The sequence below is a fragment of the Phocoena phocoena genome, chromosome 11 (genome assembly GCF_963924675.1).
Source record: "Phocoena phocoena chromosome 11, mPhoPho1.1, whole genome shotgun sequence".
Lineage (NCBI taxonomy): Eukaryota > Metazoa > Chordata > Mammalia > Artiodactyla > Phocoenidae > Phocoena > Phocoena phocoena.
Window position 1 is genome coordinate 57,954,202 of NC_089229.1, and position 136,707 is coordinate 58,090,908.

The 136,707-nt window shown below is 56.9% G+C and overlaps 6 protein-coding genes across 8 annotated transcripts in view; 3 read left to right on the top strand and 3 right to left on the bottom strand.

The window, feature by feature from the left end:
* The first annotated feature begins 1,409 nt into the window (after positions 1–1,409).
* Positions 1,410–7,637, top strand: STAC3 (SH3 and cysteine rich domain 3). The gene is made up of 12 exons (XM_065887778.1): positions 1,410–1,592; positions 2,339–2,399; positions 2,662–2,923; positions 3,167–3,264; positions 3,478–3,550; positions 4,432–4,529; positions 5,895–5,961; positions 6,144–6,193; positions 6,478–6,563; positions 6,748–6,799; positions 6,889–7,026; positions 7,205–7,637. Exons 2-12 carry the CDS (start codon positions 2,340–2,342, stop codon positions 7,301–7,303), a joined length of 1,083 nt encoding a protein of 360 aa, XP_065743850.1. The 5' UTR covers positions 1,410–1,592; position 2,339; the 3' UTR covers positions 7,304–7,637.
* A 6,483-nt stretch (positions 7,638–14,120) lies between these two features.
* NDUFA4L2 (NDUFA4 mitochondrial complex associated like 2) lies at positions 14,121–15,667 on the top strand. Its single transcript, XM_065887983.1, has 4 exons — positions 14,121–14,177; positions 14,540–14,628; positions 15,427–15,487; positions 15,611–15,667. Exons 1-4 carry the CDS (start codon positions 14,121–14,123, stop codon positions 15,665–15,667), a joined length of 264 nt encoding a protein of 87 aa, XP_065744055.1.
* Positions 15,668–16,887: 1,220 nt separating this feature from the next.
* On the bottom strand, positions 16,888–21,361 carry SHMT2 (serine hydroxymethyltransferase 2). 3 transcript variants are annotated; one of them, XM_065886749.1, is made up of 12 exons: positions 21,329–21,361; positions 20,142–20,339; positions 19,566–19,645; positions 19,185–19,385; positions 18,808–18,889; positions 18,599–18,691; positions 18,334–18,473; positions 17,862–18,027; positions 17,568–17,667; positions 17,326–17,481; positions 17,138–17,245; positions 16,888–17,015 (listed from the first exon to the last, which is right to left on the bottom strand). In XM_065886749.1, exons 1-12 carry the CDS (start codon positions 21,359–21,361, stop codon positions 16,888–16,890), a joined length of 1,485 nt encoding a protein of 494 aa, XP_065742821.1. The 3 variants fall into 3 exon arrangements, with proteins under 3 accessions (XP_065742821.1, XP_065742820.1, XP_065742822.1); XM_065886748.1 differs by having other exon boundaries at positions 18,599–18,721; XM_065886750.1 differs by lacking the exon at positions 19,566–19,645 and having other exon boundaries at positions 18,599–18,721; positions 19,185–19,279.
* Positions 21,362–24,034: 2,673 nt separating this feature from the next.
* Positions 24,035–33,464, bottom strand: NXPH4 (neurexophilin 4). The gene is made up of 2 exons (XM_065887674.1): positions 33,294–33,464; positions 24,035–25,597 (listed from the first exon to the last, which is right to left on the bottom strand). Exons 1-2 carry the CDS (start codon positions 33,348–33,350, stop codon positions 24,734–24,736), a joined length of 921 nt encoding a protein of 306 aa, XP_065743746.1. The 5' UTR covers positions 33,351–33,464; the 3' UTR covers positions 24,035–24,733.
* Positions 33,465–37,725: 4,261 nt separating this feature from the next.
* On the bottom strand, positions 37,726–115,758 carry LRP1 (LDL receptor related protein 1). Its single transcript, XM_065887614.1, has 89 exons — positions 115,692–115,758; positions 107,335–107,457; positions 104,633–104,770; positions 102,446–102,565; positions 100,994–101,122; positions 100,610–100,873; positions 91,432–91,594; positions 91,100–91,322; positions 89,877–90,066; positions 89,266–89,409; positions 87,871–88,107; positions 86,352–86,532; positions 85,258–85,480; positions 83,925–84,126; positions 83,451–83,576; positions 81,227–81,367; positions 81,010–81,135; positions 80,469–80,585; positions 79,958–80,038; positions 78,175–78,342; positions 74,576–74,758; positions 73,962–74,162; positions 72,754–72,999; positions 72,350–72,547; positions 70,834–71,038; positions 70,484–70,648; positions 69,506–69,750; positions 69,164–69,295; positions 68,637–68,864; positions 68,209–68,383; positions 68,028–68,122; positions 67,615–67,764; positions 67,353–67,493; positions 66,934–67,068; positions 65,302–65,433; positions 64,907–65,041; positions 64,586–64,715; positions 64,341–64,467; positions 63,829–63,980; positions 63,613–63,737; positions 62,971–63,348; positions 61,382–61,571; positions 57,915–58,119; positions 57,355–57,547; positions 56,642–56,767; positions 56,306–56,434; positions 55,915–56,034; positions 55,589–55,702; positions 55,135–55,284; positions 54,935–55,057; positions 54,483–54,599; positions 54,192–54,320; positions 53,845–53,967; positions 53,625–53,765; positions 53,337–53,527; positions 52,284–52,467; positions 52,036–52,121; positions 51,743–51,862; positions 51,123–51,310; positions 50,781–50,986; positions 50,045–50,233; positions 49,314–49,462; positions 48,803–48,896; positions 48,573–48,689; positions 48,228–48,347; positions 47,758–47,880; positions 47,489–47,614; positions 47,001–47,117; positions 46,203–46,309; positions 45,967–46,099; positions 45,220–45,339; positions 44,923–45,045; positions 44,446–44,586; positions 44,229–44,363; positions 44,031–44,150; positions 42,748–43,016; positions 42,097–42,275; positions 41,512–41,618; positions 41,148–41,264; positions 40,509–40,685; positions 40,224–40,364; positions 39,928–40,101; positions 39,521–39,682; positions 38,937–39,111; positions 38,688–38,789; positions 38,470–38,534; positions 38,276–38,366; positions 38,032–38,176; positions 37,726–37,866 (listed from the first exon to the last, which is right to left on the bottom strand). Exons 1-89 carry the CDS (start codon positions 115,756–115,758, stop codon positions 37,726–37,728), a joined length of 13,635 nt encoding a protein of 4,544 aa, XP_065743686.1.
* A 14,703-nt stretch (positions 115,759–130,461) lies between these two features.
* STAT6 (signal transducer and activator of transcription 6) overlaps positions 130,462–136,707 on the top strand; it is a 13,422-nt gene continuing 7,176 nt past the window's right edge. The window contains exons 1-10 of the mRNA XM_065887887.1: positions 130,462–130,552; positions 133,158–133,294; positions 133,706–133,844; positions 134,134–134,217; positions 134,638–134,776; positions 134,903–134,955; positions 135,128–135,276; positions 135,865–135,996; positions 136,118–136,306; positions 136,638–136,707. The exon at positions 136,638–136,707 is cut by the window's right edge and continues 18 nt beyond it. Coding sequence (XP_065743959.1) covers positions 133,179–133,294; positions 133,706–133,844; positions 134,134–134,217; positions 134,638–134,776; positions 134,903–134,955; positions 135,128–135,276; positions 135,865–135,996; positions 136,118–136,306; positions 136,638–136,707 — 1,071 coding nt within the window. The 5' untranslated portion in view covers positions 130,462–130,552; positions 133,158–133,178. The remainder of the gene's footprint in view (positions 130,553–133,157; positions 133,295–133,705; positions 133,845–134,133; positions 134,218–134,637; positions 134,777–134,902; positions 134,956–135,127; positions 135,277–135,864; positions 135,997–136,117; positions 136,307–136,637) is intronic.

The following is a 136,707-nucleotide window of genomic DNA, read 5'->3' on the forward strand; positions in this document are numbered from 1 at the left end:
CCCTGTTGTTGTGCAGCCTGTCAGACGAGGGCCATTAAAGAGCCTGTTGACCCAGAACCATCCAGCAGCCCCTGCTGAAAAATGTCACCCACCCCTTAAGGAAAAAAGAACAGTAGGCAGAAATGACATAGCACATTGCCCTGGAAATCCCTTGTGTCTGGGTAGCAGTATCTCTCTAGCCAGCCTCCTCTGAAGCTTGTCTGGCCCAACCTCCAACATAATCCTTTACTTCTTACAGATACAAGGAATAAAGCAGTGTGACATTACCACCTCCAAATTGCTCTGCTCTGAGATGGGAGTATCTCCTTTTTCAGCCATGTCACAGCTCAGACTAGGAAAAGGCTGCATCCCTGTGAGATAATGCCAGATACCTCATTGACCCATCAGATCATATGCATCAGAGGAAAGAGATGGAATCAGGGAATCAGAATGATAAAGGAAGCTTGAGGCTTGGCCATCCTACCTCCAAGAGTCTGCAGTTCCCATGGGAAAGGGGACGTTACTTACAGATGATAAAAACTCCATGTGTGACAGCTATTGCCTTCTGTCCAATATTAACAAAACAATCTGTACGTGATCATTAGACCCTCACTCCCCCAGAACCCCTCAGATGGAAGTCCCAGCCTGGCCTTTTTAAATAGCTCTTAGAATTCCTTTCACCCTGCAGACAAGATTTTAGAGGAGTAGGGGAAAGATATCTCTGGGGGCAACTGGAGGGAACAAAGCAGTACTACATGTTCTTCACTCCCTTACAGGATAGCAACAAGGTACCCTTCTAACTACCCTTGGATAAGAAAGCAATCTAGTTTGGCTGATAGGAGAGCTCTGAAAATTCAAATGTTCCTTTCTTCACCAGTTTCCAAACCCTTTCCTTCCTAAAGATTGGAGGCTAGATCGATGCTTGAGGGTAAAAAAAAAAAAACATGGCCACAAGAAGATGGTGGCTGAGAAGTCGAAGGCTAGTTCCTAAAGTAGATCCAGGGAGGGTAGAATTGGAGAGATGTTTGGACCTTGGGAAAAGGATGGAGAAGCCTGTTTGTAATTCATCTTCACCTTTAGTCATTTAAAATCACCCACATGAAGGAATTCCCTGGCGGTCCTGTGGTTAGGACTCCGCGCTTTCACTGCCGAGGGCCCAGGTTCCATCCCTGGACGCGGAACCAAGATCCCACAAGCCACACACACAGAGTGTGACCAAAAAAAAAAAAAATCACCCATATGAGTATGCGGCATGTCCCTTCCTGAATTTAGCCAGTTCTGACCTGCACACCATAGATGAAAAACCAGGCAACAGCAGCTCTGGGGGGATGGGAGGAGTTAGGGTCCAGCCCTCCCCGTGTCCAATTTCTCTGTGTCAGCTGTTGTCGCTCAGCTGTCCACTTTCCTCCAGCCCTGTCATTTCAGCTCTGACACCAAGGCGAGAGGCTAGGAGGTCTACAAACACCGTCTGGGTAGCTGGTGTGAGTACAGAGAGTACTGGGGGGGCTTAGCCCCCAAGGAAGAAGACCAGCCCTCCCCCAGCACCACCGTCAAGATCCCAGGGGCTCCCTCTTTCCTCCACAGGCTGTGGACTGACTTAGGGAATTCCAAACGTAAGTTGCCTCTTCATCCTCTTTCCATTTCCAGGACTGCTCACCCAAGCTTCCCCAATCCATAGTCTATTCCGCTTCTTCACTTCTCTGATTGTCTGTGAGTAGTTTGGGTTTTAGGAGTGAAATTATTATTATTCTACTCCAGGACAAGAGCTAGGATTAGAGGGTGGGGTGGGGGTGGGATCAGGGGAATGGAGTAGTAAGGGAAGGAAAGGCTCATATTACTCAGAAAACTTAAAATAGCTGAGGCCTGAGGCAGGCTGGGAACTAGGCACTGGGCCCCCAGGGCTCAAGAGAGAGGTAGAGGAGAACAAATGTCCCCAGCCCATCCCTCCTCGCATGCTTGTGGACACACACATTAAACCTCTTGAAAGGGGATCTGGGAAGGTGTGTGTCACATTTCTATTGCCCACGGATTCCCAAGAGAAACAGTACCTGTAGGAAAATCCCTAAACCACACAGCCTTGTGCACTGTCTTGGGGGTGTAAACTCTGGGGTTGCCCCTCATGGTAGAAGTATGGTTATTGGTTTGAGGAACTGGTTGGGAAGGTCTATAGTCTGTTGGGCTTTTCTCTGGACTTGCATGGAATCTTTCTGCTCATAAGCCTTATGGAAGGATCTTTGTTTAACCAAATTTCTCCCAAAGCCTCCCCTTCAAGGACCACCCCACTGCAAGGGACAGGAATATGGGAGGGAAGAATGGCAGTCAGGTATTAGATTTCACAGTGGGGTCCAACCTCTTGCAGGATGACAGAAAAGGAGGTGCTGGAGTCCTCCTCCTTCCCAGCAGAGACTCGGCAAAGTGGGGTGAGTCTGGGCTTCTGACCACTGGGTGGGGGGAGCTGGGAAACCGCTGCAGCCCTTGAAGAAAAGTGCTTGAATTGATCTCACTTGTATATGACTCATTTATTGTTAAAACGCTAGCTAGCATCCACAGCCCCCGATACCCCCTAATCCTGGGGTGTGCCCCTTGCCCCAGGCTAGAAAAATGTAGTTAGCTTCAGCCTTACCTACTCTAGAAAGCAAGACAGTTCTTTTAACATTGGGTCTCCTTCACTCCCTCCCTCAGCTACAGCGGCTGAAGCAATTATTCAGGAAGGAGTCTACAGGGACAAAGGAGATGGAGCTTCCCCCAGAGCCCCAGGCCAATGGGGAGGCAGTGGGAGCTGGGGGTGGGCCCATCTACTACATCTATGAGGAAGAGGAGGAAGAAGAGGAGGAGGAGCCACCCCCAGAACCTCCTAAGCTTGTTAATGATAAGCCCCACAAATTCAAAGATCATTTCTTCAGGAAGCCCAAGTTCTGTGATGTCTGTGCCCGGATGATTGTGCGTGAGTCATGAAGGGAAGTGGAGAGTGTGATGTCGAAGGCAGGGGGTGGGGGAAAGGGTTTAGGAAAGGAGTATTTGTATATCAGACAGGCTGTGGTAAGATTTGGCTTTAAGAAAATACTATTCCAGACTGAGAGTGTTGGGTCCCAGACAAAAAAAGGACCTAAGAGCTAGAGTAGCAGCAATGGTACAAAGGGGAAGGGAAATCAGGAACCTCACCCAGATGTTCTCCCCATCTCCCAAGTCAACAACAAATTTGGGCTTCGCTGTAAGAACTGCAAAACTAACATCCACGAACACTGTCAGTCCTATGTGGAGATGCAGAGATGCTTCGGCAAGATCGTGAGTAGGCTCTGGGGAGCAAGAATGTAGAAGGGAGGGGACGTGTTGCCAGCTACCTCCTTGCCAGTCCCTCCTCAAATCATCCCACCCATTTCCCCGCTGTTTTTTCCTCAACCCATCTCTTACTCCAAGAAGGGGTGAATACTCACGGGAGAGATGGGTTCTGGGCCCTACCTTGTTATCTCTAATGCTTTCTCCCATCCAATCCTACAGCCCCCTGGTTTCCGTCGGGCCTATAGCTCCCCTCTCTACAGCAACCAGCAGTACGCTTGTGTCAAAGATCTCTGTAAGTGCCCCATACGGGACCTGAGGGAATGGGCAAGCCTAGAGATGGTTTCAGCACGATCTCCAGATTGGGAATCCAAATTCTGAAACAGACTCTATTTCCCATGGTTTTCACTCAATCTAATATTTTAGCCATCTTGGATGCAGAGTCAGTATTCCCCTGTTTTATAACAGAGGGAGATAAGATTTAGCACGGGCTTTGTACAGTAAGAAAGAGACAGATAAGCAAGAGACAGAACCAAGACTGAAACCTTCACCTGCCTGACTTCAAACTCTGCTCTTCATATGCAAAACCATTTCTAAGCATGAAGCAGACTGTCCTCATCCTTGTTAGAGCATAGTGCCAGACTCAGGGCCAGACCAAGAGCTGTGGGCATCCTGGGCAGATTCATAATTTGGCAACTCTTAAAAGTGTATTTGTTGACAATTTGCTCGACATTTATTTGGAGGAGAGGCTGAACTCTGTGAGGAGCATGGATGGAGAAAGAAGAACCCACTGGTGGTAGTACCCCAGCTTGCACATGCCACTCAGCGGAACAAAAGCCAGCAGTTAAAGGACCACTCTCCTTAAAAGGAAAATAGTGATTCTGAGCATTCCCCAACTCCCAAGCAACTCATTAGCAGAGTTGTCTTTCCAACATCATATAATGCTCTGCCTGGAAGGAGTGCTGGTAAATATTTTTCTCCATCACATTTCCAGTGATGTCTTTAGAGCTCTTTATAAATTGATGACCCTAGGTATACCCAGCTGACATTTTGCTAATTCTAAACACACACGCACCTACTCAGTCCCATCTCTCCCTTACTTAAGAGGTCTCTCTTTCCTCTAAGCCTTTTTCTGCCTCCCCAGTAACGTCTCCTTTCTTCTCCCATTCCAACCAGCTGCTGCCAATCGCAATGACCCTGTGTTTGAAACCCTTCGCAGTGGGGTGATCATGGCAAACAAGGAACGGAAGAAGGGACAGGCAGATAAAAAAAATGTGAGCACCCAGTTTTCCTACTGAGGCCTTCCAGAGACCCAATGGAGTAGGTCCTGTCTCCTCTCTGGAAAGCTGATAGAAGTAGGGATCCTCTTCCCCTAAAATTGCACATAACCCAACAGACAAATTTTTGCACGCAATTTTAAAAGGCCTCAGTTTAACAACTCCTGCCATAGCATGTGTTTACTCCAGGAACTCCCTTCTGAAATTGTCAGATAAACCACCATAACTAACTAAAGGCTAGGCCCCAGGGCCCTGGCATTGCCAGGCAACAGAGGAAAAGCTATGCTTTTGGATTTGGAGAGGAGAGCTTTTCATGCCAACTAATCAGAGAATTCTAGAGCCCCCCCAAGGGTCCATGAAGATAATCTGGTCTGACCCAATTATCCTATAGATGAGGAAACTGAGGCACAAAGCTTGTGGCCGAGAGCACCTTCATTTCCTTTTGTAATAGGTTACTAGATTGGTAATACAATAGACGTATTCAGTTCAGCAAGGAATTTGTTAGCATATCCTTATATCTTTCTGGACAACAAGGATGGACTAATGTGGATAATGGTTACCGTTAGATGGATTCCTAAAAGTGGTTGAATGACAGCACCCAAAGGATTCTGGTCCTTTAGGGAGTTTCCAACTAGAGGGAGATTTCTGATGCTTTATGACATGATTTAGTCCTTAGTCCTCACCTATGGACATTTTTTCACTGATACAAATGAAGATATAAATGATATATCCCATTAAGTTTGTGGGAAACCTAGGAGGGAAAACTCATACACTGAATAATATATTCAAAAATCTTACAGACTAGAAGAAAGACCAAGAACTAATCATTCAAAATTGTGTAAGGAAAAATACCTAACTGTTCTTGGATCAAAAAATGAAAATCAACTGCACAGAAACAGAACTAGAGATCTGGCCTCAAAGTAGTTGATATGGAAGTTGGGTGCAAATTAGGGATTTCTTGGAGTGAGCTATGACTTATAAGGCACTATCAATGTGATCTGACTGCTTCCAGAAAGGCTAGCCCACTCGGGTTCTATTCTCTTAAGGGAATTCTAAAAATTGTGCTGCCTATTTTTCTCTTACACACTGTAGTATTTTTTAAGGGCAGACATTATAGTAAAGGACATGGATTTTGCAAGGTAGTGAGCTTCCTGTCAACTACATTCAAGCACAAAGTGGGTGGTCACCTGCCATGTTGTTTCAGAGGAAGTCCCTCCATTAGGCAGGTGGTTGACTAGATACTTCTTCCAAGGCTCCTTCCAACACTGAGATCCTATTCTCTAGTTCTCTGGCCTGACTTGAGAGCCAGGGCAAGCATGGGTTTCCCGGACAGCATCTTCCTAACTCTAGTGCCCTCTCCAGTCTCTAGCAGCCATGATGGAAGAGGAGCCAGAGTCTGCCAGACTACAGGAAGGCAAACCCCAGGATGGTGAGTAACACCCACCTCCATCCATAGAGATGGAGGAGGGTCAGGGCTCAGCTGTGGCACAGGAGATGGAGGGCCAAAGAGCATGCCAGGTTTGGAGGTAAGAGGCCCTGGAACAGAAAGGTAAGGGATTGAGGGCTGCACTCCAGAAACCAGAGACAATTTGTCGGTGTTTCCCATTCCAGGAAACCCTGAAGGGGATAAGAAAGCTGAAAAGAAGACACCTGATGACAAAGTGAGAATATTTTCTCCCTGCGGGGACCCCAGTCCTCTCCCCAACCTAGGTCTGACACCACTCACGCCACTCACGGCCTCAGCAGAAGCTCACACTTATTCCATGGGTTCCAATCATTAACCTGTCTTCTCCACCACCTCACACAGCCAACACATTCGTCTTAGTTCAGGGACATGAAAGAGAGGTGGAATGTAGTGTGTCTAGAAAATACCCCTGGCCTTGCCTCCTGCCTCTCAGTCTGGGACAGAGGTGCCCTGAGACTCATCACCCCCTTTCACCCCCAGCACAAGCAGCCTGGCTTCCAGCAGTCTCATTACTTTGTGGCTCTCTATCGATTCAAAGCCCTGGAGAAGGACGATCTGGATTTCCCGTGAGAGGCCTTAGGATTGGGGTGGTGGTGTACTGGGAGTGGAGAGGGGAGAGCCCAGCTCCCTGTGGGAAAGGAAAAGGGGGGACTCAGGCATGGAGCCTATTTGGGGCTGGACCTGGGCACAGCCAAGGGACTGAATGTGTAAGGCTCCTAAATCTCAGAGGCCCCTTCCTTCCTCTCCCAGGCCTGGAGAGAAGATCACAGTCATTGATGACTCCAATGAGGAGTGGTGGCGGGTAAGAGAAATGTCTGAGACTCGGGTGGGACATGGGTTGAGTTTAGAACCAGAGATTGTGAGATTAATTACCCCTACCATCTCCTTTAGGGGAAAATAGGGGAGAAGGTCGGATTTTTCCCTCCAAACTTCATCATTCGGGTCCGGTCTGGAGAGCGTGTGCACCGCGTAACGAGATCCTTCGTGGGGAACCGCGAGATAGGGCAGATCACTCTCAAGAAGGACCAGGTAGCTCTGGTGCCCCAACTCAACCCCAGGCCCAGAGGCTTCTCTGCAAACTACACTTCTTGCAGATCTTAACCCATTAATGGGGCTAGATTGGGCCTCCATAACTCTGGACTCCCCTGCTCAGCTCTTCTACTGTTTTCTCTTGATTCCCCTCCTCCCTCGTCCCTTAATCCTTTAGATTGTGGTGCAGAAAGGAGATGAAGCCGGTGGCTACGTCAAGGTCTACACCGGCCGCAAGGTGGGGCTGTTTCCCACCGACTTCCTGGAGGAGATTTAGGCGTGAAGACGCCTGCTGGCGGGAGATAACCAAACCCCATTCTGGGCAGGCCCAGTGGAGGTTGGGGAGAAAAGGGGCGAAAGCAACTATACTGCTGGGTGGGGGAGATGGGAAGGCCCGCCGGAACGTGACGGTGCTTCCGGGAAGGGACTGGTTCCCGTCCGCCTCCCCCGCCGAGGGCGTAGGATACTTGGTGCCGGGAGCAGCCTCACTCGCAGCCCCTCAGGTCCAGCCTTTGAGATCTGGAAAAAGAACGCGTCTCCACTAGGGAGACGGGAGGGGGCATTGAGGCGAATCATCGAATGTTGCGAATTTATTAAAGTTTTGACAAAAGTTAGAAAAGTTTACCGTTTAACTGGGGGCCGAGGGGAGAGGGAGGAGAGAGGGCCTAGCCGAAGGGGTGGCGAATCTTCCCCAGCTCTCCCCTCACTATCATGGTGCGAGGTGGGGAGACAGATGCGTCCGCCAGGCAAGGCCTCTGTCGTCAATGAAGAAAGGGGAGCTGGACTGGGGTCATGGCCCCCGCGCCCCTGCTGCTGGGAGCAGGATCGGGTAGCAGGGTAGGTCCCACTAGCTCTTAGTGATTTCGCCGTGGGCAGCCCCTTGCATTTACGAACCTGGCTCAGTTCCGAGCTAGGCCGCCAGGGGGCGATGCAAGATCTCGGTTGAAGTGCGAGGGACGGGGGTGGGGGGGCGGGGGGAGAGGAGAGAACCGGAGACACCAAGCCTGAGACCCTGGTCCTGGAAGGGGGTGGGGTGCGTGCCGTCTCCATGGCAACACTTCCTCAAGTCCTCCGGGAACTGAGCGAGCGAGACGGGGGGGGGGGGGTGGGGGGTGGGGGCCTGACCCCTCCCGCGCGGCCCCCGCCCCAGCCCTTTGCGACAGGTACCAAGTGAGAGGGCGCGGGGCAGACAGCTAAGCAGCTCAAGCGGAGACCCCCCCTGGGGTGCGCCGTATGTAAATTATATTTGCATATGCAAATATGCAAATGTACCAGCCCAGGTCGCGGTGGCAGGTGGCGGGGAGCGGGAAGGTGTAGGAAAGGGAGCTGAAGGAGACGAGGAGTTTAGGGACCTGGGAGCGGACCAGTGAGCGGCAGCCTGGGGTGGCCGCTGGAATGGGGCTGGCTGAGGGTCTTGAGCTAGATGGCGGGTGGGGGAGGGTCAGCCTGGCCAGTCAAGAGATCCTCTTCTCTTCTGCCGGTTGTCAGCCAGGCCTGAGGTTGGCACCGCCTAGCAAGGTTGGCAGCGGGAGCCCGGGCACCATCTGCTGCTGGCGGGGGGAGGGCAGAGTCTCAGCTGGGCTGGGGAAGAGGAGGGCCCGGGACGGGAGCGCCCCCCTTCCTTCCAGAAAGCTGAGGTGTGTTGGGGGTAGGGAAGCACACGAGAAGACTCGCCTCAGAACCTGGTTCGGTTTCCTGTTCCCTTTGCCCTTGGCTGATCCGGACGCCTCGGGGCGGCGGCGGGGTCATAAAGGGAAGCTCAGGCAGCCCCCTCGAATCACGCTTGGGCTGGAATATCAGCTCGCAGGCCCCCCTCCACCGCCGCACACAAATCAAACCTTTGCCCCCATCCCTCCTCACGATCCACCTACCACCAAAGCGGGGGGCAGGGACGGATAGGGCTTGGGTCGCAATTCTTCATCAAGCGATCAAAGGGTCTCAAAACCAGAGCCTCCCAAGATCCTCGAGAGCGCCCCACACACACAAAATGCTGAAACAAAACCAATTTACTGGCTCGTTGGGCGGCAGTGCTGGTGTAGGGGTACCGAGAAACAGAAAGAGCTGCTGTTCTCCCCCCCTACACTCGGGGGGCACCCTCCTCCCCCGCCTCCCGGAGCCGGCAGCTGTCCCTAATTAGAGCGGCGGTTTAATTGGATTTATCAGCAGTTAATAGGAAATTAAGCAAAGGGCCCGAGAGAGGGAGGGTGGGAAGAGCGGGGAGGCTAACTGTGCCGAGCTCGAAGGACGGGTGCTGGGGTGTCAGGGCTGGGGGACACAAGGCCCAGTTATAGCAATTGATCCCCTTGGTCACACCCTCCCCCCAGTACTTGCCCCGCCCGTGGACCCTGGCCTGTGGGCAGAGAGCAGGTCTCAGGAGAGGGAGGCAGGAGGGACAGCGACCCTGTGTGAGCCCCCAACGCCCCCCACCCCTGCCAGCAGCCGCCTGGGTGATAGATGATGCTGCCTCACACTGCAAAGGTCATAAGTCTAGGCCAAGGAGCTGACTGAATTGAAAACAGACTGAAAGAGGGGCCGGGTTACTAGGGTCCAGAACACAACCCACATCCTACCCCTCCCCAGTGCCCACCCGGCTCTTAGCAAAGAAAGTGCCCCTTGAAGTCCGAAGACTGAGCAGCACCAGGGATGAGCCTGCCTCCTGGCTGTGCTGGGGATGTGCTGGGAGTCTCCCTATGCGGTTGCTAATATCCCTCTATGGCTTTCCCACCTCTCCCCCAGCTACCCGGGTTGAGGCTGGCAGGGTCGGCTGTGGCCAGAGAGGCCTAAGGTCTACACCACTGGCCCTGGGGGCCAAGAAAGGAAGTTTGTAGGCAGTCAAGCAGGGGCGCAGGGTCCACGGCCCCAGGAATCTCCTATCATCAGAACCTCATTATATGGCTAGACTAGCAAGGCCTGCTTCAGGGATCCCAGTGACCTCTCTGCCACACTTCGCCACCGCAGGGCACAGGCAGCAGCTCTGGCATGTGTGAGTGTGAAACTCTGAGTGTGTGGGGGGAGGGGGGAAGGGGATTTCTCTGTGCCCCTGCTGATTATGGGTGTCTGTGTCCCTGCTCTGTAGTGTGTGTGTGTGTCTGTGCCCTGAATGTGTGAGGTGTGTCTATCAAGAGTCTCAGGTGTTGTGTTTGTGTATATGTGTGGACCCCTGGTATGTGTGCCCCTGGTGTGAGCCTGTGCCGCTGAGTATGTGTCTTGTCCCCGATCAGCCCCACCCCCAACCTCTTAAGATTTTTGGCTGTCTTAGACCCTGGGTGTCAGATGTACATATGTGCTTTGACGGTCTTCGTGTCTGTGCATTCTTCACTGCTGCGTGTGCCCCGCGTGTGGGCATTTACATGCGCTTCTGCCTGTAGGACCGTGTATGTGTGAGAACCAGGAAAAGCTTCTGGTGAGTGTGTGTTGTTCGGGCGTCTCTGCCTGCAGGTGTGTGTGCCTCAGTGACAGTGCGTGGGCGTGTGCCTGGGTGTGAGCCGCGCGGCGGCGTATATTCGAATGACAGTGTGACGCACGCACGCTCGTGTATGTGTGTGTGTGTGTGTGTGTGTGTGCGCGCGCGCGCGCGCGTGTGTGCTTGCCAGGGTGAGTCTCCCGCCCCCGACCCTTCCTCTCCCCATTTCTATTCCTCTCTCCTCTCCGGGCGGGCTTGGCTCCGCCGTCCGCATCATCTCCATCCATTATTGAAGAAAGAGCCGCGTCCGCTCCAATCACATCAACACCCCCCGCCCCCCTCAGTTCCGCTCGCCCCGCGGCCCCTCTGGGTGCTGGGGAGTGGGGGAACCGCAGCGCGGCGGGTGCACCGGGCAGTAGCTGACTCATGACCCTATGTCCAGAGCTGGGCCAGGCACCGGAACGCCGGGGTCCCGGGCGGAGAGCGCTTTGCATAAACAGATGGCGCAGGCGTCTTTGTCTCGCTGGTTCGTTCGCTGCGCGGCTCCCGGCTCCGCGGCTGTCTGGCTGATGCAATCATGATCATCTCAGAGCCTCGGGACCCGGCGTCCTTAATAGCGGCAGAGGGGGTCAGGGGCCCCGGGGCTCCCGAGCAGATGCTGGGCACTGTGTCTTCCAACCCTGGCGCCCCCTCCACGCCGCACTGCTGCAGAGGGAAGAAGGAGCCCGCGCCAAGGTGACGGGCGTGTGGAGGTGACCGGGAAGGGAACCCTGGGCAGTGCCCCGAGGTGTCCCCAGGCTGTCCCGTTTGACTGCTGCAGAACCCCAGGGGCAGCAAGGCAGAGAATAGGAATAGAACCAGGGAATGGGAGGGGGGAGAAAGACAGTGACAGAGAGAGGCATTTGTAAAGAGAGGCACAGCGAGGTAGAGCAATGTAGAGGGAAGGAGAGACGAACGGAGGGAGACACAGAAACAGATGCAGGGGGACACAGCCAGGTAAAGAGAGCTGCAGAGAGAGAGACAGAATGAGAAGGAACAGAGAGACAGTGATAGGGTCTGAAGCAGACCCAGAAAAAATGGGCAGCCAGAGACTGGGGCAGGTAGGGTCAGAGGGCAGAGAGCAGTCTCGGGGCGGAGGCGGAGCCCCGGGCATCTGGGGCAGCCCAGCCTGGCGAGAGAAACTGGCCTGAACCTGGGGTGCCCGCAGCTGGCGAAGTGGGAGCTTCCTCGTCCCCTCTCCTTCCCTTCACTCGGCCCCACCTCACAACAGAAGAGTGGAAGTTGAGGGACCCACTGCCTTGGCGGTGGGAGTGGCAGGAACGGCTGACCTGCCAGCCGGACCGACACTCCTGGCACTAATTTACCTGATCAAAAGCCGCGGGGCGCAGGGCCAGCGCGTCCCGATAGGGGGCGCCCGAGGCATCGCCCCCTAAGAGCTTGAGAGCAGCTCCGCCTCCAGGGGGCGCCCGCACCCACGGCCCCGCTGCCAACTTGTTCCGCGGAGTCCAGCTGCTTTTGACGTTTGGCTCCACCAGAGCGCGGATTAGTGTCTGTAAGGTTTAGGGTTCAGAGTCAGATCCCAGCGGGAACCCAGCCCGCCCCTGGCCACGCCTAATCCGCAGCTAATGACCTCTGTCGGTTCGGTCAGCGTGGCCTGAGTCCTTCTGGTGGGAAAATGCGGGGAGGTGGGAAGAAATGCGATGTGGAACCCAAGGAGTTCTGTGTCTCAGCTTGGCCCCAGAGACCACGATCCAGAGATGGGCGGGGCCTTAGAAATAGGGTCACCGACAAGGGGTCAGAGACAAGTACCAGAAGCAGGTGAAGGGTCAAGGAGCCCCGGAGAGGCAAGCGCGAAAGCAGTAATGTAATAAGGAACTCCGGCGGAGGCCCAAGGCAGGAGGATCAACGGCGGCTCCAAGGAAAGAAGTGGGTCAGAGGGTCCTGAATGCGCTAGGCCCGGGTCACTGGAACTCACAAGAAAGGGCACCGGAAGGAGGGCGAGGGCCCAAGAAGCGAAGGAGGGCGAGGGCCCAAGAAGCAAAGGGGCGCGGTACAGGGGCCAGACATACCTATCGGCATCCTGGAGCCCCAGTTGTGCCACAAGAGCCCGATGTGCAGCCCAGCTGTGCGGCCCTCGAGCTCGAGCTCCAGGAGTGATTTTTAGTCCCAGAGACTGGAGGGCTAAGGGGCACTGGTGACAGGACACCCCAGCCCCTGACCCAGCCCTGGAGATGCGGGTGCTCAGGAAGGGCCGGGCTCTGCGCTGCTCCAGGCTCTGACATCCCGTCAGTCGCCCTCCGCCGTCCCCCACACACGTAAGCACTGAGTCTCTGTCTCTTTGTTCTCGCCGTGTCTCTGACACTTTATCTCATTATCCGCCGGAGGGAGGCGGAGAGCTCGGGACCCCGCAGCCTAATTACAGCCGCGCTTGTCAGCGCAGGAGGCTGGGGAGGTATCAGCTCGGGGCGAAAGCAGGAGGGCCCCCAGAAAGGGGCTTCTCCCTCTCGGTGCTCTGAGGGGCACAGCGGTGGGTGCACAGCTCGCCCCTGCCTGGGCACCACGAGGCTCTGGAGGGGAGAAGTGAGAGAGCTCTGTAGGATGGGCTGCCAGGGCAGCAGTGGGGGAGGCAGGGAGGATGGAGGTTAGCGTGGAGTGGGGAGAGGTGATTAGGGCTGCGCTCCTGGGTCCCTAGGACCCCAGTTTCCCGAAGACGGTGGCAGTGAGCTTTCCCACCCTGACAACATAGCATACACGCGAGTTCATACACCCCAGTTGGTCGCGTAAAGGGAGGCAATCGCTCTACGACGCTTCTGTCTCTGTGTCTTTTTCTCTTTTCTCCTTCAACATCTTTTCTATCTTTCCTCAGCTGTTTCCTTTACTCCATTCTCTTTCTCTCCATCACAGCCAGAGACAGAACGTGGCTTCCTTGGATGGCTAACCCAGGTAGGCAGGGGAAGGAAGTCTCTCTAGCCCCCAAACTTAACCAACTGATTTATTCTATTCTGAGTCAGGTGTAAGATAATGCCCGGCTTCCCTGGCCTCCAAACACTGTTCCAGGCTAATCACAACACAACTTGGAGAAAGCAACTTGAAGAAACCACCCAGGACTAGAGCAGCTGGGGCAGCTTTAGTGCTGTTGGTCTATCTGTCCCCCTGCTGTTCCCACTATACTGTGGAGGGAGACAGAACCAGGGCCCCCAAGACCTGCCAGCTCCTGGGTGGCTCTAGGGGTGTCAGGGAAGCATTACAGATGTCCTCATTCTTTCCTGGCCCCTCCTGGTCCCACCTGTGAACACTCCCACCTGCACTTTGCTGGAGGTCTGTCTGCCTGTCCCATGGTGAGTCCTTCCTCCCACTTCCGGATCCCCCTCAGTCAGTCTGTGAGTCAGAGTCTGAGAGGCCTCTCCCTTGGACCAGCCCAAAGCCCAAAGCATGATGATGTCCCATGGGCCAGGGTCTGACCCCTTGGAGTGGAGAATGGATGAGCAGAAATGCCCCTGTTCCCCAACAATTCTCTTCCCAGCGAGCCTGGAACTGCCGTAGGGAGAGAGATTGGGGGCGGGGAAAGTCTGATGAAGCGGCCGGGCTGGGCCAGGCTGGGCTGGGCTGACCCCTCCCCAGAGAGGGGCGGGACCCCAGGAGGAGCAAGGGAGCAGGGACGCTGGAGAGGACCAGACACTGAAGAGGCGACATGGCAGGAACCAGCCTCGGAGCCCGCTTCTACCGGCAGATCAAGAGACATCCCGGGGTGAGTTTGGTCCCAGGAGCCATGATTCTACCTTCTAACTCTCTAGCTGCCCTGGCAACCCCCAAATCTCCCAGTACCCTGCCTCTTGCCTAGTTCCCCCAAAGCTCCTAATATTTCTTCAGGGTGCCCTCAATCCATCCCTGCAATATGCCCTCCGTGTCCCTTGAATCCACCTCAGACAGACTCGCAATAGGTTGAGGGAGACTACGGCAAAAATGTGGTGTGGGAGGCTGCCAGTCCTCCCTCACGGAAGGGAGGGGGCGCCAGACTCGGAGTGGGGGAGCGGGCGGGCCGAGCAGAAAAGCTTGTAAAGGGCGATTGGGAGGGGGCTGCCCCTGAAAGTTCCCTCTGTCTTCCCGCAGCTCATCCCGATGATCGGCTTCATTGGCCTGGGCATGGGCAGCGCTACGCTCTACTTGCTGCGACTCGCGCTGCGCAGCCCCGACGTCTGGTAAAGGCCGGGCTTGGGACGCAGGAAGGGGTCCTGGGTGGGGCAAGATGAGACAGGGACGCACAGGCCTCCCAGGAATGGTGGGAATGAGGGGTCCTCGCGGGAATCCCTAGGCAAGTGGTATCTCGGGGCTGGAGCCCGCTCCTGACCTGCGAGGCCCCCGCCTTCGCTCGGGCCCACCAGACAGCTCACTCCTCGGTGGCTGGCGACTCGGCCCGCTTTGGGCTGCGGAACTAGCACCGCTCCCGGCCGCGTTGCCATGGTGACGCCGCTCTGCTGGCCGCCGGTGGCCTTCTGGTACCTCTGTCTCGCCGCCCAAGCGCTGGGGGTGTGGCCGGGTGAGCTGCTGGGGGCGCCTTTGGGGCCGGGGCGGCGCGGAGACCGCAAGCCCCGCCAGAGGCGGCGGGAGTGTAGGGTCCTTGAGCACGCAGGAGCACCCACGGCGTTGTCTGATTCGAGGCACATCACTACAACCCCAGCGCCTCGGGATTTCTGCCTGATTCCCACCGCTCTGCTCTATGGGGCTAACCTGGGGTGACAAGGAGCAGGCGGGAGCGTCTGGGCCGGGTTGTCACGTCTGTCACCTGGCCACAGGCTGACAATGCTGACAGCCTTCTTGTCTCACTTGTCAGCACCCGCTAACGTGACCCCTCCCCTCTCAGTCTCTGGGAAATGCCCCCCACCTCCGCGGAAGAGGGGGCGTGCTGGGGCGGGGGCGCAGACCCTGCGGGTGCCCTGAGGCTCCAGAGTCCTAGCTCCCAAAGAGGAAACCCTAACCCTCCCTCTCCCTCTCCACAGCTGGGACCGAAAGAACAACCCGGAGCCCTGGAACCGCCTAAGCCCCAATGACCAGTACAAGGTAACTCCCAGTGGCTTCAGGGTTGCACCTCTGTCCGCTCATCTCTTGGTCCCAGCTGGCGCCTCCCACCCCAGCAAAGGGAGGCCTGGGGCACTTGGTGCAACCCTCCTTTCTCTCCTGTAGTTCCTTGCAGTTTCCACTGACTATAAGAAACTGAAGAAAGACCGACCAGACTTCTAAGCCTGGCTGCAGAGCACGTCAATGTAAACCACCACCAGCCAGCCTACTCATTTCTTCCGCTCTCCACCGTCCACCCCAGGGCACCACTCTAGCCACCCTGTCCAGCTCCTGCTTACACAGGCCAGTTCCCACGAGGAGGGGAGGCAGCTCCACCCCTACCCTCTTCCCTTGCTCCCAGCAGCGGAAGCACCTCTGACCCTCAGCTTCAGTCCCACGAGGGGGGAGGGAAGGGGGAGTTAGGAGGGTAGGCAGTAGCCTGGGCAACCCAAAAGGCCCATGCCAGCCCCCCTGCCCCGCGGGCCTCACAGGGTGTGGTGCACACTACGTGTGGAGCATGGCCTACGTGAGAGCCAAGACCAAGCAGAGGCCTTAGTGCCAAGTGACGTGGCGGGCCCCACGTTCGCCCAGGCTCTGGGCACCAGCCCAGGGGCGGTGCTACTTTGGCTCGACTGGGTTCCACCAGGCTCGTCACCGACAGCCCAGCCAGCCTGTGATGAGGCATCTAGGCCCAAGGAGGTGAAGCTCGCTCCTCCCAGTGCCCAAGCCCCCTGCTTCCCGTGCCAATGGGCACCCCCTCCTGCCTCACACCTGGGCCTCCCCCTGCCTTCCCCACCCCTCCCTGCTCCCCTCCGTCCCCTGGGATCAAACAGAAGCAGCCGTGGGCAAAATACAATTTCATTTAACAAATTGAATTTGCTGCGCCTGCTAATCACGTCTGGTGTCGGCTCTGATCAGAGGGAGAGGAGACTGCAGCCCCAGGGGTCCTCGTGGTAGTGGTGGGAGGGAAGGGAGGGACATGCTGAGGGAGACAAATCACCACCTGGCCCAGGGGACCCCTCCCACAGTAACAGAAGCTCAGGGCAGGTCAGCATTTTATTAGATAAAAATGAAAGAAGGGTGCCTACCCACTCCTTCCTCTGGCTCACAAGGGCAACTCCCCCTCCCCAAGAGAGGGCAGGGAGTCTATAACACTGAGATAATGAGAGAGATCAGGGCAGAAAGCCCCAAGCCTCTTCCTTCTAAGTCTTGTTACAAGAAGAAACCTCCTCAGCTACAAATCCTGGGAAGGGGAACTATACCCGCCTTTTCCCTTAAAGTGGGCGGCCTTCCCCTCCTCCAGCAAAAAATTGGAAGATAGGCAGTTACCCCCACCCCTAACTTGTCCAGGTAGGGGGAAGAGGAATAAACGTCAGTCTGTGCGCTTCATTTCTTAGGTGCCTTCAGTGCTCATCAAAACCAGGCATGGGGAAGGCCTTGGCAAACTGCTCCACCCGTTGCCTGAGGTCAGCCAGCCGATGACTTGTTTCTGGGTCTTTGAGCAGGAAGGATTTGAAATCCTGGAGTTTGGCTAGAGATGGGGGAGAAAAGAAAAGTGGTCAGAGCTCTGGGGAAGGCCATTCGATCAGTTGAAGGAGGGGGGAGACAGTGAATATAAACTGGGTGGGGGCAGGGGAGGGCTTGCCCACTCACCGGTCTTGCTCTTCACCTCCAAGCCGATGTTGACGCCTTCATCTATAAAGCCCACAACTTTCCGGAAGTCATCCTCACGGAACTGTCGAGAAGTCAACGCTGGGGCCCCTGGGAGAGAGGCGGGAGAGGATCAGCATGGCCCAAGCCCACCTGGCAGCCACCCTTCCCTGCTGGAACCCAGGTCTCACCCAGCCGCAGGCCCCCAGGTGTGGTGGCACTTCGATCTCCAGGACAGGTGTTCTTGTTGACCGTGATGGATACGAGTTCCAACACCCGTTCAGCTCGAGCCCCATCCAGGCCCTTGGGCCGCAGGTCCACCAGCACTAGGTGGTTGTCAGTGCCACCTGAGGGGGGGGACAGTAAGCAGGAAGTACTGAGTCCTGGGCCTCTGCCTGAGGGTACAGAGGCTTTCACCTACCCCCTGGCTCACCAGACACCAGCGAGTAGCCTCGCTCTAGCAGGGCATCAGCCATGGCCCGAGCGTTCTTCAGAATCTGCAGGGAGTACTCCCGGAACGTGGGGGTGCAGGCCTGGATAGGAGACAGCAGCACTGTCGCCTTAAGCCCTGCCCCTTCTCCCCTCCACCCCCAGCACAGTGTGACCCCATCCCAACCCCTCCCATCCTGGCACCTCCCTTCCATCAGCTCCAACTTCAGTTGGCAAGGTGCAGGGTCTGAACCTGTAGGCCATGCCCCACCCACCCCACAAGAATAGGCTCCCCAACCTGCTTTAGGGCTACAGCCACCGCAGCAATGGCATGGTTGTGGGGGCCCCCCTGCAGGGACGGGAACACAGCAAAGTTGATTCGGTCCTCAAACGTGTAAGGGATCTCCCGGCCCGTCTTGGGGTCCACAGCCCGCACCCCCTTCCGGTAGAAGATGAGTCCTGACCTGTGCAGGAGGTAGGCGGTCAGAAGCTAAGCCGAAAAGAAAGGGCAAGGGGGTGGGGAGAACAGAGGAAGCTGGCTGGCCCAGCCCCACAGGCTCTAGAGTCCAGCACAGTTGTGCTCTGTGTGCTAGACTCCAGGGGCTGAGGGGAGCAGCCCTCACCTCCACCCCCAAACCCCCTGCCGGGGAACTGCCGCCATGGGCAAGAGAAGGAGAACTGTCATAGACAGGGCTTCTGGTGGGAATGAATTCCTCAGATCCAGCCCAACAACGCCCCAGGAGTGAAGGCAGTGAGAGGCAAGGCCTGACCTGGCCCCTCGAAGGGTCTTGTGAGTGGTGGTGGTGACAACATCCGCATGCTCGAAAGGTGAGGGGATCACCTTGGCAGCCACCAGGCCACTGACGTGGGCCATGTCCGCCAGCAGGTGTGCCTTGACCTCATCACACACCTGGGCAGGTACAGAGACAGGCCTCAGCCTGGGGAGGGCCCAGACAGGCCTGCCCAAGGCTGCCCCTCCTCCAAAACCCCCCACCAGCCCTTAGGGAGGGGCAGGTACTCCAGCCCTCCACTCACCTCTCGCATGCGGGCATAGTCGATGAGGCGAGCATAGGCACTGGTACCAGCTATGATGAGTCGAGGTCGGAAGAGCCGAGCAGTGAGTGCCAGCTGGTCATAGTCAATGAGGCCAGTTTTGGGCTGGACAGACAGACAAAAAGCTAAAGCCCTAAGAAGAAAGCAGGGCAGCTCCTCACAGCTCCCTCCCCACACCCTAGAGCACTCACATTCAGCTTATAGGGCATAGACTCGAAGAAGATGGATGTAGCTGAGATCCGCTTAACATCAGACATGTAGCCATGGGTGAGACTGGGAGGGGAGGAGAGGAAGTAGGCAGGTTCAGAGTGGAATAACTCTCAGACTTAGCCACTCCCTTCCTGCCCCACTCCAAAGGCCGGGGTCCCTGGAACACTGCTCCTAGCAGGCACCACCCTCATGGCTCTGGGCACCGCTTTCTGGGGTCTTATCTTCCTCATTCACTGGAACTTGCAGGACTGGGAGAGCCCTGTTTCATCTGCATGGAACACAGTAGGTGTTCAACAAATTACTCTTCTCCCACGCCCATACTGCCTACAAGCCCATCACCCACCCCATCTATACTCACTGGCCCCCATCAGGCAGGTCCAGCCCCATGATTCGGTCATGAGGCTGCAGAAGGGCTGTGTAGGCAGCCAGGTTGGCTGGGGACCCCGAGTAAGGCTGGACATTGACTCCCCACTGAGCAGGATTCAGGTCAAAGGCCTCCAAGGCCCGGCGCTGACACAGCAGCTCGATTTCATCCACTACCTCTGCTCCTCCATAGTACCTGCAATGGGAGGGGAGTAGATCAGGGCACAGAGAAAGGGTTCCACCATCCCCCTGGACCAGCAGCAAAGGACTGGGAAGGCCACTTCTCTATGCACACTAGGAAGGTACAGGCAGGTGTCCCCCACTGGGATCACCATCCCTGAGGCTGTCCTCCAGCCTTCTGGTGCCTAGCCCTCACCTCTTGCCAGGATAACCCTCCGAGTACTTGTTGTTCAGACAGGACCCCAGGGCCTCCAGCGCAGCTCGGCTGCAGAAGTTCTGGGGTGGGGGAGGGGGCAATGTCAGAAGGTATTGAGCCCCCTTCCCTGGATCCCACAGCCCCATCGTGCCAGAGCCCAGGCTGCAGGGAGGAGCCGGGTTCTACAGAAAGCTCTGTTCATTTAGGATTCCATGCCAGGCCTGGGGCAGGCCCAGAGCAGCATCCTCAGAAACCCAGCTGCTGTGACAGGTGTCTCCAGCAAGGTCACCTGTCCAGTTGAACCTGTGCTTCCAAGCTTCTCTTTCCTCTTGGGATGGAAGAGGGACCAGACTAAACTATAGGAGCCCCGGGAGGCTCTGGAAGCTTTCTAATGCCCCATCCCATAAGCCAGACTGGCCCTGCCTTTGCTTCAGAGGTCAGTAAGAAGAGAGGAAGATGAGGTCCAGCAGGAAGGCCCTGAGTCTGAAAGGGAGAGCTGGAGAAATAGCAGGAAAATGACCTGTTACTTGCAGCACCCACGGTGGCCTAAGCCCTGGCCCCTCTCCCAGGCCCCACCTCTGAAGCAATGAGCTCCAGGCCACGACACTGCCTGTCCTTCTCTCTCCGTAGCAGCTCCCACATCTCAGGGTCACTGTCCGATAGACTCTCCTGGCCTGACCAGCCCTTGGTTGCTTCTCCAGTCTGGGTCTGGGCTGCCTCGCTGTGCTGGCACCGTATGGCCATCCTGACCAGCCGACCACATCTCCGCAGAGGCTGGGGGAGGAAAAGACAGGGTCAAAGAAAAAGTGCCCAGACAAAAACAGTCAACAACCCTCAGCCACGCTTATCAGGACCTCAGGCTCCATATCCAGCAGCCAGTTGTCTCGTCGGTCTGTTCCAGTTCTCACCACTCCCACCTCCACCTTCAAAAGCCAGTTCTAGAGCCAAGGTTGAGATCAATGTCCAGGGGGTGGTTCTGATTCGGTCCATTCACCTCACCTCAGACTCTCCCTCCACCTCTGCCCTTGAACCACTCTGCAAAGCCTCGGGCAAAGTCTGTCCTCTAGAAGCCTATGTCTCTGGAACTCAGGGGCAGTCCCCACCCACAGAAACACATGGTCTTCCTGCAGAGCCTTCAAAAAGTGATACCCCAGTCAGGGTGGGAGGCAACCAAACTGGCAATAGTTAGGGCAACGAGCTGGTGGTTTCCTGAGCAACGGAGGTGGCAGGGTAGACCTTCAGCAGCCCCTTGGGAAGAGGTGTGTGTATGGGGTTGGGGGTGGACTGCTGGCAGGGAAGCCAAAACCCACATCTTGTCTTTTGTGCTCCCCACTCTTTCCACCTCCTTCCAGCCCACAGAGCCGCGGGACCCCTGATACAAGCAAGGGTGACCAGCTGCATCATTTGCATGGCTCAGAGCTCGCAGGAAAGACTTAGCTCGCCGGTCCAGGCCAGGAACCCCGCTCCCTGGCCAGCACAGGGTCCACAGTTCTCTTCCCTAATGCCACGTCAAATGGGCGGTCACAAGGCCTTGGGGCATCTGGTTACCGGAATGGAGAGGGGCCCCAATCACCCCGCGTGCGCCGGGGGTCTCAGGGACCCCCTAGTTGCACATTCTCTCTCCCCTCCCGCTCTCCCCTCCCGGAGGACCCAGACCACGTGCGTTTAAAAGCCAAGAGAACCCAAGTTTGTGAATAGTTAACTAGGATACGAGGGGAGCTTACTTCCTACTAGTCACCCAGCCTCCGGAGCCCCATTCTTACCCGAGTCGCCCAGAGCAAAGAGAAGAGCAACATCGCAACCGGAGATGAAGGTCGCAGCAGGTCCAGGCACCAACTCCGGCCGGGGAAAACGAGGGGCTAGAAGAAGACTGATCAGAGAGCGCATGCGCGAAAAGAGCTGCTGGGAAGCCACAGAATTAGGGCGGGGTCTACGCATGCGTACGGTGGACGCTTTATGGTCTTCTGGGAATTGTAGGTTTTTTTTTTTCCCTCTTCTTCACTTTCGTTTCCCGTCTGTAGCCCCGGGGTCAGAAGCTTTTGCCTGAAAGAAAAGAGATCCAGTGCCGCCGCATCTCCTCGTTGTCCTGAAGCTCTTCAAGGTTTTCTTTCTTTTTTTTTTTTTCCTGTCTGTTGTCCAGACAGCAACAATTTATTGGGTGTCTACTGAGTGAACCTAGCATTATTAGGCTCTCTGGGAAATACAACGACTCCTATACAAGCTGAAGAGCCCTGTTGCACTGGAAAGCACCCTGGTTTGGAAGAGTGAGAGACCCAAGTTCAAGTTCCAGCTCTGGGACTAACTAGCAAATTAGCCTATTTGAGCTGCATTTTCCTCACTTATAAATCAATAATAAAATAACATGTGGGAATTATATGAGGCTGTATGTAAACATGCTCTTGGATGGATCATTCCCCCCCCCCCCCCCCCCATTCCTCACAAACCTGCCTCCTCCGTGACCGTCTCCTCTTTCCCTGGGACATCCGGGAGCTGACTGAGGTGCTCCCTCCTTTCCTTGCACTTGTTGAATTTTGTTACCAATTCATTCTTGCTGCTCCAGGAATCACGGAGCTCTCTTTGTATCCTAGGGCTATAGATCCTTGGAGCTGGAAGGGATCTTCCTTGTAGCCTGACTTCATCTGGACTCATCCTTTAGGGGAGGGACTCATCGATCCCTCCAGGAGTAGGTTCCCAAACCTGGACATCAGAATTGGCTGGGAAATGTGATATAAATATATGAGTGGGGAGCCTTTCCTCAGAGGTTCTAATTCAATGGATCATAAAGAATGGGCATTTGCCCACTCACGCTGAAACACAACAAAACCTCTCCTTAGTGATTCTAATAAGCAGTGAATTTGAGAACCGCTGCCTTACGACATTACAATTCATTCATTCATTCATTCAGCAGACACATTGCGCCCCTTCACCATGCTAGGCATGCCATAGCTGTGGAAATATCAGAATAGGTCACTGACTGCCGGTCCATCAAGAGGTGAACAACAAATGCAATTACAGGCAGAGACACCTTACTCAGCTCCCAGATGCCCAGATGTCCTAAGAGCAGGGGGAGGAAGAGGAGAGGATGGTGATTGGAGGAGATAGGTTTGTGAGTCAAAGGGGGAGGACAATCCGTCACAAAGCCTATTCACTTGCAAAGTCTCATTTAATCTCCAGAACATGCTATTTTATTATTGCTTTACAAGGGAGGAAACTGAGGCCCAGATGGGCTAACTTGCTAATTCCAGTCATTCCCACTTGGTTCTCATATCAGGCCTCAGAAGTCCCCCTTAGTTAGCTCTAACCTCCTTCCCTCCCACTCTAGCCTCAGGTGCTTTCAGCTTTTTCCAGTAATAAGCTTGGTGTTGGGAGTCTGCTGGGTTCCTCTCCTTCTTATAATCTCTGACCCAGAACCACTTCCCACCTTCCTCTTCCTTTCAGTTGATCCTGTTATCCATCCATCCATCACCTATTTATTTTCCCCATACTGACTTTTCACTCCCAGGTGTGTCTGGGTGAGACTCACCTCCGACTCAGTTTCCCGCTGGAGCCAGTGGGCAATCCTCCGGAGAACACTGCTCTCTTCCAGTTTTACTTTGACCCAGGACTCAAGGCGAAGGAAGGCTGAGGACGAGATGTCGTTCTGTGCCTCAGCTAGTCTGTACCTCCTCCCTCGCCCCAGTCAGGGGTCCCGAGGGGAGGCGGGGGGTGGTGGGGCTGAGCTTGAGAACTGCTAATGAAGCCGCAGCCAATTAACGCCCGGGCCAGGGCTGGGGGCGGATAAAATTAGCAGCTGTGTCGACAGGAGTGAGCTGGAGGCGGGGTGGGTGGGGAGGGTGGGCAGCTGGCTGAAGGGGCCCTTGTTTGCGTTTGCAGACGGCACGCAGCAGCGACGCTGCTGGGCTCTCCAAACTCGCGCTCGTCCCTTCCCCCACCCCCTCGTCTCAGGCCTCCCTGCCTCTCTCCCTCCCTCCCCCAACCGTCTGCAAACTCAGCGCCCACGGAATTAGGAAGGAAAAGGAAGATCGATGACTCCAGATGCCGAAAACACCGTTCGCCCTCCCCCCCGCCCCACCTGCCGCCTCCCGCCAACCCCGCGGAGCTTAGCAGGTTGTCAGCGCTCTGCCTACGCTGTCCCTTACATCTCCATCCCATTCAAGGCCTTATACCTCCTCCCCCAAAATAGCCCGCTGGTGGTCCGCTGTCAGGTCTAATCCCCATCCTATTTTCGGCAGCTTCACTTCGCCCACCTCTGGGAGGAAAATTCCCACCTCAGGCAGGGCTCCAACCCCCAAGGGTCGTCCTCATCTGTATCTGATCTGGTCTTGGATGACCTCCAAGGTGCTAGCTCCGTCAATATTTGCCTCAGTTTCCCCACGAGCCGCCGAGGAAGGAGGCCCTGGCCAGATCTCTGCCAGACATAAACCCACACCATCACCACCCACTTCCCTACAAAGGTCTCACACAGACGCGTATTGGATTTCACTTTATTTTGTTCCCTTTCCCGTCTGTTTTGGTGTAGGAAAAAAAAAAAACATCACCGAGAGGAAGCAGCCAGAAAGGTGGAGCAGGATGGCAAGGACCGGAGGGAGGCGGGCGGAGGGCAGGGGCCGGGTCGATCGCCTATGCCCAGGAGTTCTGCTTCCGCTACCCTAATTATTGGGGTTTCGGGGAAAGGGGGACAGGCATACGGCAAGCAGAGGGGATGGGAATAGGCCACGGTTTATAGGCCTTTATGGTCTTTACGTGGGTACAGGGTGGAGGACAAGTACCTGGGGGTAAGAAAGTCAGGGTGGGATGAGGGTGCCAGGCCAGGCGTTATTAAAGCTGCGGACAAGGGGAGTATCCAGCCCAGCGCCAGGGCGTAAAGAGGACCCAATGTGGACGCAGGAGACGCTGGGACCGCCTCCAAGCCCCGCCTATTCTGGGGCTGCGCTCTTGCTCCTCCACTTTGGGCTGTAGCCAAGGGGGCTACCCCCAGCCTCGTGGGCACTCCCAGTAAGGAAAAGGGGACCCGCGCAGACTGATGGTCCCCGGGAGGGCTGTTCCTCTCCGCCCCAGAGTAGAAAGGGTGGACGCGGCCACAGGAGCTGCGGGGTACGGGGAGAGGTCCCACTTAGGGAGTCCGGGATTTCGCGGGAAGCTCACGGCCCGGGCGAGGGCGGGGCGCGCTATCCAAAGTAGGGGTGCTCGCTCTGGAAGTTATAGTCTGGGCACACCTTCTGCACCAGTTTGTAGTCAAAGCTGAGGAAGGAGACGAAAATGCAGATGACTTTGAAGGGCTTGGCACAGAGCCAGGCGGCCTGGCTCTGCGTATGCTCGGTGAAGCACACCTGCGATGGGTCGTACAGGCACGGGCGGTGCTTGCGAGCGCGGTTCGTCTTCTCATACTCCACGTGGCAGTTGAAAGCGCGTGACTCTTTGGTCCCGGGCACTCCCAGCGCGCCCCCAAGCGGACCCGCCAGCGCGCCCCCGAGGGTGCCCCCTAGCCCCGACCCCGCGGCCGCTAGCCCCAGCGGAGGCCCCAGCGCAGGGAGCACCCCCTCCAGGGCCAGCGTAGACTGCAGAGGGTGGGGGGCGGGCCCCGGCAGCCAGACGCCCCCAAACTCGACACGCTTGGAGGGCGGCACGATGCTGACGCTGAGGTTGCCCAGGCTGGACGAGTTGTGGCGGAAGTACACGCTGAAGGTACCGTTCACATGGTCAACTATCTTACCCGTCACCAGCAGCGAGAACTTGAGAGTGTGCACCCGGAAGTAGAAGTCCCCCCAGCCGAAAATCTTTCTGGCGCGGGCCGCTTTGATAGACGGCTTTCTCTTGGTGCGCTGCACGGGGGCCCCGGCCACCCCAGCCCGGGCCAGTGTCCGGGTGTGGTTAGCCGGCCAGGCCCAGCTCCAGGCACGGGCGGTGCCCAGGCCGTCGTTGGACCTCGGCGGCGCCGGGAGCCGATGGCCAGGGGCTCCCTCTCCGGCCGTGGCCGGGCCCAGCTCCAGGTACTGCGGCCTCCCGGACTCTGGTATCTGGGCACTGACGGCCTGTGGACGAAGAAAGAGGAAAAGAGAGCCGCTGGGGTTGTCTGGGGCCGCCCGCCAGGGCCACGCCTGTCCCTCTCCACAGCCGCTAGGAAACCAAATGGAATCGGGCCGCCGGAGCAGTTGCTCAGGGAGTGCGCATTTGAGTGGGCCTGCAGCCCTTTCAAGCTGTGTGGTCTCGCCTCAATTTCTACATCTGTGAAATGACACTGAGAATCCTTGTGTTCTCAGAACTCTGATGAGGGCTGAGAAAGCCAAAAAGGCCAAAGCCAATGTGGGTTTGAATAGGGAGTGGAGCTGTGGACTCGGGCTTGGTCGGGAGTAATGGGCCAGGGAGAAGCTGGACTCCGGCAAAGGGAGGCCATGACCACTGTCAATGTCCAGCATCAAGAAAGAGTGAGACCTCCCGACACTTTTGCCAAGACCAGGGTCCTCACCCGGGCCTCAGCCTCTACTCCCTTGTGTGGAGAAGCAAGGGAAACCAATGGAGCTGCAGAGAGCAGCGGAGAGTCCGGGTGCTCTCGTTGAGGCTTGGGAGCTACGTGGGCACCCCTCTCTGCCTCCAGCACTCCTGCTGTGGGGGAGGCCGCCTGGTGGTCTCCCTGGGCTGGGAGCGTGCTGGAAGACCACCCCCTGCCTGCCCCTACCCGTCTCCGTGTGTCTCAGGTGGCCACGGATCTGGGAGACAGCATGGGGGAGTACAAGATGGATCCAGAGGCGAGAGCTGCCCGGGCAGGCCCGGGCCATCAATTATCTGGGGCGGAGCGGGGGTGTGTGTGGGTGTGTGGGGTGGTGGCCGGGAGTGAAGGAGATGCGAGAGAGCGAGAGGAAGAAATATGGAGATGCTGCTCCAGCGAGGAGAGGGAGAGGAGCTGTGCATGTCAGAGTGTGTCAGTCAGACTGTGCTAGCTGTGGCCATTCAGTGTGGCCCTTACTGCGTGTGGGTTCGGCTTGGGGGGCAGGGAGTACTGCGTGTGTCAGTCTGGGGTGGTTGTATTTCTGTTAGCCTGAGAGGGTTGTACATATGTGCCTGCCTGCCTGGAGTGATGACTCTCTGTGTGTGTGTGTGTGTGTGTGTGTGTGCGCGCGCGTGTGCTCGTCTCAACCTATGCTGATGGGTGTGTATGTGTCTGCCTGTGCATGGTGGTTGTGTGTGTGTGTGTACCTGTATGCCCCTGTGTATCAGTCTGAGGAGGCTGTGCTATGTGTGTCTGCCTGCTTGTGGTGGCCGCATGTCTGTTGTACTAGTCTGTGATGGCTATGTATAGGTGTCCGGGTTGCATATGTGCTTGGGTTGGCTGTGTCTGTCTGTCTGTGTGTGTTGATCTGAGTGAGGCTGTGTTTCAGTTTGTGTTAGTTGCATCTGTGTGGCTGGTGTAGTTGTATGCCTGGATTGGCTGTATATCTAAGGGTGGCTGTGTGTGATTCACTGAGGGTGTCACTTTCCCTGTGTGAGCTCCTATCATCCTCTGTGCATGTGTCAAGCTCTTCCTCAAGGGTGTGTGTCAGTGTGTCCACGATGATATGACAACTGTGGTCTCATTCTGTTCCCCTGGGGGGTGCATATGTGTGAGTTGTATATGAATGGTCTGGGGAGGGGGTGTCCCCCACTGGCCTGCAGGGTGAGCTTTGGGTAGGTAAAGAGGCCAGGCGGCATGGGTGTCCCCCTCTGTTTGCATACACCATGTGTCCACAAGGGACAGGAATGGCAGAGTCAAGCTGCTGGGCTAGAATCTCCACCGCCTGGTCCCCATTCCCGCAGCTCTGCGATCCCGGGTTATTAATGCCGCTGCCACCCGCTCATCATACATATTTATCGCCCCCCTCATTCCTCCTCCCGTCCATCTCTCCTCCCAGCTCAGGTGAGGGGGGTGGGAGCATCAAGAGTGATTGACTCAGACTGACAAGCTTGAGCAGGCAGCTAACCCCCGGAGGGTGGGCCTGAGAGGGGCTGAGGGGAAGGGGTCCAGGGCCACGGGGGAGGGGAGAGGGCCTTCCAGGAGGAGGGAGCAAGGCCCCAGGAGGTGGGCTTAGAGAGGGCAGGGCCTGAGCCCTGGAGGAGGGAGTGTGTGAAGCTTCCAGGGGAAGTCAAAGAATGGTTGGGGGCGTGTCGTTTGAACTCTGACACCTAATCTCCTCACCCCTCTGGACCCAACCACTAGCTCTTTCCAGGGCATCCAGCGGCCCCCAAGCCTGCTTTTATGACCCCGAATGCCTCTGAGCTATCCCCTCCCAGCACACCCCAGCAGCACCAGAAGTCCTGCACCCAGTGCAGGACCTGTCGACTGCTTCAGTCCAGCGACTCCTCCCAGGCAGGGGCTGGGAGAGGCAAGGCGCTTTGGCTGGGCTGTGAGGGGTGCCAGGTGTCCCCCCACTCTGATCCCAAAGTGCTGCCTGCGCTTCTCGGATCCTGGCAAATCCCTGGGCTTTGGGCGCCCGCGCCCCCCACCCGCTGCTGCACACAGCCAAGATAAAAGGCAAGAGGTGCGGGGCTGGGGCGGTGGGCGGCCGGAGCCACCCTGTGCGGAGAGCTCAGTCAGGGAGGGGTGAGAGTCTTCGAGGAAACGAGCCGAGAAATGGGAACATGGAATCAAATCAAATCAAATCCTCCCTCTGGCTTCCTTGCCCGCACGCTCGCTCTCCCTCTCCCTCTCCCTCTCACTGTTTATCCATCTCTCTCTCTCTCTCCCTCTCTCCGTCTCTTTTTGTCTCTGTCTCTTCCTCACTCTGTCTCTAATTTTCTCCTTCTGTGATTCTGCTTTTCTCTCTGTTTCTGTCTGTCTGTCTAACTGTGGTACTTTCCCTCTATCCTTCAGATTGTCTCCAACCGTGGGTGGGGTTGGGAGGGAGGGGAAAGCAAGGTGATAGGGGAGTCCGTCTTTGCCTAGAATCCACGGTGCTGTCCCTCCCCCTCTACGAATGAGAGTGGGAGCAGGGTGTTGTCTGAGGAAGGGTCCCCCTCACTTCAGAGCTGGTTTAATTAAGATAATTGGGTGCAGTGACATTTGCGGAGGGGAGAGGCTAGCCTGGTTGTCGGCTTAGGGGGGCAGGAGGGAGTGGGAGGGTGAGGATGGGGGTGCGCTTCACCAGACGCCTCCGGGCCCTGGCGGGGCGGGAGCCGAGCCAGGAGTGCTTTGCCCCCAAGGCAGCGAGCCCACGCCTCGGAGGGGAGTTGAGGCTGCCTTTTGCTGCTGAACAAACTCCACTGGGGGGGGGGGGCTCTTTTGGGACGGGACCGCTGGGAATGCGGGAGGATCAGGCTGTCGGCCCCCCAGCCGCATTGCAGGGCACACCTCCCCCAGGCCTCCAGACCTGTTGGTGGCTTCTCTCCTGCTGTGTGGGTCAGGCGGGGTGGTTCAGGATTCTGACTGGGGGAGGGGACGGCACCCTGTGGTTGGGGAGGTGGAGCGCTCCAGGCCTGGGCTGGGGAAGGAGAGGGAATAGCGTACTGAACCCTTGCACCTAGAAAGAGGTGCGGGCACCGCAGTCAGGGCGGGTGAAATAGCCAGGGTCTGGCTGGGAACCAGGGATAGAGACGGGGGTGAGGACAGAGGTGGGGTGGACTGGACAGGCTGGGGTGAAGACTGGGACAGAGATGGAGGGGGACTGAGCAGGCACAGGTATATGGTGCAGAGATAAGGATGGAACAAGGACAGGCATTGGAACAGGGATGAAGAGATCAGAAATGGTGGACAGGCATTGGGCAGAGACTAGGATGCAGATGGGATAGGGGCCAGGAGAATGAAGATGGGGGAACAGAACAAGGTGGGAACTAAAATGGGGATGCAGGAAGACAGGGATGGTGGATGAGGGATGGGCATTGGGGAAGATGACAGTGGGGTAGGGACCGGGAGATGGGGGTGGGAACAGAAACGGGGGATGGGAAATGGTTATTGGGCAGAGACAGGGATACTGAGGGATGTAGGGACCCAGGGGATGGAGATGGGGATGGGGAATGTGAATGGGGACTAGAATGGGGAATGCGGGACAAGGAAGGAGATAAGAGACAGGGAGACAGGAGCTGAGGACAGGTATGGGAGACAAGTCAGAGGAAAAGGCAGAAGACCGGCAGGATCAGGCTATGGGAGGGGGCCAGGCAGGTGGAGGCGAAGATACCTCCTTCCAGACCCTACTATAGCTATAGCGTGAGGGGGCGGGGATCGCCGGTGGGGCGGGCTCTGCCCTTGGGCAGGGCGCCTCCTCCCCCTCAGCCCCGCCTGCCCGCCTGCTCGTGGCCTGCAGCGCAAGGCTCACCGTTATCTGAATTTTGATTTTATTTTATTTTATTTTATTTCCCTGCTTCCCAGAGCCGGCGCAGTCCCCCCGGGAACGGCCGCCCCCCGCCCCCCGCCCTGCGCCTCACTTTATTATTGCAATAAATGTGCCTATAAAGGCGCGGGCTCCGGGGCGCGGTGGGGGGGTGGGAGCCGCGGAGCTGGGATGTAATTTCCCGAAGCTGGAGCCGGAGGGGGAGTGGGCGGGGTGGAGGTGGAGGAGGGGTAGGCGAGGGAGAGGGGGAGACTCGCCAATTTCCAGCGCTCAAGGCAGCGCTCCCTGCTCCCCATCCCCGCCCCGCAGCTCGTTCCCACCCCGAGCCCTGCGACTCCCCACTGCGCCCAGCCACCCTTGAGCCCTGGGACCCCTCCCCTATGACCGACCCTGCCCTCTCTCTGTTACCCTGGCCCCCATCCTGGCCCCCGCCCATGTGGAGTTCCAGGGCTCGGTCCAAAGTTCAGCATCTCCTCGACGATGACTTCATCTCTGACCCCTAGGATGCCCCCTCCACTTACCTGGTCTCTCTGAACGTTTATCTCGCCCCTTCCCAAAGACCCTGTCTCTGACCCCAGTGACCCTTCTTTACGTTGTTTCTGTCCCCCAAGTACCTCACCTCTTCTCCAGCCACCCTGTCCTGGACCTCTAGCTCCTCCCCCACCCCAAACCTAAGACCGTTTAAATTCTTCTTTCCGCGGGTGCCCCTCCCATACGCGCAGGCCCTGGCCCAAGGGAGCTATCACAGCGCCCACCTCGCCTCTGTCCGTGGCCCAGCTGCGGCCCCTGATTACCCCCAAATCCCTGCGGACGGCTCTGGGCCCTGGCCCAGGCTGCATGTGCCTAAGTGGCCCAGCCAGAGATTAGCTGGGGGACTAGAGGGGAACACGGAGGCAGGAGGGGGTGGCTAGATGCGGGGCTGGGGCCAGCCAGTGCCGAGAGACTCCATTCAGCCTAATCCTTCCCTGAGGCATGACAGAGCTGGAAGGTCCCACACGGCCCCGCCCCTGCCCTCCCCCAGCTAATTAGTGATTAGTGATTAGTGATTAGTGACTATTGATCGCCTGCTGCTTCACCCAGTAGGCGGCTGCTTTGGCAAGGGGTGGGGAAGACCAGAGAAAGAGAGAGGAGTCAAAGACAGTGTTAGAAAGATCCTGAAGGAGACCTGGGCCAGAGCCCCAGGGGCAGTGGAAGCCAGGAGTCGCAGGCCCCGAAAGGAGACCGGGAGCCTGGAGCAAGGAGGAAGGAGGGAGAGAGCTCCTGAAGGACGGGCAAGTGAGCGCGGCATGGGAGAAGGCAGGGTTGTTAATGTTGGACAATTAGGGTTTCCCTGTAAACTGTGCCCCACCAGCCTCTTACCCAGTGTCAACCCAGTGCCAGCTGTGGCGCTGAGACAGCCCTGAGCACACGCACACGCACACACACACACACAAGTCACACTCAGATACATGAACACATCCTGAGGCTCACACTCAAATGCACTCAAAATGACAAGAAAGCAGATCACACTCACAAGCCTCGGAGACTCACACAGAGACAACACATGCACCCCAACGCATATATCCACCAGAGACACACCTCGGGGTAAACACATGAGCACACCCCATACTCACGAGTGCACACAAGCGCACACAGATACTCACACACACTTTCCTACACACACTCCTGCACGCAGTTATACATATTCACACACCCACAGTCTGTACGTACATGTAAGCACAGCTTCTCACATGCACACAAGCTGGACTAAATGGTAGATACACTCTCCCCCACGGACTCCAACACGGAGGCCCACAGCGGCAGCTCTAGCACACTCAGATACATCCCCGTCGCTCACATCCTCACGCTTACTCTCCCTCAAGTCTTCACCAGATGTTTCATTCCCCTTCAGGGGGCAAAGGAAATTAAACCAGATAGGTCCACAGGGGAGTTTATTTGATGGGGAGAGGAGAGTGGGGAGGAATTAGAAAGGAGGGGCAGGGGAGTACCATCCATCCCCACCACCTCTCACCAGGGGCCTTCACACCTGGGTCGGTTGTGGGACACAGACCCCCTCCCACAGGCAGCTCTATGGGCAGAACTAGGCAGCAGGTCCAAAAGAAGCTCCTGCCAGTGGAAGCAGTTTTTGTGGAGGGGGCTCCTCTGCCCACCTTACGGCTCAAGGTCACCAGGCGGGTTTGGGAGAATCAGGGAGCTCCATCACCAGCGTCACTAGGGCAGCTTCTGCCCTGCTGGAGCTGCTGAGTGCGATCTGGCTGAGCAGGTGGGGGTCCAGGTGTGTGGGGAGAACTGCACCCCTTCCAGATTCTGCAGGGTCTGGGAGTTGGGGTGCAGCGAGTAGGGGTTTAGGGAGCCACCTGTCTGCCCCAAACTGGGTAGGTCACACTTAGGGTAGGAAACAGGAAAGTCAGAGACAGGGGAGCTGATGGAAGAAGATAGGGGTCCTGGGCCTAGGCCCCCATTATGGGACTCACGGCGGGGCACAGATGGCTGCCCTGTGAAGCAGGCACACTTGCACTCACCCCTTCAGAGCCAACACCACACGCCACACCAGCAGACACGTACCCTGGACCCCAGCACTAGACACCCAAGCCTGGCTGCCCCGGACACAGGCACGCACACAGGTGCACACGCTGACCCCCGCACTCCACACCAGCACACACGAGCGCGCCGTGTACACAAATCGAAGCCTACAAGTCGGGAGGGAGGCAGATCAAGTCGGGGCCCCTTTAGCCTCTGTCTTCGCCCTGGAGCCTCAGGGAAGGAGGCAGCCTAGGGAGATGCGGGCGAGGACAGGACAGGAGGAGAGACTCTTTCCAGACAGCCCTTACCCCCTACCCGCCGGGCGTGAGAGAGGGGTGTGTCTGTGGGGTTGTGCAGGGGAGATGGTGTCTCCGCGGGAAATGTGATGGGAGACTGTAGCCAAGTTCGGCGGTATCTGAGTCCGTGTGCGCGCGCGTGTGTTCGAGCTGTGTATCCTCGGAACACAGTGCCCACCTGGCATTGTGACAAGGGCAGAGAAGAGAAATGAGAAGGCGGGGGTGGATGGGCGGAAGGACAGACAGCGAGGAAGGCGAGCGAGGTTGGCGCGGAAAGACGGCAAGGCTGACACCCTGCTGGCTTGTCTGTCTGTCTCGCACTCCCGCTCCGTCTGGCGCACTCGCGGGTCGGGCTTCGTCCCCTCCCGCGCCGCGCCTGGAGCGGGATCCGAGTCAGGCCTCCACCCTGGCACCAGTCCCCCGGACCCTCAGCCAACTTGAGCTGGGAGAGCGCCTATCCTGAATCGGGAATCTGTCTGTCCGCGTCCCCCACGCCGCGCAAAGTTCGGAAGCTCCGAGCGGGAGGCGGGGCGGGCGTACGGAGCCCCTCGCACTCTGGGACCTTTGCTTCCCGGACCCCAGCGCTCGCGCTACCGCAGGGCAGCCCTTACCTTCCTCAAGAGCCACGGGCCAAAGAGCAAGAGAAGCCATTCCGGGAGCAGCCGCATCTTCCCGGGAGGCCGGGCGGGGCGGGCGGGGCGGGTCCCGGGCAAACGGGAGCCGGGCCTGAGGTCGAAGGCGCGGGGTGGCTGCCGAAGCTGCGGGAGCGGGCGGCGCGGCCCGCGGACTGAGCGGCGAGAGGAGCGGAGAGCGGCGCTGGGGGCGGGGCGCGGGCGGGGGAGAAAGTTGGGTCTGACTCGGGCGGGCTGGGGGGCGGGGCTCCGCGGAGCTCCAATCCCGGCCGCGCCCCGCGCGCCCCCTCCCGCCCAGCTGGGGGCACCGAAGGTGACTTTCACCCAGACACGCCCCAGACACGCCCCCGGCCCAGGTGCGAAGGGGAGAGAGCTGAGGGGTTCGGGCACCCTGTACCCGAGAGGCTGGGTCTGTGCACCGCTGAGGAATAGGGCCGGGAGTGGGGCTCGAGGCTCCGGGACCTTGTTCCTGAAGCGGGGCATGGTGGAGCAGGGGCCTGGGGAGGCTCAGCGGCCCAGCAAGAACAGGGTCCTTCGGAGCTCCGGGCCCCTTCGATGCTCCGGGCCCTGGAGGGTCCCAGGGCAGAGGCAGGGCAGGGGCCGAGGTGAGGGCGGGCGGGGCCCCGGGCGCCTGCCGCTGCGCGGCTCTGACGGGGATGGATGAGCGCCCCGCGGCTCATTCGGCCCGGAGATGAGAATCATTGATCACGGAAGGAAACCCCATCACGTCTTTCAATAGGGCTGACAAACGACGCCCGCCGCCCCCCCAACCCCCGCCTTCAAGGCACCTCTGCGGTCTCAAGACCCCTCCACACGTCCCAGAGCATCCCCGCGTGGGGGTTGGGCAGGAGCCGCGCCGCCTGTCCGGCCTCTTGGTGCAGCCTCCATCCCTTTTCTCCCAGTGTCCCATATTTCACCATCAGCTCCTCTAGATCCTTCCCTTCCGCCTCTGTCTCTGTCCTTGTCTCTGTCTCCAGCCTGGCCCTGTCTCTGTCCCTATCCTCTTGGCTGTTTCTTCATCCCTCCCTCCTCCCACTAGTCTCTCTCTCTCTCTCCTGCCCAAGGAGTCTTCACCTGTCAGCTGTTGCTATGCACCGAGGCTGTGGCTGAGATTGTGGTATGACCGACACCTTGACAGCAAGAGATAGGGACAAGCAAAGACAGACAGAGAGACAGACACATACCCAGAGACACCAGCACATGCCCCCAGGCATGCACGCAGGTACATCACAGGGGCAGGCCACACTGTAGAGGTGAACATACAGGCAGAGAGAAACACATTCACACAGAGAGCAGCACACACACACAGACAGGTACACACCTCGAGGCGCTGATCCACACAGATGGACACACTCGGTTTACACACACACAGAAGCACACAGAGACAGAGAGACAAATGCACACTTTCACCAAGAGACAAGCATACCCAGCCAGGTACTCAGAGCAGACGACCGACCCCACCTTCCTTGCCTTGGCAGAGAGGCAAATATCCACATATGTAGATGGACACGCACTCAGGTGTACGCCGGCACTGGCAGTCCGAAAGACAAGCCCAGGAACACACAAAGACAGATATAGGGATGTGACAGACACAAAACAAGGATTAGGAATGCTGAGAAGATGAAGCAGACACAGAGACACCCAGACAGACAGAAGCCAGGAGGCAGGAACCTGGGTGCAGGGGGGGCAGAGAGGGAGGCGGGAAGGGGTAGAAGGCCCAAGGCTAAGAGGCTCCATCCAGAATCCTGCACCTGGCCAAGCACAGGGGCTGCTGAAATGGTAGTGGGCAGTGGGGGAAGTAGGCACACTCAGGCTCAGGGCACCCAGGACAGAAGCTCTTCACTAGAGTCCTGGTTTTCTGGAGTCCTACCCACCCCATCTCTCCTCCTTTCCCTAGTCTCGGGTCACTGCTTTCTGTCTCCAGCTACACACACACACACACACCCCACTCCCTGTCTCCATCTCTGTGTCTCTGTCTCTCATTCCGTCTGTATCAGCCTCTGCCTCTGGTTCTGCCCCTGTCTCTTCTCCATCTCTGTCTTAGGTCTCTCTGCCATCCTTGGCAGGTGAGGAGTTTTTGAGGACTGCCTCCTGGTAGACCCTCTCCTGGCCATCCTGGCGGGCAGAGGGAGGATGCTGACTGGAGGGTGTGTGTTCCAAGCCGCAGCTGGGGGCCCCTCTCGTTCTGCCCAGGATCTTGAGGCGACAGGCAGAGAATCAGTGGCTCCCCGGGGGCGCCAGATGCGCGGCTGGCAGGAGGGAGTGAGGGGGTGGGGCTGGTGGTGGTGGGTAGTAGGCAGGCGCTGGGGGAGGGAGAGGAGCCGGCTGGAGGAGGGTAGAGGGGGTGTGGCAGAATAGCCCAAGGGAAGGAAGTGAGAGGCTGGGCTGGGGTCCGCCTGGAGGTGCATAATTAGTACTGGGGAGGGGGCTGTGCTGGGCTTGAGGATGAGCTGCGCTGCAGGAGTGCGTACGCCACCTGGTGGACAGATGAGGACACAAGCCTCCCTCTAAGCGATCAACAAGGACGCCCCCTTTCTCCAGCAGGATCGCTCTGCCCTGGGGCCCTAGGGAGCCCGGGAGGCAGTGGAGGATAGCAGAACTGGCTTGGAAGCTGAGGCTGGAGATGGCATCTCAGGCCTAAGAGGGAAGGGGAGGGCTCCTGTTTCTAGAGGTGCTTGGACCCATAGCTTCCTCAGGAAAGGAGGAATAGACTGAGAAGGTTAAACCAGGGAGGCAGGGGGAATGAAAGGCAGCACTCCCCCCTTGGGCTTGGCAAGGGCCCTTCAGACGTTTAAAGCTGCCATCTCTGAGCATATTTGCTACTGTGGGGAGAGCGGAGCTCTAACCCTTTCTCAATCTTGGACCATGTAAAGCGGCGTGACCTTCTGCAAGAGGTTCCCCTCTCTGACCAGGGGCTGAAGTAGACCTGGTACCCCCTTTGGTTGTAGCAGTCCTTTCCTGTCAACCCCTGGGATGTGAGATGTGTCTGTTGGTGGACCGTGGGGCCTGGAAAACTGGTCTTCCCAGCTTTAGCTTCAGGGGCCCCCCTCCTGAATCCAGGGTTCTGACTCTTGGCATCTGATTAATTACCCTCCATGAAGTGTGAGATGTCAGTGCTTCAAGAGCAAACTTAGAGAGAACTGTATGGGACAACCCTGAAGGATTAGAAAGCCGTTCACAACCCCAGTGTGTTCATTTCTTATTGTGGGATTTCTCACTGTGGGAGATAATTTTGGGTAGGGGTGGCAGTGTTGTCCCATAAAAGTGACAATACAGAGAAACAGATCTTGGAGTTAGCGTCCTAGAGCCAGACAGAACACATGATCCAGAGTGGTGAAGACACTGGTTCAAGTTCACACAGCCAGGAGAAGCAGGTCTTTCTGGTCAAGTCCAGTGCCACCCACTTCCCTGCTACAGCCCAATGAAGGGGGATGGAGCTCCAGAAGGGCACTGAAGACCCGATGCTCAAGCCTCCCTCCAGCACAGAGCATGGCTCCCTCTGGTGGCTGGAGCATGAAAGCACAGGCCAGCTCCCAGAGTCTCACACTCAGGTAGACACAAACGGCTTTTTTTCTTTTTCTTTTTCTTTTTTTTACAGTTTTATTTATAACAATATCTGTGTTATTTAGTTGTAAAGGAATTCAGCAAAAATTATTAAAACGTTCATATCCCCAAAACGGGGCTGCCCGCTTGCCCTTCCTTGGTGTGCCCCACTTCCTCCTCATCCCCAGGGGAGGGGAGCCTGGGGGAGTGTTTACCAAAGAAAGTCTCCAGCCCTGGGAGCCACAGTGGGGGCACTGGAGAGGGGGAGGGCCTGTCTGGTAGGGATACTGAGTGTGGCCATCTCAGAGGTGCCCCTAGAGTAGGGGCTGGGGCATGGGATGGCCTCCCCCAAGAAGAACTAAAAAAACTCCATCCTTTCCTTCCTACCTCAGCCGGAGCCAAGTCTTCCAGACAAGGGCAGCAAAGGACTCACCCGCCCCAGAATCCCAGAGTCAGCCCTCAGGGAGCTGGGAGGGGTGGGGGCGATGAGGGGGGAGAGCCTTGACGAACTGTCTTGTACAGGGAGGGGGAGGCAGCACCACCAGCTCTCCCAGTGGGGCTGCGTTTTTGGTGGGAAGGTGGGAGGCAGGGCCCCCTTATACCGGTAAGTTGCAGGGGCCCCCTTCCTGCGCCCCCTCCCGGAAGGCAGCATTGGGCGGGGTGCTGAGGAGCAGGCAGGAAGGAGAACGGGAAGAGATAATACTGTGCCCACTTGCTCGCTCACATATAAAAAGTAATTCCTTCATTTTTACATTTATACATCCCAGCAGGGCTGGGGAGGGGTTGGCGGGGTAGGATGGGGGCTCCTTGAAGGACTTCTCTGGCAGGGGGCAGGAGGCTCTCTGCAGAAGTCCAATGGTGCAGGACCCTATGCCAAGGGGTCCCCTATCTCGTCCTCAGGGCCCCGGCCCAGGAGTTCTCGCTTCTCATCCGTGCTGGCCAAGGAGTGGCGGCTGCCATGACCACCCATATAGAGTGTGGCGTACACGGGGTTGGTGAAGTTGGTGGGCTGCAAGGCGACAGAGCGGTCAGGTGGGGCTCAGGGGCTGGGCTCTGTGGCCCGGGTACCCCATCCCCACCTCCATTCCATCATCCAGCCCAATACCCTTGGTCACCCCACCCACAGCCCTTTGTCCCTGTCCTGGAAGCCTCCTCCCCTGTCCTCCCAGCCCACCTTGTCAGGGTCCAGGGCGAAGTCGGCATCCAGCAGGCCCCCTACATCATCAGGCTCCCCGCCTTCGTACATCTTATACGTGGGGTTCCCAATCTCCACGTTCATGGCCCCGTTGGTCATCCGCTGATGCTGGAAGCCCTTAGCCCTGGGAGGAAGAAGGAGGTTGGAGGCAGGGATTCTAGGGGGATATGGCTATAGGGTGGTAAAATCATGGCCACAATTTTCCAGACTCCCCATAACTCACCCTCGGACTCGCCGCTTGTACCAGAACACCGCTCCCGCTACCAGAAGCAGCAGCAGCAGCAAGAGCAAAGGGATTAGGATGGAGGCCATATCTAGAGGGGAGGAGGTGGGAAGCTCAGTCTGAAAGGCCTAGGAGGCACAAAGCCCTCTGTCCCAGGTCCCGGCAGCCCTGCCTCCCCAACCGCTGCCACCTACGTCCAGGCTGCTCTTGGCCGACCACGTGCTCCTCACACCGGGGTCCCGCCATGTGGGGTGGGCACCTGCAGACGGGAGGGGCAGAGCTGAGGGGGCATGTCGTCCACAACCGTGGCTGCCGGGGAAACTGGGAGGGACCGCAGGATTCTACTGGTCCGGCTCAGACTTGGGGGAGGGAGGGATAATCTAGGCCTCAGTGAGGCGCAGGCCCAACTCACTGGCACTCGGGCATCATTTTGCTGTTCATGGTGCAGGAACCGCCATTGCTGCAGTGGCCAACGCAGGTCAGACAGCTGGGGGCCACCCGGCCGTCAGAGCAGCTGCAGGAAGGAGTGAGAGGCTGGGCAGGGCTGACGGAGGGCGTCTGAGATGCTGGGGAAGGGGCGGGGCGGGGCTGGGAGGAGTGGGCCGCGGGTGGGACAGGGCAGGGTCTGGCAGGGCAGACTGCGGGGCGGGGCCCCACTCACTTGCAGGTGACATCCCCGCTCTGCTTGTTGACCACGCAGGCCCCGTCGAGACAGCGGCTACACTTGCTCACCTCACACCTGGGCCCCTCGAAGTAGGCGGTGCAGCGGCACTGCCGGGAGCCATCAGCAGCCATCTGGCACGTACCAAAGTTCTCACAGTAGCCAGAGCACTGCCCTGTGGTTTGGGGGGTGGGAGAGGAGGTGCCTCGAACGCCACCCTCAGGAGGGTCCCCCAGAGGTTGTGGGGGGCAGCTGCCCACATTAGAGGACCCCCAGGCCTTTTGGGTGACTCCCGCCTCCTCCTGAGCCCCTGGCTGCCCCCACGTCACAGGCTCCAGGATACAAAGATGTCCCGGAGCATCCTGACAGGGCACTGCTTTTGCTTGAATAATCCTGATGCCAGAGGGCTCACTACCTCGGTGGGGAGTGTGCTGACCCCTCCACAGGGGAGCACTGGCAACTTGGGCCTGGCTGGGCCGCAAACGGCCTCTCTCCAGAGAACTCGCACCTGTGACATCAACCTACGCTCTCAGACCCCCAGCTCCACCATGCCCTGCCCCAGGGCCCAGGGACGGCTCACTCACGGTACTGGCAGCGGTCGCCCAGGAAGCCAGGCAGGCATCGGCACTGGGGCTGGTTGCCCTGGTTGACGGTGCAGGTGCTGTTGTTGGCACAGTACCCCGCACACACCTGCTGGGTGCATTTGGGGCCCGTGAAGCCTGTGGGGCACCGGCACGTGGGCATGCCTGGCGGGAGAGGATGTGTGAGCGGGGCTGTGGCCCACTGAGCCGCCCTGCCCTGCTGCAGGGGAACAGGGCTGGGAGGGCCTGGGCGGAGGGCAGACGGCAGAGGAAAGCGACACGGGGTTGGGGGCAGGGCTGAAGTAAGGCCGGGCAGGGGCTGGGGATTTGTCTGAGTGGAGGCGGCTTGCTGGAGGGGCTGGGGGCCCAGGGACCGGGAGCAGTCCCGGCAGGAGAACTGAAGGCCGTACCGGAGGGGGAGGCAGCACAGGTGCCCCCATTGCGACAGTGCTCCCAGCACTGGTCCAGCTCACACTTGTCGCCCGTGTAGCGGGGCTGGCAGCGGCACTTGGGCTGTCTCCGTGCATTGAGGAAGCAGCTGCCACCATTGAAGCACTGCAGGTTACAGGTTCCGGGCCGAGGAGCTGCAGGAAGGATCATGGCGGGGGGTGGAGAGCCGGGGGGTGGTGAGGGGAATTCAGGGGCTGTAGGGAGGAGGGCTGTGGAGCATGGGACGGGGAACCGGAAAGGGGCATCGTGAGCATACCGTCCGGCGGGGGCGTTGGCGAGGGCACAGCCACACAGGTGCCATTGTCTAGTCGCTTCCCGTTGGGACAGGTGCAGACAGGCCCACTGGGGCTCAGCAGGCAGAGCCACTCGCACTTCTTGCGGTCACAAGGGTTGGTCACTGCAGGTGAGGGCAGGGGTGGGAGGATGCTGAGCCCTGTGGACCCAGAACCTCCCCTGCCCACCGGGACCTGAGGCTGCAGCTTGGAGACTCGGCACCCCCTGGCCTTCCCTGCGCCAGCCTGGGCTCTCCGTCTCCACTCACCTTCAGGCTGCTTGTGCTGGTGGTACAGGACCACATCTGAGGCGTGGCTCAGGCCCCCCGTCAGGTTGATCAATGGGCTATGTCCAAACTTATGGATCTTGAAGACACGATTATTGATGTAGGTGACGCCATAGATGTAATCCTCAAAGACATCGATGCTGAAGGGGTGACTTAGGCCTGCGAAGGGGTCAGAGGGGACTCAGGCCCTGGTCACACTCTCCAGGACAGTGGGCCCCAAGGCTCCCAGGTACCTCTAACTCAAACATCCCAAAGCAAACTCTCCTCAACCTGTTCCTCCTGCTGTGGCCACTACTGGCAAAAGGTCCCATCAGCCCTAGATGTCTGGGGTCAGGGTCAACTTCTGCTCCCTCTTCTCACATTGGCTATGTTCCTATTATTACCCATATTGCCTCCACGCGGCTCAATACTCATTGGTAGAATGAATGAATGGAAAAGTGGCCCAGAGGGTCAGGGTGGGCCTCAGGCCTGCAGGACTGGTGCAGGGAGTGTCTGGTTGGGAGGGGCCTGAAAGGCACTGCAAGATTGTTGAGGGCCAGGCTGAGGAGGAGGGTAGGTGCTAGGTGAGGCCTTGGGCTCAGAGGGGAGCACAAGGGCCCGAGGCTGCTGGTGGACTCTGACCTCGTTTGCTGTCAGCAGCCACGATTGGGTCAGTGCCGTTGAGCCGGATGCTGCCGATGACTGAGAGCTTGGCATCCGCCCAGTACAGACGTTCATTGTGGTAATCCACGGCCAGGCCTGGGGGACCAGAGAGCACTGTGACGGCCCAGCCCCCCTGCCCCGGCCTGGGCGAGCAAGCAGGACTGTCTCCGTGTTTGGGACAGTTCCACCCTGTTCCCATGATCACTCCCAATCACCTCTTCTGGGAAAAGCCTCCACAACCCATCTGTCCCATCCCAGTCCAAGCCCCTTCCCCTAACTTTTGTGTGGCCCCAGGCTCAGCGAGCCTACCCCTCCCACATCCCCTGCCCACTTCTGCACGGACCTGTGGGCCATTGGATGTTGTCCTGTACCAGTGTCTCCCGAAGGGTCCCATCCATGGCTGCTGTTTCAATCTTGGGGTGGTTCCCCCAGTCTGACCAGTACATGGTGCTGGGGAGGGAGAAGGAGTGAGTGTGGCTAGGACCTGGGCTCCCACAGGAGGCCACTCAAGGTGGGCACAGGGCACAGAGACTGCTGGGTACACAGAGAGGAGGGTGTTCTTGTCCACCTCCTCCAGAGAGAAGTGGGGGGAGTCAACTTCCTGACCAGGTTAAAGATCTTATACTCTAAAACCACAGTGTGCTGCTCCAGAGTCGTCTAAGGAGGCAGAGCTGCCCCCTGGAGCAGAGGAGAAGCCCAGAAGCGACAGCCAGCCAAGTGGAGGTCAGGCCCCACCTGAGCAGGCCAGCAGGACCCCAGGGAGGGCCAGGGCTGGGCACAGCCTGGAAGACCCAGGGGCCTGCGGAGGACTCTGACCTCAGGCTGGTCTGGGAGAGGAAGGACAAGCCGGGGGATGCTGGGCACCCACCTCCAACCCAGGGGCTTCCTAGCCCCAGCCCAGATGCCTCCCCCCAGGACCCCTGCCCACCCCCTCAGCGGGTCCACCACAATGGCATGGGGCTCGTCAATCATGCCGGAGATGAGCGTCTTGCGGTTCTCGCCCTTCATCTGTGCCACTTCAATCACATCTCGGCCCGAGTCGGTCCAATACACGTTCCCGGCAACCCAGTCGATGGCGATGCCCCTTGGCATCTTGAGCCCTGAAATCTGGATGAGGGGGTTACAGTTTCAGAGGCTTCCACCTTTTGTCTTCCTGCCCATTGTCCAGCCCCCCGACACCCGGTCAGCCTGTCCCTGCTAGATATCGCGACCTTGATTTATTGAGGAACAGAGTAAAGGCCAAAGAGACGAAATAGGTTAGTAAGATGGAATAGGTTAGTTAGTGGGCTGGCTGTGACGATCAGGAACTGAACGTGGCTCTGACGCTGCTGGCCAGGTGCCCCCTGTGCCCTGTAGCCTCGGGCTGCCACGCGGCAGAAACACCTACTGACGATGGTGCTGCTCTGTCTACCTGCTGTCCGTGCCTCACGACGTAATCCGGAGTCTGCCCTGCATGCCAGTCTCACCCTTTGGCCCTTCCTCTGTCCTCTGCAAACTCTGCTCTGAACAGTCTGCTTTTTGGAGTCTTCCCACCCAGCCCGTGCCTCCATGTAGGTCCCACCCCAGGCTGGGTGCTCACATTAAGGTGGGTGACACCCCGGTCAATCTGTCGCCGGTGGCGATTGGAAGTGGTGGGAGGCGCAGCAGGTGGCAGGCTGCGGTAGGAGATGGTGCCCGTGTGCCAATTGGTCCAGTAGACGCGGCCAGCCTTGACATGGACATCCATGGCATCGATGCGGACACTCTCATCACCCTGGAAGGCCTGCTCATAAGCCGAATGGGGGTGACTGGGGAACAGGCTTCGGATCTCATTGTCATCAGCAATGTACAGGACCTGATACTCAGAGCCTGGGGGGACAAGAGACCAGATGTTGGTGGGGGTGAAAGGTGGGACTGGGGCTGTTGGGCCTGGTGCTGGAAGGAGCCGCCGTCACGTGCTCCCCACCCAGCCCAGCGCCTTTCACACTAACAATGTCTCTTCTCCTAATCAAACCATCTGACCCAGTCAGAAGCCTCTGTCATCCTGCCCCAGAGCCAGGCTTGAGGACTCCAGCCTCAGCCCCTGGAACTCCCCTCCCCTCCCCTCCCGCCCCTCCTCTCCTCTCCTGACGTGATCTAGTGTGACCTGCTGACCCTCCTCCTCCAGCCTCATGGACTTCTGCCTCCTCGTGGCTTCTGCTAGCATCACCACGGTCCCTGCTCCACACTGATATCTGCTTGTGGGTGCACACCCATGTGGGGGTGTGTGAGCATGGCCACGGAGGGGGGCAGGTGTGCATGGGCATCTGAGTGCACTTGGGCACGTGTGGTAGGGTTGTGTGTGCAGTGTGTGTGTGCGCCTGGGTGTGCATACATGGATGTGGGGTATGTTTGTATACAGACATGAGGAAGGTGCAGGTGTGTGTCAAAGCATACGTGGGTGTAGAACTTACATGTTCTCACCAAAAAAAAAAAAAAAAGTAAATACGTGAACTGATAGATGTGTTAACTCGATGCGGGGGGAATCCTTTCACAAGGCGTATGTACATCAAATCATCACCTTGCACACATTAAATATCTTACAATTTTGTCAATTATACCTCAATAAACATGAAAAAAGCATAATGGGAATATGCAGGTGGGGTACACTTGGCTCTGTAAGTGTGGTGATGCCGCCTGCGTGCTCTGCCCCCAAACTTCCTCAGCCCCAGGACCTCGGGGCCCTGCACGGCTGCCAGAACGGAGTGCAGAAAGCTGTACTGAGGGTCTGGAATTTCAAGCTTGGGCAAGGGTGCTTGGAGGAAAACACAGCGTTGCAGGTCCCGTTTCTTATCCTGGCATTGTAAGCCCCGCCCCCTCTCTCCGTCCTCTCCCGGCTCCCACCTTCCGCCTTGCAGGTGTTGTGCGTCTTCATGAAGTTGCGCGCGCAGCTGCACAGGTGGCCGCCCTTGGTGTTGTTGCAGAGCTGTGAGCAGGTGCCGAAGCGCAGGCATTCGTTGATGTCTGGGGGTTACACAGGAGGGTCACGGAAAGTCTTGCGTCTGGGGCTTCTGCCCTCCCCGCTGGGCCCCACCTTCCTACCCTGGCATCCAGGCTGGCCTGGCACCGTGTGGAAGCCAGAGCGGCAGGCACAGTACGCGGCTTTCTCGGTGCGCACGCAGCGTGCCTCATCCCCGCAGATGCTGGCGTTGGCGGCGCAGCTGGTCAGCTTGGGGTCTGCAAAGACAGAGAGTCTAGGCCTGGGCTTCGGCTCTCAGCCCCTCCCGGCCAAACCCCGCCCCAGCACGCCGGGTCTCACCGATGCTGCAGCCCTCCTCGTCAGAGCCGTCCCCGCAGTCATCGAACATGTTGCAGCGCAGCGAGGAGGAGAGGCAGTGCTGGTTCCGGCACAGAAACTCCTTCTTGTCTTTGCAGTGGGGGGTCTGGGCTGTGGGCGGCTCTGGGGGAGGGCGGGGCTTGAGGTCCTGGGTATTTACCACCCTGCCCCCTCTTCCCACTGGAACCCCCAGTCAGTCACGGGTAGAGGGGGTCCCAAGCCTGGCTGTCAAGCTTCAGGGGAAGCTGGTTAAACATCCAGATTCTCAGTCTCCACCTCAACACCTTCCTCAGGGGCTTCTTTCCCAACAAGACAGGGCCTCCAGGCTCCCGGCAGTGGATCCGCCCCTCTCCCGGTCAATCGGCTCAACAGATGATGAGCCCACCTGGCCCAGCCCCACTGCCTGCAGCACCCCCACTCTAGGCGCCCCAGGCTCCCCCTTACTGGCCCCCTGCTCACCACAGTCCTCCTCATCAGTCCCATCCCCGCAGTTGTCTGTGCCGTCGCACTGGCGCCCGATCCACAGGCAGACGCGGTCGTTCTTGCAACGGAAGGGCCGGTTTGGAGGGCACACGAACCTGGCTGCAGCAGCGAGAGGAGACAAGTCAGAATCAGCCGTGGCGGGGGGGCGGCGGCGGGGGGGGGGGGGGGCGGGGGGCGGGTGCGTCAGAACCCCGCCCACGTCCCGATAGAAGCCCCGCCCCCGCCTGGGAGCCCCGCCCTGTCCGAAGCCGCGCCCCCACCCATGAGCCTCACCGCACTCCTCTGGGTTCTCGTCAGAGTTGTCCCCACAGTCGTCCTCGCCGTCGCACTTCCATGCTAGCGGCTTGCACAGAGTGTTGTTGCACTGGAACTCGTCCAGGGGGCAGGTCCGCACTGGGCGTCAGGGGGAGCAAAGAGTAAAGAATGAGCCCTGAGCCCCAGGCTGCTGGCGGCCGGGTCTTGCCCAGACCCCTCCCTCCAGGGGCAGAGACCTAGAGGGAACACGGGGAAAGCGGTGGTACCACCGGATCAAACCCGAGTTTCCTAATTTTCTACCAGCCGGGTAAGCTGGGCAGAACTGCCTCCTCTGGTATTTAGGGGAGAAGAGGCATTTTTGGGGAAGTGTCCAGAGGAGTCCGGAGAGCCCTCTTTCTCTGGTGGTGTGGCAGGGCTCCGGGGCCTACTGTAGTTCAATGGCAGGTACACTCAGCTGGGAGTCAGGAGCCCTAGGTTCCAATCCCTGTCCTTAGCCCACCAGCGCAGAGCTAGGATATCTGCCCTCACTGCTCCAAGCGCCAACCTTCTCTCACCCGGCCTGACCACTGCCCCAGGAAAGGAAAGTGAGCAGGGACTTTACTTCTCAGGGCAGCTGACTGCTGTGTTGGAACTTGTGGGATGGGGCCTGGGTGGACACAGCCCACAGGTTTCTGCTGGATTTCAACCCAACTGGCTCCTGATTAAGTGCTATTGCGGGGTGGCGGTAGGGTGGGAGGGCTGGGGAGCCGAGCTGGAGGGGCTCACCGCCAGTGCCGCAGGCTTCCTCGTCACTGCCGTCCATGCAGTCAGCGTCTGCATCACAGCGCCAGCGCAGGGGGATGCAGTGACCACTCTTGCACTGGAACTGGTCCATGTCACAGCGGGGGGTACAGTCTTTCTGTGGGCGCAGGAACAGCCTCCTGGTCAGGCCTGGGCACCCCTGCAGGCCTGCCCTGACTCTTCTAAGGCCATCCCTCCCTCCTTCTGGTCTCCCTGCCCACCTCGTCTGAGCCATCTGCACAGTCATGATCCCCATCACATTTCCAGCGCCCAGCGATGCATCGGCCATTGGCACAGGAGAACTCACTCTCAGAGCAGGGCCGAGGGGCTGGGAAGGACAGGGGAGAGACAGGCCCCAGAAGGGTGGGCATACGGACTCAGCCCTCGAGAGCATCTCCAGCCCTTGCAGAGCAATATCACCCATCCCTGAGTCCCTGAAGGCCACAGTTGACTGGCATAATGACCAAGATGCTCAACTAATCCCGGGCGAGCCAACTGGCTGCCCTCATAGGACCGGTCAGGCCCAGAGGGCACTCACACTTACCCGTCTGGGGCAGACACATGAGAGAGGGCACGGGTCCCTGGCCCTGCCCTCAGGACAGACTGTGTGTGGGGAGGGGAAGGGAGGGGCAAGACCACTAAGACAAGCACCAGGGTTTAGGGAGAGGCCAGTAAAGGAGGATGGGCTGGCACAGCACGGGGACAGGTGGGCTCTGGGGCAGCAGCAGGGGGATGTGGTAGGAGCACGGGCACATCAGAGACACCTACCTCTGCAACCCCAAGAGGACAGTGTGAAAATGGAGAGAAACATGAGATGAGGTGAAATGGCACAAACCCAAATACACAACATGGAGCGGGGTGGGGTGGGGTGAGGCGGGAGGGAGCTCCTGACCCCCAGCCCTGGGAAGCAGCCACCTGCTCTAGTGCAGCCTGGTGGCAGTGGGGCAGGGGTACTGAGCGGGGAGGTCTCCTGGGGGAGGACACCTGCTGGGCCGGGTGGGACGGGGCAGGGGACATACTGCAGCTCTCCTCATCGGAGTTGTCGCCACAGTCATTGTCGTAATCGCACTGCCAACGGCCTGGCACACAGCGGTTGTTCTTGCAGCGGAACTGGTAGGGCTCACAGGTACGCTCGTCTAGAAGAGGCAAGATTGAGGGGCAGTCAGGGATAGAGTGGGGGGCAGACGTCAGGGCCCCGGAAGGTGTGGTCAGGATGGCCAGAAGCGGGAGAGTGGGCATTCCAGCCTGACAAAAAGGTCAGCAGTGGGAGTCCAGGCCGTGTTCTGAGATGTGGAGTCTACGGGGACTTCTGGGGCAGGAGGGACACGAAAGGATGGAGCTGCTCTGGGGAGGGGATCGACAGATCCCATAGGGTGGCCAGGTGTGTGCCGATGAGGTGCTGGCAGGAGTGGGGACGGGAATTAGACAGGAGGGGGACCCAGGCGGCAGGCAGCCCCAGCCCTCCCCGTCAGGTGCCTTTCCCTGGAGCAGGGCTGGGGAAGCTCACCACACTCTTCTTTGGGCTCATCCGAGCCGTCCCCGCAGTCGTCCTCTCCATCACACTTCCAGCGCGCCGGGATACAGCGGCCCGAGTCCTTGCAGCGGAATTCATCCACTCCACAGGTCATCTGGGCTGCAAGGGGGTGGCCCAGTGATGAGGGGGAGGCTCCTTTCAGGAATGCACTGGGAGGGTGCGGTCTGGGTGGGAGCGGCCACCGAGGGGGGTGGTGGGAGCAGCAGACACTGTGGAGGGAGGGTGGGCTCCAGGAGACTCACTGCAGTTGGCGGGCTCGTCACTGCCGTCCACACAGTCGTTGTCCCGGTCACAGACCCAGACTCGGGGGATGCAGCGCTTGGTGATGGAGCACTGGAACTGGTTGGGGGCACAGGTCACCTCGGCTGCGGGGTTGGGGAGAGAATGAGGACCTGCCCATTCCACCTCCCCCGCACAGTTCAAGATCCCCATCTCCTCCCTCTTCCAAGGCCTGGCCTTGTCCTGGTCCTGCCAGCAATTTCTTGGGAGGAAGGAAAATTATCTTCAACTTCGGTGATTTTGTCTTCTGGGCCCGCACATCTCTACGACGTACATGATGATTTTACGAGCGAACCAAGTCACACCCCATATAATTTATGTTGCTCATCTAGTAACATTACTGGAGAGCAGCATGACCCCTAGAAGAAGTGGGGGCTAGGTTTCAATGTGAGTCGTGTTTCCGTGCCCATTTGCCACCGCCCGGGGCACTCACGGCAGTCCCTCTCGTCCTCCCCGTCTCCGCAGTTGTCCTGCCCGTTGCAACGGAAGATGCCGGGAATACAGCGGTTGGTGTTGGTGCACTTGAACTGACTGGGCAAGCAGACGTGGATGTCTGTGGGGGTGGCAGGAGGGGAGGGTAACTAACGGTGGGTGCAGGACTCGGGAGGGGCGGGGGTCCCACTGCCTCGGGGGGAGAGCGCAGGCCCAGGGCTGGAGAAGCAGGAGTCCAGCCTGGAGAGGTGGCCGCTGTGGGCTGGGCCTCCTTGCCCTGGGAGCGCAGTTACCAAACCCCCAAATCCCGGGGAGGACAAGGCGGGGCGGGAGGGCGGCCCTTTACCGCAGTTGGCCTCGTCACTGTTGTCCTGGCAGTCGTTGTCCCCGTCACAGATGAAGGCAGGGTTCGTGCAGATGCCCGTCGAGCACTGGAACTGTCCTGGGCGGCACTTGAACTCGGCTGCCGGGAGGGGAGGCTCAGCGTCAGCAGGGCCGGGGGGTGGGCCACTCGGGGCCTCGGGAGTCGGGCGGCCCTGACGCAGGACCCTCTTGCCACCCCGCCCGGGCACTCACGACAGTCCGGGGGCTCGTCCGAGTGGTCCCCGCAGTCGTCCTCCGTGTCACACTTCCACCAGAAGGGGATGCACTTGTCGTTCTTGCACACAAACTGGAGGGCAGGTGGGGGCGAGAGGGGTTGGTGGGGGTCTGGGGAACTCAGGAGGTTTTCTTTCGAGGGACCGGGATGTCTCAAAGAAGCAGGGGTGTCAGGTATCTTGGGGGGAGGTTGAGCTGGATGGGAGGTTGGGGTGTGGTGAGCGCAGGAAGGCCAGGCGAGGGGGCATCTGTGTGGAGGTCGGTGGGGGGAGTCAGGGTTAGGGGGTGGGGTGTTTGTGTGAGGTGACGGGTGTAAAAGTATTGCTGTGGGGAGACAAGAGGTAGGCAAGAAATGCGGGGGTGTTAGCGTGGGAAAACCAGATGTGTGAGGATAGTAGGGCGGGTGCTGGGGTCCCAGGAGGAGTGCAGGTAGTGGTGTGGGAGATCGGGGAACGAGGCATGGGGAGTGGGGTCTGGGGAAGAACCTCACCTGGCTGGCTGTGCAGTTGGACACACAGTTGCGCCCGTCGCCGCCCAGGTAGAAGTTGGTGGGACAGGCACACTTGTGGCCGCCCCCGGGGGACAGCAGGCAAAGGTTGCTGCAGCCGCCATTGTTGACCTTGCAGGGGTGGTTGGGCACTGCCGGAGGAAACGTGGTTAGAGGGTGGCGGACTGGCCCAGTGTATGGACCACTGCTCCCTGGGCTGCCGGCCTCTGGCGGGGCGAGGGCAGTGCTCACTGGTAACACGTTTTCTGGTCTTTCAAAGGCTGCCTGGCCCATCTATCCTGGGCAGAGGTGGAATGGGTCCAGACCCTGCTCTTTCAGGAGGGAGCTGAAGCCAGAGATAGGAGAGGACCCTGCTGAGGTCCCAGGATCAGGCTGGACCCGAACCCCACAGGCTGCCTCCCCTGTGCTCTGGCCTGCCTGCCTTCGGGGTCTGGCCTTGGTGGTCTCCACCCAGACCTGCTCTACTGGACGGCCTCGGGGCCTCGCTGCTACAAGGTTCTAGGGCTGGACCCCAGCTGGGCCGTAGCTCCTGAGAGCCAGAACATAGCCTGTCTATAGGCCTCCAAATCTCCTGGTGTCTGCAGGCACTGCTTGGTCAGTGCTGGGGAAGGGGTGGCCTGGCAGCCCTGCTGAGACAGTGGGGCCCCATCCCACCTCAGGGGCCCCTCGTGCCTGGCTCATCGGGGGTCGGCTCTCGGTCCTCGGCCGCTTACCGTCAGGCTGGCGCAGGGCATGGAAGACGTGCAGGTCCATGGGCCGGTGCAGTGTGCTGATGAGAAGCGTCTTGTTGGTGCCCGTGGTCTTGTGGGCTCTGTTGATGGACTTTGTCTCCCAGTCGGTCCAGTAGACGTAGTCCTCGAACAGGGTCAGGGCGAAGATGTGCGGTATGTCCTGGCTCAGCACTGAGGGCGGCAGGGGGCCGGGGGACAGGCCGGGTGGCCGGTCAGCACCGAGTAGTACTGGGTGCCTTCCCTACTGGGCCCTTAACCCCACAGCAGCCCCGTGAGGTGGGCACTAGCCCAGCTCCAGCCCCTGGCCGCACAGTTGGTAAGTGGCAGAGCTGAAACGCAACTCCTGGTCTGTCTGACAACAGGTTCCTGCCCAAATATACTCTACGGTTCCCTGGGAGGGAGTGGGGGCGTCCTGGGTACGCCAGCCCCAGCCCTTCTGCTCCCACCTTCCTCAGGGCCTGTCATCTGAAACTGTGCGTGGGAAGGTGCCTCTCTCTCTCCTTCCCGAGGGAGCTGGTGGTGGCCTCATGCCTGGGCGGATCCAGGGGGCATACCCTGGGGTGCTTTGAACCCCCAGACCCCCGGTGGGTGGTGTCCTCAGACCATGCCCTCTGGCTTTTAAGCCTACTCTTGCCCCAAAGGCCTGATCCCCCGTAGCTTCAGAACCCCCATCCCCACTAGTTCGGCTGTGCCTGGGCAGCCTCACTGGCACACTGACCGACGTGACGATTGGAGCCATCCAGGCTGGCAAACTCAATGTAGTCCTCACGGGCGTCGGCCCAGTAGATGCGCTCGGTGACGTAGTCCAGTGTCAGGCCGTTGGGCCACGTGATCTTGGTGTCCACGATGACACTGCGGCCAGACCCATCCATGCCGATCCGGCCGATCAGTGAGTGGTCCCCCCAGTCTGTCCAGTACAGGTACCTGTCAGGTGGGTGAGCAGTCAGCCCTGAGATATCCAGCAACTGGTCCCACCAGGAGCCTGCAGGGAGGCTGGGCCTGGACGCCCGAGTGTACCAGCTGCTTTCAGAGGCTCCCCCAACCCTCCTCGCCCACGTACCCATTCTGCACGTCCACCACCAGAGCCCTGGGCTCACGGAGGCCAGAGCTGACCAACACCGTGCGATAGGCCCCGTTGAGCTTGGACACTTCGATGGTGTCCCGGCCTTTGTCACACCAGTACAGGTTGCCGCCGACCCAATCCACAGCCAGCCCGTCGGGATTGCTGAGGCCCGTCCTGTGCAGCACCTGCGGGCAGGGGCAGGGAAGAAGGGCCCTGGGTGAGTTGGGGCAGGACTCTCAACTGCTCTAGGAGCACAGTGGATGGAAAAGGCCCAGCCCCGGGCATGGTGTCAGCCCAGGCTCGAGGATAGGGGTCTCTGGATGAGAGCAACCACAACCCAAACAAACCCCACAGGGCCTTGGGAGCACAGGTTTAAGGGAGGTCAGACAGAAGGGGAACTTACTGCTAATTAGGGAAAGAGAGACAGGAATCTCCTAGACCTCGCTCGCTGGGCTTAGGGGAGAGAGGAGTAAGGACAAGCAGAGTCCTGCGGTGACTCAGTGTGGAGCGGGGAAAAGGAATAATTCAGTGGGGTGGGTGAGAAGAAGGGGAGATGGCCTTGCAACGGAGAGGGCCCACGGGGCAGGGACACGGGCTGACTCTGCCCCCGGCCTCACCTGTACGTTGCTCCCATTAAGGTGCATCCTTCGGATCATGCTGCCCTGGGTTGTCACGTCTGTCCAGTAAATCATCTGCTCTCGGTAGTCAAAGTCCAAGGCGACAGCGTTGTTCAGGCCCTTGGTTTGGGGGGTGAGCAGAGGGGTGACCGAAGAGTCAGGACGTGGACGGCGGGAGAAGTCAGTGGGGGGATGGCCACGGGCCCGAGTGCGGAGAACGGGGGGTTGCACTGGGTGAGGGACGTAGCGGTGGGTCTGGGGAGGCAGTGGGGTGAGGAGGGCGGGTCTGGCACCTGCTTAAGCAGCGTGTAGTTGGAGCCATCCAGGTTGAGCTTGCGCAGGTAGTACCGGTTGGCGAAGATCAGAAACGGCTCCTCGTCTGGAGGCAGAGGAGGCTGGTTCAGCGGCTGCTGGCTGGGGTGCATTCTAGCACCCCCGCCCCGTCCCCAGCCTGCCTTCAGCCCTGCCGTTCCAGCCCGCCCGCCACAGCCCCTGGCTGCCTGCCAGGGCCAAAGGCACACCCTCTAAGCCCCCGTCTCACCAGTCACAGCTTTGCAGCTGTGGGGGTCGCCGCCGCGGGGGGCGTAGCCCTCCACGCACAGACACTTGTAGCTGCCATGGGTGTTGATGCAGCGCTGGCTGCAGGGGAAGGTGGTGCTGCACTCGTCCACGTCAGCACACGTCCGGCCGTCGTCCTTCAGGCGGAAGCCAGGGCGGCAGCGGCACTGCGGGCACAGGGAGCCTGGGGTGGGCACGAGCAGGGGTCTGGGCCGCCCCAGGAACTGCAGGCCTCTCACCTCGAGACCGAGGGTCAGAAGCCCCCTCCACCCTGGGTGGCTGGCTGTTGACGGGGAAGCCCAGCCTCACCAAGGGAAGCAGGCAGCGCACAGGCACTGAGCTGGCCCACGCCAGCCGTCTGGCTCTCACCCCCACCCAAACCACTGGCGTGAGTCCCCAGTGACTGCCACGACTCTGCGTCCCGAGGTCGAGGCTCAGGCCTCCTCTTACGTGACCCGCAAGCCTCATCCGACAGAGCCCATCACCTCTTCCTCCAGCACTTTCTTCACTTGGCTGCTCTCCTGCCCCCAAGGCTGCCCCTGCTCAGGCCCCTCTGCCGCTCCCCCCTCACCTCTGCCCTCAGTGTGGCTGAGCACAGGGCTCAGGCCTCGGACCGCCCTCGTTTTCATCTATACTGGCCCGCTTCGGGATCTTATCCAGACTCAGGACTTAAATGCCGTCTCTATGGTGACAGCTCCCAGCCTCTCTCTCCTGCCTGGCCTCCCCCTTGGACTGCAGGCCTGCGCATCTGGCGCCTGTTTGACATCTGCGTGCCCCTCCTTCTCTCGTGCCCCTGACCTCATCTGCCAGCAAAGCCTGCTGGCTCTACCTCCCAAACAGATGCAGAACCAACTAAGCAGAGATTTCTGTTGTGCTCAATGCTGGGCCCCCAGTGCCTAGAACACTGCCTGGCAGGATAGGAGCTGAGTTAGCCCCTGTTGGATGAATGAACCAATGAATAAATGAATGAGGGATGGAGAAAGGAGTCCCGGCCAGGCTCGGGAGCGTGGAGGCTCCCACCCGGGGCACAGCACACCTTGAAGCCAATCTTGAGGTCCTCGCAGTCCTGGCTGCAGCCGCTGAGCTTGCGGCTGAGGCACTCGTTGACGTGGCAGCCGCGCTCATCCGAGCCATCGCCGCAGTCGTCCTGACCGTTGCAAAGCAGCGCCTCGGCCACGCAGCGCCCGCTGCTGCACAGGAACTGCGAGGAGGCGTTGCACTTGTGCTCTGGGGGGACGGAGGTGGCGGGTCAGCCGGGTCCTGGGCAGTCTGGGGGACGGGGCCAGGGGCCGAGAGTGGGGAGGGAGCCACGCGTGGGGCCCACCTGGGCTGGTGCAGTGCGGGTTCTTGGGGGCCTCGTCGCTCTGGTCGTGGCAGTCATTTTCACCATCGCACTCCCACTGGCGGGAGCTCAGGCAGCGCCCGTTGGCGCAGCGGAACTCGTTGGGGCCGCAGGTCGGGTACTCTGCGGTGGGAGGGGGCAGGTGAGGCTGGCGGCCTGTGCATGGAGGGCGGGGCCCCTCCCACCGCGGCCCTGGGCTCACCACACTCGGGGGACTCGTCAGAGCCGTCGGCACAGTCCCGGTCGTGGTCACACATGAAGTGCTTGGGGATGCACTGGCGGTTCTGACACATGAACTCGCGGTCATCACAGGTGCTGTTGTACACTGCGGACAAAGGCGGACACGGCCCCTCAGCCCCCGCCCGCCCGGCTGCTGACTGTCTCCCCCCGACCTTCCTGTGGTCTGAGTGGTGGAATGGGCAGAGCGCTGGACGGGGCTGTAGACAGGGCTCTGCCACTGACCGCCTGAGTGACCCCCCGCGGAAACACTTCCTCCCCTGGACCTCGGTCTCCCCTCCTGCAAAGTGAGACCACGGCCCCACCACTCACAGCAGCCGGCTGTGACGCTCTCGTCAGCGCCGTCAGCGCAGTCCTTGTCACCGTCACAGAGCCAGCGCTCGGGGACGCACACGTGGGTGCCCGGGCAGGAGAAGGAGCTGGGGCCGCACGTCTTGCCTTCTGTGGAGGGAACAGGGAGCCACTGAGAGACGCAAGAGCGGAAGGAGCAGGGCCAGGCAGCTGGGGTGACATGCCCACTGCTGTGCTGTCGCTGGTGGGGTGCGTGGGGGGCCCGTCCCTTCCCGGGGCCACCTCCCCAGCCAGACCCCAGGCCCCTCTCACCACAGTGAGCGGCCTCGTCCGAGCCGTCCCCGCAGTCATCGCTGCCATCACACAGCCACTGCTTGGAGATGCAGCGATGGTTCTGGCACTCAAACTGGGCCTCTGAGCAGAACTTGTCTGGGGCAGTCGGAAGCCACAGTTAGATGGGGGAGGGATGGTGGGTCACGCAGCTCGGCAGGTAGACGCCAGAGGACGGATGGGAGAGACACCCCCATGGCACCCCCTGTGAGGGGCTCAGCAGGGGCTGGAGAGACAGCCCCCATCTCAGAGCCTGAGGGTCTGGGTTAGGGGCACAGGGTGAAGCCCTGGGTGCCCTTCTCAAAGGAGGGCATTTCCTGCGAGGGAACCAAGAGGTGGGGCCCGGACAGGGTCTCAGTGGCTAAGGCGAAGCCCCAACCCTACAGGCCCTCTGGGTGCCTAGCTCAGGTGAGTGGGTGCTTGCGGTCACTCACTGCAGTGGGTCTCATCCTCGCCGTGTTCACAGTCGTCCTCCTTGTCACACGTCCAACTCATGGGGATGCAGCGCCCACTAGGGCAGGCGAAGTAGTTCAGGGGGCATCTGGGGCGCTTCACACCTGGGGGCGAGGGAGGCATGAAGGCACAGCCACCTCGGGGGTCCGCTGCCCACCGCACACCTGCCCGCGGGTCGGACCTGGGCAGTCGCGCTCGTCGCTGTAGTCCCCGCAGTCGTTCGCGCCATCGCACACCCAGCTGGGCGCGTAGCAGAGGGAGGTCCGCTCACAGGGCTGGAAGCGCACGCCCTTCACCCCCAGGCGGAAGTAGCTGCTGCAGTCGGTGGCGCCTGGCGAAGGCGAGGATGAGGGGTGACACCAGGTTCCCTCCAAACACCCTCCCTTAGAGCTGCTGGCCCATATGGAGCCTTCAAGCGTTTTAGAAAGTTGAACCGTGTTGTTCGGTGGGGGGGTGGGGGGTGGTGCTCTGCCCACACTTTCCACTCCCTGCCCCTCCCTGAGTCTCAGGGAGCCCAGGCCTGGGGCAGACTGGGAGGGGACTGAGGCTGCCACGTGGGCCAAAGGGAAGGCAGAGGAGCCCGGGCAGGAGGACAGGGCACCCGAGGAGGCACCCAGGAAAGGGCCATCGCTCACTGCAGTTCATCTCGTCCGAGGCATCCTCACAGTCCACAAACTGGTTGCAGCGACTGGAGTTCCCGATGCAGGTGCCGTCCCAGCAGCGGAATTCGCCCGCGCCACAGGCCGTCTCTAGAAGAGCACCCACCCGGTGCCATCAGGCGGGGTCCTCCCTGCGGGGGCCAGGCAGGCCCAGGCCAGGGCTCCCGGCCCAAAGCGCCTGTCCAGCCCCATCATATAGTGCCCTGAACCAGACTCCTTGGGGCCTGGGGACCAAAGATCAGCAAGGGTGGGTGGGGGGCAGGCTTGGGGGCGGTCCGAGGCCCGGCACGGGTCGCACTCACTGTTGCAGGGAATCTCATCAGAACCGTCCCCGCAGTCGTCTGCTCCGTTGCACCACAGCATGTTGGACACACAGCGCCCATTGTTGCACTGGCGGAAAGTCTTCTTGCAGCGGCGTGTATCTGCAGAGCGGGGAGCAGCCCACAGTCAGCAGTAGCTACAGGGGAGGGGCTGCCTCTGATGAGAGGTCCTGCGTTTGCTCCCTTGACAAACTTGAGGCTTTGCTACGGGCCGGCATGGGGCTCGACTCCTTCTCCCGTCGGGGTTGCGGGGGGGCGGCTTTTGCTCCTCTCACTCCCACGCCCCGCCCTGCTGCAGGCTGAGGCTGGTGACTCAGGAGGTGGGGGCCTGGGGGCGCGGGCGGGGGCTCTGGGGCTGGAGGAGGCTCCTTACTGCAGTAGGACGGCTTCTCGTCAGACTTGTCCTTGCAGTGGGAGACGCCGTCGCACGTCAGGCTGAAGTTGATGCACTCGCCGTTGGCACACTCGAACTCATCTTGAGCTCGGCACGAGGAATTCACCGCTGGGGAGGAAGGTGGGGGAGCTTCCTGAGGCAGGGCCTTGGGGCTCTGAGTGCCCGTACGCCTCTCCCCCCAGGAACTGAGGCCATCCTGTCGCACCATGATGAAAGGCTTTGTGGGGCTGGGCTGCTAGAGAGTCTGGGAGGAGACGGTCCCCAGCTACGCCCAGGGCCCCCCGTCAGTGCCCTCCTCCCTCCTCCCCCTCTCACCCTGGCAGCTGAGGTCGTCCTGGAGGATGCGGCCCCCTCGGCAGGAGCAGTTGACATGGCCTTGGTGAGTGAGCAGACACAGGTCCTGGCAGCCCCCGTTGTTGATGCGACAAGGGGAGAGTTCGCCTGAGGCAGGGATGGAGGACAGTGGGCTAAGCGCGTCCTCTGCTGTGCACATGCAGGACGCCCCCCTACCCCCAACAGCTTCGCTGAGCTTCCTGGCGCCACCTGTGACACGGTGGCTCATGGCTGGGGCGGGGGCTGCCGTGGGAAGGCCGGGTGGGAGCGTTTGGGTGAGCCTGAGGTTGAGGACGTGTGGGCTCTTAGGTGGGGTGATTGGGGCTCTGAGCCGTACTCTGGGGAGAGTCAAGCCTAAGGTCGTGTGTGTAGTGGTGGGCACCCCGGGGCACGTGTGAGGAGTGTGTGAGAGGCCGGGACGGCTGCAGATCTGTGTGTGGGACCCTTGGTCGTCAAGCCAGTGTGGGACTGTGTCTGTGCACGTGTACACAGAGGGTGGAGTAGGCAGCGCCTGGGACGGGTGTGAGATCAGGTTCTGGCGGGTAGGTGTGGTTCTGAGTGGGAAGAATGGCTAGAGCGTGTGCTGGGGGTGTCCAAAGATGTGAATCAGACCAGTTGTGTGTATGTGTGCGTGTGTGTGTACATGCTGGCACAGTGGGCAGGAGAGCAAGGCTGGTGGCAGCGGCCCCACTCACAGCTGTTGGTATCATTGGCCACGGCGATGATGCCCATGGGCTGCTGGGGGATGTCCACGCGCAGCAGCTTCATGTCACTGCCCACGTACTTGTTGGCCCGTTGCACGGCCCGCCGCACCCAGTCGGTCCAGAAGATGTGCTCCCCATACACAGCCAACCCGAAGGGGTGGACGGGCTCTGACTTCAGGATCACCTGGGGAGACAGCATCAGCCCGTCAAAGGGATCACTCTCGCCCCCACCTCCACCCCCTGCAGCTGGCTCCAGGGACCAGGGGCCCGGCTCCTTAGACACAGTCGCAGAAGGGGCAGGATTTGCAGAGACCTGTGATCACCTTCCTCATTTAACTGCTGAGGAAACCAAGCCTGGAAGGCTGAGGATGGCGAAGTGGCAAGGTCAGGGTCTGACTGGGACTCCCCACTGTCCCCCTGGCTCTTCCCACCATGTCAGGTGACCTCCCTTTCTCCTGCTCCGTGCCTGGGCAATCTCCTCCCTGGCTGACCGGCAGTAGCCCAGCGTCAGGCCCCTCGTGCCGCCCGTCCCGCCTGCCCCGGAGACTCACATAGCGATGGGAGCCGTCATACTCGCACCGCTCGATCTTGTCTAGGGTAGCGTCGGAGAAGTAGAGCTTCTCGGCCCGGTGGTCGATGGCCAGGCCATTGGGGGTGCGGATGTCCTTCTCGATGAGAGTCAGGACGTTGGCTCCTGACAGGGCTGCCCGCATGATGCTGGGGTGCTGCTCGTTCCAATTGGTCCAGAACATCAGGCTGTGGGGAGAGAGTGCCACGGAGATCAGGACTCAAAGCCAGGGAGTCTGCCATGGACGGAGCAGGCCCGGGCGTGCAGACAGCCAGACCCGGGGGTCAGCCAGAGTGTCACCTAGACACCTGAGGTTGCACCACAGGCAACCTCAGAGCCACCAAGGCCAACACAGCCCCAGTGCCTGGGAAGGGCTGCCACACAGACAGCTTGCATGTGTGTGTGCGCGCGCGTGTGTGTGTGTGTGTGTGTGTATGTGCACAAGTGCTTCTCAGTGTCTATGAAACGGCCACCTGCGTTTACTGAGACAACGTAGCCAAGTGAGTCAGCCTCTGGGGTTCCAATCCCGGCTCCAGCACTGACCACCTAGGAACCTTAGCAAGTTACTTAACCCCTGTGTGCCTCAGTTTCCCACTCTATGAAATAGGAATACTACTACTACCTGCCCCATAGAGTGGTCTGAGGATTAAACGACAGCTGTGTGTTCTATGTGAGAATTTTCTATTACTTTTTCCTTCATTTCTCTCTTCTCCTGGCATTCAGGAAACCGTTGAGTGTCTAGTGTGTCCTAGGTCCTGGGGATGCATGGATTCTACCATCAAGTTCCCAAGAATCGCCTTCTCCATAATTTAAGGCCTTTGCATATTTGGGATCTGAGCCTCAGCTTTGCCCCTTACCAGCTCTGACCTAAGCATCCCTCTTGGCCCCTCTGAGCCTCGGCTTCCTTTCAGTGAAGGAGGTGGTGGGAACGCCCAGCCATGCAGTGCTTCTCGGGTGGGGGTGGTGGCGAGGCCCCAGAGGTGGGTGTGGAAGACCCCCGGGCTGGTCAAACACTACACCGGTGTGAGTGTGGTCCTCAGACCACCTGCATTGGATGGCGATTCCTGGGTCTTTGTCCTGGAGATTCACGTGCAGTTAAGGTAGCGTGAGGCCAGGGAACCAGACGTGCCAGCGCTCCCCAGGCCACCCTCATGCACCCTGGACTTTGGAAAGCATTGAGCTACACCAAAGCCAGATCCGCTTTTCAGTTCCCTCACAGGACCTGCCCTCTGCCTCCCAACCCCCAGACCCCTGTGTCCCTCATCCTTCTGCTGTTCTGGCTACAGAGGTGTCTTGCAGAGCTGCTGGACTTATCTCCTCAAACCTCTCCAGGTCTCACTCTTTTGAACACTCCCCCTCCCCCGTCTCTCCATCTTGCCACTGTGCTCAGGTAGGAAAAGGATGCTTCCCTCCCATTAGGGAGGTGCTGGCTGCTCCTGAGCCCATGAGGATACAGCTCTGGTTTTAAAGGCCTCATCAGGGGAACAGGCGGGGTTCTGGTGGTTCCTGGAATCAGGATGGGTGCAGATGGAGGCATCGCCCTCTGGCCTCAAGAGAAAACGGGTGTCCCAAGGCAGCTGCTAGTGTCATCTTCCTCCCCATCAGGGACACCCACACCCTCAGGTACAGCACACTCTGTGCTGGGAAGCGGCTTTCCTCCTATCATTATAAACTGCTCCACGTGGCAGAACAATCCGTGCTGTCACTGTGGATTCCAACTTTGGTAAAACCACTCCCCGGGAAAGGGCCATGGGGAATGGTGGGGAGGCTTTCCTGAGGGGCAGGCAGTCAGCACCCAGGGTTGCGGTGACTTTCTAACCAGGCTGGGGGAGGCCGCTGCCCCCTCCACACTGGCTCCCTCCCGTTCCTCCAAAGTGCTCGCTCCTTCTGGCCAAGGGAGGGCCTCTCCCAGACAGTTCGGCTCTTTCTCCTGTGCCCTGCCCGGCTTCAGTTCACCCTGTCGTCTCGCAGACCTGGCTCATGCATTGCCCCCTTGAGAATACATTCCCTGACTTCCAGCCTGGGTCAGGTCCTCGTCACCCACTCATGGAGCTCCCTGCAGCCTCGTGAGGGCAAGAATCAAATATGCCGACAAAGGGCTGACACAACCCTGCTCCCCATCGGATCCTCAGCATGTCGCTGGCTCTCAAAACCCATTTGCCGAGTGAAGGACTGAGTCCCCGGAGCTCAGAGCAAAGGAAATTAATCGGCTCTGAATCAAACATGAGAGGCAGGCCGGGGGGCCCAGAGCACGGCCTCTCCATGGAGGCTCCAGGCTCACGAGGGACGGGCCCGGGGGGACCAGGCCCAGGCAGGTGAAGCCGCCGAGGGTCACAGCGGGGAAGACGGGATCTCCGTCATGAGCCGCGTACGTGGGGGACAGGACTGAGGCAGGAAGGACCCTCGAGCGAGCTGGTTGGCGGTGTCGGGCAGGCCGGCTTTGGGCCAGGCGTGAGTTACATCAGGGTAAGGAATCTAGGTTTGGTGCACTCACTGTTTCTAAGTAGCTGCTTTTGGGTTTTGTTTGTTCCTTAGTTTCCGAGTAAAGCTTTGGGAAAACATTCCAAGCGCTGCTAAATCCAGGGGAAAAACGTTTTGCTAGAATGTGGGCCAGCAGTCCTAAGGTGAGGCTGGGGGCTCACTAGAGGTCCATGTGATGGGGCCGGGGGCTGCCCCTGCAGGAGAGCAGAGTGGAGGCTGGGGGTGTGTACCATGCCGGGGGGTTTCCTCCCAAATTCTCCCGTGGCAACCTTAGCCCAGCCTCCTGGGCTTCCTCAAGCCTGTCCCCCGGCACCCCCCCGGCACCCTCCGGCACCCCCAGCCCCAGCCCCTCAACTGGGCTGGGTGGTTGAGGCCCCTTGCCGTCCTTCCCTGCCTGGAGCCCTCCCTCCTGTGACGCTTGCTCAAAGCCCTTATCCGGCTGCCCTTCCCTGGCCTTTGCAATTCCAGGCCCTGTGCCAACCCACCGCCCCCGTGCTGCCTCTTGGTCATCGTATCCAGCCCTGTGCGGTCAGCAGTTTCCCACCAGTGGTTTCTCTCCCCAGCTAGGTGGCTTGAATGGGCCCAGCTCAAGGCTTCCACACAACAGGCGTTCAGTGAACAACCTTTGCTTGAAGCTTGGAGACCCAGAAAGACAGAGGACCCACTATGTGCCTTGAACACGGCTCTCTGATGAATGAATCAATTAATCACCAGGCCAGAGGGTCCTCCACAGCTCTCTCATCCTCCCCTTGATGAGGCACCTGAAATGCTATTGTCCTCATATTACAGATGAGGAAACCAAAGCTCAGAGAGGTCACGCAGCTGGTCTAAGGTCACACAGCAAGGAAGTGGCTGAGCTCAGGTTAGAGCCAGCCTCTCCTGCTCCTGCATCCCCTTTCCTGGTCTGCCTAGGGGCAGTTCCTGCCACCCTGTGGCCCACTGTCCCCATGCCCTGGGCCCGCAGCTCACTTCTGGCACTCATCCAGCACAAAGGCCCGTGGGTGGTCGTCTCCAGACATGGTGATGACCGTCTCACGCTCGAAGGCCCCTGGGCGGGTCTGGTCCACCGTGTGGCGGGTGATGGTGGATGTCGTGTAGCTTGTCCAGTAGAGAGTATCCCAGCCACGGTGATAGGCCAGGCCTTCCACAGAGCCCACGTCTGCGAGGAGACAGGAGCAGCGATGGGTCAGGACAGGGCCAGAGAGCAGAGCAAAGGGGCAGCCTGGGCATCCCCACGCTAAGGGGATGGCCTGGGGCACCCTCTCCCTTGGCGTATGTGGGGCTGGATGGGAAGTGTGGGAGCTGGAGAGTATGTGTGGGTGTGGCCCTCGGTGCCCCCAGCCCCTTCTGCACCCCCCTATTTCCCACCCAAATGATCCATGGTCCATCCCCCTAACCCTTCTTTCTGTGTCCTCCCACGGCTAGATAGATTTGGCTTTATGCTGTGGTCACACTTCCTGGAGCTCAAGTTCTACCAAGTTGGGCGCAAACTGGATTTCAGTAAATCAGATCCCACGTGGGCTGTACTGGGGAGCTTCCTACTTAAAAAGACCCTGAACTGAATTGTCTGGTAGACATCTTAGGCTCAGGTTAAGAACTAAGTGCATGATGAAAGAGACGTAGCAGAACTTAGGTTAAGAGAAAAAGCCTCAGGGGTTTCAGTGACTTCAAGCTGTCTGGCGATGTGGTTGCCAGAAAGCTGTATTAATAGAAGCATTGTAGCCCAAACAATGGCCCGGAGAGAGGGGACACTTCTGCCAGTCTCTCCCGATCAAGCTACGATTACAGAGTATCGAGTTTAGCTTTGGACACTACATTTTTAGACAGATGTGGGGACTGGATTCTGTGAGGCAGAAAAGGGCCAAGGAGGTTGAAAGACAGGTCTGTTTTTATCACCACTGTATACCCGGCACCTAGTTCCGCGCCTGGCAGGTCTTTACGGACAGGAGTGATAAATGCATGAACAAATGAATGAGTCAAAGGACCTAGGAGCATCCAGCCCGGAGAAGAGAAAACTAGTGGAATAAAATAGCAGTTTTCAAAGAGCTGAAAGGCTGTCCTAGGATGACAGCTCTAACCCCCCCACCCTTTATGGAGCTCACACAATGTGCCCTGTGCCGAGCTAAGCTCTCCCACCTGTCGTCTCAAGTCATCCTGTCTCTGTGCACTGGCGAGCCATCTGAGGCTGAGAGAGCACAGAAAACTCGCCCAAGTGACTAAAATTCTGTGTCTGGGGTCACACCCGCCCCATCTCTGCAACCTGTTCTGTGAGCAGCGGACACACAGAGGAGAGCTTCGGCTTATTCTGTGTAGCCTGGGGGCAGAACCAGGACCAGAGGGGGCCAACTCTGCCTCCAGTTGAGGAGAGACTTTCAAGTAACTGCAATGGGTGCAGTGTGATTCAGTGGCCGTATGTCAGGGACACCAAGGCAGGTGGGATTCCGATCCGGGGCAGGGGTGGGCTGGCTGGTGTCTGCGGCTTCTCTACCCTGAGTCTGTGCTGACCCTCCCTGCACTGCCCCCTCCACTTGCTGGGAAGAATGGAAGTCTGGGCTCACTCTCCACAATGGTGGTCCTGCCCGAGCCATCATCATTGATCTGCTGGATGTTCCCAAAGTGGATGTCGCTGAAGAAGATGCGGTTGGGGGTGCCCGGGGAGGTGCCTGCTCGGTAGTCGAAGGCCAGAGCGATGACGTTCTTCATGTGCTCAGGGTCCTCGAAGGGCTGCACCGGCGCGTTGAGGTTGCGCTCATCCGACAGGTGGATGCTCTTGAGGATGGTGCGCTCCGAGTAGAGCAGGTAGCCTGCGTACTCGCGGCACGACGCCCCATCTTCAGCCAGCATCCCGTGGGCGCAGGCGCAGGCCCGCTGCCCGCCCCCCCGGTACAGGCACAGCTGCTGGCACCCGCCGTTGGCCACCGCACACACATTGGTGCCTGGGGGTGGGGGGAAACCGGGAAGGCGGAGGTTACAGAGGTGCCTCTGTCATCTCAGCCGAGGTGGAAACTCTGGTTGGCGCCCGGCTCTGCCTCGGTATCCCCAGTTCAGACAACCCTCCAGGCCCCTGTGCTCAACTCCTCAGCCTCGTGGGACCCTAGAGGGTGTCCTGTGGGTCTAAGTTCTCTCCCAGCCCTTCCCACTCTGGGCTCCCAGGTGGGGCCCTCCGGCCTCTCCTGCCCAGCCCGGAGCCCCAGCCTCACCTTTCTGTCGGTCCCGGTTGAAGACTTTGATGTCTTTGAGCTGGACGCCGATGCCCGTTCGCAGGGGCACGGAGTCTGTGGCGTTGTCCTTGCTCCCGCGCTTGATGGAGCCGTTGGCGTGAGTCCTGGGGGAAGGCAAGGGCCACGAGCAGGACGTCATCCGGGGCCGGGGGGAGGGAACGGACGGCCCAGGGGAAGGCCAGGACAGTGGCCCACCTGTCACTCCAGTAGATGAACTCCTCAAACACCGACACCGAGAACATGTCCATGTTGTTGCTGGACAGAACTACCTCGCGGTCCTCGCCCGTCTCCAGGTCGATCCGCTCGATCTTGTCGGTCCGGGCGTCGCACCAGTATAGCTTCCCATCCTGCGGGCCGGAGGCACCCGCTTCACTGCCAGTCCCCACGTCCCACTCACTCCTGCCTCTCTCGTCTTTCCCCTCCTTCCTCCACATCTTCCCGCTCCCTGAAATGCCGATCTGCCGACCTCTCGGCATTCTTCCAGTGCCCGCTTCTGAGTGACCCCCTCCGCCATTTCTGGGGTGGTGGAATCCTACTCTGGGTGGGGCGCTGGGCCAGAGGACCCCACGACTCCTTGGGTCTGCATCTACCCACCAATGGGCACATCACACGAGACTCAACGGGGAGCAGGGCACAGGGTAAGGGGAGATGCCCCCCAGAGTACGGGGTCCATTCCATCGGCCCCAGGGCCAAGCCTGCATCCAAACCTGGTAGTCCACGGAAATGCCGTTGGGCCAGCTGATGCTGACGTTAACCAGCACCACTCGCTCAGCGCCGTCCAGGCGAGACCGCTCAATACGCGGATACTGGCCCCACTCAGTCCAGAACAAGTACCTGGGGTGGAGGCGGAAGAGGGGGGGTCAGTCCCCAGAACATGGAGGAGAGGGGGCCTGTGGCCAGAGGGACCGGGCCAGGCCAGAGCCAGGAGTGGTCAGCCTGTCCAGCTCCTCACCCCTTCTCCGGGTGGACAGTGATTGCCCGGGGCTTGTCCAGACCCTGGGAGATGACCACGTAGCGGAAAGAGCCATTGAGCCGGGCGACCTCGATGACGTCAAAGCCCTGGTCTGTCCAGTAGATGTTGCCTGAGGAGGCAGTAAGGGGGAGCTCAGGGGTCGGCTGGGGATGGAGGCACCTGGTTCCCTCCAGCCCCCTGATACCCCTGCTTCTCCCCATCTGTTCCTGCCTACACCTTCTTCTCAGACCCTTCCTTCTGAGATCCCACTTCCCCAGTCCTCCGCCTCACCTGCAGCCCCTTAGCCCTTCCGCAACTCACCTGCGATCCAGTCCACTGCGATGCCCTCCACGCGGCCAATGCCATTGGTCACCACGTCCTCACGCCACGTCTGGTCTCGCTTAGCCCGGCTGATGGTACTCAGGCCCATGTCCACCCAGTAAATGGTGTCATTTTCTGGAGGTGGAGGAGCCAACACGGGGACGCTCAGCAAGGTAGGGGGAAGGTGGGAGGTCAAAATCACGAGGGGATAAGGATAGAGGGGACTGAGAGCTGGGGGGACCAGGGGCTTGGAAGCGGACATAGCGGGGCAGGGGCAGCTGTGGTAAGCGTCGCCCCTTCCAGCTGCGGTCAGGCAGCCTCTCCCTGGAGCCCCAGAGCACACCACCCCAAAGGGAAGGTCATGTCCCACCCCCTCCTGCCACCAAATGTCTCACCAGCATGGAAGTCGATGCCGACAGCCAGGGAGGTCCCCGACACTGGGACCAGGGCGTCTGACTTGTCATTGGGATCCAGGGGGATTCCCCGGATTCCCTCATGCACAGAGTACAGGAGAAAGGAGCCCACACCTGCAACACAAGGACACTTTGGGCATGGGCTTTGCTGATACCCCTTAAGCTTGGCTTCTGTCACCCTCAAACCCTTCTGATACCTCCTCCCAGCCATCACACCTCCCCCCTCAACACATACTCTAGCCTGGGGGCTTGGGCAGGGAGGTCACCTGGCTGGGAGAGAGAGAGCAAGGGGAGCACGCAGCTCTGGGGAACCACCTGTGAGACCTACAGTTCCCACTAGAGGGCAGCAGAGACCTGGCTTTCTCTCTGCGCTCTGCCCTCCAGTCCCACTTCAATCCACACAGCCCTGCACCCCCAAAGGTGTTAGGGAGAATCTGGGGAGGACAATAGGACTGGGTGACTCCCAACTCTAGGTTTCCACCTTAATTTCCTCTTTGTCCTCATCCATCTGGTCTGTGTCACACCCCTGTCTCTGACACCTCGCTCCTGAGCCAGTCTCCTTCCCAGTTTCCCATTTCTTACCAGGTGCCACTCTCCACGCACCCTAGAATCCTCCCTTGCCTTTAACCCCTCACACAGCCTGTCCTCAAATGAATCCCCTAAATGGGTCCTGGTTGCTCAGGCTCCCTGAAGAAAAGGACTCATGGCCGAGTGAGTTTGGGAGACCGCGAACACTAGAGTCGTCCCGTGAAAAATTCTGTGCAGGTGAGCATATTCAAGGCTCTGAGAAAGTGTGCCGCAGAAAAACACTTAAACTTTGTTCAACCCAGTGTTTCCTTCTATAACATCTATCACATCAAAGCGGGAGCTCCCCAGGAGTGCACTTCGGGAAATGCTGTCCTGGGGCAGGCTTGTAAATCAGTCGGCAAGTTCTTGTGAAATGTCTCTGAGTTTCATCCCTTCTCTTCAATCCAGCTGCTAAGCCCCAGCCCAGGCCAACAGCCCCCTGACTGGTCTGACTGCCTTGGTTTCTCCCTCCCCCACTCAGCCGGCTCTCTGCCGCCAGGTTAATCTGCCCCAAACACCACCTTCCAGGTGCTCCTGGCTGAGAACCCGTGGAACCCCGCCTACCCCACAGCCTCACCCATGGCTCCCCACACCCTGCGCCACGCGGGTTGGCACCTCAGGGCCCTGCACACACCCTCCTATTGCTCTGGACCCCTTGCCTTGCGTCTCGTCCCTTCTTCAAACCACACACTCAAATCCTACGTGCCCTATAAAAGCCAGCAGCCAGCACACCTCTGGCGTGAAGTGGCCCTGGCGCCCCCTCCGCTGTCTATTTCTCCAAAATCCTACTGAAGTCAGAGCCACTTCACGCTGGTCGCCCCTCCTGGTTAAGGCTGCAGAGCACAGGGACAGGGGCTTCTGCCCCCTGGCTTCCTCCACGGCAGGGAGCACAGTGGGCGCTAAGCATCTAACCCAGAGAACACTCAATACACCATGAACTCGGTCCTGTCCCCAAGGTGAGAAGAGGAAGGTGGGCTGTAGAGTAGGAAGGGTCGGGTTGGGTTGGGGGCCAGGGTCAAGGCGGGGAGCAGGGGCAGGGGCACTGACCCTCGCAGGCCTGCTGGCCACTCCGGAGGCTGTAGCCAGCTGTGCACATGCAGGAGCGGGTGGACTCCGACGTGGGCAGGCAGAGCTGGGAGCAGTCGCCGTTGTTGACGCTGCAGGGGTTGGTGCCCTCGTGGTCTGGGGTCAGGTGAGAGGCAGAGAGAAAGTGTTAGTGGCTCTCCTCGGGACCGCGGTGTCAGGCTCACACCCCTTTACCCTGGACCCTGTGGGGGTCACCACCCAACCCAGCTCTCAGGTCTTCTGTCCTGCAGGGCCCCTGGCCCTTGGGTGTTGAGCAGAGCCTACCCCATTTTCACTCCCATTTGCTTACTTGCCCAGGGGTTCCTGCAGCCCCTCCTGGCCACAGCCCCGACCTCTGTGACCCCCATCCCACTGCCCCTGCCCCTCGCCCCCCGCCTCACCCAGCTGGATGCTCTCATCGTAGACCTTCATGTGCATCACCAGGGTGGTGCTGTTCCGCAGGACCACGGCGCCCGAGCCGTCAGCCTTGTTGCACGTGCCCATCTTCTCTGACACCTGATCTGCCCACCACAGCTTGTCCCCTGTGGTGGCAGGAGGAGATGAGACCCTGGGGAAGGCCCCGCCCCCAGGCCAGCCCTGTCTCCTGGCCAGTCTGGCCCGCCTGCTCTGTTCTGGTCCCTGCTCCCACCCAGGGGCCCTCACCCATGATGGCCAGGGCGGTGGCCTTGCCCAGCTGGTTCCGCATGGCGTCGATGACCTCTAGCCCACTCCCGTCCAGGTTGCAGCGGTTGATGGTATGGTTCTTGGAGCTGATCCAGTAGAGTTTGCTTTCAGGGAAGTCGATAGCCAGGCCTGGAAGAGGAGGGGGGTGTCACTGCCAGAGAGCATGGCACCAGGGCCAGGATCCAGGAGCCTGACCCAGCTGGGCCTCTCACGTCTGGGGATACAGAGTGAGGTACAGAGTATGCGTGTGGTTTTGGGAGGAGGGTGGTGAGAGCAAGTACTAAGCCAGAAGTTTGGGGAGATGGAGTGACAACTGGGGAGAACCCTGAGAGCACCTCCTGGTGGAGGAACTAGGGGAGGCAGGGCTGCAGGGCAGCAGGGTGAGCTCGTACCCACAGGGCCCCTCTGGCCACTGAAGAGCAGGGTACGGTTGCTGCCGTCCATGTTGGCCACGCTGATGTTGTCACCGTCCGTCCAGTAGAGCTTCCTGGGGGCGCCAGGAGGGGAGGGTCAGAGCCCTCTTCTTCCCCCACCCCACACCCCCTGCTCCCCAACCCTGGGCCCTGGGCCTACCCACGCAGCGGGTGGACAACCAGGCCGTGGGGCTGCTCCAAGCCCTGCACCACCGCATTCTTGAAGGAGCCGTCCAGCCGGGCCACGTTGATCTGCTTCTTGTTGGTGTCATAGCTTGTCCAGAACAGGTTTCGGGACACCCAGTCGACAGCCAGCCCATGGGCATTTGGCAAGTCTGGGGACACAGTGGGGAGTTGTGATTGGGTGTTTTCAGGACACAGGTCAGGAGGCTCGCGGGGAGGGGCCAGCCTGGTTTCTGGGGGAACAGGGATCATGAAACCAGGACTGGAGCCAGAGAGGGAAAAGAATTTGGAGAAGGAACATCAGGACCAAGGGGACCAGGGAGTGGGGCTAGGACCAGGGTTGGGAGCGAGGGCGGGGTTGGGGGGTACCCATGCCCAGTAGGGGTTCCAGGGCCAGGACAGAACCTGCAGAGACAACCGTCTCCACGCCTGTGCCGTTGATGAAGGCCCGCTTGATGGCCTGGGTCCGCACGTCGGACCAGTAAACGCGCTGCTCTCGGGCGTCGTAGTCCAGCACCGTGACGTTGTCGATATCAGGCACCGTGAAGGAGATGATGTAGTTGTAGTAGGGGGCGTCCAGGTCCACGCCCCGGATCTCCATCTGACGTGCGTACAGCAGGAACTTCTTAAACTCTGTGGGCACGGGGCAGGTCACTGACAGCAGCCCCCTGCCTCCACGCTTCCCACCCCCCCCCCGGATTCTCCTGGTTCCTTCTGTTTGCTGCTGGCCCTTGGCTATCAGGGAGACCCTGTTGGGCATAACCTTCCTGCCGGAGTGCCAGCCTCTTCCTACAGCAGCTGTCTCTGGAGCCTCTCCGTTCAGGATCCTCCCAGCTGAGACTGCCGACCTTCACTTAGAACCTGGAGCTTGGGTACCTGACCCTTTCCCCTTCAGCCTTGGTTTACCCCAGCTCTGGAGGGGGGCCTCCTACCATAGCAGGTGGTGCTGTCCTTGTGGAGCTTCATGAGGTGCGGGCAGGCGCAGGAAACCGTCCGGTTGTAGTTGATGAGGCACAGGTGGGAGCAGGGGCCCCGGCCCCCATTGGCCTCACAGGGGTTGGGAGCTGGGAGGGCAGGGGAAAGCAAGAGCATCCAGTGACCCTACTGGCCCTGCTCACCTGGCCTTCACCCTCTCCACTCCCTTTCCTGTCCCAGCATCGCTGCTGCCAGGCCCGCCTCTGTCAGCAGGCTGGCTCACCCCCACCGCGCCAGCATAGACCCCTCCTCTCTTGGAAGCTTCTACAGAGGCTGCTGGCCCCTTTCTGGTCCCTTACCCATGGGCTGCCGGGAGGGGTGATACACCTGCAGGTCGAAGGGCTGGGTGTTGGTCCTCTGTACCACGGTGACATTGTGGCCGGTCCACTTGTTGGCCTTGGCCAGCGTGTTTGTCCGCCAGTCCGTCCAGTACACCTCGCCACCGTACAGCGTCACTGCAAACGGGTGCGACAGGAACTCGTGTCCCCGAAGCACCTCCATGTGACCGGAGCCGTCGTAACGGGCTGAGTAAATGGCGTCTGACCTGAGAGCGTGGTCGGGGCAGAGTGAGGAGCCGGGTGGGGACCTCAGACCTCGGGGCACGTGGCCTGGGGCTCCCACCCTCCATGCCCCAGCCCACGGCACCCTGTAGAGCAGGAACCACTTGGCTCGAGGTCTGGGATCCCAGCTCTGACCCCAATTCCCCTGACCCAGGTCTTTCAGCTTGCTTCTCCCCAGGGCTGCTGTTAGCACACAGGGCTGTGGTGAAGACTAGAAAAAGGGACCCCCTTTGGGGACACCACCTAGAAAAAGTCTCCCCTCTCCCTGGGCAGACAAGAGTCCCTAGGAGAGCACACAGATGTGTGAGTGAGGATGGCGTTGCACTTCGGCCCTCAGCGGGCACTCCCGTGCAGGGGGCAGCCCTGCCTCTACCCTCTTCCATCTGCACCTCTTCCCCAGCCCAGACTCTCCTCTCACTCAGTCCTCTTCCTGGGCCCTTGGCCGTGTGGCTCTGGCTCCAGCTCCCCCGGGTCTTCTCACCACCCTCATGGCTGCCGGGTCCTGGGACCCTTGGCTCCACCCCGTCCCTACGGAGGAGGGGAGGATGGAGGCCCTCATGGCTGCCGGGTCCTGGGACCCTTGGCTCCACCCCGTCCCTACGGAGGAGGGGAGGATGGAGGCCCTCATGGCTGCTGGGTCCTGGGACCCTTGGCTCCACCCCGTCCCTACGGAGGAGGGGAGGATGGAGGCCTCCTGGATGAGGCGCCGGTGCCGACCTGGCGTCGATCCAGAGGATGCGCTTCTCCAGGTAATCCACGGTGAGCCCGTTGGGCCAGCCCCCAGAGCCCGTCTCCCGGTGGATGGTGCGGCGCCCAGCCCCACTCATGGAGGCTGCCTCGATGCGGGGCAGGCTGGCATCCCAGTCCGTCCAAAACAAGATCCTGGGGAGCGGGGAGGGGGTCAGGATGGCCAAGGGCGAGGCCCGGGGAAGGGGCTCTGCTAGGATCCTTGGTGAAGGCCGGAGGGAGCAAATAGCATTGAGGAGGCAGCTACGCCTGGCCCGGCCCGGCCGAACGAGGCTTCAGGGGGGTCATGAGGCCAGAACAGGGCTGGGCGGGGTCCTCACCCATCCCGGGGATCCAGTGCAATCGCCCTTGGGTGCTCAATGTCACCGGCCAGCAGCGTGGTCCGAAGGGTCCCATCCAGCTTGGCCACCTCAATCTGGTCCAGGTTACTCTCCACCCAGTAGATGTTGCCTGCGATCCAGTCTACAGCCAGGCCCTCGGGTGTGGCTAGGCCGTACTGAATCACCACCTCGAAACTGGTCAGGGCTGGAGAAGAGAGGTTGCAGGAGGTTAGAATCGCCTGGGGTGGGGTGAATTCATGATATCCTAGGAACCCTGGATGGCCCACCCTCAACCCTGACACCTCTGCAAACACCTCTGGTGTGCTCCAGATTTGACTGGGGTTCCCAGAGCCCCCGCTCTCCTCACCCAGGCCCCCTGCCCCAGGAGGTCAAGTAGAAGCCTGGCTTCTAGAACACTGGAGAAGGGGAAGTGGCAGCTATCTTCTGCCTGCAACTCTCTGAAGGGCTAATCCCTGGTAGGAGGTCAGAGCAGAGGGTGAGGGCTTTGGGGAACAGACCTAGACCCAATATGAAGCAGACAGAACTTTCTAGAGGTTTTTCAATGGTTTTATATACATATATGTGTGTACATATATATGTATATATATGTCATTAATTTAGAAACCATTACATAGTGTGAACATTTTCACAGTCTACTAAGCCATCCTCTTGTTGATGGATATTTGAGATGGTTCCAGGGTTTCTCTATGACAAACAATACCAACTCCTCTAGTAAACTGTGCTTCTTTTAAGTCTTTGCTCAGACGTCAGCTTCTCAGGGGGCCTTCCTTGACCATCCTATTCAAATGCCACCCCCGTTCTCCCTACCCACCTTGCCTCCTTTCTTTTTATCCACAGTGCTACCCGCTCTGTCACAGTCCGTGCTGTACTCATTTGCTGTGTTTATATCTGACGTTCCCACTGGTGTGTAAGCTCCATGAGGGCAGGCATTTTGGCCCGTTTGCTCCCTGCTGTCTCCCCTGGGCCCGGTGTGTGTAGCAGGGGCTCAGGAATGTGGGTTTTTTTTGTTTTTTTGTTTTGGCCGCGCCGAGGGGCATGCGGGATCTTAGTTCCCCGACCAGGGATCAAACCTGCGCCCCCTGCAGTGGAAGCGTGGAGTCTTAACCACTGGACCACCAGGGAAGTCCCAGGAATGTGTATTGTTAGTGAAGGAAATCTGTGATGGGTCAGGCCGCCTTGGACAGCAGGCAGGGTTCAGGTACCCCCCCCCCCCACCAAATGCCTTTTTTCTTGCAAGCCTGCAATTCTGGCCATTTCAAAGAAAGGCTGGTCATTTTGTTAATTATCAGTCTGGCAGCTCTGCTGACAATAATTACGGGGCGTCAGGCACTGAGACCCACAGCAAAATCTAACCCAATTAACAAGAGTGTGGGGGACAGGGGAGCTAAGGGCCTCTGCTCCTGGCAGCCTGCATCCGGTCCCATGGTTCTGAGTGCCCAAGGGCCCGGTCTGGGTGCACTGGGCCTCGCGTCGGTCCTGGGCAGGCGGTGGTCACCTCCGTTGTCCAGCAGCTTCCCGCGGTAGATCTTGTCCTCCACCACGTCTGTCCAGTAGAGGGCGCTCTGGCTGAGGTGGAAGTCCAGGGCGATGGTGTTCCGCAGGCCGGGCACCAGGACGCTGTAGTCCCCTTTGTGAAGGTCGATGCGCCGGATCTCATGGCGGTTGGAGAAGATGATAAACGGCTTGAAAGGGTCTGAGGAGGAGTGTGATAGGGTCACAAGGGGCCTGTTGCCTCCGAGCCACCCTGTCCAGGGGAAGGCCCACCCTGTCCTGGGCCCTGGCACCAGGCCTGGATGGAAAGCTCAGCCTCCGGCATTCGGCCGCCCGAGTCCAGCCTACTGCAGCTCAGGGGGCTGCCCGGCCTGCCCAGCTGCCCGGCCACCCCGACCCACGTCTCACCCAGGCTGCGGCAGCTCTCGCCGTCCGGCTCCAGCACCCAGCCCTCATAGCAGGAGCACTTCACACTGAACTTGTTCTGGTCGCACTTCTGGCTGCACTTGAGGTGCTTGGCGCAATAGCTCTGGATCTGGCACGTGTGGTTGTCAGGCCCCAGCTCCATGCCCAGAGGGCACGAGCACACTATGCCTTCGCCAGGTGCCACCGAGCAGTTGTGGCTGCAGCCACCGTTGTTCAGAGAGCACTGGTCTGGGGGGTGGGGAGCGAGGGACAGGACCAGGGTCAGGATCTGGAAGGAGGCAGGACCGTGGCCTGGCTGGGCCCCAAGTCCCCAGTAGCCGAGACGGCACCCTGGCACCCTGCCTGTGGCGTCCTTCCCATTCCTCTGTCCCACTGCTTCCCAGGCTCCCTCGGGACCAGGGTTGGGACCCTGGCACCCACCACGTAGGACCAACCCTCTCCTTCCCCTGAGGAGCACCCCTCCATTGTGGCTGCATCTCTCTCTGGCCTCTATTTCCCTGCCCCTTCTTGAGCCCACCGTGGGGGCCCCAGCCTTTCGCCTCTTTCTGGGAGGGTCCCCTTTCCTCTCTCTCTCCTGAGGTAGGTGTGATTTGGAGGGGTTGTGGCAGGGAGTGTCCTGCTCTGGGTCCTCTGACATGCCCTGGGACCTGCCAGCCCTGAAGGATGACCCGTCAGCAGTTCTCAGGGCCAGTCCTTATCTCCTACTCTTCTCCTCCGAGAACCTGACTCTGCTTGGCTCAGAGGCGATAAGGCTGCTCTGCACGGCTCTGCAGCACGAGCCGTGGCTGAGTGGGCTGTGCCTGCAGGGTGGGGCTGCGCTACACTGTCTCCGCAGCAGTTCACGAGCGGTGTGACCTTGGGCCAGTTACTTAACCTCTCTGAGCCTCAGTTTTCTCATCTGTAAGATGGGGGTGAGGATCATATCTGCCTCACAGAGCTCCTCTATGGATTAAATGCTATAACAGTGTGACGCTTAGCACAGCCTCTTGGCAAAGTGAGTCCTAAATCGACACGGGTGTTTGTTAATTGCTCTGGGTACTACTTGCCCAGCTGCCACAGCTGTCCTTTTCCAGTCTGAGGCCTCTCCCCACAGAGCTTGTCCTGTTCCACTGCCCTGGCCTGGCCCAGACTCCTTATCCAGCCCCCCTGCCCACTCCTCTGCTGGGGCCTCTCGTAGGCCCAGGCCTCACCGCAGAGCTCTCCCTCGTCCGAGCCATCTCCACAGTCATCGTTGCCGTCACACAGCTTGTCAGGGGGCAGGCAGACCGAGGTGTTGTTGGCACAGGGGTGTGAGGGTGGCCTGCAGGCCAGGGACTCACAGTTCTCCTCATCCGAGTTGTCCTCACAGTCGCTGTCGCCATCACACACCCATGCTTTGCTGATGCACCGAGCTGGGGGATGGGTAGAGCATGAGGGGCCAGGCCTGGGCAGCAGGGCTCTCTGTGCCCTTCTTCCCAGACCCAGTGAGCTTCTCTAACAGGGTCACGACTACAAGGCCTTGGGGTCCACTAGGAACCTTGAGGCTTTTTCTGTCAAATTCACATGGGCAACAAAGAAGGTAGGAATCTGTAGGAGGTGTTGAAGCTCAACACTGGTGAGGGTTTTGGCTCCCAGGGCCCTTAGTGCAGGCCCTGGCCCCTGCATGCCTTCCCCCTTGCATCAGGCACAAGCTTTTTCTGTGCAGCCTTTTGCCTCACAATGTCCCCACCCCACTCCTCACAGCACAGTGCTGTCTCCCTTGCCACTGCTCTGCTCTCAGCAGGGTCTCCTCCTGTCCATGTTGTTTCCCTTCAGTCCTTTTTACCAGAGTCTTTGCAGCCAAACTTGACATTGGGGTCACAGACGTGGGTCACTCCCTCACAGCTCTTCTCGTCACTGGAGTCCATGCAGTCAGTGTCCCCATCGCAGCGCCACCGCAGGGGGATGCACAGGCCATCCAGCCGGCACTGGAACTCGTCATTGTGGCAGCCGCCAGGAGGCCTTGTGGCTGCAGGGGGACAGGTGGAGGGCACGGGGGGTGGGGGAGGGGCGGGGGCGTTGAGGGCTCCAGGTCAGCTGTTCCCATCTCTACCTTCTCAACCCCCTCCTGCTACACCCAGCCTGGGGCTATGAGCTGAGGCAGGGATGGATGGAGAGTTCTCTGAGTCCTGCTGACACCCCTCGAAAGCGCTAACTCAGAGTCAGGGCTATTACACCTTCCAGGACTCAGAAATCACCTCGTCTAATCTCCCTATTTTACACACGAGAGCTTGACTGGATAAGCAATTTGCTAATAAGCCAGAGCTCAAAGGCCCCCACCTCAGCCTAGCCTCCGTTTCATTCATTCACTCCACAAACACTTATTGAGCACCTACTGTGTGCCAGGCACTGTTTCAGGTGCCAGCATGAACAAGACAAAGTCCTTACCCTCGTGGAGCTGAAGTCCTAACAGGCAAGAGAAACAGTGAAGACATGACACAAAAATCCAGAATGGAACTGCAGGTAGTGAGCAAGGCTATGCAGACAAAGCCAGGTCAAGGTCAGGGAGGATGGGATGCTACTTGAGACAAGACAGTCAGGAAAGGCCCTTAAGCAGGAGACGTTTGAGCCGAGGCCTGAATGACGTGAGCCATGAGATTAACTGGAGTTGCATTCCAGGAAGAGGGAACAGCTAGTGCAAAGTCTCTGAGGTAGGACCGTGCAGGGCATATTGGAAAAGTGCCCAGGGCATATTGAAGGCTGTACAGTTGGAGCAGAGTGAAGGAGGAGATGAGTGGCAGGAATGCAGGTCAGATAGGTTGGGGGAGTCCTGCAGGCCATGGAGCGGGGCTCAGCAGGAATTCCAAGTGTGCAGGGAGCCAGTGCAGGCTCGAGGGCAGGGCCGGGGACAGATGTTCTGTAGGATCACACTGGCTGCTCTGGTGAGATCTGACTCAGGAGTCTGGGGAAGGAGCGGAAGCAGCACCCGAGGCACAGGTGACTGCGCGAGCCTCACCTCACACTCCCGCTCCCCCGACCTGCCCCACCAGGAACACGGTGGACGCGCTCATCTCATGCCTGGACTTCAGCAGCAACCCCCGAGCCGAGTTTCCTTCCTCAGGGCCCCGAACCTCTTTCCAGTCTAATGCCCTTCCAGGATCGTCTTCTGAAAGCATTTCCTACATCTTATCACCTTCCAGCTTTGAGATCCTTTGATGGTCCCCAGTGCCTGACCTGCTTTCACCTGCTGTTGTAATCTGCCCCCTCCAGGCACTGCCTCATTCCCTGCTGTCCCCTCTAGTCTGAGGGGCCCCACCCAGCCCCACTGGCCCCTGCAGCAGTACTCAGTTTCCCCTTCGAAGTCTTACTGCTGGGTTCTCCAGGCCACTCCCACCCTCCATCTAAAGACCCTTCCTCTAGTTACCGGGGGTAAGGGGGGGGAAGGATAAAATGGAAGACTGGGATTGACACCTACACACTACTATATATAAAATAGATGACTAATAAGGACCTACTGTATAGCACAGGGAACTCTACTCAATACTCTGTAATGGCCTATATGGGAAAAGAATCTAAAAAAGGGTGGATCTATGTATATGTATAGCAGATTCACTTTGCTGTATACCTGAAACTAACACAACATTGTAAATCAACTATACCCCAATAAAAAAATTAAAAAAAAAAAAAGACCCTCTCTCTTGTCCATTTACCCACAGCCTAATCCCTCTTCGGGGCCCAGTTCAAATCCCACCTCCGCCGGAATGGTCCCAGACCATTCCAGCTCACAACTATAGTTAACAACTGCTACCAATCACGACATCTCTGCTCCCACGGGCCAGGCCCCCGCACACCTCCTCTCACTTCACAGAGGAGGAAGCCAAGGCTCAGAGGAAGCAACTTGTCCGAGTTCACCCAGCTTGTGAGGGGCAGAGAGCTCTTCCCACCTCACCACTTCACGGGGCTCCAGGGGTCCTCTTCCCAGAATCCCAAGGCACTATTACCCGTCCCACTCACCCGACCCTTCTCAGAGACGGCCCTCGAGGCTCAGTGACTGTTTCCTGGGCCTCGGGAGTCCCTCCCCATCCTCCCTCTTAGTGCCGGGCCTGCAGTGGGTACTCAGTGCTTTCAGTACTGTCCGCACTATGCACAGCTTAATTCTACAAGGCAGAGGTTGTAAACTGGTGGTCCAGGGGCCAGATGAGGCCTACAGAGAGATTTTGGTCTGCCATGTTTTTAAAACTTTTCAAATCAATTTCCAGTTGTATGGGTTGATCTGCTCTCCCTAAAAAGATGCTGAAGTCCTAACTCACAGTACCTGTGAACATGACCTTATTTGGAAATAGGTCTTCCTTTGCAGACGATCAACTTAAGATGAGGTCATCTTAAGTTGGGTGGGCCCTAATCCCACCCACCTTAAGTTGGGTGGGCCCTAATCCAATATGACTGCGTCCTTATATAAAGGGGAAACCTGGACACAGAGACAGACACGCACCCAGCGAGAACGCCGTGAAAGACGGAGGCAGGGATCGGGGTGAAGCATGCAAAAGCCAAGGAACGCCAAATATTGCCATCGAACGCCAGAAGCTAGGAGAGAAGCCTGGAGTAGATTCTCCCCCATAACCCTTAGAAGGAACCAACCCTGCCAACATTTTGGCCTTGGACTTCTAGCCTCCAGAACTGTGAGACAATAAATTTCTGTTGTTTAAGCTACTTAGTTTGTGGTTCTTTGTTACAGCAGCTCTAGGAAACTGATACACCAGTGCTTTAAAATGGGTAGATTTCACATATAAATCTGCATTTCTGACTTCTCTTGAGGTCAGGGCAATCTCGGGTCTGCATTCTTCCATGGTAACCATCGGCCAGGGATGAGAAACCAACACCCCTTGAGGAGGTCTGTGCCTTCCAGTAACCCCCGCCTCCACGGGGGATCCCACAGACGCTAGGTCCCGGAGGCCTCGGCACTGGGGACCCCACAGAGCCAACCCTTCTGTCCTTTGGTCCCCACTGGGCTCATTCACCCCTACCCCTCTGAGCATCCCTTTTTCATGCTACCAGCTACCAAAAACGAGCTGTGTGCCTTCCGCGTACCGTCTCACTGAAACCTCACACCCACGTGATCATGCCCGTGCTATTATCATCCCCACCTTGCAGAGGAAACTCACAGGGGCCCACGGAGATTAAGTAACTTGCTCGAGGCCGCCCAGACAGTAAGCTGCAGAGATGGAGCTCAAACCCGAGGCCACCCAACTGCAAAGCCTGAGATCTTAACAGCGTGTGACAATGATTTGTAGACAACCTCCCTCTCCCACAGGACTGGAAACTGCTGAAGGATAAGAGCCACGTCTGGGCTATCTCTGGTTTCCCGATGGTGGCAACACGCTGTGGGGAGGGTGGATGGATGGTGGAATGGTTTGGTCCCCACCCCACTGGTCCCTAGGTGCCCACCCTGGTTGGTGCAGTTGGCGTGTGTCTCATCGCTGTAGTCCCCGCAGTCGTTGTCCCCATCGCAGGTCCAGTGCTCGGGGATGCAGCGCCCGCTGTTACACTTGAACTGGGTGCTAGAGCAGGAGTGGCTGCAGCCGGCCTCGTCACTGTTGTCCCCACAGTCATTGTCTGGGGGGAGGCAAGAAGGGAAGAGGAGGGTGGGGGGGTCAGCGAGTGGCCTTCTCTATGACCCCAGCATGGGGCCCCCACTCCCACCTCCCCATTCCCACCCTCGACCCGCCCCACCCCTCCCACTGAGAAAACAGAAAACAGAAAAGACACAGAGACTGCATGGACTGCAGCATGCACCATGGCCCACGTGAGGGGGGCAGGGAGAGAGGGGCGGGGCAGGCTCCAGGAGGGCCCTTCCCTGAATCTCGGAAGGCTGGGGCTGGGGCTGGGGCTGGGGCTGGGACTCATCCCTTTCCCCTTTCAGCAGGGTGTGGGAACAGGGGTCCGCTTGCTCTGGGGGAAAGGCAGGGATTTCTCTGGCTCTGGCGGGACAAAGGTGGGCGGAGTAGAGGTGAGGCCTCTCTGCTGGGGAGGGAAGGCGTTAATCAGGCCCCGCCCTGAGCGTGGGCATCACCAGCCCCAAGCTCTGGGCTCCCGGCTCATGAGGGGCACTGCCTGCAGCTGGGAAGGCCGGGGGGGCCCCCTCCTGAAGGCATCTGAGGCTGACTGAGCCAATGTCCCGCTTTCTGGGCCTCGTGGAGCGGGGGGGGGCACCAGACTTCCCTTCACATTTTCAAGACGCCTGAGAAGACGGGTTTGGCCGACCCCTTGGGTTGTGTTCCTGCCTCTTCTCCAGCTGCCTCTGCATCTCTGACGTTCTCCTTCCCCCATGTCTTGGTCTTCTTGTCCCCGCCTCTCTGTCATCTCTCCTGTGAAAGGCTCCTTCTGCCCTCTCTGCTTTCCCTTTCACTGTTTTCTTTCTCCCTCTGTCATTTCCTCTCTCTTTTCCCTCCTTGCTCTTCCTTCACATCCTAGGAGCTCTGGGGTGGGGAGCTGCATGGGGCTCCTGGGAGGAGGCCCAAGGCCAGCTGGGGCTCTAGGGGAGATGGTGCATGTGCTTCTATGCACTGACCGGCAGGCTCAGGACAGGTCTTTTCATCAGAGCCGTCCCCACAATCCTTCTCTGAAACACAGAAACCGCCAAGGCAACCATTGGCACACGAGACACGGCAAAGATGAGGGGCAACGTGGGGCTGACCCAATACATCCTCACACACATTAGCCAGGGCTCGAGCCACTGCTGCAACACATCACAACACCACACCAGACACGACCAGAGCCCCAAGACGGCACAGACACAACAGTCCACTGGCCCCCATGGCTGACATCACCTGGTCCAGGGTTGACCGCCAGGTGGGCTCCCGAGTCTGGAGCCAGAGCCTGGAGGGACCCCAGGAGACGGGGTTTGCAGGGAGAATGGCATTGGGCATGGGCTCTCCTTGCTCATCTCTCCCTGGCCCCTGAGCCTCTGCCAGAGGATGGGCAGCTCAGGTCCTGCCCGGGGAGGAATGGCACTGACAGGTGATGGGCGAGGTATCCCCTGGGTCCATCTTGGTTCCCCCACAGTGTTTCTAGCTTGTCCTTATTTCTCCCGGACAACCCAGGGGGACTTCTGTGAACTGGAGGAAGGCCCCGGCTTGATTCTAAAACCCCTTCACCTGCCACCCAGGGCCTGGCTGTGGCTTCTAGCTTGCCTAAGAATCAGGGCAGGTGAAGGGAAACAAGCTCTTACCATTGTCACATCTCCAGTTGATGTTGATGCATCTGCCGTTGTTGCAGGTAAACTGAGTCAGGGGGAAGCAGGTGGGATAGGCTGTCAGGGAGAAAGAGTAGCTGAGTAGGGTCCTCAAGATTATTTAGCAACCCATAACCAGCAGCCCTCAGCCCAGCCAGATGGGGGAGGGAAGGCTAAGTGGAGGTGCCTTGGCCTGGAACTCGGCCCATTCACTCCTACCCCTCTAAGCATCCTTTTTTTCTAAGCAACTAATTACCAAACGCAGGCCGTGCGCTGAGTGCTCTCCGCGCATGATCTCACTGAACCCCTACATCAGTGCTGTGACGTGGATGCCGGTATTATCCCCACTCTGCAGATGAATCTCACAGGGGCCCACGGAGATCGAGCAACTTGCCCAAGGCCACCCAGGTACTAAGTTGCAGGGTCTCTCCAGCACTCCCGCCCCAGGGCACGCTCTCGTGGGCCCTCCCTCCCTGTGCCAGCCTGGCCTTCCTGCTGTCTTGCTCACCACACGAGGCTGACTCATCGGAGCGGTCCCCACAATCGTCATCCAGGTCGCACGTCCAGGAGATGGGGATGCAGCGGCCACTGGCACAGGAGAACTGGTTGGGTGGGCAGGTGCGAGCTGGGGACAGGGATGGGCGTGAGTGCTCACAGCTGAGTCCCCTCTTTAATTTCACTTGCTTTGCTATTATTCTCTGCCTCTCTGGAAGTCTCCCCAAGGACCTCAAAGCTATTCTTCTTAGAGACATCATTCAAAATCACCTACGTGGTCTCACACCGGACGCTTCACCCCGTCTCTCGAGGGGTCGCTGGTGTCCTCCAAGGAGAAGATCCACCCGCCTTGCTTGTCATCCCCAACCTAGAGCTGTGCTCTGTCCCCTGAAAGCACGGGCCTCCCAGCCAACCCTGTCCTCCCTTCCCCTCTGCCCTGGGTGCCCCGTGCTCCTTTCTCTCCCTGAGGCCCCTCTGTCTTCCCAATCCTGGCTCCCCCGCCTGCCCTGCCCTGGTGACTGAGGGGTGCCGGCGTGGTCACGCCCTTCCCACACCTGAGCAAGTGGCATTGGACTCGTCTTCGCTGTTCCCGCAGTCATTGTCCCCGTCACAGAGCCAGCGGTTGGGGATGCAACGGTTGTTCTCGCACTTGAACCGGTCCGAAGGGCAGGTGTGCTGATCTGAGGAGGGAGAGGTCAGGGGTCAGCCGGAGGGAGGGGCCCCCAGCTCTCCAGCTGTTGCCCAAGGGCCGGCTGTGCAGCAGGGACTCACGGCAGAGGGCGGGGGCCTCGTCGCTGTTGTCCAGGCAGTCGTTGTCCCCATCGCACTTCCAGCGTTCCTGGATGCAGCGGCTGTTTGAGCAGGCGAACTCGCCTGGCTGGCACTGGGGTGGGGGCACGTAGGACGGGTTTGCTGTGGGCACCACGAGGCGTGAGGGGGAAAGTCAGACCCAGGTCACGGACAGGTGCTGAGCCCCCTGTCCTCTGTTGGTTTGTTTTATGATTTTAAAATAATATACACAGTCATCTTTCCTAGTGCATAGTTCTTCGTGAAGAAATTATCTGGGTGGAAACTGCAACTCTTTCTCAGGCCACAAGGGTGATGTTTGCTCTGCTGCTTCCAGTACCTCAATGTGGTCTGAGAATAAAGGAGCTTCCAAGAGAGCCTAGAGCCCCCCATCCTTTTGTCCCCACCGAGCAGCCCGCCCCTTGCCCCTCCCTGCCATCTCCATGAACTGCCCCTTGGAAGTCATCTCCAGGACCCTCGGCCCCTGCTCTGGTCCCTGGACTTTTTCCTTCACAAATGCATCAACTCTGCCGGCAGGAGTGAAAGCTCACACCTCACCACCACCGTCTGCCTTTGGCTATCAGCAGTGAAATCACTTCGTCCTTTGTGTTTGCACAGGGTAAGCTCAGGAAGCCCAGGACGCCCATGTCAGTCCCTGGCCCTGGACCCCACTGCTCTGTGCATGCCTTTCTGACCCATCTCTCACCCCCTCTAATCCTGTGGGTCCCAAGGACCACTGGACCTGGAGGCTGTATGTGTCCGCCTTGCTCCTCACCTGTGCTTCCAGACCATTCCCCCTCTCTCCCCTCTGAAAAATCAGTATTGACTTTCACGTTATTAGACTATATACGAACCCCTACTTCAAAGGACCCCAGGCTAGTCCCCAGCATCCTTAAGGGTTTTTAGCTCCTGGTTCAGGGTCACTTTCTCCAGAATCACTCCCTCTTTATTCTTGGTGATTTCAATGTGCACACAGGTGACTCTTCCATAATGCTGGCCCCTCAGTTTCTAAGCTCTTCTTCACCAATCCTCTTGCCCTGCACCTGGCCTCAGTCACTCACTCTTAGGTGTACACTATGGCCCACTGACCCATTTTCACTTCTGGGATTCTATCCTAAGGAAATCATCCAGAATATGGGAAGGCATGAAGCTATAAGAAATAGCAGAGGAGGTGATTAATAAACAGACTCTGGGTCAGGGTTCCTGGGTTCAAACCCCTGCTCTAACTTTGGGCCTCAATTTCTTCATCTATAAATTGGGGTAATAAAGATACCTTCCCTACAGGAATATTTTAAGGAGTAAATGAGCTACTGCATTAGGACTGCTTATAACCATGTGTAGTACATAGTCCATGTTCAATAAACGCTGGCTGTGATTACAACAAAAAACTGGAAACAACCTAAACATCCAACAGTAGAGAAATGGTTCAGTAAATTACGGATGTTTACCCAATTAAATATATTTTGGCCATTAGAAATTCTGCTGATGTGTTCACGACGCATTGTCAAGTGACAAATGCAGGAAACAGAACAGCAAAAGTAAATATGTAGAGAAATTGGGAGGTTGTTCACTGAAATGGTAACGGTGCAATCTATGGGTGGTGGAATTTGGGATGATTTGTACTTTCTCTTTTGTATTTTTCTATACTGTTCATTTATTTTTACAATGAGCATGACCCACTTTTATTAAAAAATGGGGCTATTTAAAATAATGCAATAATAACACAGAAAATTTGTGACATATATGAGCCAAAAGGGGCAGAAAACATTTATATACAGTATATTCCAACCATGTGAAAACCCACCTAAGGAGAAAAGGATGGTGTGCCTTTACCACAATACTAACAATATAGTGGTGTTTGCTGGTGAGATTGGGCTCTTTTTCTCTCCTCTAATTTCCAATATTCTGAACTATTGTTGTATAAATTTAATAATGCGGAAATAAATGTAAAAGAAGTTAATGGTTTTCTCTTTCCATAGCTGTCCTGTTCCTCACTTGGTTTCCCTGATTTTCATGCCTTCCCAAACCTCCCACCCCCGGTCACCCCTAAACACCCTCCAGCCCTCAGAGCCTTCTTCTCTCACCCCATCCCTCACCTCCTATTGCCCCCAGGGCCCTCTTTGCCTCCTTCATCTCCGACGGGGACACCGTGGCCTCCTCCTGCTGGGGTCTGCTCCCCCACCTCCCACCCCAGCTGGGCCCCTCGTACCCAAACAAGTGACACCGTCTGTGTCCAACACCTGGTCCTCAGCACAGGCACACTGGCGGCTCCCAGGGGTGGCCAGGCACAGGCTGCTGCAGCCGCCATTGTTCACCCGGCACTTGTTGGTACCCACTGTGAAGGAGGGGTCACAGGTGGGAGGAGGAAGGAGGGGGAGGACAGGGGATGGGTTGCAGCAGGGTCAGGAAAGGCCAGAGAAGGGAGATGAGAGGCCGGGGGAGGAGACGCATTAAAAGGAGGAGACAGAAAGAGGAAATATGGAGGGGTTGAAGAAGAGGAGATGCAGTCATGGGGCAGGGGGGAGATGGGGAACACAGAAGGTCAAATTGGGGTGGGGGCCTCTCTTCTCGAGAGTCTCCAAAGTTAGAGCCTAGGATCCCTGGGGAGTGCCCTCACCCACCACAGGAGCCTCACCCCCCGATCTAGGTCCCACCCCAGACCCAAGTCCCAGCCCAGGGGTACCTTGCTGCTGCTGGGCATCATACATGCGGATCTCAAAAATGGGGGGCCGCTCGCTGCGCAGAAGGGTCACGATGGGGGGCGCGCCTCCTGTGCCCCGTTCCAAGCGGTAGACACTGCCACTCCGGTACTCGGTCCAGAAGAGGTAGTTGCCGTGGTGACACAGGCCAAAGGCGTGGTTCAGCTCAGGACCCTCGTACACAATCTAGGAATGGAGAAGAGGTGACCAAGGAGCTGGGAGACAAGTGGGGGTGCCTCAGGGAGGCCCGGGGGGTCAGTGTTCTGTACACTCATATGTCCATGGCCTGGGTGTGGGACTTGTCTCCCCCATCAGCCTAGAAGCCCCCAAGTGTGCACACCGTGAAGTGCCAGACCCTGAACCCAGCAGAGCGCGGATGGGGAGATGCCCACAGTCCTCTCTCGGGCTGATTCACGTTCATTCATATCCCTCCAACACAGGCGCACGTGCGCACGCACGCACGCACACACAGAGTAGTGAGCAGACAGCCAGGATCCATACATTCGTTTCTTCATCCACCACACATTTGCCAGGATCTATTAAGGTAGCACTAAGAAATGGAAAAGACGGGATCCCTTCGCTGGAGCTGCCTATTGTCTCAGGAAAGGCACACAAGGCTGTCCACGGCGGAGAGGGGTCTGGAGACAACACCCCAGAGGAGGCGGCCCGCCCCTGAGTGCTGTGCCAGTTGTGGAGGAGCTGGGTGGAGGCAGCAGAGGGCAGCACCCTGACGTGTGCTGGACTCGAAAGCTGTCTAGTGCTGCTGTTCCAAGTGCCGGGACGCAGGGAGCAGAGGGTGAAAGAGGACCACAGAGACGGTCAGGGGCCACACCACAAAGGGCCTTATATACCATGAAAGAGCTCGGTCCACACGCCTAGACTTGCACGGGGCTCATGGATGAAGCACGTAGCCCCCGGAATGAACGAGCGTGCGTCTACACCGTCTCTAGGCATCTCGCACCTGTACTGGGGCACACAGTGCAGGCACACGCCAGTGTGTGCTGCCTGCGTGTGCACAACCAGGCAGAGGTGCACACGAGGTGTATGCTCAGGTGTTCACACGGGTGGTCAGGCCCACAGACCATGTGCATGGTCACAGAGATACTCCGATAGAAGCTAATCCTCAAACAACGTAAGACATGGGCACACAAGCACACAGAGGGACACACCCGCAGGCTCACAGGTAAACACACGTGAAGCACACAGGCCCGGACACACACAGACGCCCACACATTCAGACACACAGCCCCACCCGCACAGAAATGTGGTCCAGCAATGCACACATGAACACCCACACACAGGTGCACGCCTGCCCACCTTCCGGTCCGTGCCATTGAGCAGGATGGTCTCGATGCGATCATAGAAAGCGTCCACCCAGTAGAGGCGCCCAGCTGGGATGTCCAGGCTCAGCCCATTGGGCCAAAGTACTGTCTTGGAGGTGACAAAGATGTCTCGGTGTGAGCCGTCCATCCAGGCCCTCTCCAGCCGCCCTCGCCGACTGTCCTTGGGGTCCTCCTCCCAGTCAGTCCAGTACATCCACCTGTGGGCAGCTACTGGTCAGCACCACATAGCCACCCCTGCCATCAACATCCTCCCCTGTGATCCCAATCCAGACGGGCCATCCCAGAGCTTCTCACAGGGGTCTTCCTGCCCTGCTCACCCTTAGCCCACATATTTCATTCATTCATTCCTCCATTCAACAAATATTTGTTGAATGCCTACTGAGCTGGGCACAGTTCTGGCGCTGGAGGACCCAGCAGAGACCAAGGCAGCCAAACCCCTGCTCTTGTACGGATATGTCCCACCCAGGACACAGACAAGAAACAAGTCAGTCGAGAGGGTCACACACAACGCAGAGCAATAGGAGTCAGGAGGGACTGGAAGCAGGGGCATGGCATGGAGAGTGCCCGGGCAGCCGGTGGGGAAGGCGTCTCTGAGGAAGTGGCATTTGAGCTGAGATGTGAATGCTCAGGAGCCACATATGCAAATACTTGGGAGTCCCAGGCAGGGCAACTCCAAGAGCAAAAGCCCTGAGGCAGGAAGAGCTGGAGTGCTGGTTTAAGGAACAGACAGCAGGCAGTGGGGACAGAACTTGCAAATGCAGGATGTGAGGTGCAGATGAGGTCAAAGAGTTGCAGGCAGACCCTGTAGGACCCCGGGGCTGATAAGGGCAAGGGGAGCCAGGGGAGGGCCCGCTGGGAGTGAGTGACAGGGCCAGATTTCTATGCATGTGTTTAGAGCATCACTCCTATTGCCCTGTAGGTGGGGACACCTTTTCCCCTTTCAGCCCAATTCTCACCGAAGCATCCCACCTCGGCTGCCCTCCCCTGTCCACTCTCTCTCTTATCCCCCAGTCCTGAGGCCCACGCAGTCCCTGGCTCCTCCCCTCCCAAGGCCGTGGGAGGACTCACCCATTGAGCGGATCCACCACAATGGCCCTGGGGTGTGTCATTTTGCCCTCGATTAAGGTCTTGCGGGTCTGAGCAGCTTTCTCCAGCCTGGCCACACTGATGGTCTTCTTGGGCCCATCATCCGTCCAATACAAATTGTCCCCCATCCAGTCCACAGCTACGCCCTCCACATTGTGTATGCCTGCAGTGGGCGGGGCGGAGCAAGGAGGGAGAGCCTCAAAGGAGGCTCAAATCTGCCTGCCTCTGGCTCTTAAGATACCTGCACCTTGGAGCACTTGGCTAGTGGGGAATGCAGGGAGACTCCTGTGCCCTAGACAGTGGCTGGGAGGGGATGGAATGAGAGGTTGGAGGAAGGAGCCTGGGAGGTCGTTTGTGCTGCCACATCTGTGTTGAGTCGGGGTCTCTCAAAGCTGCACATGGCAGGGCTTCCCTGGTGGCGCAGTGGTTGAGAGTCCGCCTGCCGATACAGGGGACACGGGTTCATGCCCCGGTCCGGGAGGACCCCACAGGCCGCGAAGCGGCTGGGCCTGTGAGCCATGGCCGCTGAGGCTGCGCGTCCGGAGCCTGGGCACGTCAGGACCTGAGCTGGGGTGGACAGCTGAAGCAATAGGCATGTGGCTCTGGGCACAAGTGCGACGCCACGTCCCAGGCCTAAAACTCCTGAGCTAACAAAATGAATAAGTTAGGAAGTGATTTTTCACTTAGCCACAGGCTTCATCTCAAGCTAAATAGCATCCCTGGTATAGGGAACCCCAGTCCTTTCCTGATGAGGAGTTACTTTTGATTTCCCCGAAGTCTTATGATTGCTGACGGCTGGGGTTCTCTGAGCCGAGGTGGGGGATGGAGAGCAGGCCGAGGGGTGGTAACCAGCACCAGCCAGACTGACTGGTTAGGAAGCCCTGTCCTGGGGGCCCAAGTGCAGGTTTGGGAGTTCCTAACACCCGGGAGGCATGGTGCAGTGCTCGCTCGGAGGCTCAGAGCCTCCACGCCGATGGATATCCAGAAGGCAGTGCACTGCTGACCTGCTGGGGCAGCTCAGAGGGAAAAACTGGATTCCATTCACAAAACACAGTTTTCTCAGGACATGTAAGCATGCAGCTCTTGGCGGCCGTGCGGTCTGGCTGCACAGACCCTGTGTGTACACACATGTGCCGGTGTGTCTGCGCCGATTCAGAGCTCAGGCCTCTCCCCGGCTGTGGGCCGCATGAAGCTCCAGGGCTCAGAGCCAATGGCAGAGAGACCCTGAGTTTTCCCAAGGGCTGGCAAGGATGGCCCACACTGCCTTAGCCATCCATCCTCCGGCCTCTTTCCGGCTCAGCCAAGAAGGGGGTCACCCAGGGGTCAATCTGTCTATCCCCTCATCTCCATGCCAACCAGCCCAGCTAGCCAGTCAGCTGGGGACTCTCCACGCTGGAAGGGCACCAGGAGAGAGATGCCCAGGCCCCAAATCACTTCCTGCCTCAGGTGGGCGTGTGCCTTGGGGGTCCCATCCACACACCTCCCACTTTGGGGCCCTTACCATCCTTCAGGATGGTCTCCCGCTCAGTGCCATCGATCTTCTGGCGGCCAATGAGGTAGCTGGTGGTGTCGGCAAAGTAGATGAAGCCGGTCTCAGCATGGAAGTCCAGGGCCCGGGGGTTCATGAGGTTCTCGATGGGGATCATGTGCTCGTCGGGGACCTTGGCCCCCATATCCATGCCCCGGATGATGCCTGGCCGGCCCTTGCCATACACGAGGAATAGCTCGTGTTCCGGCTCTAAGGCAGGCACAAGGAGGGGCACAAAGTCAGACACACACACACACACACGACCACCACCCAGCCAATGCCCCGGCTGTACTGGGTCAAGGGTGTGGGGACAGCAGGGGGTCTGAACCACATGGACAGACACATAAGCATGTAAGGTCCAGGGAACAACGCCCTGGGGGGTTTTTCCTATACACTCTAGGGGTGAGAAATGGGGTGAAAGTAGCATGTCTTCAGTAAGTGCCCTCTGTTGAGTAGTGAAATTAGTGGCCCAAATATGTTGGAATCAGGTCCCTTTTGACCACTTCCTCTGTTCATCCTAGTCTAAGCCATATCACTTCTTGCCTACACCGCAAAAACAGCGTCCTGTCACTTCCCTGCTGCCCATCCTCCACCCAGCAGCTAGCATGATCATTTTTACAAACGTGAATCAAATCTGTTAAGCCACCCAGAGCTTCTCATTCCAGTTAGAATATAATCCAACACCCTTCCTCATCTCCCCTCACTCACGCGCTGCCCCGCTCCCGTCCCCCTGCCGCCTCTCTGCTCTCCGGCACACCAAGCTCACGCTGGCCTCTGAGCCTCGGCACGACAGATTCCCTCTGCCGGAAACGCTCTCCTATCAGGTACATGATTCACTTCCTCATTTCACAGAGCGCTTGACGTTAATATCACCTCCGCAGAGAAGCCTTCCCTGACTGCTGTCTAAACTGGAGCCTTCGCTGTCATCATTAACCCTAAGCGGCACTTCATTTTCTTCCTAACACCTACCCTCACCTCAAGTTATTTACGTGTTTGTCTGCCTCCCCTGCCAGACTATGAGCTCCATGAGGCCGGAGACAACGTCTATCTTGTTTACTGCTGAACCCTCACTGCCAGGACAGTGCCAGACATAGCGTGTGCTCACTAGATACCTGTTGAATGAAGGAAGGAATGAAGGGATGAATGGGCCAGTTGACAGTGTTCTCCGGAGCCTGAGTTGGGTAGCGGGATAAGCCCTGCTCTCGGATGGGAGTGCAAGTCGCATCCCTGTCCCTCACCAGGGCGAAACTTTGGGTAAGCCCCTCCATCTTTCTGCATCTCAGACAGATGCAGCTGGGCTATGGGAGGCAGGTAAGGACCCCTCCTGTCCCACCCCAGCAGGCACACAAGCCCTTCCCTGTCACTCACTCTTGCACGACTTCCCATCACTGCCCAGGCTGAAGCCGGAGCGGCAGCGGCAGGTCCGCGCCTTGTGACTGTTGGCCAGCAGACAGATGTCGGAGCAGCCTCCCGGCTTCCCGTACTGGTCATTCTCGCAGGCGTGGCTCCTCACTGGGGCAGGGTGGAGAGCTGGTCAGGACCCCTCGAAGCCCCTGTGCCAGGCCTTGAGAAGGCTTCCTGCAGTCTGACCACTCTCCCTCCTGCTAAGGTCTTTGTGCCTGTTGTCCCCTCTGGGGATTCGGAAGCCACAGGACCGGCATTCCTCTGCTCTGACACCACCCAGCCTTCAGACTCTTGGGTGGGGACCTCTGTGGTCAGGGGACAGAGTCACACTGTTGCCCACAGCCAGGCGCTTCTACTCTAGACCAGACAGGGAACTGGGAGGGGTGATCTACGTCCTGAGTAGAATAGGGGCAAGGGGCTCCCTGGGGGTGGGATCTGGAGGCTGACGGGCAGGAAGGGGCGGCAGGGGAAGCAGACGGTGGAGAGGAGGTAGTCTGGGGTGGATGGCTAGGAGAAGCAGTCATGCCACAAGAGAATCAGGGGTGTCCCTAGCGGGGCTGTGGAACCCCGCTCACCTCGGGGCTGACGCCGCTGGTGGTAGATATGGAGGGCACCTCCCTTGTCCACACGGGTGACGACCTGGTAGTCGGTGCTGTTGAAGCGGTTCACACGGATCACGCTTGTCTTCTGCTGGGCGTTGGCATTGTCTGAGTTGGTGGCGTAGAGATAATTCTCAAACACGGTCAGGCCATACAGGTGCTCGATCTGAGATGGGCAGGCAGGAACGGTCAACATGAGAGGAGAAGAGAATCCTCCCTCTGCCCCTGGTGAGCCCCTCAGCTTCTCTTCCAGACTCCGTAACTTGCATCCCCAAACTCATTCCACAGTTGTCTGACTCCGTGCTTTACTCCTGTCTCCTCTGGACTAGCCTGTTCTTGGGATATGCTTGTCAAATCCCATCCATCCTTCACAGAGCATCTCTTTGAAGGGCTTCTGGAATCTTCTAACCAGAGAGGACAATCTCTCCTTCCACACTCCATTTCTGGCTGTAATCCACTGTCTGGTGATCTGTGGGTTTACTCTACCCACTCGGCTCAAACCCCTTGAGGGCAGGAACCATATCCCTCTCAGAACTAGGCACACATTCAATGATGGGATGATTTTGCACTGAAGTAGAGTTGGGCCCTACACTCTGTCCACAGGGAACATTCTTAACCCGCCTCTAGCTCCCAGCTTTTGGGAAGGTTGAGAGAACAGACTGGCCCCAAGCAAGCCTGATAACAGCCTCTGCTACCTGCATAATGTATCTAAGGTAACCAACTGTCCCAGTTTGTCCAAGACTGGCCCAGGGGACTTTCAGGGCTGACACTGGGACAGTCTCAGGCAAATCGGGATGGAGGGTCCCCCTAATTATCCCAGAAGAGAGATGTCATCTCTGAACTGGAAGGGCTTCTAGACTAGGTGCAAGTGCTATTTCCCAGTTGTGTAACCTCAAGCAAATCACTTAACCTCTTTGAATCCTGCCTTTTTTCAGCCGCCAAAAGGGAACTGAGATACCTGACTGCTCATTTTCCAGGGGCTTGTGTAAGAACCCAACTCAAATGAGAAAAGGGAAGTAAAAGGTGGTCTCTAAAATGACTGTGGCCGTCCGAGTGGAAGCCATATTCTGTCCTTCCCCCCAGATGCTCGTGCCCACCCCCTCCCTACCAGAGAGCTCAGGGCAACCACGCTCCCATTCTGTCCCCCGCCCTCCCAAGAGGCCCAGAGAAGGGTTTCCCGGCCAAGACTTCCTCCTCACCAGGATGCCCTGGATGATGGTCTGCCGGCCCTTGCCCTCGTAGTCCACCACCTCAATGTAGTCCAGGTAGGCATCGGCCCAGTAGACGAGGCGGCTGACCAGGTCCAGCGTGATTCCGTGAGGAAACACAATCTTGCTGTCGACCAGCTTGGTGCGGTTCTGCCCGTCCATATCACAGCGCTCCACTTTGGGGATCTGCCCGTAGTCAGTGAAGAACACCTTCCTGTGAGCAGATGGCATGTTAAATGGGGTCTGGACACTGGGCACCCTCCCTTCTACCACAGCCTCTGCCTCCCTGTTCCAGGGCCAGTGCCCCTGCCTGCCCCGCTCACCCCATGGCAGGGTCCAGTGCAATGCCCTTGGGGTTGTAGAGCTCCAGGTCTAGCAAAGTGACACACGTGTCCCCGTTTCGGTTGCAGACAAAGATCCTATCATCGATGTCATCCACAAAGTAGAAGTTGCCTGTCAGCCAGTCGATGGCCATCTGTTCCACGTCTGGAGAGTGTGAATGAAAGGGCTATGGGGGCGGTCCTCCCACAGACATGCCCACCCTCTGCTGGTGCAGAACCTACCGTGGGAAGCCCACCTCCTCTGGGGTGCCCTCCTTCACCACCCATGCCACGGCTGTCTCTCCTCCCTGAGCTCTTACGGGAGCTACTGGCAGTGGCACATTTTGCCTTGTGCTCTTGGCCACCCTTCACCAACAGGGTCTCTCCAAAGAGAAGTCTCTGAGTATCCTCCCACACAGCGCTGCTCCCCATGCCGAGCTCAGGGTGGGCACACAGGGGCACTGGATAATTGGTGGCTGGTTGGCTGACTGACAGGTTTCCCAACTCTAGCCCCTGCTTGAATGGGACCAACTTCTTGGGGTTCCAAAAGGCAGTGAGGATAGGTCTACTAGCTCATTCCAGAATTTTTTAAATCTGCTTTTACTTTAGATAAGAGCACTCAGGCTAATAAAACATCACACATCTCTGCTTTTGGCTGGACTTTCATTATCTTTGTATGGTAAGTCGAGTTATAGCACACCAGCTAGGAGCACGGACTGGAAGCTGTACGTGCTGCGTGACTTCTAAAAGTGGAAAAGCAGGGCATCCATCAATAAATCCACTCTGAGAGAAGAGAATGTCCAAATGGGGCCCACAGAGATGGAAAAGGGAAGGTCCATGGTGGCAAAAGGTTAGAACCAGTGGCATGGGCCCAACTTCCCGTACTCACTCCCATTCCCCTGTTTCTTCAATGTCCCTATTGCTCAATTTCCTCCAGTTCTCGGGAGGGTGGGAAGGAGCAGGGAATAAGATATAGGGCTGGAGGGCTTCCCTGGTGGCGCAGTGGTTGAGAGTCTGCCTGCCGACGCAGGGGACGCGGGTTCGTGCCCCGGTCCGGGAGGATCCCACATGCCGCGGAGCGGCTGGGCCCGTGAGCCACGGCCACTGGGCCTGCACGTCGGAGCCTGTGCTCCGCAATGGGAGAGGCCACAAGGGTGAGAGGCCCACGTACCGCAAAAAAAAAAAAGATATAGGGCTGGAGGAGAGAGTGCAGAGGAGGAGAGCCATCAAAGGACTCTGAAGGTAAACTGAGGCATGGCTCAGAAAGAGGGGGAGCTTCAGAAGGGTGGGAGTGGGGGAAGAGGATGGAGACCAGGTGCCCATACTCAGTCTATGGCCAAAAGGGCCTAAGAGATCAGGGGTGGGGCAAGGGCAGCAGGAAGTCTAGGAGGCAGGAAGTCTGGGGACGGGACCCCTGCTGGCCTCCTGGGGGGTGGTGTGGCTCCTTCACTCCAGGACCCACTGGCTCCCATCCACCCACTGCCCCCTCCAACTACCACTATCAGAGGTGATACCTCTTGCAAGCAGGGAAGTTTCCAAGACAATGACTCCCTGGGACCCCTGCCCTGCACTCCACTTCCACCAATTTCCTCAGCAGGTAAAGGAGTCTTTGGACCACCTGTCTTTGGCTGAAACTTTTTTATTTATTTATTTATTTTTTACTGAAATCCCCACTAGCCACACTCAACCTGGTAAGGATTATTCAGTCCCTACACAGCTACAGGTATAACGACTAGGCTTTCTGCTCAGCCCTCCCTAATCCTCCCCCCTCCCTCACAGGGATTCAGGGGCTGTTTCCTAACAGTGGGTAGGGGTGGGGGGCACAGGGAACAGGAACACGGCTCTCAAGGAACTTGGCCAGGCCCTGACACTGACTCACAGTCACAGGACTTAGGCTGAGGGAGGAAGGGAAAGAGCCAGTCTGAGACTCTCACCAAACTAGTTTCCTCTTCAGGTCCCCCCTGTTGAACCCCACCCCAAGATGCCTGGAGAAAGAGGTCACAAGGATGAGGTACCCCTGTGATTGCTGATGTGTCCCTAAACCCAGCAACTCTCTCCTATGAGCCCCAGTACTGTCCCCTCCTGACAAGGTCAAAGAGAGGGGGCAGAGCAGCCTGGGCGCGTGGATCCCAGGCCGGGTAGGAAGAGGGCCCAGCGCAGGGGTTAGGCGAGCAAACTACCCCACACTGTGACCACAGAGAAAACAGATGAAAATGAACGCTGCTGGACCCCATCCAGAGGAAACCAAGGTCCCAAGCTGGGGCCGGGGTTGGGGGGGGGCACGGGGGGGAGGGGTGGACCCTGCCGCAGTCCCAGGCAGCCAGCAGGGTGGGTGAAAGGCAAACAGGGCTGTGTGCCCTTTACTTGGTGGGCACAGTGGGTGTCTGGGGGATGCTGGCATGTAGACGAACCTCATCACTCAAAGCTGTTTTCCCAGCACCAGCTGGGGCAGCTGTGTCCTTCCCTCCAACTTCCTGAGGCTTCCCTGAGTCACTGCCCAGCTCCAAGGCTGGCAACACCCTTCCCCTGCTCCCCGATCCACCCTCCCTCGGCAAGAGGGGAGGAGGAAGAAACCTGAAGGGATCTGATGCCCCCCCATCCCAGATGCAGTTCCACGTCCTCCCCTGCAGCCTCAGGATGGCCGACCTTCGAGCCTCCCTGCTGGCCTGGGAAGGAAGGCAGAGGGATCGTCCTTCTCTCAGATGTTTACCCTTGGCTCGTCTCCTCTTCCACCTCCCAAAGGCCAGGCAGGGCCCCACTCAGCAGGCCGGTGAGGAGTTGGCAAGAACTGGAGTCCCCAGCCCGGCCTGGGCTCCCCTTTGGTATTTTTGCAGCTGGAGACTATTAGTTGCAAGCAAAACTCCTTTGTTATCCAACCCCTCCACCACATTATCTTCCTCTCTTCTCAAGTCCAGACTCCTCTGCACACCCCACCACATACACTCACACGCATGCACACACTCACACGCACACACACGCTTGGCCAATCTTCCCATTGCAAGTGTAGTGAGACGGGCTCAGATTGGGAGAGGGCACCTTCCCTCCCGGGCTCCCCGCAGGCAGTGTCTGGGCCACTGCCCCCTGTCCCGGGGCATGGAGGGGGCAACTGGAGTCCTGGGCTTCGGCCTGCAGGACCTGACATTCTGTCTCCACACACCCAGAGGGCAGCTGGCCCCTCGTGGCCCAGCCTTCTCGGGACTGATCCACCTCACAGCACCCTCCACAAGGGCTCTCTGGCCAAAGGCCCCAGAGATCCTGAAGACGGGAGAATCCTGTAAACCCAAGGGGTGGGATGCTGTGTGGTGATGGGAGGAGTGTGGGGCTGGTCTGGAGGCTGAGGGGTTAGGGATCCCAGGGTAGAGAAGGAGGCCAGGAAGCTGGGAGGGAAATAAGACAGAGGATAGACCACAGCCTGCCTGTGATATCACAAAGGACTTTCAGTTCCAGGCCCCAGAATAGACCTGGGCTGTGTGTTTGTAACTGCTGAGCCCTCCCTGTGCCCCAACGCTGATGCTCAGCGCTCGGCACTCGCCACCACTCCAGCTCTCCTCGACGTCGCCCTCCTTCACGTCATTCAAGAGGCGTCTCCCTAAACTGGTGGCTGCTTTTCCAAAAACAACAGCCCCAGCCCATTGCCAAGAAGACCCTAACTTCAGCTGCAGGATCCTAGTCACTCTTCCTAAAATAATTCTGGGGAAGGAGGAGAGTCTCTATGCCTTGAGGAAATATCCCCCAACACATCCATACACCCAAGGATTGCAGAATAGGGTACCAGGTCCCTGGGCGAGGAAGGAAAATGCCATTTCCACCTTAACTACATCCTCAGTGAAGACACCGAGTTCTTGCCCTTGTTCCAGAAAACTTCCCTGCCTCTCCCATCACTCTGCCCTGGGCCCAGACAGCCTCCAGACACTGACAGCCTGGGTGTGAAGCCTAGTTCTGTCACCTTCCAACTGTGGAACTATGGGCAAGTCACTTGATGTCTCTGAGTCTCAGTCTGCGGATCTGGGATGGGATGGTGCATTAACAGCACTTAGCACGGGGCCTGGCACATGATAAACGCTCCACAAATGGGAGCTGTTGTTCATACCACTGCATGATCCTCCCTCACCTCAACCCCATCCTTCCTTCCCTTTTCCATCTGTCCCTCCAGCCAGAGCCCTGTGGCCTCCTGACTGAAGGTAGGCCCTTCAGTTTGGGGTTGACAACTACTATTTATTCTTCAAGATAGTTCAGGCCCCCAGAAGGAAAATTTCTGTATTGCAGGCTTCCATAAGCCCCTTTTATCACAGCCTGCTTACCTGATTACAAATATTGTGAGGGCAGGGCAGGTCTTTCATTTTTGTCCCCAGCGCCTGACACACACGTACTGATTCATTCAACAAATATTTGGTGAATGCTGAGTGCTCACTCTGTTGTCCTAGAGCTGGGACTTAATTTTTTCCTTCCCTTCTATTGCCAGGATCCTCCTTTTCTGGCCTGAGGATGCCTAAGACAGTGGGACAAGACGTCTGTCACGCAACGTTCTTGCTTGTCAGAGCCACTCTGGGATCTCACCCAAGGGCTGGGGGAGATGCTCGGGAGCCCGGGGCCTTTGCAGGTAGGGAGGAGACCACCGGGCAGGCCTGGCAGAAGTTTTGCTAAATGGCATGTGCTCACACTCCTGTTTCGTGCTGGGTCCTGATTTCAGCTCTTCTTGTTCCACCAGCAGGTCCGGGGATCAGCCACACTGGGTCAGCTCTGTCCCTGGGCTCCCTTCCTGCCCCGCTTGTACTTCCAGCCCCGCTCCCCTCCCCTGAGTGGCCCAGGTCCACACAGGCTCTCAGTCCTGGGTCCCGGGGATGGGATGCGTGGACTCTGCAACTCTGATTCAGAATCAGAACAAGGGTCTTCCCACTATTGAGAAATTCTTGCTGGGCTCTAGAACACATCTCTCTTGCTTAAGTTACTTCCTTTGGCTTGAAAACAGGGAGGGGGTTGTTGGGCGCAGGCTGGGTGGAGAGGCAACTTCAAGGAGACAGCGGGGGAGGAGAGGACTGGGCTGGAGCTGTGCCGGGAGACACAGGGCTGGCCTGGCCAGGAAGAGGAGAGAAGGGCCATTAAATGATTAGGAAACTTGGAATGGGAATGGGAAGCAAAAGCACCAGGATGCGGGGGGCCCAAGGCCAAGAGCAGGCTGGCGAGAGCCCCCCAATATTCTGACACCCAATGGGTGGAAAGGCCAAAGAAGCAGGTGGCCAGTTTTCATCTGTGACCCTGGAAGTGTTCTGTAGGCTGGGGTGGGGGCTGAGAGGGCCTTGGGTGCCCAGCTCAGTGGGGGCATGGCTCCCCTTCCAGCAGGGAAGCCAGTTCATCAGACTCAGAGGAGATATTCTCTCTTTCTGTGCCCCTTCTCTAGACAAATCACTGCCCTATTTCCTGTTGTGATTTTAAACACACGCACACACACACACACACACACACACACACACACACACACGAGAGGGAGGGAAAAGTGAAGCTGGCCAGCTGGACTTGGGGACCCATTTCGCAACCTTGCAGCCTGCAGCCTAGGAGGACTTTTCTGGGCCTCCCCTCCAATCTCCTCCTTCCCCATGCAGCATGGTACAGAGAAGAAACCCTAGGACCCCCAAGGGCCCCTCCAGAGCATTCCCTCATACACAGCCCCGAATGAAGTGACTTCAGCAAACCTTATGTCCTTCAAGGCCTCTATCTGCAACCTCAGAACCTCCGCTCACCACACACACACATCTTCCCAGGGCCCCGCTCCTGCAGTCTGTGCTCTTTCTTTCTACAGCAGAAACATCCTCAAAGCTCAGGGAGGACAGGTCAGAGGAGTGAAGCCTAGACAATGCAGGGCCGGGCTGGGCTGGGGGTCAAGCAGACTTGACCCCCAGCCCTGCCCAGGGGCGGCCCTGCAGGGGGCTGGACAGGGCCTGAGGTTCCTTGAGAGGGTGGTCAGAAATGGGGGGTAGGGTGGGCAGGCCAGGCCTGTCGATCCCTCTGGGCCTCGGTTTCCAGAACTTCAGTCTTTTGTCTGTCACTTTCAAAATGCTTCCCATGTTTATGCACAGCCTGCTCTGCCGTTTCTTTACATCAACTCACTTTTCTTATTTTGCTGCATCCTGAACGATCTATGAAGCTGTAGGTTTGATGTGCCGGTTGTAGGAGTTTCTAACGGGCATTACATAAAAACATGACTGTAACAATAAAAAACGCACATCCATACACGACCTAAAAATCAAGGCACTCCGGCTTTGGGAAAGGCAGTAGTAAACCCTGAGGGGTGGGACACGGTCTTCCCTGAGGGTCTCCTGGCTCACCCCATCATGTTCTCTAGTCATGGGATCAGAGTCCTCAGAGACATCCCCATCCTGCTGGGGCAGCGGCAGAGGGGAGGATGGACCGTGGAATTACATCCCAGGAGGGAGGAGAAGAGATGAGGACTGATTTCTAAGACCCACCCCCCAACCCAGGCCAATGCAAGACACAGGCTGGGGGAGGAAGCGCTGGCAGCCCAGCCTGTTAAGGGATGAAAACACACACACACACACACACACACACACACACACACACACACACACACACGCAGGCACGCACGCACGCACATGCACATACACCTGTCAGAACGAGTGAGGATGCGGTCAGTAGGTCTCTCCCCACTCTTGAGTAGAAACTGGGGGAAGGAGCTGGGCTCAGACAGGAAAAGGCTGGACTTCGGCCCTAAGCCTATTCCACGGAGCCAGTCATGAAGCCGCACCAACCACTGTGGGGCCTGGGAGGGGCCCTCCAAGGGCTCAGGAGTCAGAGCAGGCCTGGCTCACAAACGCTCAAGGACCCATGTGAAACAGGCTCACTTCCTGGCCTCCTTCCTTCTTTCTATTCTATTTCTGTTTCCAGAGTTTTCTCCAGGGCAGGCTCCCCCTTCTTCCCACACCAGCAGGCGGGCTTCTCAGCCTCTGGGCTCTGGGCTCCAGCACCTCTCCCTTGTCAGACTCCCCCCCCCCAACCACCCCCCCCCCCCCCCCCCGGGCATGGGGCTCAGGCCAGGGGTCCGACAGAGGTCAGGGTCAGCCAAGAATGGCACGATTGCAGGGAGGGCTCCCCCAGAGGGCAGAGAGATAACAGGAGAAAGCAGCAGCCTTTCTTCTTCCTGCCCCTGGGGGAGCTAATTACAGGCCAGCAGCCCTCTGCCCAGGTGAGTGCCTGGGACCAGCCACGCTGCACACCAGGGCAGGCCATCAGCCTCTCCTGGGAAGGGGGATGAACTGGGGGCGGGGGAAGGGTGCTGGGGAGAGACACTTCCGACATCCTCAGCTCAGGGCCCATAATTAGTTTGTGGGATGAGAGCAAAACAACCATCCTCAGGGTGACAGCCAGACATTCAGGCGGCATGGGGCATGGGGTGGGGGTAGGGCAGGAGGAAGGGACAGAGGCTGGGGCAAGAGGAACCCATTCATTTGCCCCAGCAGCATTTCTCCCCAGAACCTTCCGGTCTCTTCTGGCCTCCTGGACTCTGCCCCAGAAGGGCCCAACGAATCTAGCAGACTTTGAAGGCAAGGCTCTGTTTGCCAAAGGAGGGGCACCCACCTGAGGTTATTTCCTGCTTCTCCTGGGGAGAAAGGCAGGAGAGGGTCCAGGCCAGAACAAAAAATGTTCCCATCAGGGCACCCCTGCCAGCCACCTATCCACAAGCTCATCAGCCCATTGGCCGCCCTGAGGCAGGGCCAGGGAGGGAACTGCTGGAGCTGTTTGCCCAGACAGCCTGTTGGGTGGGACCGTCAACAAGGAACAGGGAGAGGGCAGCTGTCTCATGGGGTCTCACCCTAATACTACCCTACCTACCACGACTGCCCACCCCTCAAGAGCTCAGCCGACCAGGCGTAGCAGTCCCCAGCCCAGCACTCCAAGGAGGACAGGTCTATCACAGGTGAGCCTTGGTCACCAACAGCTATTGGGATGCTGTGGAAGGGCCGCAGCTGAGGTGTGGACCACACAATGGGGCTGCAAGAGGGCGAGGGCTCTTGGAGGAACCCCTGCTCCCTCAAAAACTAAGCCCTTGTGTCCTCCTGGGATTTTGGTCTTCTGTGGGGATCATCACATGGGGACCCAGAGAAGGAACTTCAAGATCTTCTAGACAGGACCCAGGTTTACCATCCTAACCCTTGTGTGCACTGGCCTCTAGTTACTTCTGGCTTTCTCTGCAATTTATCTGATCTCGCCAGACAGGCTCAAACCCATTATGCAGATTAGGAAATCAAAGCAGAGACAGGGAGTTCTGGTTTACTCAAGGTCACAGATCAAGTTACCCTCTCTCCTGCGGGTGAGATCAACCATAGGCCAGACCTCCCCCCTCAGCCCGGTGGTGCATTTCCTGGAAATGTGATGATGCCAGATGTTTTGTTTGTTTATGTAGCAGCATCTGAGATGAGCAGGATGGCTCCAGGCAGTGGATCTATGCCCCGGCCCCATCCCCAGTGACTGCCCATCTGCCACCTCTGAGACAGCAAAGTATGGCCTGGGAAGGAGCCCCAAAGGGGGACATCCAGGATATCTGAGAACGCTCACGTGGCCCCAGCGCTCACGGCTCCTCCTCTGGGCTCATTCCTGCCACAAAGCCCCCTAGAAACAGCCTCAGGACCCCTACAGCCATGCTGCAGCAGGGAGTCCGTTCTGGAGATGTCCCCAAGAGGAATAATGGAAGAGGAGATTGGACCCAGCCTGGCCGCGGCTCCTCTGCCCTCAGCTACAACTTAGCCAGGCTCCTCTGGTTCCAGGCCTCTTCTTTCCCTTGCTCTGGCTCTCGCTGTGTGGGAAAGCCCCTCTGTGGACTAATCAACACTCCTCTCTCTGAAAAGGGACAGTCCCTGGTCTCTGGAGGTTGACCAGTTATTGCCCCCATCGAGCACTTCTTCTGGGAGGCCCTTCTCTGCCCTGAGCCAGAAATGCAGGAGCCATCAGAGAGTCAGCTCAGAGAGAGGGGAGGAAGCACAGCCATAACTCTGCCCCGGCTCCAAACAAGTGTCATCATGTGAAACCCCCTGCCTCAGCCTCCGTCAGCGGCTTTTGTTTAGGCTCCTGCCCCAGACAGGGGTCATCCCGAATACCCCTCTGACTCTGTCCCAGACAGGCTCTGTCTTGCCCATCTCCCCTGCCCTCCAAGCTGGAACAGGTGACTCACGGTGCAGGCTGAGGGAGATGTTGATGGTGTGCTCATCCACGAAGCCCTTCAGGCCCGGCATGCGGGCACACTTGAGCTGTGTCTGGGCAGCACTGTCCCCAACGTGCACCCAGCACACCGTCTCGTTGGCGTAGCTGAAGTCCATGGCTGTGGTCTGCCGTGTGCTAGTGGGTGTGATGGTAGAGACCTGGGCCCCACTCAGGTATGTAGCCAGGATGTTCTGTGAGTTGGCAATCAGCAGCACAGGGGGTCGGTCTACCGGCTCTGTAGGTGGAGGAGAGAAGGGTCAATGCAGCAAGTGGCCCTGAGACCTCTCTGGCCACTCCCCATCAGGGAACAACACTGAGGGCGCCTAGCTGTACGGCCACAGGTGACCCCACCTACCGTTCTTGGCCTTGCAGGAGCGGTTGTCTGGCTGCAGCAGGTACCCTTCCACGCAGCCGCACGTGAAGGAACCATCTGTGTTGGTGCACAGCTGGCTGCAGGTGCCATAAACCGAGCACTCGTCAAAGTCTGCCGGGAAAAGGAGAGAGCGCCGTCACTTCCAGTGTGCCGAGGGCAGGGAAGGGAGTGCCCTCAGACACCACCAGGGATGTGTCCAAGCCTACGGCTACTTCGGAGGACAGTTTGGCAGAATCTATTACAATAAGAAATGTGGAAACTTTATCACCTAGAGAATCCAGACTTGGAATCTACCCTGGAGAAATATCCACGCACGTGCATATTATCCATTCGCTCAGAAAAGATTTCTTGAGTACCTACTATGTGCCAGGTACTGTTCTAGGCTCAGGGGATACATCAGTGAATAAAACAGATTCAAATTGCTGCCCTCATAAAACTTAAATTCCAATAGTAAATGAAATACTGTTCCTACGATAATATGACAAAAAGGTAAATGGCATGTTAGAGGAACTAGTGCAATGGAAAGTGGCTGGTGCTATGGAAAAATATTAAGCAGAGAAAGGGGACAGAGAATGCAGGTGCTGGGGGTGGGATTTTAGGGAGGTAGGGATGGCCTCACTGAGAAGGTGGCATTTGTGCAACGACCCCAGGGAGGTAAATTTAAAACAGAAAAGTTTGCATTGTGTGTAACAGAAGAAACTGGGAACATCTTACGCATCAAAAGGGAGATGGCCAAGCAAACGGTGGTAACAGTCATACATCACAATGGTTTTTAAAAGAATGAGGTAGATCTCTGCGTATTAACATGGAAAAATCTCTAGAACATACTGGGTGAAAAAATTGAAAAAAGCATATGTACAGTATGATATTTATGTAAAAAAAAATCACATGCACATAAACAGTACTTTCAATTAGATTCTCCATGAGTACATGTATACATGGACAGAAAAAGGCCTGGTCAGAGAAGTAGCAAACTGGTAACAGAGTTGACCTCCAGAGAGATGGGGAAGGGACCAGAACTGAAGAGGATTTGTCAAAGATATAATTTTTAAGACGACTTTTAAGAAGTCTGGTGGAGGGCTTCCCTGGTGGTGCAGTGGTTGAGAGTTCGCCTGCCGATGCAGGGGACGCGGGTTCGTGCCCCGGTCCGGGAAGATCCCACATGCCGCGGAGCGGCTGGGCCCGTGAGCCATGGCCGCTGAGCCTGCGCGTCCGGAGCCTGTGCTCCGCAACGGGAGAGGCCACAACAGTGAGAGGCCCACGTGCCACAAAAAAAAAGAAGTCTGGTGGAAGCAAGTAGTTAGGGCCCACAGTCATGCCCTGAGGCTGTAAAGCCTGTAGCCCCGCCTCCTGTCTTGCGCCTTCCATCTGCTTTCTCCTCCCCAGCCCGGCCCACTACCCCTCACCTCCAGCACACGCGGTGGGCACACTTACCTTTGCAGGTCTTGCCGTCTGCCTGAAGTTGAAAGCTGTTGTTGCAGTAGCAGGTGGGCCCGTTGAGTGTAGGGACACAGTGGTGCTGGCAACCCAGATGAGAACACTGTCCTCGCTGCTCTGTGTGGGAGCAGGTGACACATACTCAGGACTCCAGACCTGGCAGCTGTACCCAGACTGCAACCTTCCCCCAACCCTTCAGAAACCACTTCTGCTGCCTGCAGTGTCAGAGATGAAGGGGCTTACGAAGCATCGACCCTAAAAATATAGTGTCAGTGAGGAAACCAAGACCAAGGGTGGGTATAAGACAGGTCCAAGGTCACACAGCCCATTATGATTTAGAACCCACATCTCCCTGCTCTGGCTGCTCTGAACTCCCTCTGTCCCCATGGAGAGGGGTTCTGGTAGTTTGTTGGGGTCAACAGGAAGTGGGGACAGTGATTCTCATCCCCTTCACATACCTCTTGCCTGCACTGCCCGAGGACTGCAATGTTGGCTTTGGGGCTGAGGGTGAAGAGCTGGCATGGAATTGAGTCTTTCTGTGCAGCACCCTAGCTCTTGTCTAGAAGCACCCCTGCAACCCATCCCTTGAGTCCTAGAGGCCTCAGAGAGAAGGCCCAAGGTCCAGGTAGAGGATAGGAGGAGGAGCAAAACTGGCTCCCCTGGGATCCTTCTCTAATCTTCCTCCTGCCACTGACCCACTTCCACAGGGGAGACAGAAGGGAATGAGACAGGAGGGGGAAGAGGTGGGAGAGCAGCTGCCCCCCCAGACCAGCGACCCAATTAATGGTCTTGCATGAGGCCAGGCGGCCTGCACAAAGACCCCTTTGTCCAGCTGCCTCACACCCCTGCTCCCCCCCTCCCACCTAGGAGAGAGCACTGCCTGAGATGCTAAGACGTTTAGAGGCACTAAGCCTGCCAGGAGGAGCTAGGATCGGGAGCCGGGCCCCGGTTCTTCCTTCTCCTCCCCATCTATGCCCGAGAGCCCGAGGGTGCTGCCCTGTCCAGCCTCCCCCCAACACAGGGGGGAAATAGTGTTTGTTCCAGAAAATCTGGAAAAGAGTTTGTCTTCTGGATATGGGGTGGGAGGATGATGAGGTCCAACTTCTGTAATATCAGAGAAGGAAGTCCAAACCCTAGGTTTTCGAGGTTCTTGGTTGTTTTTGATACTGACCAGGTATACAAAATCAAGCAAACTTGAACACACGCCATCCGATAAGATGGGACGTGCGTGGTAATTGAAGTCAGCCCCTAGGCCCACACTCTGCATCCCATTCCAGGAGCTTCAGAGAAAAACATGCAGAATCAACCAAAGGAAAGGATAAAAATCTTCCACAAACTCCCTTGCTCCACACTCCCTGCCCTCAATGAACAGGATCCAGATGTGTCTCTTCCCACAGGCAGATGTTTTCTGACACGCGTTACAGGCACAGGACACGGTCCCCACCCCCCAGGGAAGATTGCCCCACACCCAGGGGCTTGCCCAGGGACTCACAAAGCCAGGCTTCTGCTCCAGGCCCAGACCTTGAGGGCAGTAGGAGAAGTCCCCATTCCCTGACTCACAGGCCTGAGGCCCTGCCTGTCCCCCCTACCCCCAAAGAATCTCTCCCTTTGCTCACGTGGGATCCAGACTCTCCCTGGGTCATGGGGGCCTCCAGGGGGAGAACTGCAGAGCTGGTGACCTGAGCTGCAGGTGGGAAGGATGTCTGACCTATCATAGTTCCCTGTTCAGCCTGGGTGACTTTCCCATCAAGCAACTTCACAGAGCCTCAAAGATCTGCACTTCCTGGGGGACGCCTTTGGGGCCCTGGAAGTGGAGGCAGGGGGACAAAACTCCAGAACCCCCCAACCCCAGCTTCAATCACAGCATCTGCTCTTCTCTGTTCATACTCATGTAAGAAACGATTTGAAGAAAAGACCCCGCTATTTACAAAAATAAAAAGTACAAAAACGCTGATCTAGTATAAAGCTCTCATTTCACAGGTGGGAAACTGGGGACTGGAGAGGGGTAGTGACATGTCCAAGCACACACAGAGAAGTGCCCGGGGCGCAGGGGAGCAGGACAAGGCCTCATCCCCCACAAAGGTGCGAGGACAGTCCTTGGATGGCGGGCCTCCAAACCTGTCAGGTGCCCACCTGAGAACTCACTGCATCCACCTGGGACAGGAGAGGTGGAAGAGCCCTTACCTCGGCAGTGGGGCCCCTCGTCCGACCCATCTGTGCAGTCCTGGACCCCGTTGCAGAGGCGGGACATGAGAATACACAGCTCGGTGCCCAGGCAATTGTGCTCGTTCGGCTGACATCGCTGGGTCTTACTCTGTGGACCTGGGGGCAGATGGAAAGGCCAGCATGACCGCACTGGCTACAGAGGCTGTCTGCCTAGCTGTTCACTGGGGGAGGGGGTGGGGAACTGAGACTGGGGTTACAGGCACCTGCACTTTTTAGATCTCAGGAGGCCTAGGGCCTGGATAGACTCTTCAACCTCGAGCTCTTCTATGCCATTCCCAACAGCAGCTACACACCTGGGAGCCGCCAGGTGGAGGGGAGAACTAGGTTTTAGCAAAGAGTCCACTCCCCAAATGCCCCACGCTGTGGACCCCAATGCCTCACATTCTACACTCAGGAGACAAAGTACACCTCCTTCCTATAGCTCCCCAGGTCACAGAGCCTGGGGCTGAGAGCTGGACCAAGTCTTCTAGAACTGCACTTCCCAATATGCAGCATCATACGTGGCTACTGAGCATTTGAAATGCGACGAGTACCAACTGTAAGTATAAAATGCACGCTGGCAAAAACAAACAAAAAACAATGGGAGTTCCCTGGTGGTCCAGTGGTTAGGACTTGGTGCTTTCACTACCATGGCCCTGGATTCAATCCCTGGTCGGGGAACTAACATCCCGCAAGCCACATGGCATGGCTGAAAACAAACAAACAAACAAATAAATGAATAAATAAAATAAAATGCACATTGGCTTCTGAAGACTTAATACCACAGCCACAAAAAAGAATGCAAAAGATCTCATTAATACTTTTAAACAAATAATATACTGAAATGATAATAGTTTGGATACATTGGGTAAAATAAAGTTGAAATTCATTTCACCTGATTATTTTTACCTTTTTGAATGGGGCAACTAGAAAATTTCGAAATTGTGTACATGGCTTGCATTATATTTCTGTTGGATGCACTGTTACAGACCCCCAGCCCCAGAGCAGCTTGCCTGATGCAAGGCTTTGGAAACGGTCAAAGGCTGTGGCCCACTGATGATGTCTTGGTACCTCCTTTGTTACCCAAGAAGATGGGCTGGGGGGAGGGCAGGGCAGAGCTCCTGAGGGGATTCTAAGGAGGCCAGGTGACCTAGGACGCTGGCTAAACCGGTGGGCTGGTAGACAGACCACTGCCCATTGGCTCCCAAGCCTGGACAGGGTGTGAGAGAGTGTCTGTATATGAGTGCACCTGTCCGCCTGTGCCTGGTAGGAGTCCACATGCACAGGTGAGGGAGGTGTGTACCGTGGAGCAGAGTGGTATGGAGTGAGGGTGAATCCATGGCCCTGGATTCAATCCCTGGTCGGGGAACTAACATCCCACAAGCCACATGTGCTGGTGCTTCTGGCCTTGGTATGTGCATTTCCATGTCCTTTTGGGAGTGAGTCTGGGTTTGTGTGTGCGTGTCTGGGAGCATCTGTCTGAGTGCAGGCTGTGTCTCTGCATCCCCATTTCCGAGTGTTGACTCTGCGTTGCTGTGAGAGCATGTCTGTGCCAGCATTTGCCTCTGTCCGTGTGTGTCGGGGAGGGTGGAGGGGAGTGAGTCAGTGCCCGGGAGGGACTGAGCGTGGGTGTGATGGGTCCAGGACTGTGCATGAGTGGGGACAGTGTAGGGATGTGTATAAGGTGGGGTTTACATCAAATTAAAGGGAGGAGGATAAAAAGAGCCAGATCTGGACCTTCCGCGTGGCTTTCTTTATCCCTAACGCCAAGCACTGGGGTCAGAAATGTGGGGCATAAAGACGGCATCAGACAAGAAGATGCTCCAGGCTGAGCCACCCCCCCATACAAACACTTGCAGAATATCCCTGGCTCCCACACCTCCAGGGCAGGGTATGAGGGTGAGGCAGACAGAACTGGTCGCTCCCTTTCTGGCCCTAAAATTACCCCTAATAATTATGGGTGAGGGTGTGGAGATGGGGCTGGGACAGGATAAAGCCGGAGAGAGAACGGAGACAGACCTAGGAACTCAGGATCCCCTAGACCCCAGCCCAGATTAGCCCCGCAGAGGAGAGACCCTGCCAGCTGCCCAGGACTCTAGGGTCCCGCCAGAAAGCCCTCCACTCCCCCTCACTGGCAGGGTAAAGCCTGGGTGGGGACCTTTCTCCCATTTTAAACAGCTGCCTCTGATTACACCACTTACGGAGGGCAGGGGGAGCGGGGGAGGGCGGGAAATGTGCAGGGGTGGGGTTTCTGGGACAGAGACTTAGCAAGGGGCCAGTGGCCTTTGGCCTGGGAGCCTGAGGACAGGAAGGGGACCCAGCAAGACCTGGGGGCACTCATCAAGGATCAGGAGGTTCAGAGGTGGGAAGAAGAGGGATGAGCCAGAAGGGAGGGGAGCCTGGGCCCTCTCCTTCCAGGAAATCTGTCAGCCCAGAGAACACAATCTCTGGCTGGCTTGGGGGTATAGCGGCTGAGGGAGCTCATTTCTGAGCACACCAAGCACCATGCCGGGCTCTTTGAAGAGGGGGAGAGGACAGTTTTAGCTGTGTCATGTACAAACAATCATAGAGCAAGGTCCACGCCAGACTAGAGCTCAACTGTCCTCATCCCAAACTGCCTGGGCCAAAAGGAAAAGGCATAAATCGGTGGTGTGGGGGAGGGATCCAGAAAAGGCACTTACAAATCTCGGGAGCCTCGTCAGATCCGTCGGGGCAGTCCCTCTCACCATCACAGCGCCAGCCCTTTGAGATACAGGTGATCTGGTCTCTGCAGGCAAACTGCTTTGGGCTGCAAGTCTTAGGGACTGGGGTCAAGGGAAGAAAACAGGGGTGTGATTGAGGGATACAGGCCAACTCTATGGCCTTAAGCGCTCTAGGGCTCCTCCTCCTCCCCCAGCATCAGTCTCCATCTGGCCCAGACTCTGACCCACGGTCCATGTGTTGGGGGGGTTGGGCACGTGGCTGGGGTTCACTCCCAGAACACCGCGTACCTGCGACAGTGGGAGGGGAAGGATGCAGGGAGCACGTTTTATTGCCCCCCACTCAGTCCCGAAGACTGCCTGTTCGGTGTGCCCTCCCCCAGCCCTCAGGGTCAAAGCCCTTGCTGTTCTCTGTTACTCTGGTCAGACACCAGCAACCCCATTTTGCTGACTGAGAGTGATGGGGCATTTAGCCATTGGCGTGTTTTCTCTTTATCTTCCTCCCTGTCTCACTAGAGGTCCAGAGCTGGTCTTTTCTAACCTCTCTGCTCCTTCGCCCTCTGGGACACTTTTGGTCCCTGGGACCCATCATCCTGCCCATCTCCAACTCTTAACCACCAGGCCCCCAGATGGGATGTGTGTCTGGGGTGCCCTTGGCACAGTGGTGGCTTGGAGATGGCATCAGCAGAGGAGCCCTGCCTCCACCTGCATTCTCTAAAGACCCAGCCTCCCTTGCTGGTTAGACTTTCAGCAGATGCCCTCAGAGGTAAGAAGCACCTAAGATTACCCAGGATGACAGAGTTGGAGAGCTGAGGCAGGGGGATGGCTGGGGTGACCTGTAGGAGCTGGTTTCAGCCCAGCCGACCTGTTAAGGTCCTATATCCGGGACCTCTTTGCCCTAAACCCTCACCCCCACCAGCTTCCCTCTGCTCCTGCCCCATTCTCTTACCTCATTCTCCGGGGATGAATTAAAGACGGTAACGCTAACCCTCATTGTTACCTCAGTATGTGCCAGGAAATGTGGTACACTAGTTCTTTCCACGTATCATCTCATTTAATCCTCTCCACAATATGACAAAGTAGGTACTACTAATACCACCGTTTCCTAGATGAGGAAACCAAGCCTCAGAGAAGGTGGGTTCACACAGCAGGCAAGTGACAAAATCAGGACTCATACCAGTTGAGCTGACTCTAAGCTTTTAACCAACCAGTGCACACCAGTCTCCCCATTCTCATTGAGAGGCTCTCAGTTGTTCCTCCCAATCCCGTTACCATGCCCTCCACAGGAAGAAAAGTACCCCCCTCCTTCACCCCCAGCCAGTCTCCCAGCCCTTCATCGCCTCTTCCTTGGTCTGCGTCAATCCCATTTCTCTTCGGCTGTCGTGCACTGGAAACCAGCTCTGTGCCAGGCACTGCACTAGGCACTGGGGTGCCAGGGAGGGGCGAGATGGCCCCTCAGGAGCCACAGCACCCTGGGAAGACGGCAGGGCAGAGTGAGCTCAGGGCTGGGACAGAGCAGAAGGAAAGTATGTCAGGGCTCTGAGCAGGGAGGGATGGAGTGTGAGGGGAGCCACACTGAGAAGACGTCCTCCCTCCCTAAGCCCCATCTCTGGCAGAGGGGACAGCACTCAGGCCCCTGGCCAGGATGAGAGCCGAGTTCAGGAAACACATCAAGGATGGCCTGGCTAGGCCCCCGGCCCCGGGGTCCCCCTCCCCTCCCCCCCACCCTGAGCAGGGAATAAAGGCCCCTTGAGGAGGTGGATAATGCTGAGTTCATTGCCCCACTGGGCCAGCTGTGAGGTCTTCCCGGGAAACAGCCCGCCAGCCTAGTTAGCATGCCAGAGAACGGTCCTCTTCCCCTGGCCAGCCGAGACCGGCTGGTGGCGGGGCGGGTAGAGGGGGCTGGAAGGGGACTCAGAGGCTGATGGGCTGTTTGGAGCCCAGAAAGGCCCCCATGCCACCCCTGCCTCCACCTGGACTTTTAGTCCACACCCCCTCTCCTCCCCAGGGTAGAACTCACAGCCCAGGCCTGAGGTCACCGGTTGGTCACTCCAATCTCCCCTCCATTCCGAGTCCCAGCCATGATCCCCTCCTCCTTTGGCCCTCACTTTGTCCCCCGCGCTGTCCCCCACCCCCATTTTTGGCCTGAACTCGACAGAGGAAACAGCAGCTGGCAAACTCCGAAAGCTGGAATGAGAGAGATTCACAAACCAGATGTGCTCTCGCGGAGGGAAGGGAGAGGGGGATGGGAGTGAAAGGAAGAGGAGCGCTCAGGGCCCCCGTCCCACAGCAGCATCCCTTTGGGCCGGGGCAGGGGGACTGGAGGTGCACGTCTCCCACAGGTCAGGGCTGCACAAGGATCTCGAGAGATGTGAAAGAACTTCCTTTCCATCAGGGACGGTGGAGAAAGCCCTAGGAATCTCAAGTGTGAAGGCTGAGGCCTGTCTGTGATTTCCTTCAGGGGGAAGAGGGGAGGAAAGAAACAAATAACCTACTTCGGGGCAGTCTACACAGCCAAGGGAAGCCTCACTTGGAGGCAGAGGGAGCTGCAGTGCGGTGGGGTAGGAAACTTGTAATCTGCTTAGAGCCAGCAGCCAACCCCACTGCCCTCAGCTGAGCCTTCCACATCTGATGCCAGCACCCAGGAAACCCACCTCTGTGGCCTTAGCTGAGGGAACAACACGGCCCTAAGTTCAGGAGTAACTAGTGGCCTCCCCTGCCTCCTGCCCCTCATGAGACTTGGGGCTTTATATGGATATGAACTAACATTTTTCAACATGGTCACTCTGTGTCAGCCACTGAGCTGAAACACTTTGTCCACATTAACTCATTTAGATCCTCAAACCCTGTGACACGGGTACTGTTGCAATCACCGTCATACAGATGAGGGAACTGAGGTACAGAGCGATTAGTGACTGAACCGGCAGTTCCTCACTGGCCACGATGATGGAGCCACATGAAGAAGGATGAAGAAGGGAAACGGCAGGGTCCTCTGGCGCTGGGAGTGGGGACAGGGATTACAGGAGGTGGCAGTGGCCTTCAGGGCTCCTCAGAGAGGAGGGGAGAAGGTGGAGAAGAGGGAAAGGGACAAGAACGGGACAGAAGAGGGAAGAGAGAAGGGAGAAGAAGGAGAGGACTACGGAGGGAGAGCGAGCGAGGTTGCAGAGAGAACGCCAGGACACAGGGGCCGTCTGTTCTCAGCTTTGCCCAGAGATGAATGTGACCGCCATGCTAACTCTGGCCAACACCCCTGCCCCCCCTCAAACCCAGGCACTCAGCCCAGCCATGGCCCCCAGGGCCACCAAGATGGAGCCAGAACAGGAGGTGTAGGGTTGGGTGTGCATCCAGACACAACACGGACCCCGCTGCCCTGCTTAAGCCTTGGCTGTCGTCCTGTCCCATTCTGGGACCTTGGGGGCAGGGTGGGGAAGGGCGGTGAGAGGGCCTGACCAGAGTAGAGAGAGTGACAGGGAAGTACAGCCCTGAGGGAGTCTTCTCCAGAGAAGGGGACCCATCTGTTGATCCCCTTGGGAGCAGAGATGGAGAGGAAGAGAGGTGGTGAGATTTCCTAAAGACCCAGGAGACCTGAGACAGGGTAAGCATGAAAGAGACCCCTGAGACCCTTTTCAAGAGCAGACACAGCAGAGGGAGAGATAGGCTGTGTATCAGGGGATGTTTTCTAAAAGGAGACACATGATATATCTAAGGGAACAGAGGAGCCAGGGGGTGGCCAGGGGGTGGGGGACAGAGCCTGCAGGAATCTAAACTTTCAAATATATGGGGGTGGGACAGCAGGGGCCTCCCAGACCCTAACCAAGAGCTTTTCACTGAATTTTATGTATTTTGGGTGTTACCCGGTGGCTCCTTCCCCGCAGCTCAACGAGGCTCAGACACATTTTTGTCATTCCTGAGTCTGGGCCTCTGCTTTGCGGCCTGGACAGACAGACAGGATGGCTTGGGCTGCTGGGGGAGGGGAAGGGTCTCCCCCTCCATCCTGAGTCAATATTGATTCAGCAGGACATTAGCCTGACCTCCCCACCATCTTTTCCTTTCCCCACAAGTAAAATCAGACCCTTTGAATGTCTCCAGAGGTCCGCATATCTCTCACCAGGCCTTTAGAAGGCCTTCCCACCTACCCCCCAACACACGCACACAGCTTATGCGCTGCAGAAGGAAAAGCTCTAAGCTCCTGACCCATTCCTCACACCTTTCTCCAGTTCTCAGGTTATGAGGAAGTTCTGCCAGAAGTCTAACCTCCCTCCTCCTTTCTGAATTATCGGCACTCCCTCTCTTACTCAACCCACAAAGGGTATCAAGTTCCCTTCTTCCAGAAACATTCTCTCCAAAATTAGTGGAGGGGGAAGAAGAGAGAGGAACTTGGAGGAAAGTGGAGGGAGAACTTTCACTGCCGAACTGGATACTCCAAGCTTGGCCTGGGAGGGGAAGAATAACTCCAAAATGGCGAGCACGTGGGAAAGCCCAGGAGAGACTTCTGCTCCCAGGTAGCTTTCAAGATACCAAGAGGCCTGGATGGAGGTGGATGGAGACAGACAGAGACAAAGCAAGATACAGAGACTGAGAGAGACAGGACAAAGAATGTCACAAAGGATGAGGTAAGAGAGATGAGAGGATGAGAGACAGAGGTTCTTTGAGGCCAAGAGAGCACACACCAATGATACACAGAGGCAAAAACCAGGGACGGGGTCTCAGCTGAGAGGTTGCCAAGACAACGACACAGTTGTCTTGGGATGACCCCGGAGAAGAACATCCCTGAAACTCAGGGTGGGGAAGCATATACCTTGACTTGGACAAGAGAGTCTCTGCCCTAGCAGTACCTGACCCAAGGGAGACTCAGAATAGGGGCCGCTGCCTCCCACAGAATTGGGAGGGTGGGAGGAAGGAAGACTGAAGCTCTTCAACAGGGAAGCCAAGGCCTCCAGGAGATTCTCATCTTCCCTGGGGGTGCAAGAGGGATAAATACCTCCCCTCACTGTCCCTCACCTCTTTCTCAGGGAGGTTTTACACTGGGGCCTGGGGCCACCGCACCGGAAGCAATCCGGAGCCAACTGCTTCCTTCTCCAAACAATGCAGGATCCTGCTAACCAGGCTGAAATCTGGGACTGAACACAGGGGCATGGGTCTAGGTTCTTCAAACACCCACACCCAGCACCCAGCTCCACCAGGTCAGGGACAGCTTGCATGGTCCCACTCAACTGCATTCAGATTCCCAAAGGGCGAGGAGCCCCCATCCGGAGTTGGAGGACTTGAATGCTGGAGAGTTCATAGAGGGTTGGGGAGGGGGGCGGTGCCCTGAGAGGAAACTACTGAGGGGAATAAACCTTAGGTTTGGGGTTTTGATATGCAAAGGCTGAGACTACAGCAAGAGGAAAGAAAGTTAGACTTGGTAACGAAGGGCTTCCCAAAGGTAAGGAAGGGCTTCCCAAAGGTAAGGAAGGAGTTTTGTAAAGTTCCGGGGATTTGGACAGGATCTGGCTCTGGCCAGAGCCCCTGCTGACGTCCTTAAGAGGCCCAGTGATGGGGAGTGGTTGGGGGCAAAAAAATATAGAGAAAATGGAGGAAGGGGGAGCAAGATTAGGAGAAAAGGAAGTCTTGAGAAGCAGCCTCAAACATCAAAATATCCCTCCATCCCCAAATCAACATCCCACACATCCCTGGTTTGAAAGACGAGGGTGAGGGGAGATGTCCAAGATCTGAGTCTGACCAGGGGAGAAAGGAGTTTGGAACCATCTCTCAGAGAGCCAGAAGGCAAACAACTCAGTCTCATAACTCACGTAACTGTCCAGCTTGTCTGATAAATGGTAATACACTGGCTCGAGGGGGTACGTGGAGATGGGTAGGAGAGAGGGAGGCAGCCAGCCCTCTCCACTACAAAATGTTCCTAATCTCAGCAGGAACCTCAATAACTCCTCTTCCCATTCCCCATTCCATCTGTTTCTCCATCCTCCCAGGTAGCAAGTATACTCAATTCTGTCTACTAGCAGGGAGTGACATTGCTCCCCAAAGAGAAGGGGACCCTGGGGATTGGGTTCAGGCATAGCAGGGAAGGCAGAAATGGTGGAGAAGGACCCTAGGGCTGCTCCCCTGGAGGGAAAGCAGCAAGGTCTGTGATAGCAGCAGAAAGGAAGGTTAGACATTGAGTCAGGTAAGCTGGAGCCAGGACGTGTCCTTCTCCAGAAAACGAAGGAGAAAGTTCCGTGTCTGTGGGCCTGAGACATGAGGGCAGGGGTGGGGATAGAGGAATCCGTAGGCTGTCCTGGACAACATCGGCCCTACAGGTCTGTGCAGTTTCCCTTTCCCACTCCCCAGAATGGGGTAGAACCGATGATTCACTATTCCCATTCTTAAGGTGAGCACAGTATGGGTGTTTGGGGAGGGGTCCTCTCTCCAGGACTTTGGATAGAGTTTGGTTTGAGCTGGGGTTACAGCTGTGGACTGGGTGGAAACTTACAAAAGCGTGGGAGACCATTAAGGAAAACACATCCAGTCTCCCTCTTCCACTCACCACCCACCAACTTGGTGTGGCAGATAGAACCGCTTTGGAACCCTGGGGGTGAAGCTCCCTGGGGCCATTCCTGACCAGGCCGGGGACTTTTTCTGCTCTCCACAGAGACCCCCCTTTTCCCTCTGCCTTCCATCGTGGGGCTCTTGATGGGTCACTCTCAAAATTTTTTTCTATCCCTCCCAGAAGTCGCTGTACCCAAATCTCTCTGCCTCAGTTTCCCCCCTCACTTCACAGGGCTGAGAACAAGAGGAAACAACACGCATAACTGAGGAAGTCATGGGCAAGGGCTGGTCTGAAGGGTATTCAGGGCAGAGCCTCTTTCCTCCTCTTGGGCAGATAATTGATGTGGGGTGGGGGGTAGGGGGACAGAGTCCCCAAGACGGCATAACTGAGAGCTACTGAATATATTGTCTTTCTGGGCACAGCTACTTCCTGACCCCTTAACCTCCCTCCCCCCACTGAAGCAAGTTGTGGGGAGGGGAAGAGAGAGAGAGAGAGAGATAGTCTGGTTTCAGAGAAAAACTTTCCCAATCACAATCTGGCAAAATTTAGAAGATGGAGGAGGGGTGCATGATGGTATTGGGTCCAGATTTTTCCCTGGATGAGAGGACTAAAATGACGGGAAGGGATGAGATCCCACCCCTTCCAAATCAGGGGCCCAGCCCAGCCCAACCCCATGACCCCAGCTCAAAGCTTGAGCAAGACTTGAACCAGTGACTCACAAGTAAGAGGGAAAATCGCTGACATTAAAGAAAGGCAAGAGGGCCCCCCATTTCTCCAAAAGGACACGGCTCTAGCCCAAACCTAACTGCAGACTACAAAGTGTGTGCGTATGAGGGGAGGAGGGGAAATGCTGGAGAGAAACAAACACATCTACCAAAGGAGCAGGGAATTAGGGGGTGGGGGCATAGCCATAACCCAATCCAGCCTCCAACTCTCCTTCCAGTACAAACTGTGATCAGACCAGAAGTCAGGGAGAAAGCAGCCTTCCTCCACCCTCCCACCTCAGCATTCCAGGCCATTCTCCAGTCCCCTTCCCCAATGATGACATCTAACGTTTTTCATCTCAAAGCTCCCAGGAATTAAGAAGGAAAATTCAAAGTCATATAGCTTCGCCTTCCCCCACCCGCTACACCCCCCAACACAGCCCTTTCCAGGCTACTGACAGAGGCCCTGAGAGGGGGAAGTGCTCATTTCGGAACCCAGGCTGGCAGCCCGCTGGATCCCGGACCCAGGCCTTCAAGCCCGGTCTCCAAGGGCCCAGATTCCACACCCAAGCAGGGGGCCCTCCCGTGGCCCTCTCTCTCCCCACCACAGCCATCCCCCCTGTCCTGCCTGCCCTCTGCGCAGCGGGGCACCCCTGACCCGGCTACCCTTCCAGATGCAGAGGCCACTGCAAAAGGACCCCCGCCCCCTTTTGCAGCCAGTAAACAGCAAATCCGGATTCCTTTACAATTCAGATGTGTTGTGTGGGGGGGTGGAGGATGTAGGGGAGGCAGAGGCCCTCCCCCACCAGAGATAGGAAAAGAAGGCCTCTAGATGTCAGGATCAGAAAAAAGGGGATCCCTCCTCTCCCTTCCCAGGCCTCTGGTCTTTGTTTGGGCTGGGGGGGTCCCAGAAGCATCATTTGCCCGGGGCCCCTATCCTCCAAATTGGACCCCCATCCCCACCCCCAGTCAGGCCGCTGCTGTGTCAGCTGGACTGGGATAACAAAAGGCACCCCCTCCCGCGTCTCCCTTTCCCATCCGAACGCAGGAGTGGGGGCTGGGGAGTGGGTGTCCCCAGGGGTCCAAGGGGGCCGCGGAATCTCACTCACCATCGACAGCGGCCGCGACCAGAGCTGAGAGCAGGGGCAGCAACAGCAGCAGCGGCGGGGTCAGCATGGTGTGGGCTGATGCAAGCAGCAGCCCCCTGCCCTCTGGTCCTGTTACTTTTCGCCGTCGCCGCCCCCCCCCAATTGGGGGGTCCCCCCTTTTCCTCCTTCCTCCCTTCTCCTCCTCTATTCTTATCCTATCCTTCAGCAAAGCTCACCAGGGGTCTGGGTGAAGAGGTAGAGTTCGGAGCCCCTTGGGGAGGGCCTGCAGACGGGGGTGCACCCTCTGCCCCCAAATCCAAACCCTTCACCCCCGGCTTTTCTCTTCGTTCCTCTTTTTCCCCCTCCCGGGCGAAGCTCACAGCCCCATCTCCGAGCCGCCTCCGGCTGCAAAAATGCACAATTGGGAGGAGGCGGGGTGGGGGAGTGGGGGGCGTGGACCGGGTGGGGGAGCCTTCGGAAGGGGCCTGATGGAGCTATGGGGTCTCCCCTCGTTTCCGCCTCCTCAGTGCACGGGCCTGGAGCTCGCACCACTGTTCCCCGGACTGAGGTGCCGCGGGTCGGGCTGAGGCGGGGGGGGGGGGGGGAGAGGGAGGGGACCGGGAGAGGAGGGAGGGAGAGAAGGGGCGGGGAAAGAAAAAAAGGGGGGGGGGAGAAAGAGCTACGCGGCAATCCTGTGAGTGCGCATGCGCCGATTTGGCGCGCTGCCCTGGGGAGGGGGAGTCAGAGCGGCGACCAGATCTGGATCTCTGGCTACCGGTCCGAGAGCGGGGGGTTCCCGGGGTCCCGCTGGCTGGCTTTGGGCCTGGAGCGCCCATTCCCGTGACTGGGCCTTTCTCCCTTGCGCTCGGGAGCTGAAGGGGCGAGGGGGGTTGGGCAGGGGGGGTTGAGGAGAGCTGAGCGGCTTTTCTTTGAAACTCGGTGTCTTGCCCTAGAATTTCAGGCCCCGTCTGCGGATCCAAGACCGGGAGGTCTGGACCGAGGCCTGATCTGGGGGAACCCTGACTGTGCCTTCCCATGACTGGGGTGGGGTCGGGGGCTGCCAGTCCGCGGGGAAGATACGGGGAGAAGCTGAGCTTTGATTTGGAGACTTTGTAAAACCTGGACGGGGATTGGGGCCTGCGGCGGAGGGGGGCGGGGTGGGGGAGGGGCCGAGACGGCCTGCCCCAACCTCGCTCCCGGACTTGGAGTAAACAGGGACACCCGCCGGGACACGCCGGAGCTTGTCCGCCCGCCTAGGGCTTGGGGATGGAGCCCACCTTAGTGCCCGCCCTGCCCTGCTTGCCTGGCACCGGGAGGGGCAGGCCCTGGTTTGGAGGGAGGTGAGTCACCAGCGGGTGGGGTTAAGTAAGTTCCACCCACCTTCGCCCCAAGAGGTCAGGGCTCATTTATTTTTTTGTTTGGTGTTTTGTTTTTTTATACCTTCTGACTGGCTTCCCACCAAGTCGGGGTTTTAGATTCCGAGCAACAGGGATTTGGAATAAGATGAGGGACTCTGGACCTCTGTTTCCAGGCCTCGAGTTCTAACGAGGTGTCTGCTGAGTGCCGGACCTTTGTCCCAGCCTGAGCCCGTAAGGGAATGCTGCTTTGAGTCCACAGGGCGCCGGGCGGTTCCCAGAGCCCAGTGAATGTGCTTCTGGCCACTGCCCCCTTCTGGGCGGTGTTTTAAGGCTGTACCTTGGGTGTCTGACTTTCTGGTGTCTGGAAGTCAGAGTTCAGGGAGACAGCAGGTGACGCCAGAAATTCACATTAGAGATGAGGGAGGCTTGCACCATCCTTCTCCCTTTTAAAGTTCTGTTCAAGGAAAGGCCCCAAATCCTCACGCCAGCCTGGCCCTGGCAGAAAGTGGAGCAGCATGGAGGACTTGTCTATTGATAGCAGTGAGAGCAAGAGAGGAATCCAGAAGGAGCTAGACCTTTTCACCAAACCAGAGCTTCCTCCTGGCTCGCGTTGCTCAAGGCCAAGGCCACCTGCCTTTAGTCTCCCAGGCCAGAAACCTCAGACCTACTGCCAACTTGTCTTCTGGGCCTTTCTCTCCTATACCAATCTTGGAAACCTGTGCTCAAGATTTGTCATTTTTTTCCTTTGAAATAGAGTTCAGATTTCCTCCGTTTCCACTGCTGGAGTTTCTCTGGGCAGGGGTGGGGTCTTATTCATCCTTTCATCCAGACCTCATGGGCTAACACAGTGGTGGTCACATGGCAGCGACTTACTAACTTTTTAATGAACTCCTACTAGGTTCCTTCTTCTCCCAGGACCCTCTCTCCTTGTTGTCATCTAAGTGAAGTCAGATTGAAACAGACTTCAGACGGCTTTGCAAGGAAAAAGCTAGCTGGAGTGACCATACGTAGCCCAAGAGGGTTATGAGGGGGCAGCCCCATTCCTCTCCCTGATACCTGTCTCATGCAGGTGAATCTTCCTGAAACTGCTTTCCCTGTGTCTCTTCCTGGCTGGCAAACCTCTACTGGGTGTCTATAGACAATGGAATCAAATGTGGACTCTTCTCCCAGTCCTGGCCTCCCAATATCTGGCCTCAGCCAGCATATCGACACTTCTCGTTTGCTACATCCCAACCCCTGCTATCTCCTGAATGTGGATGTGTGTTTATTTTTATGAACGTTATATTGTAAAAATGGTAATACTTAGTGGTTGCAAAACTCAGAGTATAGGAAGGTACAAGATGAAAAGTAAACTTGCCACTACTCTCCATACTCCCATTCTTCAGTCCCACCCTCAGAATAACCACTACTGAGAGTTCCTTGGGTCTCCTTCCAAGAGGTTTTTTTTTGAAATGATAAACAGGGAATTCCTTGGTGGTCCAGTGGTTAGGACTCGGTGCTTTCACTGCCAGGGGCCCAGGTACAATCCCAGGTACAATCCTTAGTCGGGGAACTAAGACCCCACAAGCCACTTGGTGTGGCCAAAAAAAAAGAAAAACGATAAATATAAACATCTTTTAAAACCACAAATGAGCTCATACAGTATATACTGTTCTGGAACTTGCTTTTTTTTCAGTTAACTCATCTTGATCCCTTTCCACATTGTACACACACATCTAGCTCACTCTTTGTATTGGCTACTTGGAATCTCCTTGCTTGGATACTCCACAGTCTACTGGGATTGTTGGGCCCTTGGGTTATTTCCAATGTGTGAAGTGCTGAGGTTGTCTCTATAAGACAAGAGAATGCATATTTCTACTTGAGCCTTTAATTATACTCTTCTCTCAGCTGCTTCCTACCCTCATCAGCAAGGCTCTCCTGTTATTCTCACTCTGCCCATCTCTCCTGTTCCAAACTTGCTCTCAAGATAGCCTCAGTACCGAGAACTTAGCACTTAATTTTGAGGGTTCTGTGTCCACCATCAGACCATAAGGTGGTCCCTAAGGGCAAGTAACATGTCTTTTACTTCTTGTATCCACCCAGTGTTAGGACCTCTTGATTGTTCAGTGGGTAAGCTGACAGGAGTGTTAGGACTAGGGGAGTCTGCGCTGGTAGAGGAGACAATCATAACTAAGTACCATTGAACGGGATGTGACTGGAAGCATTTGCTCCGTATTTCTCCTATAGCGCCCGTTATATAGTCCCTCTCTCCCTCAGCTTCTTCTCTTTCTCCCCACTTCTATTCAAAGAAGCTTTTTCCATCTTCAAACCCTTGGGTTGGAATTGTAACCAAATAGAGGAAACCAAGGAGGAATTCTCTGCAATCCATGATCGGGATATCAAGAATGGTGACAGTGGGCAAAGAAATTGGTGGGGAGGATATCCCCTTTTTTTGGATCTCCCAGCAGATTATTAAACATCTCCCTTTCCTGTCGACTGTAACAGGCACTGAGATGGGGCATTAAGGGGGCAGCTCTGGGACTGAATGTCAGGCCAGAGACTGACACCACCTAGCGGTCAGCTAAAGAAGTGGAAACAGGAAGAGTGTCGGAAGGGTCTGGTGGAAAGTGGGAAGAGAACCAAGATTTACTGAGTACTTACCATATACTAAGTCCATGCAGTGGATTTTACATGGATTAGCTCATTTAAGTCTTATAACCGCCTTGTGGCATAAGTGTTCTTTTCAGTTTGTAGATAAGGAAATAGAGTCTCAGAAAAATTAAGGAATCTGCCCCAAAGTACAGTGCAGATTGGAGCCCAGTTTTCTTTCATTTAATAAACATTTATTAGGTACTTCATATGTGCCAGTTACATTGGTAAGCACTAGGGACGAGAGATGGAAACACACAGTCTCAGCCTTCAAGAAGTGTACAGGTTAGTGGGGTTGTGCAACTAAATCACTGACAATTACAACAAAGTACCTTAATGCCTGTGATAAAGGTACATGGCACAGAGGGAACCAGGGCAGGATACCTATTCCAGATAAGAGGGTCAAAGCAGGGCAGAGTAGATGATACCAGGCTATGTGTTGAAAGAGAGGAAGGAGATGATAAACAATGACAGACGGAAAGTGTGTTTTAGGCTGGAGGACAGGCAAAGGCATGGAGGCATGAAGAAGTTTAAAACATTTGAGGCAATTATGGTATGACTGAAGCTTAAGGTACTTATTGGGGAAGATAATGGATGAAGTATCAGGGATCCTAATCAAAAGGGTGATTTTAGCCACACTAAGGACTTAGAACTTTTTTCTAGAAGTAGTGGGGAGCCAGGTGGGAAATTGATGAAGTCCTTAACGCACAGGCATAGAGCTGAAGAGGAAGAGGATTCCAGGTAAAGAGGTAGGATCAAGTATATTAATTAGTTTATCATGTTGGCCTAGAGGATAGTGACAGGGAAAGCTGAGTCTAGAAACTGTGGCTCACATTAGAATGTTCTCAACTTCTCAGATTTTGGCAGCACATTAGAATCACCCAGGGAGTTTTAAAATCCCAATGCTGACAAAAAAAATTCTCAGTGCCAGAGAACTTGTACTACTTGACTTCAAGACTTATAAGCTACTGTAATCAAGACACTATGGTACTGGCGTAAGGACTGACAAAGAGATCCGTGGGATAGAATAGAGGGCCAGAAATGACTCACACTTAAAGGTCATTTAATTTTGATGAAGATGTCAAAGCAATCCACTGGGAAAAGGAATATCTTTCCAACAAATTGTGCTGGAACAACTGAATATCCATATGGGAGAAATAAGTAAATCGTGATCCCTACCTCACACCATGTGCAAAAATTGATTCAAGATTAATGATAAAAAAAAAAAGGTTAATGATAGACCTTAGCCATACAAGCTAAATCATAAGGTTTTTAGGTGAAGACACAGAATATCTTCACGACTTGGAAGTAGGCAAAAATTTCTTATGTTATAGAAAGCAATAACCATAAAAGAAAAAAAATTGATAAAAGAAATATCAAAATTGATGCTCATCAAAAGACACCATTAAGAAAAATGAATAAGTAAGCCAAAAGGTAAGCAAAATATTGATCTCACAAAGAACTGGTATTGGGACTTTCCTGGCGGTCCAGTGGTAAGACTCCGCACTTCCATTGCAGGGGGCGTGGGTTCAATCCCTGACCAGGGAACTAAGATCCCACATGCCATGCAGTGCAGCCAAAAAATAAAAAATTAAATTAAAAAAAAAAAAAAACAGGTATCCAGGATACATAAAAAAGTTCCTATAACACAGTAATAAAAAGACACCCCATTTTAAAAAGATGGACAAAAGATTTGAACAGATACATCACAAAAGAACATGTATGAATGCCCAATAAGCACATGAAAAGTGCTCAGTATCTCTAGTCATCGAGAAAATGCAAATTAAAACCAGTGAGAGAATTCTCCATACTCACCAAAATGGTTAAACTTTAAAAAACTGACAATACCAAATGCTAGTGAGAATGTACAGCAACTGGAACTCTCATACAGTGTTGGGAATGTAAAATGTACTATAAATTTGGAAAAATATGTAGCAGTTTCTTATATAACTAAGCACATATCTACCCCATGACCCAGCAATTATACTCCTAGTTATTTATTCAAGAGAAATCAAAACATATGGTCACACAAAGATTCAAAGAATGTTCCTAGGGCTTCCTTGGTGGAGCAGTGGTTAAGAATCTGCCTGCCAATGCAGGGGACACGGGTTCGAGCCCTGGTCCGGGAAGATCCCACATGCCACGGAGCAGCTATGCCCATGCGCCACAACTACTGAGCCTGTGCTCTAGAGCCCACGCTCCCCAACAAGAGAAGCCACCACAATGAGAAGCCTGCACACCGCAATGGTAGCCCCCGCTCCCCACAACTAAAGAAAGCCCGCACGCAGCAAAGAAGACCCAATACAGCCATAAATAAATAAAATTTAAAAAAAAAAGAATGTTCATAGTAGTTTTCTTCATAATAGCCAAAAACTGGCTATGGCCCAGGTAGCTATCATTTTTTTACAAAAGGATAAACAAACTATGGTATATCTGTACCATGGGATACTACTTAGTAATAAAAATGGACACACTATGGATACACACAACAACACGATAAATCTCAAGACATGGTGAGTAAAAGAAGCCAGACATAAAAGCACATCCTGGTTTTTGTTTTGTCTTTAATTGAAGTATAGTTGATTTACAATGTGTGCCAATCTCTGCTGTACAGCGAAGTGACTCAGTTATACACATATAGACATTCTTTTTTTATATTATTTTCCATTATGGTTTATCACAGGATATGGAATATAGCTCCCTGTGCTATACATTAGGACCTTGTTTATCCATTCTAAATGTAATAGTTTGCATCTACCAACCCCAAACTCCCAGTCCATCCCTCTCCCTCCAAAGCACATCCTGTTTTATTCCATTTATATGAATTCTAGAACAGACAAAACAAAGCTACAGTGCAAAAAATTAGAACAGTGGCTCCCCCAGGGGGTGGGGTGAGGAAAATGACCTACATCTTGATAGGGATGTAGATGTCATACAGCGACCAAGTGGTAGGGCAAGGATTTGAACCCAGGTGGCCTGGCCCCAGAGGCCATGGTTTTAACCACGTTACATTGCTTTGCCCCTCGTATGCTGCAGCCTTGAGTGTGGATGAGGTTACAAGGAAGTGTAGCCTGTGAAGACAGGAGACCGAGAAAGGAGCACGCAGACAGGTAGGAGGAAGACTAGGAGACAGGGACCATGAAACCCAGTGGGGGAAGAGCTTATTCAAGAGTGGCTAACAGTGTTGAACGCTGCTGAGCCGTCCAGACAGAAAAGGGACAGGTCATCATTCTAGGAGGGCATGTGTGACATGGGTCAGAACAGTTTCTTTGGACTGGTGGGGGCAGTAGCCAGCTGGCAGTGTACTGAGGAGGTGAGGAAGGGAAGACAGGGGACGTGAATAACTTTCCCAAGAAGCTTGGCTGTACAGGGGAAGAGGGAAAGGCAAGACAGTAATTAGAGTGCTAGTTAGAGGGCTGGAATTTCCTTGCAGAGGCTCAATCCTGATCACAGTTGGCTCCATCCAGAGATGCCTGCTTTCGCCCACCCACCAGGGCTGCTAATTGTCCTTCTGTGAGATGGAGGTCTGTTGGCCACAGTAAGCCCCTGACAGCCGCAGGAACCTTGACATTTGGGACCTTGAGATCAGCTGACCCCACCATCGCTCACATTCTGTCATCCTTGGCAGGCCTCAATGGGCGTTCACCCTTCTCCACTCAGCCTAGTGATTCCTCTTCCTGACCACCCTTGCACTGCTCCCCAATCCCTTCCTTGCACAAGGCACTGGGTCACCCTTGGCTCAGATTATCCTTGCCCCTCTTTGCTTCTCTGAAACATGGCTCCTCCCTGAGGACACTTTTTTTTTTTTTTTTAAAGAGATATCACTTATTCTCCCAAGTGGACAAGTCAGGTGGTGGTGGGAGCAAGGGCAGTCAGCCTGCTCTGTGCTCTCCATTTCTTATAGTCAATGTGGCTCCACCAAAGTCTCAGTTAGGGATGCATCGAGCAGCAAGGACCAGAAAACCCAATTAAAGGAGATTGAATAAAGAGTTTTAGAACAGATCCAGGGCTGGTTGATTCATCAAGAGTTTTCTACCACTTCACGCTGATACTCTGTCTTCAGTGGTTGATGGTCTCTTTCCTCACAGTTGCAACATAGTTGCAGCTATTCCAGACATCACATGTGGACTTAACATTGAAGAAAAACAAAATATTTTCCAAGATCCTCCCAAAGTCCTACTGGCCAGGACAATGGAAATATCATGATTGACAAGACCGATGAGATTCATCCCCTAAATGCATGGGAAGGGAACACCTGTATAAAATCCAGATTTTGCCGACAAGGGAGAAAGACACACTGCTGAGCAGGCATCATCAGTGTTTGCCCCGATAGTCAAACAAATTCCTCTTCCTTTTAAGGGCCAGCTATTTCACCTTCCATTGAGAAGATGTGTAGCATACTGCTTAAGGGCAGCAGTGCTTATGCCAGACTAACTGGGTACAAATCCCAGCTTACTTGCCAGCTCTTTGGCCTTGGGCAGATTACTTAAACTTTCCACACTGCAGTTGCCTCATCTGTAAAACGGGTGCTATCAGCACCATCCAACAGAACTTACTGTGATGATGGAAATGTCCCACGCCTGTGCTAATAAAGTAGCCATTGGTCATCCGTGGCGGCTGAGCATTTGAAATGAGACTAGCGCACCTGAGGAACTGAGTTTTTCAATTAAAATTAGAGAATCACAGGGACTTCTTTGGCGGTCCAGTGGTTAAGACTCCCTACTCCAAATGCAGGGGGCATGGGTTTGATCCCTAATTGGGGAACTAAGATCCCACATGCTGCATGGTACAGCCAAAAAAAAAAAAAAATTAAAGTCATATATGGCTAGTGACTACCACATTGGGCACATAGTTCTATCTCACAGTATTGTTGTAGGATAAAATGTACAGTACTTATATTATATAAAAAGTAGGAATGAAAGCAACACATGAACCCTCACTAAACGTTATTACTTTTGCTGCCATCTGCTGATGGGTCATTTGCCCGCTCTCCTTGAAGAAAGACTTTGCATATGACTCACCGTCTTCCCGGCCACCTCAGGTCTTTAGCAAATCCAGGTGGCTTCAGTGTTCATGCAGGTAGTCTAGCAGCACCCTGGCCTCTTGGTTCTTGACCTCCTCAACTCCAGTGCTCACCTCCATGTTGCCATAGCCACACACTCCCATAGCCGTGACCTCTGCCACACCCTCCCAGAACTCGACGGAAATCTCACCCCCTTGTCTCCGACCAGCCCTTCAGTTCCTTCTTTCCCTTGCTCCCAGGAAGGCTAATCTTTAGGTTGGTTGAGACTTCCAGTTCGTTGACTCTGTTCTTGCCTTTCCCACTGGCTCCTCACGTCTTTACTTCTCTTCCTAACCGGCCTCAATCCCACAATGCTTCACTTCTCCTCCTCCATCACATGGTCTCCTTCTTCATTATTATTAACCTTCTGAACAGTTCTCCTGGCTTCATACTTACTCTTTAAATCCATCTTCCAAGCTGCAGCCAGGGTGGTCTCTCTACTAAATCTCATCATATTACTCACCTGCCCTAAATCCTCTAATGTTCCCCATTGCCAACTACTACCATTTCCAGAAGGTGCCTTGCTCCCACAGTATCCATGCTTTTGCACATGCTAGATCGCCTTCCTGGTTTCACTCTCCTCCTGTTCTTTGCCTCGGTAACTCCTGAATCTTAATTTCCTTTAAGATTCAGTTCCGGCATCACCTCCCTGATCTCTCCTAACCCCTACCTAGTTTAGGTGCCCCTCCCACATGCTCTCACAGCACCCTGTGCTTCACTGGAATCACAGCCCCAATTATGCTGTTGTATCATTGTTGACAAATCTGACTCCCCCTCTCAGCTATAAGAGCCTAAGAACAGACACCCAACAAATTTTTTATTGAATTAACTGGACACAGATTCTGGGAGGATGGCTTTTGTTTGCTTGCTATCAGTTTGATTCACTTTCTTTTTTTTTTTTTTTTTTTGATTCACTTTCTTAAAAATATTAATTTATTTTTATTTTTGTCTGCATTGGGTTTTTGTTGCTGCAAGCGGGCTTTCTCTAGTTGCAGCGAGCGGGGGCCACTCTTGTTGCAGAGCATGGGCTCCAGGTGTGCGGGCCTCAGCAGTTGCGGCACACGGGCCCAGCAGTTGTGGCTCGTGGGCTCTAGAGCACAGGCTCAGCAGTTGTGGCGCATGCCTAGCCGCTCCGCGGCATGTGGGATCCTCCCGGACCAGGGCTCGAACCCGTGTCCCCTGCATTGGCAGGCGGACTCCCAACCACTGCACCACCAGGGAAGCCCTGATTCACTTTTTTAAAGGTGGAGGGATTTGAACATGTTTATATGCTGAGGGTAAAGAGCTGTAATAGGGAATTCCATGGTGGTCCAGTGGTTAGAACTTGGCACTTTCACTGCCATGGTCCGGATTCAATCCCTGGTTGGGCAACTAAGATCCCGCAAGAATCAAAGCACGGCCAGAAAACAAAAGAGCTGTAATAATTAGCAACTGAGAGGCTGGAGATTTGGAGGATGGAGGGGACAATTAATGGAACAGTGCCTGGGGAGGCAGAAGGAGAAGTCCTGAGCACAGGTGGAGAAACATACTTTGGGCAGGGGCAGGGACAGAGACACCCTCTGCTCTGAGCCTGAAGGGATGGTGCAGGTGCTGATGAAATGTCTGTTGGCAGACAGCAGGAAACTGGAGGAGTTTCCAACTGAGAGCCTCCATTTCCTCTAATCTAAATGGTGAGTTGGTATCAAGGTGGATGGAAATTTGGGGAGAAAAGAAAAGACCTGGGAGACAGAGCTGCCTAGGGGCCCACAGCACCTTCCCACACTTCTTCTGTGAAATTTTCCTTCTACCCCTCAATCCTCCACAAATCCCAGGCTGCTGCCCAGTGCTCCTGAATGTGGCGCGCATTCACCTTGTCTGTGAAATATACTAAGCTCCTGCCATCAATCCATCGCTGTTTAGTCCTCGTATAAGAGAGTGTATGTAAAACAGCCCAGCAACAGGTACACAGTAAGCACTCAGTAAATGGTAGTTTTTGTATTCACTAGTGAGGATGAATTTTGTTTTTTTCTAGCTGCATAGCAGAGTTTACAGGATGATATGTGTCCCCGCCCTCTGGGAGCTTATGTCCTTGTCGGAGAAGGATGTACCCATAATTAAAAAGCAATGCAAAGTGATATGTGATGGTTACCAACATCCAAATGGTGCTTTGTTTTGATCACAACCAGCACTGAAAAGTATCTTTTACATGAAGACCTAGAACTCAGATAAATATATAAAACAGAAACAAATTTCATTAGACACCACTTATCCTCACTTTGTGTGATGCATTCTGATATTTTCTATTCTATCATACTTTGTTTTAAAAAAGTGATGGTCAGTGGACTTCCCTGATGGCGCGGTGGTTAAGAATCCGCCTGCCAGTGCGGGGGACACGGGTTCAATCCCTGGTCCAGGAAGATCCCACATGCCGTGGAGCAACTAAGGCGCATGAGCCACAACTACTGAGCCTGCGCTCAGGAGCCCGCGAGCCACAACTGAGCCTGCATGCCACAACTACTGAAGCCCACGCGCCTAGAGCCGGTGCTCCACAACAAGAGAAGCCACTGCAATGAGAAGCCCACGCACCGCAATGAAGAGTAGCCCCCGCGCACTGCAACTAGAGAACGCCCCCGCGCAGCAGTGAAGACCCGACGCAGCCATAAATAAATGAATAAATAAATAAATTCATTAAAAAAATAGTGATGGTCAAGGCTCACTGTTATGGGTTGAACTGTGTCTCTCGAAAATTTGTATATTAATACATTGAATTCATATATCCCTCAAAAGTTCATATTCATATGAGGTACCCCCAGTACCTCAGAATGTGATCTTATTTGGAGATAGGGTCTTTACAAAGGTAATCAAGTTAAAATGAGGTCCTTAGGGTGGGCCCTAATCCAATATGACTGGTATCCTTATAAAAAGGGGAAACTTGGGAATTGCCTGGTGGTTAGGACTCAGTGCTTTCATTGCCGCCGGGGCCCCAGGTTTGGTCCCTGGTCGGGGAACTAAGATCCCGCAAGCTGCGTGGTACAGCAAAAAATGGTGGAAACTTGGAGACAGACTTGCATATAGGGAGAATACCATGTTAATAGGAAGATATGGCCATCTACAAGCCGAGGAGAGGGGCCTGGAACGGATTCTCTCTCTCAGCCCTCAGAGGGGACCAACCCTGCCAACACCTTGACCTTGGACTTCCAGCCTCTGGTACTATGACACAATGAATTCCTTCTGTGGTCTAAGCCATCCCCCACCCCCACCCCCAGCTGTGGTGCTTTGTTATGGCAGCCCTAGCAAACGAATACACTCACCAAACTGATTTTGTGACTCACTATTGGGTTGCAACATGCAGTTCATAGACTACAAAATGCTTTTTTCCTCTGCTTTCCCTCATGCGATCTTTACAGAAAGTGGAGGGGTGGTGGGACCCGGAGGAGGGTGAGGCAAGCAAAGCACTCACTCTCAGGGTCATGCAAATGGGGGTGTCATTACCAGTAGTCTAGCCAACCACTCACTTGCACCACCTGAAGATGAGTGCCTTCTCCAATTTGGCACCCTCGACACCTCACCCTGGCCTAGGCCATGTCAAGTAGGTATAGCTTTTGTCTCCATTTGAGGGGTTGACACACAGTCACAAAGCTTTTAAGTGGAGTCAGACCCGTGTCAGATATGCCTCTAAATTCCTTTGACGACATCACAGTGTCCCCATCAGGGCAATCAGTTAGAGAAGACGATAATAAATATTGTTTTACCTCCAGTACGTGCTCCTCGCCTTCCTACCCCCCAAAAAGAGCCAAAGTTCACTCCTATCCTCCTCTTGCCAAAGTTCTGAAGGACTTGGCCCTCCGGAGACCCTTAGATGGCAAAGCCTGAATTCAGCCAATGTCTGTGGATGTCTGCAGGCAGAGTGGGCGCCTGGGAGAACACACGAAGTGCACGTGTCGTGAGTGCCTTTGTGCACATGCTGCGATCCTAGCCATTTAAACCCACGGACAGGTTGCCTGCCTGCCATCTCCACCCCGGCTCTCCCTCCTTTTCAACTGTCTGCCTTCCAGACACAATAAATACATAAACATACCTCCAATAGCCTCTGCCTTTGTGGCAGTAATATTACCCTCAAATCCGGGGACCCTATGTAGGATGGAGGCCCTTCTGTCTTCCTCCTGTCTGGCTAATTCTGGGACATAAAAATAGTGCCTAACGTTTACTATGTGCCAGGTATTGTTCTAAGCCTTCACATGTATTATTGCATTTCACTCTCACAACTTTATAAGTTAAGACCATTATTTGCTCCATTTTACAGATGACAAAACTGAAGCACAAATAGTAAACTGCCCAGAGTTGTGCAGTTAGCAACGTTGGCAGGCTCTGAACCCATGCAGCCTGTCCGCAGAGGCCAAGTTCTTAACTGCTACCCTCTGCGGCCTGGCTGGGTGCGCCCCTGCACACACACTTGCGCATCCACGTGGAGGGGAGGGGGAGGAGCTGGGCTCTGGGAATCAGTTCAGACACCAGGGGGCAGCATAGGCCTGGCTTTGGCCCCTGAGCCCAGCCCTGTTTGGGAAGAAAGGAGGGAAATAGAAGCCTCCTCCCACCTTCCACCCCCACCCCCAGAGACCACCATTTCCCCATACCCCTCTCTCAGGTTTTTGGGCTTGAAGGGCTCTCTGGGTCCCTAGGCCAGCTCCAGCTCCTCCTCCAGCAAAAGCTGCAGAAACCATCCACTACATAACTAGGTGGTGACTCAGAAGCTGAGCAAGCCTTGTGTATGTGAGTGTGTGTCTCCTTGTGACTGCATGTGGCTCTGACTGCTGACACGTCTGTGAGCCTGCCTGCACGTGTGTGTAAGCATGTGTGTGTGGGGGGGTGTCCTTCTGGCTGGGGAAGTTGAGTATGTGTGTGTTTATTTCTGGGTGTGTCTCAGTGTTTACCCCAGAAACAGATAGGAACTTCACCAAAGCTGCACCGCAGATTCACACGCAAACTTGTCCCTTGGGAATCTACAGGCGGCAACTCCAACTCGTGCCGGCTCCCACCTGGGTTTGAGGAGGGGGCAGAAACGATTTTCAGTCCGAGGGACCCCTGGAGTCCTACAGAATTGTGAGCTTCAGCCTCCCCTCCCCCACTCCCTCCTATCAGCGGTCACGAGACCTCTAAGGCGTTCCCCACCAAGAAGGAAGGAGGACTTAGGATTTCCAGCTCCCTGGCCGCTTTCAGGGTCCTCCACTGGAGGGAGCGCAGAGCCCCAGAGAGATTTCTTTTTCCAGAGGCCACAGGGGAGCCCAGTCCCTTGCGAGCCCAAACTCCCGGCCCCTGCGAAAGTTTGAGTATGGGAGCGGCAGTTTGGGGCGGCACGTCTCTGGCTTGATATTGGGTGACTTTCTGGAGGAAAGTTGATTGTTTTTGAGGGGGGACAGAGTAAGTGGGGATCAGCATCCCCTCCAGCCTGGCCCCAGGGCCCCCAAGCCCCAGTCCTGGCTCCCCATCACGCCATGCTCCCCTACCCGGTCTCGGAGGCACACACGCTCACCCCACTTTCTTCCTCTTCCTCCTCCAGCCCACTTTCCCTTGTCTGTGTCGTCAGAGCTCCAGGGAGGGACCTGGGTAGTCGGAGAAGCCGGAAACAGCAGGCTGGGGCAGGCACTGCTTACACTGAAGAGGAAGGACGGGAGAGGATTTTGTGTGTGTGTGTGTGTGTGTGTGTGTGTGTGTGTGTATTTTTTTTCTTTTTGGTGCTGGAGGTGGAGGGGGGGTGCTAGCAGGGCCAGCCCTGAACCCGCTGGACAGAACTACAGACCCATGGGGCCTGGCAGTGCCCGCTGAGAGAGGGAGAAGACAGCAGAGGGGTTGGCAAGGTGAGGGGATGCCTCCAAGGAGGGGAGGGTGGGGGGCCTCTGACTATGAATATGTGGGGCGGTGGGTTACGGGGAGTGCCTCTCAGGGTCCTCCCTCGGCAGAGTGGATGGTCCCCAAGAGACTGTTTCAGCTGGGGTTGGTGGTTGGTGGTACTGAGTTTTGGCAGTTTCGAAGTGTCAGAAGAATCTGGGGTGAGTACAGGCCCAGCACTTCCCCTCCCCCCCTCCCCACCGTGGGTCACTTTTTCCATACACCCCGTCCCCCGCACCTCCAGGGACATGTAAAGGCAGGGAAAGGAGGGCAAGGAGGTGCCCCTCTGCCCTCTGGGTTGGGGGGAGGTGGCCGCCCCTCCCTAGAAGGCTGATACCAGAGGGCAGTAGGTCCTAGACAAACCCGTATCCGGGCCCCCCAAAAAGGTTCCTGTTCAAGGGTGTGGCTAAGGGGTGAGCGAGCCCCAGACGCAGACCTCATGGTGTCCCAAAGGAGAGGGAATTTCCCCCCTCAAAACTGCTCCACTTTTGGCGCGGCCAAGTCACGCAGTTAACCCTACTCTAGCTGAACTGGCTCCGCCTCCCGGTCCCCCGCCCCGCCCCCGCCGCCGCAGACACACACTGGGCAACTCAGAGGAGCTCGTTTGACTCTTGATCCTGTGGTCCCACGATCAAAGGGCTCGGGAATGTAAGGGTTGAGGTGAGGTTTAGGCCACGAAGAGGGCTGATGAAGATCCTGGACGTTGGGTTTCCCTTCCCGGTTGGGAAGGGAACACTGGCCCCGCCCCCTCAGGCCGTGGCTCCTCCCTCCCTGCCGGTGTTGGGGGCCTACAGCAGAAGGTGCCCCTGGCCTGGCCGGCCGATTGACCCAGCCTGGTTACTGGGTGTGGCTGGGAGAAAGTCTGGCCCCCTGCTGCCTGAGGATGGAGTGGGGAAGATCTGAAGCCAGGACCAGGCCAGGAAGCTGGTCACTCAACAGGGGCATGCAGAAGAAAGGGGGGCTACCTATGGCTTAGGGATCGCCTCAGTCCCCAATAGGGTAGGGAGAGAGGTCAAAGGTCTGAGCACCGTGAGACACAGGAGAGGAAGAGGGAAGAGAGAGATGGAGTCCTCCCCTGAGTTTGAAACACAAACCAAAAGGGGCCCCACCCCAAGGTGGTGTGTAGAGAAAGGTCTATTATAGGACCCTGAGCAGGATTGGGGGAGGATTCTGCCTTTGGGAGAAAAGAGCTCAAGGGGATAGGGACTGGGGGGAAAGGCAGGAACTTCCAGAAAAGGGGCCCCTCTGTTCTCCGTCCCTCTGGGAGTCCTGGGAGAGAGGAGGGGCTAAAAGTGCAGCAGGAAGACTTGGGGTTACCAGGTTGGGGGCGACCCAGGGAGTTTCCATCCCCATCCTTTCTGTCATCTCTGGGAAGAGGGATATTTTGAGAAACTGGAAACTGAGAGACCCCTGGGAAACCACTGGTTTACCCACCCCACCCTGTGGCCCACCCAGAAATGGGGAGGCAGCCCTCTCCCCTACCCTCCCATCTCCTTTCCTCTTGCCCCCTTTTCTTCCCTTCGTTGTAGCCCTAGCCTCCTTGCCCCTCTTCTAGGCTTTTCATTGAAGGCTTATTAACCCCACTTTTTTCTCTAATCTCTCACCATCTTCCTGAGTTCTCTCTACTTTTCCTTTCGCTCAGTCTCCTCTTTTTCAATTCTCCTCCCATGCCCCCCCCCTTAGGATTATGGGATTTGGATCTGGAGGACATCCTAACAGTACAACGTGGTGGTTAATCCCCTCTCGGGTTCAAATCGCTTGCTGAGTGGCCTCGGCAAGTTGGAGAACCTCCTTGAGCTCGGTTTCTCTACCTGTGAAAGGGGATAATTCTATATTTTAAAAATTGTTGCAAGATTTTAATGAGGTAATGAGCTCAGTATAATGCCTCATACATAGTAAGTGCTTAATAAATGGTAGCTATTATTACTCTGCCATGCTCTTCATCATCTAGCCAGGTAGTTTTCAGATTCTCTCACGGAACCCTGGAATTTTGAGGGTTTTCTCCAGGGACACCTTTGGGGTCAGGAGGTGGGGAGAAGGAAGTAAGAAGCAGTAGAATTCCAGGCCTACCACGCTTGCTTTCAACAGAGAAACTCCAATTTTATATAATTGGGATTCCACAGATTAAAACTAAAATTGTCCACTGCTTTAAAAAGTTTGGAAAGTTCTGCAGTTTATGCAAGCCTCATATTTTATAGATGAGAAGATTGAGGTCCACAGAGGGGAGGTTTCTTGCCTACAGAACCAGAGCCAGGCCTAGAGCTACAACCCACATCCTCTGTCTTCTCTCAGAGACCTTTCCCTACTGTCCCATCGCCCCTGTCTCCCACCCCGCCCTCTGACTGCAGCTCAGCTCTTCCCACCCCATCACCCCTGTGTCTACCGTTGAAGGAATTACCTTGTCTGAGGCATTGGCCAGGGATGTCCCTGGTTTGAGGTGGTCTGGCTGTGAGTGGTGGTGGGGATGGTCTCTGGGAGGGCTGTCTACGGGAGGTCCCTGGCTGCCCCCAAACAAAAGCCAACTTTCTTGGACACCTCTCAGAGTGCCCAAGTAGCCTTGTTCCTTTTCTCCAGGCACCCTCCAAACCCCAGATCATGTCTCTGTGGGGTCTGGTCTCCAAAATGCCCCCAGAAAAACTGCAGCGGCTCTATGTTGACTTCCCTCAACACCTGCGGCATCTCCTGGGTGACTGGCTGGAGAACCAGCCCTGGTGAGTCCTGGCTGCCCCGTGTTGGTCCCCAAGGTCCTCCCCCACCCACCTTCCCTTTCATTAGATTTTCTTCATCCCATTTCAAGACTTGGGACTCGTTATTCCATGTGCGGTGGTCCAGATTTAGCTGGGAGTCTGTACCTCATCAACCAGACTATGCATGTTGATACGTGGAGTCCCCCACCCCCTTAGGAGGCTGAGCCAAAGAGGAGGGAGGTCAGAGTTGGGGTAAGGGCACCACCCACAACAGCTGGAAAACTGGGGAACAAGGGACGGGGCTGAGGGCTACAGAGGGCTTGGATGGAGGAGAAGAGGAGGAAGGAGCCGCTGAGCTGATTGCTGTGGGGTAAAGGGACAGTAGAGCAGAGGAAGCCCTGACCCGAGGCTGCCTCATCCTTGATCTTCCTGCAGGGAATTCCTTGTCGGCTCAGACGCCTTCTGCTGCAACATGGCCAGCGCCCTACTTTCTGCCACTGTCCAGCGTCTTCAGGCCTCAGCTGGAGAACAGGGGGAGGGGAGCACCATCCTGCAACACATCAGCACCCTGGAGGTGGGGCAGGAGGGGAGGGGACAAGGCTGGGTGGGGCCTGGAATGGAGCTGGGGTGAGCATTGGATGCTGGAAGAAAATTGGTTGGATGCTGGAAGCAAATTGGTGTTCCTGTGGCTAGCTGTTAGCTAGCATGCAAATTAGATTTTAAAAGCATGCAAACGCATGCTGTGAGCCTACAGCTGTGCTGCCTTTCAGTGCATGCGTGAATGGGGGGGCTGGGGATTGGAAGGGGAGAAAGACATGGGTAAGAGCCAGGCTAACCCTGTCTACCACCCTTCATTTCTATAGAGCATATATCAGAGGGACCCCCTGAAGCTGGTGGCCACTTTCAGACACATACTTCAAGGGGAAAAAAAAGCTATTATGGAACAGGTACTGTGGTACCCCACCTCCCACCCCAACTCAACTCCCTGGGACTTTAGCCTGAGCCATGAGACACTAGAAGGAATTTGAACTTCAGGAAAAGTTCAGTGTTCTAGGCCCAGGATGACCAAAGGAGTCAAAGTGAGCCCCAAGTTAAGCTCAGAGAAGCTTGCAATGAGGGACTGAGGGTAGTGAGGCCTAGGAAGGAGAGAGCAAGTGATAAGGAGCTGATTCTGCCAGGAGAGAGGTCTTATCGTCAGGAAATTCCAAAAGGCCAGGAAGGACTGTCAAGGGAGAGAAGGGAGGCAGACAAGGGAAGTGGCCTGTTTTCTGCAGAGCATGGCAGTTGCACCCCTTTAGGGAGTGGAGGCCGAAGGGAAAGGGCTGGGCAGAATGTCTCACCTCCTGGCATCTCTCCTTCCTGTGCAGTTCCGCCACCTGCCAATGCCCTTCCACTGGAAGCAAGAGGAACTCAAGTTTAACACAGTCCTGCGGAGGCTGCAGCACCGAGTGGGGGAAACCTGCCTTCTCCGCAAAGCCCTGCAGCCTGGGGCTGAGGGAGGCCAAGGTGGGAGCCTGGGCCTAGAGCCCTAAGAGGGTCCTGAGGAGTGTGTGGGAGTGATCCCCTCTTGGATCTCAACCTTGACTGAACCTCAAATCTATCTGCACCCCTGATTTCTGCCCCTACCCTCAGTGTCTTTGCACAGCCTGATAGAAACTCCTGCCAATGGGACCGGGCCAAGTGAGGTGAGTAATGGACTGGGACATGGAGATTGAGCTCCAAGGGCAGACTCTGAGGGTCTCAAATCTGTGGAGGGATGGAGATTAGACCTCAGAGAGGTGAGAAAGAGAGCCCTACCCTCCAGAGCTGGGTGAGGAGGAAGCGTGTGGCCCTGGCTCAGGCCCTTTCTTCCCACAGGCCCTCGCCACGTTCCTGCAGGAGACTGTCGGGGAGCTAGAGGCTGCCCAGGCCCTGGTGCTGAAGAGGATCCAGATTTGGAAACGGCAGCAGCAGCTGGCAGGGAATGGCGCACCCTTTGAGGAGAGCCTGGCCCCACTACAGGAGAGGTTGGGGCAGGGCTGACAGGGAAGGGTGGGGGGCTGGGGGTGGACACCTGCTGTCCCTGCTGGAGCACCCACAGGTGTGAGAGAGAAAACCAGGCCAAAGGGTCTTGGGGTGAGTCAAGACTCAGAGAAGCCCGTTCCAGCAGAGCCATGCACACTGTTGTCCAGGTTGTGTCCTGTACACGTGCACCCGGCGGACGGGGCACAAGCAGGAGTTCTTCCAGCCCACAATTCTCTCTTCAAGCCCCGTGCCCAGAGGAATGGGAAGTCTATTTGGTCTATTGGGCGGGGCACCTTTGAAAATGCACAAAAGCATCATATGTGCTGGCAGCTGACCTGGGTACCAGAGCCCTGGGGAAGAGGCAGCTGGGTTTCCACAGAGCTTCCAGGCACTGAGAAGGAACCTTCCTCCCCAGAGCCAAGGCATGTCCCACAACTCGGTTAGCCCAGGTGCCTTGCAGCCACGCCCACTGCTCATCCCACCCCTCCACACACACTCTCCTGCTATCTTCCTGGGTTTAGGGGTGGGGGGTCTGGGCGGGGAGCAGGCAGCCTAAACCCTGTGCCCCCTAACCACTGTCCCGGCCCCAGGTGTGAGAGCCTGGTGGACATTTACTCCCAGCTGCAGCAGGAGGTGGGGGCGGCTGGTGGGGAGCTTGAGCCCAAGACCCGGGCAGCGCTGCTTAGCCGGCTGGATGAAGTCCTGCGAACCCTCATCACCAGGTATGAGACCCCAGCCTGGCCTAGAGCAGACCCCAAGGAAGGAAGAGGGTCAGAGCTGTGGGGAGGGCACCAGGAGGGACCCAGCTGCTAACCTCCCTTGTGTCCTCCTCACTCCTCCCAGCTCTTTCCTGGTGGAAAAGCAGCCCCCCCAGGTTCTGAAGACTCAGACCAAGTTCCAGGCCGGGGTTCGATTCCTACTGGGCCTGCGGTTCCTGGCGGCCCCAGCCAAGCCTCTGATGGTCAGGGCCGACATGGTAACCGAGAAGCAGGCGAGGGAGCTGAGCATGCCCCAGGGTCCCGGGGCTGGAGCGTAAGCTGGGGCTGGAGAGGGGCTGGAGGGTGGTGGAGGCCAGAGGAGCCTGGGGGACTGGCACCACGAAGAACAGGGTGATGACAGGGAGGGCGGGCCATGGGATGTGGGGACCCTGTATGATAGTCAAGGCAGTGGAAGGGGAGGGACCCATCAGTGCTGGAATGGGGTGGGAACATCGTGATTTGGCTAAGATGGGGACTTCTCCCTTAAGAACTCAAGCGGGGAGATGGAGATTAGGGGCCAGCAGTCCAGGCCATCAGCCGGTGGACTCAAGCCCCTGCCACTCCTGGCCCAGTTGGGATGAGCCACTCTCTGACTTGCCTGGCAGAGAAAGCACTGGGGAAATCATTAACAACACCGTGCCCCTGGAGAACAGCATTCCCGGGAATTGCTGCTCT

Coding starts and splice junctions, on each gene's coding strand:
- STAC3 (XM_065887778.1), top strand. CDS start 2,340: ATGACAGAAAAGGAGGTGCTGGAGTCCTCCTCCTTCCCAGCAGAGACT. Junction 2,924..3,166: donor CTGTGCCCGGATGATTGTGC/GTGAGTCATGAA, acceptor CCATCTCCCAAG/TCAACAACAAATTTGGGCTT. Junction 3,551..4,431: donor CGCTTGTGTCAAAGATCTCT/GTAAGTGCCCCA, acceptor CATTCCAACCAG/CTGCTGCCAATCGCAATGAC.
- NDUFA4L2 (XM_065887983.1), top strand. CDS start 14,121: ATGGCAGGAACCAGCCTCGGAGCCCGCTTCTACCGGCAGATCAAGAGA. Junction 14,178..14,539: donor AGATCAAGAGACATCCCGGG/GTGAGTTTGGTC, acceptor GTCTTCCCGCAG/CTCATCCCGATGATCGGCTT. Junction 15,488..15,610: donor GCCCCAATGACCAGTACAAG/GTAACTCCCAGT, acceptor TCTCTCCTGTAG/TTCCTTGCAGTTTCCACTGA.
- SHMT2 (XM_065886748.1), bottom strand. CDS start 21,361: ATGTTGCTCTTCTCTTTGCTCTGGGCGACTCGG. Junction 19,646..20,141: donor TGGAGCTCATTGCTTCAGAG/GTGGGGCCTGGG, acceptor CCCCCACCCCAG/AACTTCTGCAGCCGAGCTGC. Junction 19,386..19,565: donor GAGGGTTATCCTGGCAAGAG/GTGAGGGCTAGG, acceptor CTCCCATTGCAG/GTACTATGGAGGAGCAGAGG.
- NXPH4 (XM_065887674.1), bottom strand. CDS start 33,350: ATGCGGCTGCTCCCGGAATGGCTTCTCTTGCTCTTTGGCCCGTGGCTC. Junction 25,598..33,293: donor GCCCGTGGCTCTTGAGGAAG/GTAAGGGCTGCC, acceptor CTTCGTCCACAG/GCCGTCAGTGCCCAGATACC.
- LRP1 (XM_065887614.1), bottom strand. CDS start 115,758: ATGCTGACCCCGCCGCTGCTGCTGTTGCTGCCCCTGCTCTCAGCTCTG. Junction 64,716..64,906: donor CGCAGTGGACTGGATCGCAG/GTGAGTTGCGGA, acceptor CTGCCTCCTCAG/GCAACATCTACTGGACAGAC. Junction 48,690..48,802: donor GGACGAGCCCCCGGACTGTC/GTGAGTGCCCGG, acceptor CCCTCCCGGCAG/CCGAGTTCAAGTGCCGCCCA.